The sequence below is a fragment of the Pituophis catenifer genome, unplaced genomic scaffold (genome assembly GCF_029215685.1).
Source record: "Pituophis catenifer annectens isolate HBS135680 unplaced genomic scaffold, rPitCat1.0.hap2 SCAF_2, whole genome shotgun sequence".
Lineage (NCBI taxonomy): Eukaryota > Metazoa > Chordata > Lepidosauria > Squamata > Colubridae > Pituophis > Pituophis catenifer.
In genome coordinates this window covers 233,795,767-233,922,831 of record NW_027256882.1, presented here as the reverse complement: position 1 = coordinate 233,922,831, position 127,065 = coordinate 233,795,767, and the positions used below count along the sequence as shown (strand labels likewise).

Genomic DNA, 127,065 nt, shown 5'->3' with positions numbered 1-127,065 from the left:
TTGTCACAGTTGTTAAGTGAATCACTACAGTTAAGTTAGTAACATGGTTGTTAAGTGAACCTGGTTTCCCCATTGACTTTGCTTGTCAGAAAGTTACAAAAGGGGATTGCATGACCCTGGGACATTGCAATTGTCATAAATATGAATTAATTGCCAAGCATCTGAATTTTGATCACATGACCATGGGGATGCTGTAATAGTCCTAAATGTGAAAAACAGTCCTAAGTCATTTTTTTCAATGCTACTGTAATTCTGACCGGTCACTAAATGAACTGTTGTAAATTGAGGACAACCTGTATTTAAAGCTATTCCAATCTTTGTTTCCAAAGTCTTTTATTTTTAAATTTCTGGATCTGCTAAAAGTGGCAGAGACATACCTTGTATGTCAAAGATTCTCTCTCTATGTTCTGATAATAATATTAAAAGTGAATAAGCATCTGAGTTACCCTTCTTTTTTGGCTCAGACTGCATAGAATTTCTTCCTTTTTTTTCCTTTTTGACTTCTCCCTAGTAACTTGCTTTAATGTTATGATTGCCTTTAATATAATGGGTATGAATTTGTTAATGTATTTATAATCTAAATTTTATCTCTGAAGAAATTTTGATGGACTGGATCAGTTTAGCAGCTTTACTGTATTGAAGCTGGGAGGCTTTAGAACCTGGCAAAATATTTAGTAGGCTTAGTTTGAAATGTCAACAAATACAGATTGTATCCTGTCTCCCTGAATTGAGAAATGCTTTAAGATTTGTTATCACTTAGCAGTGTTAAGAAATATGATCAGATGGCAGCATTGCACTTGGATTGTAAATATTTTTGAAGTTAAAATTTAAATTCTCTTGGATTCCATGAAAGAGTTACATGGTATTTAGATAGCCGTAATTTGGAATTGGCTACACAGATAAGATTGTATAGACTCTTCCAACAGAAACAAAGCTCAGATTGACAGTATTTACTCTTCATGTTGCAAAATACTGTCTTCAGTGATTCAGCAGAGTGCAAGGACACAGTAATTCACATAAGATGCAAATTAAATGCCACAGGCATGAGGTAATAAGGAAATCAATACACTGACGGCAAATTCAGTCATATGTCAGAACTCGATTGCTCAACTAATTTTGCTAGGAACACACTTTTGGGGAGCCTTATTGTGACAAATTTTTAAAGGAGAACATGGGATTATTAAATGAGAGTACCAATTTGCTGGCAGAAGTCACTATTTGCTGACACAAGATTATGGAAAGCTGGATAGCAGCATATTATACTGAGATGACCAATTGTAGTGATTAATTTTGCTCAATTGTGCGCAAAAGTTGTATTACTGGCGAGATGTCATGTTTCAATAAATCCCTAACAGAAGGAAACCTTCACATGATAGTTAAACACCCTTCTTCAGATTTGAGTTCATACTTCCTATGTATACGTAGTTGCTTACAGATTCAGAATACAGTAATTTGGCAGATGGAAAAATTAGGTAACACATTCTTTGGAAGAAGCAATAGTTCATGGGAAATGGATGTGGCTTTCCATTCTTGCTTTTGATTATTTCCTTCTTTTCAGGACTCTTCCAGATCAGACTTGTTATTAGGATTCCATGCATATATAGCATGTGTGAGATCTCCTCCCAGGATTTTCAGTAATATTCAAGACTGTGAAGGTCATTCCAAAAGCTTTCTTTCTACCCACCCTCTCTATATAAAGCACATCATGGTTAGTTTGAAAATAAGTCCCAGACACCCAGACGTCCTGAACCAAGGGTGAAATGTAAAATTTGTTACTACCAGTTCTGTGGGCATGGCTGTGGGGTGTGTGTAATGTGACTGGGTGGGCATGGCCAACTTTTTTTAAAAAAACTTTTCAAGCATTTTTTCTAATGTTTTGAAAAGCCTCTACGATCAGGCAACTCAGCTGGGATCGTCAGAGACTTTTCAAAGCATTTTTTTTACCACCTCTTCGGGCAAGAGGTTGCAGAAAAAAATGCTCTGAAAAGCCTCTGACGATTCCAGCTGAGCTGTGCGATCATCAGAGGCTTTTTTTTAAAAAAACTTTTAAAAGCATTTTTTCGTTGGAAGAGATTGTAGAAAAAATGCTTTTAAAAGTAAAAAAAAAAAGCCTCTGATGATTGTGTGACTCAGCTGGGCATGGGGGAGGGGGCGGCGCAGGGATTTTTGCTACCGGTTCTCCAAACCACTTGCCGCCATCACTACCGGATCGGGTGATCCGGTCCGAACCGGGAGCATTTCACCCCTGCCCTGAACTCTTAACCTTTTAAAATTTCAACCTCCAATCCTGAACACGACTGAAAATGAGAACAAAATCTCAAACATATGTGTATTCAAGGAGATTTAAGAATAATTCTGAGGCAGAATTATTATGCAAGAAGAAACATTTCCAAAAACAAGAAAAAAAATAATAATCTTAACTTGCAACAGGAAACATTTTGCAAGTAGTTCTTTCTGCCAAGGAGATATTATGAAGTACTGAAATGATGTCCAAATCCTTTCCTGCACACTGTTTATATGCAGAATCTGTAAACTGCAACTGCAGATAAATAAAATTTATTTATTTTATTTTATGGGGAATTGCCAGAGGACTGGAAAAGAGCTGATGTAGTTCCCATCTTCAAAAAAGGAAAAAAAATAATCCAGGAAACTACAGACTTATCAGCTTGACCTCAATACCAGGGAAGATTCTGGAAAATATAATCAAGCAACGAATCAGCAAACACTTAGAAACAAAGTAATAACCAAAAGCCAACATGGGATTGTCAAAAACAGATCATGCCAGACTAACCTTATTGCATTCTTTGACAAAGTGACAAAATTAGTGGACCAGAGGAATGCTGTCGATATAATTTACTTGGACTTCAGTAAAGCATTTGATAAAGTAGACCATAACCTACCCACTAGATAAAATAGAAAAATGTGGGTTAGACAGCATCACCACTAGATGGATTCATAACTGGCTGACCAACTGCACTCAATGTGTAGTCCTCAATGGAACTGCATCTACATGGAGGGAAGTATGCAGTGGAGTACTCCAAGGCTCTGTTTTAGGCCCAGTACTCTTCAACATCTTCATCAAAGGGGATAGATGGGGAACTCATCAAATTTGACACCAAACTGGCAGGAATAGCCAACACTCCAGATAGGCTCAAGATACAGAAGGATCTTGAAAGACTTGAACATTGGGCGCTATCTAACAAAATGAAATTCAGTGGTGAAAAAAGTAAAGTTCTACATTTAGGCAAGAAAAACAAAATGCACAGGTACTGTATGTGGTACCTTGCTCAATAGTAGTAACTGTGACAGGGATCTTGGAGTCCTAGTGGACAACCATTGAAATATGAGCCAGCAGTGTGCAGCAGCTGCCAAAAAAGCCAACACAGTTCTAGGCTGCATAAACAGAGGGACAGAATCAAGATCACATGAAGTGTTAATACCACTTTATAATGCCTTGGTAAGGCCACACTTGGAATACTGCATTCAGTTTTGGTTGCCATGAGTGCAGAGAAAAGCAACAAAGATGATTGGGGGACTGGAGGCTAAAACATATGAAGAACCGTTGCAGGAACTGGGTATGTCTAGTTTAAAAAAAAAAAAGGACCAGGGAAGACATGATAGGAGTGTTCCAATATCTCAGGGGTTGCCACAAAGAAGAGGGAGTCAAACTATTGTCCAAACCACCTTTGGAGGGCAGGACAAGAAGCAATGGGTGGAAACTAATCAAGGAGAGAAGCAACTTAGAACTAAGGAGAAATTTCCTGACAGAACAATTAATCAGTGGAACAACTTGCCTGAAGTTGTGAATGCTCCAACACTGGAAATTTTTAAGATGTTTGATAACCATTTGTCTGAAGTGGTGTAGGGTTTCCTGCCTAAGCAGGGGGTTGGACTAGAAGACCTCCAAGGTCCCTTCCAACTCTCTTATTCTATTCTAAAATGAACTATGGTACTTAACTCTGTACCATGTAGAGATTGTGTTAGCTTCCATTTACTTAAGGATTCATTGAAATATACAATTTGTCTCTGCATACAACTGTAATAGGGTTGAAATCTAATGAACTATCTTTTACACTGTTATCATATCTTTCCTCCGATGAGCCCAAAGTAGGATTTTGCATTACAATCTCAACTTCTCATTATCGCCCAGCAGCTAAAAAGGCGAGAACACTATTCAGCTCCAAATAAGCAAGGTAGATTTAGAGGGACAGAGACTTATAACAGAGATTTTCTTTTTAAGCATATTCTGTATGAATTATATTAATTTCTAATAGCGAAGCTTTCCAGAATCAAAATTTTCAATTTCAAATTTTCTTAATTAAAAAAAAAAATCTACAAATGGGTACTATGGAATCTTGTGTTCTATCCCCTGATCATTCTTCTCTTTCATGGGATCACTTACTTAGGTTGCTTTAAAATGTCACGGTGTGCAAAAACATGACATTAGACCATAATACATTTCTGAATATTACAAACTGCTATATCAACAAAATCACCTCCCTGTTACTCATTTCCTTTTGGGGCATTTCTCAAAAAGGCAGTTGGGAAAACTAAATCAGAAATTTTATTTTCAGTCATGCCCTTGTTTCCTGGTAGGGCATTCTAAAGACAGTTAACTTGCAAATCTGAACCTCTTAATATAATTCATTTATATTAAAAATAACAGGTACCAGGAGAATACAATCAGACTCTTAGCATCTTCTTTTGAACCAGAGGTGTCCAACTTGCAATTTTTAAGACTTGTGGACTTCAGCTCCCAGAATTCTCCCACCTGTATGAATTCTGGGAATTGAAGTCCATGGGTCTTAAAATTATCAAGGATGGACATCCCTGATTTGTTTGTTTTGCTTACATTAGCAGCTGTTTACATGTCTTGATCTGTGATAAGCAGTATATTATTTCATACAACCCAATCTTTATTTCACCATAGTGCATAAACTATGACAGACTAGGTCAGGGTATTAAACTCACATCGTCATGGCGTTGTCACGTGACGTATAGGGTCTTTTTTCCCCTTCACTGAACCTGGCATGAGCGTGGCTAGCGCAAGACGCATCGGGCCCATGGGCCAGGAGTTTGACATCCCTGGACTAGGTCATCTAACAACTAAACCTATGATCCACACTTGTTGCCTTCAAGCTCAGGATCATAAGCAAAAGGATCAGAGGATTTGTTCATGACTTATAAATAAGAAACTTGTGAAGTAAACCAGGATCAGATCTCTTGTTTGGTTGGTTTTACTTACTTGCAGAAAGCAGGAAGAAACAGCAGCTATTTGTTCTAGTAAATTCAGATATCCCTGTATAAAAATTATCACAAAAATACATCTTTTAATTTCTGTATGCCTTTAGAGAAAGAGAAAGAGCCTTGGTGGCGCAGTGGACTAAGTGCTGTTAAAGTAGCACTTAGTTGCCAGCTGCCTGCAATTACTTCAAGTTCAAATCTCACCAGGCTCAAGATTGACTCAGCCTTCCATCCTTTCGAGGTAGGTAAAATGAGGAGCCGGATTGTGGGGGCAATAAGCTGACTTTATATATAAAAGAACACCGCTTGGAGGGGCCGAAAGCCCTACTAAGCAGGTATATACAAAAGTATGAAGGCTATTGCTTAATGTATTCTAAGCCGCCCTGAGTCTCCGGAGAAGGGCGGAATATAAATCGAACTAATAAATAATAATAATAAATGAGGTGGGAAACATGTAGAATGTTGGTCTAATTCAAAGGCAAGAGAAAAAAGAACAAAAATATTTCTTTTTGTACAACTAGCAACCAACTCTTTTTAATTTGCCAAGATATAATGTTTTGGATTGGTACTGAGATATATTGAATACCCCAGAGCCTTTCAGACCTCTGCCAGAAGTAGTTCATGGCAACTTTCCTCAAACTGTTGCTTCCCCACAGATGTGCTTTAATTAGGGTTTAATTCTAACCAGCACAGCTGGTTGATTATAACATTCAATCTCTCTTAAGGTCATCAAATGGAGATTTGAGTCCCGTGCCTGCTGAAATAATCCTACAGAGAAAAATTGTATCTAAAAATACCGTATTTTATAAATAACATTTTAGTTGCTACTTCTACTTTAAAACTATGATGTCGAGACAGATTTTCATCCCCTTACCAATTCTGATAAAGTAGTATGTCATAATCATCAGGGCTAGGCAAAGCATTTAGAAGATGTGCATTAAAAGTCCTTGAAGAATTAAAGCAGCTGTGTGGCTTCCATCACCGCTGTGAAGGTTGTTCTGGATGCACATGCACAGATATGGGGCTGCCTTCAAAGCCACCGTGTGAACATTCCACAGGCTTCAGTCATAGATTTATAAGATGCAAATGAATGCAAATCAAAACAGACTTGTAAAAGAATGAAATACACTGAAAATAAATTGGAAGTTGAAACCTGGAGGCTCCATCCAAAGCAATCTTACCAACAGACACTAGTTTAAAAAGGGAAGTTACAGAGCAATCATTTTTACAAGTTAAAATACAGCATACAACATTTGTTGAAATTAATCAGTCTTGTGACCAAGATTCACAGTCACACACACTTTTTAGTCTTTATCATCATTTGTACAGAATTATGCTATAACATTAGCAATCAACACCATTCACTGCTTCAGACTGCAGAATCATCGTATCAGAAAGGAAATTAACACAGACCTTTGCCAAAATTGTATTACACAAGAAGTCATTTCCTCTTCACACATTCTAAAAGTGATTAGTTAGCAAAACAAAACCGTCAAAAACATTTTTGCACATTTTTATCTTTGTACCTTCCCAGGTCATTCTTCTTACATTCTAGTATGCATGAGCATGCTACAACAGAAAGGTAATCTTCCAAATACAAAGTTAGTATCCTCCTGCCTAGATTCTATGAATATTCAAAAAATGATCAGAAAAATATCCTTGTTTAATAATAATAATACTATTACTTAATACTTTTTCGCATCTAGTTGATATATTACAAGATTGCTGACTGCGTATTTATGAATTAAAATACATACTATGCTTCAGGTAAAATTTTATACTTAATTCTGTCCGGTCCTGTCACAGAAAATTGTGATACATGAAATGGTTTCTTGGAATGAAAATTTGTAGCTGTTGTTGGCTAGATAGTTAAAATCAAGAGCTATTTGTTCTGCATGCCCATAAACCAAATAATTAATGTAATTAATGATATGAATGCAAATAGGAAATGAAGAATGATGAAAAAGTTGCAACAGGCAACAATTTATTCGTAAAAAATTTTAAAATTGTACTACAACAAAGATTAAGGAAAACAGTATTAATATATACATATATTATATATGTATATACACATAATATATAGTGTACCTTTAATATTACATGCTTTTCAGAAAAGAAGAAAGTCATTTTCTCTCATAGTAATTTTAAGCTCTTGCTTTAATAAAAACAAAATGAAATTAAACGTTCAAGTATAAGAAATAAGCACACTAGTATCTGAAAGTGAAAAACCATTTGCTTTGCACAAATGATCACCGTTAAATACAGAATAAGTCATAGTTAGCTAACACTTGTATATGTGCCTTGGTGAACTTTACATTTGTGTAAAATCTTTACCTGAGATATGTAGAAATAATGGAAGGTGCAAGTTCATGGAGTTCGAAAGTTTTCATTCCACTTCAACGGAATAAACATAACGTCTTACATATTTCTACCCTCATGATAGTCTACATGAGAGCTCTTCAGTGGAACAGATTTCATGTTACCAAGTATCTTATGCTGTATGACACACAAAGGCAACAACCACTTGCAACAACCAGCATGCAGACATGAAATAGAGGTAGCATTGTCTTACAGCTTCCACAGAAACAACTTGATTTTAACCACATGAGTTTTCTGCAAAAGGCACTCACTTTTTCATTTCTAAGCATGGTGTTCAAATCCAAACCAATTAGCATTGTTTGGCTATCTATGTTTTTAAAATAAAACAAAGGGGGAAAAGAGTATGTAAGAAATGTAGCTTAATTATTGTGCAGTTTTCGGTACAAGGAACGATGGTTTGTTAAAATGACCAGCTATTGAAGAATTAAACAGTTAAACCAATAGAATTCAAAAAAGTACAATAATCATTAAAAAGCAGATTGCAAAATGGCTGAAATTATACTAGTCTTTTATAACTAAAGTAAGAGCAACGTGTTACTTAAAAAGCAATGTTTCAGGGTTTTAGTCACTTATAAAGCAATGTGGAGGAACAGAGACAACTTATTACAGTAATATATCGAACTTATAAATACCAAAAAAAGATTGCCATCCTGAATCCTTTCGCATTAGCTGAAATTAGAAAAAGTTCCACATTATTACTTTTATCGAGAGACGACTGAACTAATTGAATTATAAGATGTCCCACTATTACAGCTTGAAGCATAAGCTTCCTGACCATTTGCATCAAAACTGACTCTGAACACAGAAGATGCTTTCAACAAAAAGTCAGCTGCGTCTCTGCGGCCCAGTTCCCTCAGCTTAGACATCAGAATACCCACAGTACTTTCAGGGGCATTTCCCCATTCCTGGAGAAGGGAGTAGGATGGACTGGAGATGAAATCATTGGAACTCCCATTGTTTATATTATGCTTTGCGACCAGATCAGGGAGGCCCAAGTTCATTGCAAGAAGGCACCAATCCTTGCCCATAGGATCAAGTGGATCCAAAAGTCGGCTCAGTTTCCTCCTTGTAAGTAGATTCAAATCTGATACATGGATATCCATTCCTAAACTTCCTTGTGAGTAAACATCAAGACACCCAAAGCACAATATGCTGCTAAAACTTTCTTTGTAACCACCCATGGTATTAGTCAAGGAGGTCTCTTTTTGACTTTGTGCACGGAAAAAATCTCTTGGCTGGTAAATCATGATTGGCTCATGATGTTCCCTCAGCTGCTGAGGACTGAGATAATGTTTGACTGTCAACAGCCCTGGCAATGTGGTGGCTATCAAATTATCAATGGTACTGCATACAGAGTCCAGGAATAAGCAGCATTTAATCTTCTCCATTTCCAAGCCTCTAACTTGAACCTCAATACCCTGACCATTGTTGACAAGCAGTACAAGAAGTTCAGCTCCACGGTTCATAATCTTTGATCCATTGACCCACAAACGTATATCTGCATCTCCCTCTGTGCTTTGTTGATGAATCCATCGACACAGATTCACCTGAACTTTATGAAAAATGCCACAAGGAAGTGGGGTTAGATGTTCCACAGGAGCAATTCTAACACCACCGTAAATCATAACTTCATCTTCTTCATCAGCCCAAGACCTATGGAGGCTATCAGTCTTAATCAAGGCTGGAATATCAATCATTGTTCCACTGCTGACATCTCTGGCACAGATGTCCATGGCATCCAAGACTTGGATAAGTTCTTCTACATCACTGTCCGGTATAAGGCGCTGGATATCCTCTATTGTATATCGACCTCTGTAGTGGTGGAGGGCTTTAGGATTCTCTATAGACAAAAGTCTTCCAAGGACATTTGAACATAACCAGCGAGGATCCAGCAGAACAACATCTTGGACTGTCTCACTCTGCATGATGTTGATCTGTTTAGAAAGATAAAAGTCACATAGTTAATAATCATATATACACAAAATAATATTCACATAGTTAATAATCATATATACATGAAAGAGAAAGGACAAGATCTACAACAGTCCCCATGGTTTTTCAACCAGACAATTATAAGAGCTTTGATGTTCAAATGTTCAGAGACCTATGATAGCATATCCAATTGGGTACAAATGAGTAGAAACCTATCCATCCTAATGCTAACCCTAATCCTGAGCAGGATTCAGTTTCTGAACACAGGAAAAAAACTAGAAAAAGATTGTTTTGTTCCACACAGTATTCTTCCCAATTTATTCAAGACTTTATTTATGCACACATTGGTGACAAACACACCATATTGTGAAGCATTCCTCATGTAATTTCTAGCTTCCAAGAGAAAAAAACCCCCTAACTTTAGTGTCCTATATGTGTTTTGTTTAATGACCATGCTGATTCACTTTACGCCAATTGTAAAAATTATTATAAAACTGAGACAAGTCATTGATGACCCACTTAATGACTGCAGTGACTTATGACCAAAAATCGAAGCTCAATTGTGGTCATTAAGTGAGGACTGCCTATAAATCTATTTTTCTTAACCACTAGGCTACCATAAATCTTTTCACATGGCAATGATCCTATTCAATGCAATATGAATTTCTCTAAGTTGTAAATTCAGTCATGGCCTTTAATAATATATTGAACTTTGCAAGAGAAAGAAACAAGCTGTTTCTATCTTTTAAAAACACCAGTTGGCATAAATGTAGTTTCTGTTAGTGCTGAAACAGGAAGTAGGTTCTGCTTGGTTTCTCTACTGTATGTTTTGCGTGCCTGTAGAACTTAGAAAAGAAAAACTTAGTAGGAGCAACAATTTGCAACCAGTCTGATAGGCAAATTGCACTTCATAAAATTTTATATAATTAACATTTCTATAGAATTATCCATGTAATTAATGTATTACTTACTTCGCCTATACTGTGTAGCTGGAGGGCTATATGCCTAATCTCATCTTCACTTGCTAATGGATTAAGTTGATCTTGCACATCATATACAAACTGTTGAAGGGACATGAGCTGATTGGGCCCATTTATTTTTCTCCATGATGGTAGAGTGGAAATTATTTTTTCACACAAGTGAGTCATAGGTGGACATGTCTATGAAAAAAAAAATCATAGTAGACTTGGTTTCTAGAATGCAAACTGTTATTGTTGCTTAGATTTCATTTAATATATCATTTTAACAAAATAATTTTATTTAGCAATATACATCTTTTATTGCCTGTAAGTGTAATTGCCAATTACACTAAGATTACTGACATATACTTCATGTAATCGTGCAAATGTATTTTTTATTCAATGGTTAGATGAAACTTGAACCTGTTTCATGAAAAAGATTAATTTCTCCAATCAATGCAGCCATCCCACCTGAAGTTGAGTTTCCTTTCCTCTTATCTCTCTATTGTTTGGATTACTTTTCTTATTTCATAAAAATGACTCTGAAATTGCCTTTTTCACTTGGTATAGCAATTGAAAGTTGTATTAAATGGATAAATAGGATATTCTTTCATGCTACTAGGTTGGAGAACAATGCTGTCTTCTAAAAAATGGACAGGAACTCTTCCACCAAAATAAGTTCAGCATTGTTGTGACAAGTTTTAAAAAACAGATGTGTTATAATAAAAACTTAATAAGCTAAACAGTACATTTCCATTCTAATTCATATAGATGTGACTCCAACCCAACTATTATTGTTAACATTCTCCGATATCAGAAAGAGTGACATAACTGTAGTTGCATTCAAAATAGGTAAGGACCTGGTCAGTGACTACACCATGGCTGTACATATAACTTACAGAGATAATCTGACTGCGTAACTCTTGAAGATGGTATCGGAGGATCTTCATATCTTTTGAACCTGATGCTCCAGCATCTAGAATAAATAATCTATCCAAAATGTGAACATCATTCCCAAACCTAAAAAAAAAAAAAAAAAAAAAAGCCGGGGCAGGGGGAGAAATAATTATCATTTTAGCCCCAAAACTCAATTTTACTAACTGAATAATTTTGGCAGATGAAAATCTTTCTTGAGATTACAAATGGAGCATTCCACTTGCTGTTTAACTCTGTGTATTTGAAAGCCAGTTCCATTAAACTGAATCATTCATTTTTATTTCAACTACTTCTTTTATTTATTCATATTTTATCTATATTTCATATTTAATTGTCCATTTCCCTCTGAAAGGGGTTATACTGGCCCCTTACCCAGGTTCTCCAAGAATAAAGGGAGGCTGGATGGTTTTTTAAATTTATTTTAAACATAGTTCATTTTTCTATTTCTTAAGTCAGAAATCTATTGTAACAAATGTTTAATACAGATTGATCAGGAAATCATGGTTCTACTTTGCTTAAACTACTGAATCTAGAATAAATTTACACTGGAATAAAAAACTAAAATGTATTAAAAGCTTTATAGATAATAGAAGTCCATTCTACAATACCAAGCTTCTAGTCCAGGGATCAGCAACCTGCGGCTCTGGAGCTGCATATGGCTCTTTCACCCCTGTGCTGTGGCTCCCTATCACTCAAAATATGCATCACAACCGCCAATGTATGACACCCACCAGCACAAGATTTATTGAGCTTTTCAACCCCCGGTAGGCCAACCATGGATCAATCCAAGAAAAGAAAAGTTTCAGAAGAAAACAGAACATTTAATTCAACTACACATGTTAGTTCTGTGGCCGCTCAAGATAGTCAGGCATGGGAAGGGTTTTGTGGCTCCCGGTGTTTTCTTTTCTGTGGGAAAGGGGTCCAAATGGCTCTTTGAGTATTTAAGGTTGCAGATCCATTCTACTCTTCAACTCCTAGAATTTTGGGAGTTGAAGTCCAGACATCTTCACGTGACCAAGGATGAGAAACACTGTGCTAATGCATGGAAAGTGAGGAAAAACCTTCAAGATGGTGGCAACGCACTCCTAAAATAGAAAATGATTGCTTCTTGAGTATAATTAATATGTACTTTTCCTGTGCATGGAATGCTTATTTTTCTTTTTTTAAAAAAAAGTTAAATCAGTTAGTTTCAAAATATGGCAGGTATTCCTGTAATTTATACAATGTTTTCTCTCTTACCTATTCCTAATTTCTTTCAAAAGTGATGTATCTTTGTCATATTGGAACTCTCCTCCAGCAGAACGTGGAAGATTAACAATATCTGCATGTGTAGCCACCAGTGCAACATGAAGTGGAGTTTTCAGCTTTCCTCCAAATGCTTCAGGAGACAAAGAATGAAGAATTTCAGAACAAACAGATTTTTCTTCCTGGTACTGTAATATGCTTCTATATATGTTCTTGGTCTGAAGAGAATGGCTACATTTATTCTACATTTATTCATATTACTCCATTTTACGAAATAAAGAAAACACATTATAAATGGGAATAAATAGTCATAATCTGTCTATTTATAAATTAAATACACATTTTGGAGGGTTTTTAAAAAGACTTTATCCATTAGATACAATAATCTACAGTACTGCAAATTTATGGTAGATATTACAGGCAAGGAACGACTGATCTAAAACCCATTCATACAATGGTATGAATGCAACTTTACAGTACTTACACAAAGCATTCTCATGTAAGAGAATTAAGTATGAAAGCCTTGAAGATAACATGGAAAAGAATGGGAAAGTGAGAGAGAGTGAGAGAGAGATACATTTGGGACAAGAATGAGGTAACACTAAAGACAACTTTTCACAAACACATCATCTGGGGAAATAACGTCATGTTTTTTTGAAAATAGTGATTTAAACCTTGTAGTAATTATTTAATTAAAACAGATGTCAGTAGCAGCACCACAAAAATCAACATGAGCAAGAACCAATACATCCTAAATGCAAATAATGCAAAAACACATTCAAACTTTTTTCTTTTTTGCATATAAACACAGATACAATTGTATAGGAATTATTACTTCTAACAGTATAAATGTTTTTCAGAATGTAATCAATATTGGTTCTTGATGATGTGCAAAAAGGCTGCACTGAAAGTAAAGTTAAATGTTAATAATAAACATCTATGCACATTAAAAAAAATTAAATATACACTTCAGTGACTGTTGAAATATATGGAAAAATATTTAGCTCCATAATTCATTTTCTCTAAGTTGTTGATGGAATAAATCTTCCCAAAGGAAAAAAAAATGAATGAATGTGCAATGAAGAGGAATGTATGTACATCTGACTTGGGAAAAGCCAATTAATCCTCCATGTAAGTTGAGTGACTGTTTGCAAAAGATAAATACCCAGCCTATGCAAATCATTCAAGGAGATACTCTTCTTGCAAGGGAGGTGTCCCGAAGGGAACTAAATCTCAAAGCCAAGAAGAGGCTGCAGCCATTTAAAGATGTGGCACGGCTGGTTCAAGGACCTTCAAAAGTCTTGAGGCGATGGGGGGGGGGAGGTTAAATGAAAAAAAGACACTTTATCTGCATAGCTGAGAAAGCAAATTCCACCACCGAAAGCTTTGCACAGGAGAAATAAATAGCAACATTAAAATATGAGCAGGTTATTTTTAATGGTTTTAATGGAATAAAAACCTTTCAATCCCATGATGTGACCATTTAATTAAAGTTTTAGCAACATTGTTATGAGTTTGGACAGAAACTTAATCAATGCATTTTAATTCTGTTTTTCAATGAAAATGTCACATAACAGGTGAAAAATGCTTCATGGAAATAAAGTGAAGATGATCCTGAATTACATGAATCAAATCTTTTCTAATGTATAGAGCAATCACATTAATGGATACATTTTATAAGAAATTTAAGACAATATGACTAACAGATATCTCATCAGTAATCTCAGTGAAAAATGTATGATTATTAAAAATTCAGCTGTTTCTCTTCATATACAGATGATTTGGCACAGGTTATTCATCATGTAAATAGACATACCTATAGGTTCTTCAACCGGAACTAATGATTTTAAGAAACTAAGCCAAAAGGTCACTTGATTCAATTGTATTTCATAAGGTTCTTCAAGACTAAAAAGCACAATGTGAACTGAGGTGGGGTCATTTGCAGCAAAATAATCGTAGCAGCAGAAATAGACAGGATTTCCAGAGAATTCCCATACACTGAAATCACCAATTCCTACAAGAGCAAAAAGCTTGTTATCAAACTAATAAAAGAAAGAAGTTATGAAATGTTACCAAAACATTCTTATTTCCAGAGAGAATATGTATTTCTCAGACTGTTTTACCTTGGCTGGATGTCCCACTACTTGGTAAACTACCTATAAGACTCCATTCAGATCTCTCCTTGCTCCATTTACTTTTAACTTATTCAGAATTAACCTTTAAAAAGTGCTACAATAAATCCAGTGAAAAAAGTAGCTTGTACATAAGCACAAAATTAATTCCAGATGTATTGAAATTAAGTGATCATTAAGAACAGGAAGCATTTTGGGGATATACAAACGCAAAAAGGTACTTAAGAGTTCACAGGGTGCAAATATAGCTTTTCTTAAACTCCCAGTTCTTGGGATTGGCCTCATGTGCACCATAGAATCTGGTTGTTGCAGTTAGATTTAAGTACTGAGAAAGGTCAGCAGTTCAGCAGTTCGAATCCCTAGTGCCGTGTAACAGAGTGAGCTCCTGTTACTTGTCCCAGCTTCTGCCAACCTACTGTGTTTTCCCGAAAATAAGACCCTGTCTTATATTTTTTTGAACCCTGAAAAAAGTGCTTGGCCTTATTTTTGCGGAGGTCTTATTATTTTGGGGCATGTGGAGCAAGATGGGGCACCTCTTGCCATCTTACCTGATTTCCAGCTCTGCATTTAAATATTTTTGGGGAGGGCTTATTTTTTGGGGGAGGCTTATTTTAGAACATCCACTCAAAAGCCAATTGGGCTTATTATCAGGGGGATGTCTTATTTTCAGGGAAACAGGGTAGCAGTTCAAAAGTACATAAAAAATGCAAATAGAAAAATAGGGACCACCTTTAGTGGGAAGGTAACAGTGTTCTGTGCGGCTTTGGCATTTAGTCATGCCAGCCACATGACCACAGAGATGTCTTCAGACAGTGCTGGCTCTTTGGCTTTAAAACGGAGATGAGCACCGTCCCCTAGAGTTTGTCATGACTTTGTCATTCCCGACTCTAGGGGACGCATATGTGCGAGAGGAACTTTTACCTTTACGCTGCTTATAATGAACTTACTATTTATTACACGGAACGTTGTATATTCAAGATTCAAAAAAAGTAAATGTTGCTGAAGTACTGAAAATATTTAATGCAATGCATAAATATTTAAAGTAGAACTTATTTGCATCAAAGACCCTGACAGTGATATTTAAAAAATTTATAATACACCAAAGTTTATGCTTTACCATTCAAATAAGCATTCTGCACATCAATGCACTTTGTGGACTGATCATCCATGGAGCAGTGGGAATGATGTGAGGGAGAAACAAATACTTCCAACATCCCTTTGGTCAGGCCCGGCTCAAACATCATGCTTCGGCTTCTCACGCTAACATTCTCACAGCCAGGATACAGATTTGAAATACTTACTGAAACTGGATTAGAGAAAGAATATAAATTAAAGATTGCAAACTTTGGAAAATTGGCCACATAATGATTTCAAACTCTGTCAAATTAAAAGTGGTAAAAGTGCAGGCTTGGTAAGATGCTGAAAAGTCCCAGTACCATCAGCAGTCAGAGCCATCCATTTTCCTTAGAAAAGACTTAAGTTTTTGGGAACAGCCTTTTTGCACATTTTTTTCCTCACATTCCCAATTATGAATAAAAAACAAAAGAAAGTGAGCAAAATCTGTAAGGTTCCCAAGAATAAATTATTTATTATTCTGATATTAAACCTTTCCCAGCTTGTGGGCTTTCAAATATCTATTTTTATTTTTTATAAATAAATAACTTAAGGTGGTGAACATAACTAATATTCTTTCTTCTTCCTCCTATTTTCCCCACAACAACTATCTTGTGAGGTGAGTTGACCTGAGAGAGAGACTGATTGGCCCAAAATCAAACAGCTGGGTTTTTAATTATGTAATATAATGTAATGTAATGAACATCAGAATTCCCATCTGCACATGGAAAAGAATGAAACTTTGATTTTGGGTTTTACCGATTAGACTGATAGATCTTTATAGAAATGGCTCATTCATATTATTATGAAAAAGCAAAAAGTTGTGATTTGATGTCAATGCCTTATTTTACTGTAACAGAGAGATTTGGAAGTCAGTGCTTCTTTTTCTTATCTTTCTTCACCTTTCTTCCCCCTTCCCCCCATTGCTTTTCTATTTACTTTTGTATTTTATAATACTTTATAACTCAATAAAAATGTTAAGCCAAACAGCTGGATTTTTAATTATTTAATGTAATGTAATTTAATGAACATCAGAATTCCCATCTGTATATGCACCGTGCATCCATGTGGATGATTATGAAGGCAATTTGTTTAACCTTTTTCTTCTGTTTTAAATCTTGACTGAGGATGCTGGAATCTCCTGAACAGTATACACTGCGCTGTAACCACTGAACTGGAAGGTGAAATCTTCTGAAGTTACTCAAAGGCTTCTTCCAATTTGAAAGCACTTTCACTTAGAATATCAATATGTACTCTGTATCATCAAAGAAACTATTTTCCAAGTGGAGGAATAAACAGAGAGATTTGCCTGATAGGCCTTAACTTATTTTTATATATATTTGTACTCTTCTAACCTCTAGTGGAGAACCAAGTTACTACACCAATATCTTTAAAACATTCTATATTTTTAATATAGATGAACAGGATCATCTGCAAACCTCTTTAAATAAGTTTTAATCTTTAATGTTTAAGAAATTAAGAAGTGTCTTAATGATTTAAATAATCTGAATAAAAAGAGAGGATAGGCATTGACCAATGATTTCACTTTCAGCCTTAGGCAAGTAATTCAGTGGATTCAGTGGAATGAATTCCTTTTCTCTAGATATAAGAAAGATAAAATCTGTTTAAAGCAGGAAATTTTCTCACACCTTGAAAATATGGCATATATACAAATGGAAATATATTTTCCAAATGTATGAATTAAATAAACAGCCTTTGTATACTACTGGACCATTTTACATAGCATTAAACTTTAGCATACTTTTAGATTAAAAAGTCATTAGATGTTGTCTTAAAATGCTGGATTAGGAAGGGCACTGGGTCAGCCACATTCTCTCAGCCAAACCTGACTCACAAGGTTACTATTGTTGGGGAAACTAAGAGGAGGGTCTTTCAACTTCTGTGGCAAAAAGCAGGAATATAAATCTAATAATAATAACTATATTACCATTGAAAAATGATCATGATTCTAACAGTAAACTTTCCGTTAAACCATAAATAACTTTTGACTACATACAGAGATAAAAATGGAATAAATTTAGGGATTTTCAATGTAGGTGGCTTATATATTACGGTACTATATTAATTATTTGCCTTACTACTATATTTGTTTAGAAAAAGTATTAATAGGTTAAAATGGTTACCCCATAGTAAAGGATATTTTCAGATTCTACACAACCAAATGCATTAAGTGCAGGATTTCGCCCCAAAACATTGAGAGTAATATATTTATCATACTGTAGGTAAGAAGAAAATTCTTAGATGTGAAGCACAGGTCAGGTTAAATAAATAGTAGATACATCGATCCTCAAGTTAATTCTGCTAAGAAATGGCAGATCATGCTCAACAGGAGTAAACATCAGAACATAGATTCAAAGTGAGTTAGTGCAAGTCAAGCACCTGTCCTTGAAGCAATGTAACTGCCAACTGATAATGAAGTTAAATGACTGTATGTATACACAGTTGTGTTGACAAACAGGTGCAACCTTTGATATTGTGCATGAATTTTCCAAAGGATGCAGCTGTCATGATGCCACAAGTAAGAACAAAGAACAAAAGGGTTGCATGGCAGAATATTCAAGACTTTGATGAACTGCTCCAATACCCATTGACTGATTTCAATTTTTTTCTGTTTCAAAAGGCAACTTGATCAGACCTTACCCACAGAACCTGCAAAATCAAAGTTAATTTCCAATTTCTCATATAAAATGTAACCATTCAGGAATATGATGGAGGCCAAAGGTTCAATCAAAAAAAGTGTGTGTTTAAGAAGGCTATCTTTCATTCCAAGTTTCAAAAGCCCAACAAATATATTGAGGAATTCAAAGGGCATATTTTCAAATTTTTGACTGAAGAGAATATAGTGTTCTGCAATCTTTATGAATACAGATCTGGGAGCAATACAACAATTTGGTTGATTGCTTTGACTTCAGACATGTCAAGGGCAGAGTTGAATAGAAATTGAACCACATTTTTTAAACTAGATCCTATCTCTCCATGCAACACATCCAAAGCTGCCAGGAAATGCTAGTGCATTTCTTTACCAGTTGGAACAATTTATTATATGGCTCAGATTTTCATCTCCTGTCTCTGACTTGCTTCTCAACCAATGTCACAATTTCCAATAGGGATGGAATGCATATTCTTTTTTGATCTTCCTGCCTAAATCAATTTTTTGATATCTGACTGGCTCAGTTCTGTTCCTGTTTTCCAGATGGACCAGTCTAATACTGCATTCAGTCCTCAGGAATCCAAAAGGAGTGCCCTTTGTCAATAAAAGAGTCAGCAAAACTAAGCAAGGTGCTTAATATCAGTTTTCAATAATTCACTGGGAATCACATCTCAAAATTATATTCTGTTTTTGAGTGAATTTTTTTCCCCAGGGCTCTAGAAGAAAAGCCAGTTACTATTATTCAATTTTGCATCCCAATAAAAGCAAACACTGGCAAGGTCCAAATAAAAGAAATGAAGGTGGTTATTTCCAGATATTCAAGCCCTGTTCCTAGAAAACATTGCTGACCTTGATAGAGAAGCAATTTTTTGAGGTAACAATTCATCCTATCAAAACTTAAGTTATCATTCTGTTAGATAACCTAATTAGATTAGGATAGTTTTACTCTTAAACTAAAATAAATCTCTATGAAATTTTAGTTTAGGGGCTCTAATCTCTCTTCTAGAGCAACAAAGAATCTTCCTGTTTTATTTTTGTATAGTACGGGACAACACTTTAGATATTTCAATATAGCTATCATGGAAAATTCTTCTATTCTTTGGTCTGTTTTACAAGTATTCTTTATAGGATTTGATTTTGAGATTTCTTAGCATTCTGATTCCCCATCTGTAGACACACCCCAGACTGACAATATCCTGTTCAAAATGTGGCAAAATATTTTTATTTTGTTCACATTGTATTAAAAACCAATGAACAAATAAGGCATTTGGGTGATTAAATCAAGCTTCTTTCTCAAGGGCCTTGACCTGATCTATTTTCTCTTAACAGACCTTAAAGACTAAGTACTCAAGAATTAAACAAGTAATGGGAACTTACCTCCTATCTAATTTTGAAACCTTGTTTTTACTCTGAATAGATACTTTATATTCGGGCTGTCCAATCTTGGCAAGTTTTACGATTTGTGGACTTTAACTCCCAGAATTCCATAGCCAGCCATGCTGGCTGGAAATTCTGGAGTTGAAGTCCACAAGTCTTAATGCTGTCAATCTTGGACAGCCTGAATATAAAGTATTTATTCAGAGTAAAAATAAACATGATGCTTTACAAGAAAAACTTTACCTTACTTATCATGCAGATTTCCAAAGGATGATCTGTTAAAACACTTAAAGTTAAGTAAAAAAAAGAATCCTAACAAATGCCTCATTGAAAGTTCTTAAACATAATAGCTATAAACGACAACCCACAGAAGAGATTTGTTTTAAAAGATAATAGTGTAAAATATAAAAACACTTATGATCATAATGGAATATAAGCTATTTTAAAATACTTAAGATCACTATGGAATATAAACTATTTTGTTTCTAATTTACAAAAGAAACCATTGGAAACAGAACCACACTGTACTTTTTTTTTTTTTGCAATGGTGTGGTTGCAAAATCTTTATTAACACAGTGTGCAATTGTGCATAATTCCAGGCTTCCTGCCCCCAAATCTTGTAAGACCTTGTGAAATGTTGATGTTTTATGAGATATCACTTGGGAAAAAACCCTTGAAAGCTTTTGGTTTTTATCATGTGGAATAAAGCTTTTGTGATAGCTCAAGATTGGCAATAATAATAATAATAATAATAATAATAATAATAATAATAATAATAATAATAATAATAGTAATAAAATCTCATTTTTGGAGGGCAAGAGACTGGGGTGCCTTAAGCACTAACAATCTGTTCTCAGAAGCCCTACTTAACAATTTGACTATTATTGCTGTGAAAGGCTTAGCTAAGGCAATCAATTTAGAAGCATATTTACTAATTATTTCACTAATTTATTTCAGATATAAAGATGGGTAGAAGGCTAGATATATGCCTCAGGGATATTGCATTTTCCTGTACTATAAAAACATTTGGACAGTAGAAAAACATACTTCCTTCACAATTAACTATAATGAATTCCAGTGTGTTATTTCTTTTCATACCTTGTCCATTTTAAACCTTAGATAATTATGAAACATAAAGATGCTGTCGGATGGAGATTGACTCATAGTAACTACAGGGAGACAATCACGCTGTTTCACTGACCACAGTTTGATATTACTAACTTTAGAGATGCTTTTTTAGCTTTCTAGTTTAGCCTACTATCCATCTAAGCTCTAGTGATCTATTATCCAAATACTAAATAGATCATCATGACTTGTGAGACCAAATGCTACTACCTTAATGTATCACTGAAACAGAAAACAGGCTGTCTAGCAAAATGAAACAAATTTCACTTTCATCACTACACTGACAATGCTCTACTATTTTGAAGTACAACTTTTCTTCCACCTGAGTATGCATTTGCTTTCGTGATGGCATAGATTTCTCTCATTTCTCTCTAAAAAGAATCATTCCATTCAGCCTCCGTTTACAAAGGAGCGCAGAATTGCATTACAGAATGTGGCCACACTACCATAAATACATAATGAAAAGACCTATTCTTATTATAATGTTTTTCCAGTGCTGATAACACAAAATAAACATCCTTAAAAGTGGTACCTGTTGGCTTATTAGATAAAGGTGAAGGAGGAAATCGGACAGAATTTGTAGAAGCGAGCCTAGGTCTGCGCCTTCTGAAGAAGCTTCTTAGTAGCCCACACTTTAAAGATTCCACAAGAGTTGTTTTCCCAGATGCAGAGTGGCCAAAGAGTTTAATTTTTATTCTTGGCTGTAGATTATGAGTAGGTCTAAGATGCTGGATGAATAATGCCCTATGTGTATCCTAAAGATAAAACAGGTATTAAATCAGATACAAAGTTATGATGACAAATATTAGACTAAATATACTTTGTAATATATTTTCAAAAAAAAAAAGATAGCTATCCAGATTTAGCATTCTGATTAAAATAACAAATTTTAAATAACATTATTTAAATATGATTTAAATTTCTAGATAATTTAGAACAAAGTGAATTAAATACAAATAACACAAAAATAAAATAATAAATTAAAAATACAACCAACATGGCCATGCCTACAAGGATGCCCATGCCTATTTGCCAGCATCAAAAGCTTATTCCATCACTATTTAACAGAGATGGGAGAACTGATAGGCCTTCCTAAAATTTCTAAACTAGTTGGTAGAGTTCACTGATGCTCAGCTGTTATATGTTTTACGTTTTATACTTATCTATTTTATTGCAAGCTGCCTAGAGTCATGTATGTGAAATGTGAAATGGGTGGCTATACAAATCCAATGAATGAATGAATAAGGCAATGGATGATGTAATAAGAATAATAAGAACAGATGACAAACATTGGAGAATATCTAAAGATTATGGCATAAAGTAACCATGGTGGTCTCAGTGGTTATTGACACACTGGGTGTCATATTAAAAAAAATATTGAACCACACTTAGAAAATCTGCCCATTGACAAAATTTCCATCTAGCAATTACAAAAGGCTACAATGCTTGGATCAGTGCATATCACCAATACATTATGACATCCTGAGTTTTTGGGAAGAATTCAATGTATATGAAGGTGAACAGTAGCTAAAGAATTAGCAGCTGTGATTTCACATTCATATATGCCAGTTAGGCAATTATATGCCACCAAACTCCCTGTGACTTATAGGCTTTGTAAATTGTGGCTAAATGGCAATAGCAATAGCAGTTAGACTTATATACCGCTTCACACTGCTTTACAGCCCTCTCTAAGCAGTATACAGTCAGCATATTGCCCCTAACAATCTGGGGCCTTATTTTACTGACCTTGGAAGGATGGAAGGCCAAATCAACCTTCAGCTGGTCAGGATCAAAGGAATCAAACTCCTGGCAGTGTGAGCAGTTAGCCTGCTATACTGCATTTTAAGCCATTATTACTATTCAAATGAAATTTGTTCTTTTTCACTAAACAAATTCAATTAATATCAAAATTACCTTCATTTTTATTTTATAATTAAACTAAAACTAGGATTCTCTTATAATTAAGGTATTCATTGCTAAATGTTTACTTGATTCCCAGAATTCCCTCAAGACTCCTACAGAACTCTGTCAAATTGAGAACTGACAATAAATTATTAGATAATCACTGTTTCCAAATTTCTTGAAACTTTTTTTCATAACGCCTTGTGTTAGGTGGAAGTGATACAATTCTTCATTATAAGTCACTTTGTGTGCTTACTATAAGATGCTATGAGAACTTACTTAAATGAAAAAACAGAAAGACAGCATATAAATTTAAATATAAATAATAGTGCAATTTCATTCCTTTACCTTTTTCAACCTTGTAAGCAGACTAGCTACATGGTCATGCTGCTCTGCTCTAGCCAAATCTTCTGCTGTTTTTCCATCCTATTAGAAGACAAAAAGTCAGTTAAAATGAATGTCTGTTCATGTATGAAGAAGTACCATCATTCTATTGATTTCAGGATGGTAAGAAAATAAATTTTCAGAAAGAAACAGATTAGAAGATATTTTGTATGGAACCTTTAATGTATTTAGCATCGTAACTATCTCATCATTTCTAGATCATTTTACAATTATTTGATATTTGATGTTTAAAGTTTAACATCTTAAAGCAACTTTCTCAAACTGTGTTTTTCTATATTTTTTTAGTGAGCAATACAAAAATGCTTTAGAAGATGGCGAAGTAGATATGTTTTTACTGATCTAATAAGAAGCAAGGTATTGAAAATTATCAGTGTTAAAGTGTTAAAGCTTATAAGAAGCACAGCATTTTATTTAGTTATTTAACTAATAAATTTATTAAAGGATCACCTATCTCCTGTTCTACCAAATCTGGTAGCAGGAGCACTCTCTTGCTGCAGTCAATTAAAGAATGCCAAGAAGCATGTCTTTTCAGTTGTGGCACCTAACTTCTGTAACACCTGATCACCTGAAACTCTTAGCCCGACCCAGGATTATTTTCCCCAATATATAAATGAATACCGTATTTTTTGGAGTATAAGATGCACCGGAGTATAAGACGCACCTATCTTTTTTGGTGAGAAAAAGAAGAAAAAGAAATCTCCCTCTGCCTTTGAGCAATTTTGCCTCGTTGCAGCAAACAGCCTGCTTTACTTTCATTTTCGTTTTCAGAATAGCTTGATTAGCACAAGGAAAAAAAAATCTGCTCCAGCAATTTACCTCTTTGCAGCAAGCAGCAGAGGCCTGCGCAAAACAGCTGAGAGCAAATCAGCTGAGAGTCGGGAGGCCGATCCAATCAACTTATGCTAATTAGGCTGTGCTGAAGCTGAAAGCAGCTGTTTTTTCTTGCTGTTTGCTTGCAAGGAGGTAACTGCTGCGATGCAGAGACCAAAGGGTGTGGGCCAGTGGGTGGGCAGGGCTACTTTCGGTATATAAGATGCACCTAAATTTTCACCTCCTTTTAGGGGGGAGAAAGGTGTGTCTTATACTCCGAAAAATACGGTAAATAAAGTGGCTTTGAGACATTTGTTTAATTGGGTTCACTTCATCTAGTTTTAGGACTTTTGTTGAAAACCGATAATGTTTTAGGTCATACTTATGCAGAAATGTTTAACATTCCAAAGGGTTCACAAACTTGTAAGCACCATTGTAAACTCTTGTGTACATTTTCCTGATTTTCTTTGCCAAACATGAAACCAAACATGCATCATAGCAGTATCACTTAACAGTGTTTGCCTTATAAGCATCAATCTAAGCAATGCTTAGAATATAGGCATTATTTCTATGAAAGATACCACTGGTACTGAGCTTGAAGTTTTCAGCTGAATATGCACTTTTTAATATAATAACAGAAAGTGATGTGTTAATTATTTTTTTGTTCTACAGAGACACATTCAGGTAGTCCTCAACTTATAACAACAGAGCCCAAAATTTATGTTGCCAAGTGAGAAATTCGTTAAGTGAATTTTGTCCCACTTTACGACTTTTTTCTCCACATTTGTTAAGTGAATCACTACAGTTCTTAAAATAGTAAAATGGTTGTTAAGTGAATCCGGCTTCCCCATTGAAGTTGCTTGTCAGAAGATCGCAAGACCCTGGGACACTGCAACCGTCATAAATGTGAGTCAGTTGTCAAGCATCTGCATGTAAATCACGTGACCATGGGGATGCTGCAAGTGTGAAAAATGGTCATAAGTCACTTTTTTCAGTGCCAGTGTAACTTCAAATGGTCACTAAGTGAACTGTTGCAAGTTGAGGACTACCTGTACTTAACAAGGAGATGCATTGATTGTTCTCATTGTTCCCGTAGATATAAGCAGAATATTAGAATGAAATGTTCAGGTGTATTAATGTGGATGAAAGATAACGGGCCAACTACTAATTAATGTTTTCAAATTGTTGTAACCTACTCTATAAGGTAAGTTTTGAGAAATAAACATTAGAAGAGTTATTGCTTGCTTGCTTGCTTGCTTGTTTGATTGATTGCAATTTATATGCCACCCTTCTATATAAAGGGCCTTCTATAAAAAGGTATTTTTATTTGATGGCAACAACATAGTAGTAGAATGGTCTGTATTGTCCATCTTAGATTAATATTTTTATGGGGGTTAATAAATGCCAAAATCTTTCTGACCAGAAATATAAATCAGCAAAAGGGTCTAAAAAATTATTTCCTCACAACACTATCTGAAGCCTAACAGTATTCTAATATTTTTAGAGCTTTTATTTCCAGGAGGATCTGGGCTTTTTTTCCCCCGGCAAGAGGGAGTTATCTTATTTTCAGATTCTAGAGCTTGGAACAATTCGTATTTATTTTTATCCCTCTATATCTTTGTGAAGAATAATTAGATCAACAAATGCAACATAAGCGTTAGCTAAAAATACACAAATGCAAATAAGGATCTAAATTGCCTATTTTGGCTGGCACAAACATAAGAACAGAAATAAACAGACAAAGATGTTATCTAAAATGCAGGAATTGGGTACAATGTAACATTTGTTTAGGCCTAATGCATTATAGATTAGTGGTTACCATTCTTGGTGTTATTAGGAATTAATTTATACAGTTAAAATAATCTGTATAAATTATTAGGAATATTTTTTTTCCAATCTCCAATGCCTCCCCCCCCCCCCCATCTTAGCCTTATTTTGTCCCTATTTTGCTTTTTGGTGATAATGTTAGCATGTTTACAAGCACCACAGAATTCTGTAATTCAATATTTTCTGATTATGTGCTATTAAGTTGGTGTCAACTCCTAGCAACCACGTAGATTTTCTCCATGAAAATCTGTTCCTAACCTGGTCCTTGGTGAACCCATTGCCATGGTGTCTGAGTTTATCCACCTTGCTGCTGATTATCCTCTTCTACTTCCTTCCACATTTCTCAACATTATAGATTTCTCAGAGGAGCTCATTTGTCTCTTGAAAACCTTGGGCTGATTTTGTTCGTTTCCATTTGTTCTTTTCTTGACTATCCTTGGTATTCTCAGGAATCTTCAAGTTCAGAAGCATCAATGCTCTATCTGGCTTTTTCAAAATTAATGTTCACTTCCACAAGTGTCACAGGCAATACCACTGTCTGCACTATTCTGATCTGCATAGGTATAAAAACATCCCAGCATATTTTTTCCAAAGCCTTCATGACTACTCTGTAAAGTGCTAGTCTACGATCTATTTCTTGAGCATATTGTTGATGGCTGATCCTAAAAGGCAGAAGCTATTTACCATTAAAATTCTAAGGCTGGTTTTTGTACCAATTTAGTCTCTATATTCAAACTTAGTCTTATATTTTTCACTGTGCTTCTTAACTTTATTACAGTTATATTTACTTATTTGAGGGGAGGGAACACAAGTTACTTATTGGAGGTTGATGGAAAATGACTCTTCAGTAAACACATACATACATGCATGTGGACATCAAATTCTGTGTCTTGATTCTTTATGCAATATTTGCATAAAGTTTCAGTTGCATTTCAGTTGCCATAAATGGATCAAGTTTGCATACTGTTAGTTTTATAATAGCAACATGACTGTGTTGTCAGAAGTGCCTTGTTATGACTACAAATGTAGAAGAAAGAAAGACTAAGATAAAGGCTGATTTCTCTGACAACACTAAAAATTAAATCCCATCCTTTCTAGCATGGAATAGGGAATGTCTTCAAAATGGTTCAATATAGCTGGACTTAAACTTATTGATGCATATGCATGTAGTTTACAGTTGCCCTGCCAATTTAAAACTGTCAGAGCAAGCTACTCTATATAAACAAAGAACAAACCACTCACTCACCTGCACTGATGTTCCCTAGTTGGGTAATGAACCATCGGCAAACAAACAGCTGAACTCAGGGAGTAGTAAGGACTCCACTGTTTTTAATAGAAAACTGCTAATAAGCAGAAAACCAAAAAGCCCTACTTACAGATGTTAAAGCCTCCACATTAGCCCCGCTAAGACAGAGGTAACGGACCACATCAAGGATTCCATTATTTGCAGCCAGATGTAAAGGAGTTCGCCCATACTATGAAAGAAACATGGTGTTTTTGTTAAGTAGTAAACTAGTAAATCTACAAAATCATTTTGCGGTCAGTTGGCAAAGAAAAATATGCCCTCAATAGAAGAGTTGAAATATATCAAGCAACTTATAATGGGAAAAGTCCTATAAAATAACCATTTTACAGGAATGAGGCACACAAGAGCATAACAACTAAAACAACAGGACAGCTTGTCATGTCAGATGCACATTTGGTTTTCAATTCTTCTAGGCCAAATGACCAAACTTTACTTACATTAGAAATTAAAAATTAATTTTAAATTTTCATGCACTGCTATACCCTTGCTCTTAAAAATGTTATGAACTTCCATCTTTACAATTCAGATGACGGCAATTCTTTAGAGCTGTCCAGACTTATAAATGTAGTACTGTAATTTCAGCTTTTCAGACAACTCTCACAAAGTGCACAAAGATTTATTGAGCCAAGCATAAAGTGTTCCAAGATATATTTATAGCATACAAAGAGCTTTCAATCTATTTTGAGCTTAGTCTTGCCTACTAATCTGAAGTAAAACAGGATAACTATAAGACAAGGTAATTTCCTCACAGTAAAAAAAACAAACAAACCCACCACACAAACTCAAAATAGGTCCACAATCAGTTTGTGAATTATGATTGTATTGTGAAATAATATTAGAATAACACAGCTCATTGTATGAGAGGGAAACAAGAGATTTTTCATTTTATGTTTTAATTTCTGTTGCGGTGAGGAAGAATTCCGCTATATTAGCAGAACTTCTTGAAATTTGGAATTTTGTCAATAGTTTTATACTGTACTGATGACTTTAAACTAACTGAACATCAGTAAGAAAGATGAATTTATCAATTCAATATATATCAATAGGTAGTAGGAAAAACTGACAAATGGATTAATCTCCTGATAATTTATAAATTCTGTGGAATTAGGGTTCTGGCAGGAAAATGATATAAAGAAAAGTTTACTTTTCGTATAGTCCTTGAGGAAGGGAGAAAAACACCACCCTTTCTCTATCCAATTCTTTGGATCTCCTTCTCAATTATATTGCAATATAACTCTTAGATTTTAGATTGATAATCATCTAATCTTGAACAATACAATAATGCTTACTGTGCAGTAGAGAAAACCAGGGGTGAAATGCTCCCGGTTCGGACCGGATCACATGATCCGGTAGCGATGGAGACGGGTGGTTCAGAAAACTGGTAGCAAAAATCCCTGCCCCCCCCCAGCTGAGCTGCAGGATCATCAGGCTTTTTTTTAATTTTTAAAAGCATTTTTTTTACAACCTCTTTGGCAGAAAAAATGCTTTTAAAAGTAAAAAAAAAAAAAGCCTCTGATGATCGCACGGCAGCTGAAGAAGTTGTAAAAAAAATGCTTTTAAAAGCCTCTGACGATCCCAGCTGAATTGCCTGATCGGCAGAGGCTTTTAAAAGAAAAAAAGCCTCTGCCGATCAGGCAACTCATCTGGGATCGTCAGAGCCTTTATAAGCATTTTTTTTACAATTGTAGAAAAAATGGGTTTAAAAGTAAAAAAATAATAATAATCGCCACGCCCACCCACCACCAAGCCACACCCACAGAACCGGTGGTAACAAATTTTAGATTTCACCACTGATCTAGATGTTTTTGTATCAAGCTTTTGTATGAAAGTGTCTGATAGAAGGAAATACTTGTAACTCAGGATGGAACTACAGAATCCTTGGTGCTCTCAGAGCTTGGTTGTTTTCTTGTGGAATTTCATTACCAAACTAGGTAACATGATCAGTGATATGGGGAATGGGGGTTTATCCAACTTTTTTGTGTGGATAAATGGCAAATGGGGTTTTTTTGGGGGGGAGGGTTGATGGAGACTAGGAAATGGACTTCATACATCTAATTGAGGAATGATTTTATGAGTCACAGTGGCACAGTGGTTAGAGTGAAGTACTGCAGGCTACTTCTGCTGACTGCCGGCTGCCTGCAATTTGGCAGTTTGAATATCACCAGGCTCAAGGTTGACTCAGCTTTCCATCCTTCCAAGGTGGGTAAAATGAGGACCCAGATTGTTGGGGATAATATGCTGACTCTGTAAACTGCTTAGACAAGGCTATAAAGCACTCTAAAGCAGTATATAAGTCTAAGTGCTATTGCTATCTATTTTTTTGGAGACTTGATTTATGGTATCTAATCAATCAGCAATTGATAAGAGATGGTATAAAGAAGCAAACATGGATATTTGATCTGCTATCAGTTAGGACTGATATTTGGGATGATTGAGGATTGAAGCCATAGTAAATTTTCTACAATAACAGTTTGTTAACAGAGGGTTTTGCAATTTTAATCTTGTCTTTTTCTTATTATTGTTTACAATTTTTATTATTCTTATACTCTTGCACAATAAGTTCATTATTATTGTTTTTACTGTTAACCATTTTGTTATTAATATAGTTTATAGATGATAGGATAACAATTTGCAAGTAGATTTAGTACTTCAACAGTTTGAATCCCCCCCCCCATTTCACAAGGGGTGTAAAACTAATATTGTTACATTATACTAATCAGCATTCAACTAGGGAGGACGTTAGATATTTTAGTTAATTAATTTTCTTTTAAAACACTTTTTTTGTTAATGTCTTTTTTGTTGTATTTTTTCTTTTTCTAAAAATTTTTTTTGGTGGTTTTTATTTATTTATTTATTTTGAATAAACTAAAAATTTTGTAAGATAAAAATTTGGACCTATTTTCCAGGCTTTGTAGAATGGATAGATGAGACAATATGTTTCTTTTATACTCATTTCATAGTTTTCTCCAGTGGTGAAATCCAATTTTTTTTATTACCGGTTCTGTGGGCGTGGGTTGGTGGGCATGATGTGGCTTGGTGGGTGTGGCCTGGTGGGCATGGCAGGGGACTGATACTGCAAAATCTCCATTCCCACCCCACTCTGGGGCCAGCCAGAGATAATATTTGCTGGTTCTCCGAGCTACTCATAATTTCTGCTACCAGTTCTCCGAACTGCTCAAAATTTCCACTACCTGTTCTCCAGAATCTGCTGGAGTTCACCCTTGGTATACTAGCATATACATGTTCTCTAAATCTGCTCTAGACTAGTGAAATTCTCTGGAACAGGTTTTGAACATGCCCAGAATAGAGTAGAACTGCCCCTTTTCCTGATTTTATTTTAGATAATACTTTGAAATAGGTTTAAGATAAATCAGCAGATAATAATCCAGTTGGTCCATAATAAGAAAAATAAGAATCTGCTAAGAACATCATGTGTTTAAGATGCAACAGTCACAGAAAAAAAGGTAATTCAATTATTTACTTTCTAAGTTTTTGTGGGTTTTATGTGCTTTCTAGAACTCTATCCCAAAGCACTTGGTTGCTTTATTTGTACTAATGTTATTCTCAGAAGAAGTTGAATAATCTACGCTCAGAATTGGAAAAATGATAATATACCATCCGAAGATAATCTGATCAGAAAAGTTTTGGAATGTGCGGAGTTGGACAAATTAACAAAGGAGATACAAGAAAAAAGGTTAACAGAATATTACTTAGTGTGGGAGAAATGGTATGAATGGTTGGAGGAGAGAGATAAAAGGAAGGGAAAAATCAAATAATGGTTGAAATAGGAGTTGAAGTATAATTGCTAATATGAGGAAACAAAACCTGTAGAAATAGAAGTAGGTACACGAGTATTGTTATGTATATACGTAATACATAAATATTAGAAGTACATATATATAAAAGATATAATAGAAATAAGGGAGGAAAAATGTATAAGTATGAAATTCTTGACTGATGCGAAACTGTTGAAACAGAAAAAGTGTTAAAGCTTTCTTTTTGTTTTTAAAAAATGTTTAATAATTTATTTATTTTTTAAAAAGACGAAGTTGAATAAAAGCAACTACCAGCCAACCTTTATTTGGAAACATCTATCTCCCTTTGGAACCAGTTCCAAATTCCTTCCATGTACTACTCCCTAAAAACTTTTGTGCCAAATCCTCTGGACAACCAAAGATAAGATAATTGAAATAATAAAAGCTGCATTGTTTGCTCTTAATTCTGCTTTCCAGATAAACAGTTTCTAGCAGGGCTCTGTTTTTAATTGCTCAATCAGTCAAGATTACACTAATAGAAGAAGACAGAGGCCTGATTTACATAAACTTTTTACTTGGCAGCTGGTGACATTTACACTTAAAAATGATCCAAATATATGATTTCATAAGATCAGCCAAAAATCCAATGTTTTCATTTTGAAGTTTTAGCACAGAAGGTCACAGGGTTTTATTTTAGATGACAAAACTATACTGTAATTCTATTTAATTCTCTAAAATTAAAAAATGTTCCTTAATGCTAGCACTTTTGAAATCAACTGCTTTTTTTGGCAACTAAAAGGTTTCATTATTCAGATGTTCATTATACAATACTAAACATTCAAATCTGTCTGTTTTTTCATCATCCAGCAACACCATGAAAAATAGTCCTATAGAGAAATCCAGACAATCAAGATAGTTATTTAGGTTTTAATTCCCCCCATTTTAATTCAATTAAAAATGAATTAATTTTTAATTCATGCACTTTACTAATGCATTTCCACAAAGCAAGTATATGAGGTATTGAGTTTTTAAATATCATTACTAGAAGAACAGCAGATTTTTTTTGCATTGCATTACTAATTTTTCAATGTATACTGAAATGCTAAAGAATTTTATCTGACAGATGTTTGTGGTTAATTAAATGAGAAAAAATAGAAAAAGAAAAAATAGAGTTTGTCAAGAGGAATATCCTCCCTAACTTTTTCTGATTTATAAAACATAATCATTCTTTTATCCTTTATCATCCATACACTTTTTTTGCAATTAAATGTTGGTTTGCTTAGAGCAGTCACCTTCTTATTCCACCTGTTACACAGAATGGAACAGCTTGATAATCATGTTGACAGAAAGGTTGGAGGATTCATATTCCTGCTATTGAAAAATGTGACTGAGTAATTAACTTGGAAATACAGATATATTAATTATATTCAATCCATTCTACAGCCGATACTGTCTACTAATTGCTTATTTGAACAATGACACGGAAGAGATACCTATGCAAGATAATACAGCTTCAAAAGTTCAAAACCAAATAAGATGATAATTGTTTCAAAAAAGGACAAAAAGGAGTTTTCATTAGGAAAGCTAGCAAACAGATGCTGATGGCATCATACAGTGCAACATTTATTTTCCTATTGGTTCTGGCGTCTGTAGGGAAAAATCCCTCTATGTCCTTAAAACATAGCTACTACACAAAAATGAAATCCTGTATTCTTCCCAAATATAAATGTAGTTCATTTAAAAAAGGTATTTTAATGTACACTCATGATAAATATTTATAGAATTAGATTTATTATTGTTATTACCTTGTTTGTCATATCGATGTTACAGTTTGCTTCACAGAGTGCCATTACAATGGGAACGTTTCCATCTTTGCAGGCTACGTGGAGAGGAGTGTTACCATGTCTATCTTGAAAATCTATAGAGCAACCTCGACTAATCAGCATTTTTACTACTTCCATCTGACATCTTCGTACAGCAAGGTGAAGGGCTATGTGTCCATCCTAAAACATAAACACAGGTAATTATTTCTTCTGCAGCAAACAAAATCTATTTATCTATCTCCAGACCTATTATGGCAATACCTGTCATATGTATATATAAATATGGAATATGTTACATGGCTATAGTTATGGATGAATTCTACAGCAAAATAAGGGTTTTTTTCCTTTTTAATTCAATAATCACATATTTCAAGAGATTTTATTTTCAAGAAAAAGAAATGGGCATCCCTTCCCGAATGACCATATTTCTGCAAAAATAAGGTACATTTTCTCTCCCAAATGAATATTAAACTATCTAAAAATGTGTGTGTTTTATTTTACATTTGTTCAATACATGGTAATAAAAGATAATGATGAATGCAAGCAAATGGGCAGAATGTACAATGAAATCAAGTGTTTGAAATTAAAGCAAATGAGTAGGAAGAATTGTCATAACTTTAGAATGGCCTCTAGCTGGCTCTGCAGGTGAATGCTTGCAATGGAGCTCTCCTACAGAGCCTTTCTACATAAATGAGCTGGTGTAAAAAAAAAAAAGAGAGAGAGAGATCACTTAGTTACTTGGTTTTTCTTTTACTTAATTTGGAATAATACTTTAGATAACTATACAAAGTATGTAGTAGCAAAAGGGGATCATTCAGACTGAAAAAGTAAATCTGAAAGTAAATGAGAAGAAAAAAAGGGAAGGATACTGAACAATAAAGGAGACTGAAATATGAGTCAACCGTGAAGTCAAAAAAATAACTAAAATCAGTTAGCAGAGTTAATCCTATACAGTGCTGAGATCTCATAAAAATAACTGCATTTACAAAAGGAGTGCTTATGGGTATATTTAGTTTTTAAATAATACCTTTATTTAATAATAAAAAGTGACTGCTATATCCAAAGAGGTATTAAAGAACACAACACATACAGCTTTGTAGTATTTAAAAGCTTGTTAAATGTTTCTCATTCAACCATAAACTAACCTTGTCAGTTGCATCAAGGTCAGCACCATGCTCTGCCAAGCATTCCACAATGTCATGGTAACCTCTAGCTGAAGCTGTCAAAAGCGGAGTTTCCCCTTCTTTATTTTTAATGTTCACATTACAGCCTGCCTTACAAAGTGCTTTGGTAACAAGAAAATAGCCATGCCAAGCAGCACAGTGCAAAGGAGTTTCTTCTTCCTATAAAGTAATTTTGAAGGATTTACATTAATAAACTTATGTCTCACATCCTTTTTACTTTACCACTATTTAAAGCACTATTTTAAATTTGGCTCAATAAATAAGTCACCTGGTTATATTCCGTGTCATTATTCATTCATGTTTCATGAGCTATCCTATAAATATAGGATATGATAGCAGTCTTCTAATATATAAGGGGCTGTCACAAAAAAGAGGGAGTCAACCTATTCTCCAAAGCGCCTGAACGCAGGACAGGAAGTAACAGATGGAAACTTATCAAGGACAGATCTAACCTAGAATAAGGAGAAATTTTCTGACAATGAGAATAGTTAATCAGCGGAATGGCTTGCCTCCAGAAGTTGTGGCTGCTCCATCACTGGAGGTTTTAAGAAGAGATTGGACAGTCTGGAATGTATAGATTCTCTTGCTTTGGCAAGTGGTTGGACTAGACGACCTCCAAGTTTCTCCATGTCCATGGAACTCTCCTTCCAACCCTGTTATTCTGTTATTAAAATCTAACTCTATAGCTCCAGAGGTTATAGGACCCTTCCCTACATTAATGTTCTATCACGTGAATAACTGTCCAGCATGGTATAGTGTTTCGAGGTTCGACTAGTACTCAGGAGGCCCAGGTTTAAGTCTATCCTCAGCCAGGGAAACTCACGTGTGTGACTTTGGATCACCATGCCTTTTCAACTCAGCCTATATCATAGTCTTGTTTTGGGGAAAAAAACCAGAGCAAAACAATCAGTAGTTCCAGCTCATATGTTCACAATGAATTTTTCATATACACACACATGCACACGCACACTCAGACAGGACCAAAAAGAGGGCAATCCTTTGAAAATAAAGATCCACCCAGCAATAAGATCTTTCCAAGAGTCTCTTTAATGGCTACCAATGAACATTGGCTAGGTTTCTAAAAACTCAGGCTTACAAAGTTGCAGTTTCAGGCTTTTAACTAAAAAAATTACCAGCTTCCAAACTCATCCGAGGCCTGATTCATTATTGCAATCTTAACCTTAGACTACAATGGACTTTGCTTCAAATTCTGACATTTTTGGTTATTAGTTTGAATTTTGTGTATAAACTATGATTCAGCTTTTGATTCTTCTAATGAATTACTGGCTCAATAACTGATGTGTTTATTCAATAGTTAATTCTATAGTCCACAATGTACACATATGCAGTAGCTTTCAACATTTACAGACTACAACTTAGATATGAACTCATAGTATTATTAATCAATTCAAGTGACTGAACTAGACAATTATAAATTAAAAAATCAATGCCAAAGTTGGCTAGTTCTCTACAAAATCTCAAGTTTATATCAGGTCCTTATTTCTTCACAAGCAGGGGTGAAATGCTCCCAGTTCAGACCGGATTGCCCGATCCGGTAGCGATGGCAGCGGGTGGTTCGGAGAACCGGTAGCAAAAATCCCTGCCCCCCCATGCCCAGCTGAGCCGCACGATCATCAGAGGCTTTTTTTTTTTTTACTTTTAAAAGCATTTTTTCTACAACTTCTTCCGAAGAAAAAAATGCTTTTAAAAGTAAAAAAAAAAAAAGCCTCTGATGATCGCACAGCTCAGCTGGGATCATCATGAGGCTTTTCAAAGCATTTTTCTCTGCAACCTCTTGGCTGAAGAGGTGGTAAAAAAAATGCTTTGAAAAGTCTCTGGCAACTCCCAGATGAGTTGCCTGATCGGCAGAGAGGTATTTTTTAAAATGCCTCTCTGACGACCCCAGCTGAATTATCTGATAGCAGAGAGGTATTTTTTAAAATGCCTCTCTGACGACCCCAGCTGAGTTGCCTGATTGGCAGAGGCTTTTCAAAGCATTAGAAAAAATGCTTAGAAAAAAAAAATTGGCCACGCCCACCGTCACATTAACCCCCTCTACCAAGCCACGCCCACAGAACTAGTAGTAACAAATTTTACATTTCACCCCTGTTCACAAGTAATATTACAAGATTGACTTTCTTAGGTGTTTTAAATAATTAATATATAGTGCAGAGCCTGTGGAATGATGTAGAGAGAACTTTTAAAGTTGACATTCTTTTCAAGCCTGAATAGCGATATTATATAGAAAAAAGTATAGCGGAAGACCAAAATCCTGACTTATTACAAAGACAAGCCTTTTATATTTCTGAGTTTATTAACAATTTTAAACAAGAAAGCACTTCACAACTATATTTACATTTCAGAAGCTACTTTCACTTCACAAAAATCTGTATAAATAAATCTTCATTACTCACTTTATCTTGAAAATTAGAATTTGATCCAATGCTACAGAGGTATTGAACTACTTCAACATGACCATATCGAGAAGCCACATGGAGTGCAGTTTCCCCAGACTGTATTTGAAGACAACCACATGCAAATATCATTTCTTATACCAGACTGTTGAAAATACCTACAGTATGACTGCATTTACATAATACAATTTCCAATGATTAACTCCACTAATTTAATTTTCTTCATTTGCATAATTCACTGGAAAAAATATAAGTTATGACTGCACAACATGCTTAACAAAATATGGTTGTATTTTATGGTTAAGTCAGAATAATATGGAAATACAGCTCATGAACTCAACTATGTCTACCAGCACCTAAAAAACTAGATATATGGGAGTTGTAAAGAACAACCTTAAAGCAGCTCTTCTCCACAAGTGAAACTCTTTTCAAAATTTTTTTTTCTTCTCTTCCTACCATAGCTAATGTTCTATGAATAAATTAGATTTTCCATTACTTGCTCTTAAATTTTAAATGTGCCCACTTAGCAAAAATGTAGCTTATTAAAAATTAGAATACATGATATTTTTTTTAAATTGGAAAAAAAATGAAACTTTTTTCCTTACCTTGTCTCTTACATCCAAAGGACATTTATTTGTATGGAGAAATTTCAGAGTTTCTATGTGACCATGCCGAGACGCCCAGTATATTGCATTGGATCCTGCCTGTCCAAAATATTTTATGGTAATAATCAACAAAACCATACACTAATTTCAACAATTTGTTGCATACATCCTCAGAATTATAGTTTGACGTCAGACAGATATAGCTCATGGATTGAAAAGGAAGAACTTGCAAGATTGTAATTTGAACCTGAATTAACTAAAACAATGTTCATAATCTACAATGATCAGTTATAAAACACGGATATTTAATCTCTATCCTTCTACACTACACTATCAATATGTCACATGTTTTATTTTATTAGCAATGATCAATTAGTTTCCCACCTTATCTTGGACGTCAACGCGGGCACCTCGCTTTAGAAATAACTGGAGCATCTGAATATTCCCACATCCAGAAGCAATCAGAAATGGAGGTGTTCCATGCTAGGGAAAAACAACAATGTGGAATTCTATAAGGAGTCCATAGCAGTACAATTAGAACATAATTCTATAGACTTAACAGTGCTCAGTTTTGAACTTATATAATGCATTTTCTTATTTATTTTGGAAAAGTTTTCATACTGCTTAGTTTATTTCTATTAAATTTGGGGGAGAGAACATAAGTAACAAAGATATGATTACAGATGAATCAATGCAGTGATGTATGCTTGGTATTTAATACATTAACAGCATACTAGAAAACAATGCATATTTTCTCAATATATTATAAAACATTCTGTTATCTTATACAAAAGATAAATCTTTTCCTCCACATATTTTTAAACACTGAGCAACTAACCAGACAACAACAACATACCTTGTTTGGTTGATTGACATCATAATTGGTCAAAGACCCCAAAAGATGCTGAAGGCCAGGAACATTGTCATCATTGATAGCATGAATGATGGCCTTCATTACGAACGAATCTTCCTCGTCCTCATAAATTAAGCAAAATGAAGCATAGAGTTGTAAATGGAGGGGGTAATAGGAAATAAAAAGATAATTAATTTGAGGGCTAAGTACCCTTATAAATAGCAAACAAAGCAAAACAAGGCCATAGCAATATATTGCAGTTCTGACAGGATTACTACAGTATTCTTAATAGGAATTGTGCTGCTACACTATATGCATTTTCAAATGGCTCAATCTTGAAAGAAGTTCTTCAGTGTCACTGCAAACATCTAACATTTAGCAACTTTGTTCTAATCTAAGGAGATTTTTACTTTCTTAAAGTGTCCATTTTGTAAGTATAAAGAGGTAATGCATGAAGAAATATAATGAAAAGTCTTGAGGCCAAACAGGTTTATTTATATATATATATATTAATCTCATGACTTTCATTTTTTTTAGTTCAGTATTTTTTACTCCTTTTCTGTATTTTGTATTAAGTGTCTGTCTTGTTTTCTAAAACATTTCAACATGTGCTAGAGCGAGCAGCAAAGATTTTGCAGAAGTAAAAAATTACTTAATTTAAATGTTGCAGTCCTGCAACAGTAGTCTTATGTTTATTTATATTTTACGTCACAAGAGGTCAAGATTGAAATTCATCTTCTGAAAGTTGGTTTAGTAACTGAATTGGCTTTAAAAGTACCCTACAGCAAGTAGAAATTTCATTTACAATAATTAGAAAATCAGCAGATGGACAAAAAGAAAAAAGGATCACTCTGCAAAATTTCTTATACATTTCCTTTTCAAGAACAAATTTGTTCAGTACATATATCAACTATTTAAGAAAATAAAGGTATCCAAATTGTATTAAGTATATATCCTATAGATTTATACATTTGAATAGAAGCCTCAGGAGGTCAATATAAATAAAGGCAATATACTCTGCTTTAAATTGTAACTGTAACTGAATTATATATTCTCAAACCATCCTATTTACTAAGGGCTACAAAGAACTGTTACATTTTTTCAGAATGTAAATTTTATGTAAAGAGAAATTCTAATTTAATTCTAAGTTATCTAGTAGACCTTCTATTAGGCTTGAAACAACCACTTCCTAGTTTTAATTTTTTATGGCAGGGGTCCCCAATGCCTGGGCCGCAGCCTGTTTGGAACCAGGACACACAGGCAGTGTACCAGTGCATGGTGAGGCTCTCATCACGTGAGTGGTGTCCGTCTTCCACTAGTGCATGAAGCTTCCCTTATGTGAGCGGCGGCTGCTTGCCCTCCCACATGAAGCTCCCCTTCTGCAAATGGCAGCCGTCTTGCACTCGTGCACAAAGGTCCCTGCCACTCACAAGGAACTAGCCCCTCTCCCTCCAGGCTGCTAAGCCAAAAAGGTTGGGGACCACTGTTCTATGGTATATTGTTATAACTTTGCTGTGAATTCTTTAAATTCTTATTCATTTAAGAAGCTAGAATTTTAAATGGTAGTATGTCGGGCTCATTTCACTAAAAATTCACACAAATTATCACAACTTGGCCCAGTGTAGTAATGGTAAGCTGCATTTAATTTAACCAAGAAAAAGATATAGGTAATCTTTGATTTACAACCACTCCTTTTGTGACTGTTTGAAATTACAATGGCCATTCTTCACACTTAAGACAATTGCAAGAACCTTATGGTCACAGGATCTAAATTTGCACACTTGGCAACTGGCATGTATTTGTGATGGTTGCAGTGTCCTGGGGTCATGTGATCACTTTTTGTGACTTTCTTACAAGCAAAGTCAATGGGGATGCCAGATTCACTTTACAACCACATTACTAATTTACTTAATTAGTATCAATTCAATCAATTAACAATGATTTACTTAATAACTGTGGCAAGAAAGACTGTAAAATGAGGCAAAACTCACTTAACAATTGTCTTACTTAGCAATGAAAATTTTGGGCTCAACTGTAACTGTAAATCTAGGGTTACATCTAATCTCTTTCTTGCTCACTTTAGTATATTAAAGATATAAATAGTTATGTACAAACAGTGCATACAATAAAGATTGGAAACCTGAGATGGAAGCTCAGTTATATTAGCTTTGTTCATCAAGATACTTTTAAGGTTCAGACCAACTCCCAAGATTCCCAGCCACTTGGCAAGTTATGTTTATGGTAGCTGTATTGTATATATCCCCAATTTGGAGATGGCTGCTTGATAGACATATCATTAATTCCTTACTAGTAATCCCTATGAAACCTGAAATTCAATTTATCAATACAGTTAAATAAAATTGAATCCTGATTTGCATACATTTTATACTACAGCCAAAATTTCCTAAGAAAATTATCAAATTGCATGTGTCTACTTACCAGAGTATCATCACTTCTGGCCACACTCATGTTACTTCTGGACAAAAATGATCTTGATAATCTTTGGCATAATGATATTAGACGCACTGATTGCTTTTATTAAAAAAAGAAGCAAACATTTATTTCTGAGGAAATTTATGTCACATGAAATCTATCATAGGAAAATGATATATTAAAATGTAGGTTACTAAACACTGATTTGTAGTTTGTTGGCAATTCAAAATTTTAATGAGAAGCAGTTTAGAACAAGTTCTTAAGTGTCAAAAATCATGATTGTATTGAGAGATAGATATTTCAATCTCATATCCATTCTGATAGTAATTACTATCAGTAATCCATTCTGATTAGTAATAACATACCACATCCTTTGTGGTATGTTATTGCTTTTGAAATTTTTATGCATATCTCATTCTTACAACTTTGTTACTTCCTTTTTCTTCCGAGCTACAGTGGAAATACTGCATATGTTTAGAAACCTACATTGCTCAGATTAATGAACAGATGATATTGCATTATTACTAATTAAAAGCAAGAGACAGAAAATTGAATATTTATATTAAATTTAGCCGCTGATCAGTCTTTTAATATTTTTATTATAATAGCACATATTCTTGTATATCTTAGACAAAGCTAAATTGCATTATTGTAAATAATTATTAACCTTACTTTCCATTTTCTTCGTGCAGCAAACTTTTTGAATTTTTCCATATTTACTGCAGAGGCTTTTCTACTTAGGGCTTGCAGCGTATCTTTTGGCTGTGAGAAAATTAAAATAACACTTTGAAATACTACTGTCATGGTTAAGGTTGTCATATGTTACAGTTAAAGTCCAGGTTTTCAAATTCATGTGTTAATTTAGGAGGCACTGGCACCACAAAATACTATAATCCTTAGTCCAAGGAGAAGAAGAATTCAGGGCAGAATTTATTGCCTGTCAACTACAGAATATACATAAGCAGTTGTTTTATGCAAGTGTGCAGTACAATATATTTCTCTGACATATAATTCCTATGGATCAACTTCTATTTTTACTACATTCTATTGTATTCTTTCCTCTTTGATAATGCAGGGAAAATTGATTTTGTTCAAGGGTTAGAATAACTATTAAAAATACACTATATAGGAAGAAAACAATTTGATTGCAGTGCCTTAGAGGACGCAAGAAAATGCTTATACTTGTATGCCTCAAAAAGCAAACAAAAATACAAATAGGAGCAATAAAACTGCCCTTCTCCTGCTGGACTCAGGGCGGTGCACAGCCAAAAATAAAAAAAAACATTCCAATACAGAATTTAAAATTTTTTAAAAGAATTACACAACTTTGGCCCAAAATTTAAAACATCCCAACTAAAACCCATAGACAATTAAAAATCTAACATCTCAAAAGGTGGGGGGAGGTTTACGCCAGCCCTGCTTGGTGGAAAAGAAAAGTTCTTAGGGCACGGCAAAAAGCCTGGAGATCTGGTATCATGTGTATCTCCGGGGGCAAATCGTTCCAGAGGGCAGGTACTGCCACAGAGAAGGCCCTCCCCCTGCGAGTCGCCAGCTGACACTGCCTGGCTGACGGCACCCTGAGGAGTCCCTCTCTGTGGGAGCGTACTGGCCAGTGGGAGGCTATCGGCGGCAGAAGGCGGTCCCACAAATACCCAGATCCTATGCCTGGGTATTTGTGTATATTACATGCTGTATTATGTATTACATGCTGACCTTGATCCATGGATGTTGCAAGCTGTCTTGAATAGTCATTCTCTTCCTTTTAAATGAGAAACAAATTAATTAAGCCAATGTAACTCTCTTATTCTATTTTCTTCACCTACTTATAACTTTACAACTGTAAACCCACTGGGCAGAATTTAAAAGTTATCTTCTAGTCCCACTCTAGCATTTTCAGCCATTATAAACCCACTATATCGTATTAATTCTAGCAACATCACACAGTACTGATCCTGGTGCATTCTTCATGAAACTTTTTAAAAACGTATCTATTTAATACTAGAATGTGATAAGTAAAAACAAGTCATCATAAGTGTCTCAGTGCAATTTTTTTCCGAAGTGTTAATTTAATGAAGTCCAGGACAATGAAGTGGCAAACATGTCACTAGTTTCAAAAGAAATAAAGCTTACGTTTAGAAACATAGATATTTCCAACTAGATTGTTGCAGAAGGCACTTAGGTTATCATATTGGAAGTATGCAATGCAGTTAGAAGGTCAGTATACCAGTTGATGAACTGATGAAATTGTGTACAGGTAGTCTTACAACCATTTGTTTAGTGACTATTAGCAGTTACGACGATACTGAAAAGTGACTTATGACCGGTTATCACACTTACGACTGTTGCAGCATCCCCATGGTCACATGATCAAAATTTGGATGCTTGGCAACTGGCATGAATTTGTGACAGTTGCACTGTCCTTGGGGGTCATGTGATCATCATTTGCGACCTTCCCAGCTGGTTTCTGACAAGCAAAGTCAATGGGGGAAGCCAGATTTGTTTAACAATCATATGGTTTACTTAACAACTGCAGTGGTTCACTTAACAACTGTGATGAAATTGGGACATAACACATTTAGCAACTCTCTTGCTTAGCAGCAGAAATTTTGGGCTCAATTGTGGTTGAAACTTCAGGATTACCTGTATTATACCCATAACCTCCACCTCCCATAACTGGATGTTCTCGTAATTTTCCTCAAGTGGCCCTAATGTTGCTGCTGCTATGTGCCAGCTTGGCTGAGAAGCATAATTTAAAGCATAAAATAAAAAAAAGATCATACCCATCCCAAATAATCAATGAAAAAAACTCACTTTGGGTCTTTTATTAGAAGTCGCCTTATAAAATCTTTAGCTAGAGCACTGGTATTGTTAAAGAATTCTTCCTCAAAGTCATAATTCACTGCAGACACATTGGCTAACGTTTCTTGTTTTGTCTCTCCAAGAAATGGCGAAGCGCCACTTAATCTGCAAAAATTAATTTTGGCACAGTAAGTATGGTGCTGCATGTCTTGAACAGAAACATCTCAGTTCTAGAATCTATTTGGAGCAGAGGAAATATAAATGTCAGTAAATTATTATTGTTTTTATATTGGGTTTTTATCTTTTTTAGTGACTGAGAATGAGTTGGGGCCAAATAAATATGCTGAAATAAAAAAAATATTCTTAAATTAAAAATACATAAATCACCAATGCTCGGGCCAATGTAAATTAGGAATCAAACAATAGTTCAGAGTATTTGGAATAAATAAACAGAGGCATAAATTTAACATGGCTATGCCGTGAGCGTAGACATCCACACAATGGGATGAACCACATCAAATAAACTAATTTTTTACTAATAAAATTACTAATTAAAATACAAATAACCCTTTAAAACTGTAAAATAATATTTTTATCTCCACCTGTCAAAAAAATTTATGTGCCCTATAATAATTTCAATTCAAGTTGATTAACATTACTTTAAACATTAACACCCCCTTCACTTTCACATAGAAAAAGGGTGGGCGGTGGAAAATCACAGCTTGTTTTCTTCTGTTCTAGTTTCAGTAGTGCTCAATGCATGTACTCAGGCCAAAAGTGGTAGACAGATTCCCCCCAAATTGATCTTGCCTTTTAAAATATACAGATTTCTTCTGTATGTTGCTTTAAAAAAAAAAACCAAGCTCATTTAAAAGAGGCAAAGCAAGTCTCCTGTTGAACCACTGTTCTCTAGTCTTAACCACGCTGTCGTCCTCTGCTGCTTCAGCAATCTGTTTCCTCCCCGGTTTATCTCTTTCATCAAATTTACAATGAAAAAGGATGCTTGATAACAATGCTCATTTTGGAGGCACCTTAAATGGTGGACTCATTACTTGCTTCATTCAAAATAGACTTTTATTGATACCACCACCATCTATATCACTAAATGGAAATCAAGCACCAGGATTTTTAACAATTTGCAAATAGGTTTCTTTAATCATTAAACCAGCAAGTGGAGGCACTTAAAGTAATTTATATCTGTTTTTAACATCATAATTTAGAAATGGAAAATCCATGGTCCTACATGTAGATTATACTCTACAGCTCTGACCTTTTTTCTGTGTTGGCTGGACTAGAATCTAACAATATTCAGGTATTTCACTTCATGGAGATGGAAAAGTACATTTAAGATATACCAAATTATATCTCCAAATATCAAAATAATGCTTAGTACAGTTTACACTTTCTATTCACTATATTCTGAAGTATGTTTTCATATAAGTATTTCTGCAAGTATTTCAAGCTAATTTCATAAGAAGATTTCTATGGTTGTAAACAGAAGAGATTATCAGTTACAGGACTGAATAATATTGAGGTAATTACAAAAAAACACACACATTAGGATGTTGATACTTACAGAATGTAAGTTATTACACCAATGCTCCTGCAAAGAAATATGGGAGAAGGAAAAAGGTATTTTTCAGTGCTAAAAGCCTCCTATAAAAATTACCAACAAATGCCAGAAAAAAATTGAGAACTTACCACATATCTGCCTCAAGACCAAGTGGTTCATAGTTTACTATTTCAGGAGCTAAGAAATAAAGTATTTATTAGTTTTTTTAAAAAAAAAACCCACACACATAAATAATAGAGCAGAGTTTGATATTAATATTTGTTCTGTATGGCAGCTGAAATATTAATAAATACATTCTATTAGCTGTAAACATTACTTAGAATCTAATTTCCACTTTCTAGAAAGAGTGAGGGAAAAATGCAGACAGCTAGAACAATTTTTACCAATTTTAAGGAAGCTACATTAGTTTAGACCAGTAAAATCTGTGTTTGCAGTAAGCATTTGTTCAATATAGCCTGATTGAAACTTTAACAACTGTTCAATTGAAATTTGCCATAAATCTGTACATTTACTCTCAAATGTTACTTTTTTATTGATTAGGTGAGAGGTAGTCAAGCTAGATCCACTTTAGCTCTATTTGGGCATCCCATTAAGGCTCCAATTTTATAAATACATGCTTACCAGAGAGGAAACCTTACCGAATTCAGCAGGACTGAATCTTACAAACTGTGAATAGGCAATTCTTAAGAATGATATGGTAACACAGACTATACATTGAAAATACACAGTAAATATTCTCCTAAATGCTTGCTATATAGTACTGTTATTTTGCTTATATTGTTTTCCTGATGTTCTTGGGGTTTTTTGGTGTGTGTGTGTGTGTGTGTGTGTGTGTGTGTGTGTGTGTGTGTATGAAATTAGATTTCAATTTATTATTTTAATTTCTTGTGTGTAATAACTATTGTTTCTTCTTATTAAAACATAGAAAAACTACAGGTAGTCCTCGACTAGTGACAATTAGGACTGGAAACTTGGTCATTAATCAAAGCTCTGTCAGTTGTGATCATTAAGCGATTGTTCACGTTAAACGGAACATGAGAGTGCCTTGGAGGTGGAGGCAGCTCTGGAGGCCTCACCTGGTCCCCAACCCACCAGACAAATGGAAGCCTGCTGCAGGCCAGGCCAGCTGCTGCTACCTATAGGTTCTTGGCAGATAACAACATCTTGCAATCTTCTTTACTGGTTTCTATTTAGGTGGCACTTTCCTTTTTTGTTTATGCTGTACTAAAATAAGTACAGAAATCTGTCAATCTTTTTCAAAATATATTTATGCATTGTTTCTTTCTGCTTGTAGGTACTGTATTATAAGAATGTACTGCATTGTCATTTCCACTTATTGAAAAAAAAATTATTTTAGAAATATTTATGACAGATTTGATACATTTACTGGCTTATTGTCAGTGGATAATAACTTAAAATTGCATATTGCCTCCACTTCTTTGTGCTTTTGCTTCCCACTAATTTATATTTGTACTTAAACATCCAGACATTTTTATTTAACTCTCTTTAATTTCACCTTACTTCAATTCTTATATTTTCTCATTTTAAATTGTTAAATGTTTTCTGCTTTTTTTAAAAAAAAAGGTATTAACTCTTTATTTTTTTTCATCTTTCCTTCCTTAAATGTATAATAGAGATATATCAGATTTTTGGTTACTCAGCTGTATTTTCCTCCTCAATATCATAAACTTTCCTGCTGTCTATAGTCTTTTTTCAAATGATTCACATTTAAATCATTCAAATGAATTCAAATGATAATTTTAGTAGAGATTTACATCCCAGAAGTTCCTCACAGCAAATTAAACATACCCAGTTCCATTAAAAAAGTTTCAAACCTACTGAACAGCTATAGAGAAAAAACAAACAGGCAAAACAAGACAAATACCTTTTCACAACTGACACTTTTAAATATACAATAGGCATAACACTCTGTAAGACAATACTTGGAGCAACACCCAAAATTAAATTTTATTTATTCATGTATTCATTCGTATAATTAAAATGAAATATAGTTAACAGGATTTATTCTCAATCACATATTAATCCCTTTCTTATAAATTATTAGTGAATAATTTGATACCTAAATTAATTAAATAAATACTATCTTCCTAAAATCTCTTAGCAATAGCACCAAAAGCTTTCATCTTTAATATAAAAAAAGCTCCTACCATAGTAGCCAATATTATTTATCTTATGTATTTAAATATGCTGCCACATCCATTTTATGGTTCTTGGTAATTGACAATATGTGAAATTAAATTTATGTCATCCTGAATCATGAACAAAAATCTAAACTGAGTAAATATATTTTAAATTCCCTCTTAAATTAACAAAAGAGCTAGTCTCAACTGCAAATAATACTAGATTCTACAATGGAAAAAGCAGAGCAAACTGGCATTGTGGTCATGGACAGACCTATATATCATACTGTAGCTTTTTAAGACAGGACATGCTTTCTTTGGTTCTTGAGAAAGTAAGAAAAGTACAAGATGAAACACAGAATGACAAATCTACAAAGAAGATGCCAGTTATTTCCTCCCTTCTGACATCAGAAGTTGTGGAATATAGTACAAGACCCTCAATATTAGGTTTAGTTGTTGAACAGCTGGTTTCTAAATTACTAGGCCATACATATCAAAGCAATTTCTTTAGTTAATTCCATGTATAAATAAGTAAGCTATTTACCATATGTGTAGGGAATTCACATTCAATAATTAAATTAGCATCTTCTAAAATAGTTTCTTGATCAGCCTTATTCAACTCAGATGTGATGAAACATAGCCCATGATATTTACGAATTCTGCACACTCTAATCTCAAAACACCTGGAGGGAGCCAGAATATTTTACATGATCTTCAAGTGGTGCCCCAAGGCAGGGGTGAAATGCTCCCGGTTCGGACCGGATTGCCCGATCCGGTAGTGATGGCGGCAGGTGGTTGAGAAAACCAGTAGCAAAAATCCCTGCCTCCTCCCCATGCCCAGCTGAGCTGCGCAATCATCAGAGGCATTTTTTTTATTTTTAAAAGCATTTTTTCTACAACCTCTTCCGCCGAAAAAATGCTTTAAAAAAAAAAAAAGCTTCTGATGATCGTGCAGCTCATCTGGGATCGTCAGAGGCTTTTAAAAGCATTTTTTAAACAACCTCTTCAACTGAAGAGGTTGCAGAAAAAATGTTTTTAAAAGTAAAAAAAACCTCTGATGATCAGGCAACTCCACTGGGCCGAAGAGGTTGTAGAAAAAATGGTTTTAAAAGTTTTTTTTAAAAAAAGTTGGCCACGCCCATCCAGTCACATCTCCCCCCACCAAGCCATGCCCACAGAACCGGTAGTAACAAATTTTACATTTCACCACTGCCCCAAGGGCTATATTATAGTAATCTAGTGTGGACGTTATTATAGAGAGTGGGTAACTAGCCATGTTATGTTTCCCCAAAAAGGAATGTAACTGGTACATCAGTAAAAAGCTTGCAAAATATGCTACATGCTCTTTGTTCCAGTTGAAAGTCCAGCACCTGATTAAATCCATCCAAAACAGAAGGAATACCATTTCCCGAAACTGATAAATCATTAATCAACAGGAGTTTTATTTGTATGGAATTACTCTTATCCAAATCTGTCACTTATTCCAGATACAGATTATAAGGATAAATGTAAAGAAGAAACTGAATGGAATATAATCAGTTCATAATTAAAATTAAATTCCGGGTTCCCTGATGACGTATCTCAAGAAATATACTATATACTGTGGTGATGTTGAACAGCAAGCAATTATTTATGAGACTTTATGGGAACTGTAGCATAAGTCTTATAGTGCTACATTACAATCTTCAATACAGTATCATATCTAATGCTAAAAACTAAAAAACTGAATTTCTAATCGGAAATGTTAAGAAGGGCCACCACAATCTAGCACTCTGTGTCATACAGTAGCAAAATAGCTACTCTGGATAGGATATTTACAGCTCTCTTCATTGTTTTTCCTCAACAAATGAAGTTTGATAACATTAATTCTATTATCTTCCTCAGTCATATACGGCAGATAGTTAGAATAAGTGTCCAAGGAGATTTTGGGAATCGGGGTGTAAGTAATACATCTAGTAGCCAAAAAGGATTTTAAAATGAAAAGATGATTTTTATAAATTAATGGTCCTTTTTTGGCTTTTCTTTTTAAATGTTGAACTCTGTCTCCAATCACCCATCTTTAATCTCAGTACAGAAAGCAAAGGACAAAAACAGGACTACATTAATCAAATATGTCAATAGGTGGACTATCAAGAATATGTCTGCTTAAAACTATCAGACAAATTTTAATAGTAGCAAAATAATGAAATGTAATACTTACCAACAAATTCAGGTGTCCCAAAAATATTCTTAAACTCATTGCTGAAATCTATTTTGTGTGCTAAGCCAAAGTCAATGATCTTGATGTGTGGTTTTGGTACATTTCTATCCAGCAGCATTATGTTTTCAGGCTTCAAGGAAAAATATTGATTGTATGTGAGCAATTCCAAACCACAGTCATACTTTATTTTTTTTTAATGATAAATTCTTATGGGTAAATGTAGCCCTTTCTTGACAAGAAGTGTCTGCAGGATTTAGGCTTTCATCAAAATGACAATAGTAGTATTGCACCGTTGTGATGCAACTTTTATCTCTTCAGTAGACATTATAACAGTGTACATACAAAAGTGGTAAGTAATCATTTCATCATTTATCCCATCTTGATGATACCTGAGGATACCTCTCTCCCTGGATTTTTTTTATCTCTAATAAAATGAAGCTGGACAAATACCAATATACAACTATATGCAGACATACATATAAGAGTTTCCCAATGTATACTGTGTATAGAATATCCATAAAGATATGACTCCATAAATGTAATCAGTAATCTATTATATCCTACTTTATTCTATTATTCCATTACAATCTATTCTAGTCTTGGCATATAAAGAACCTTTAAAAAATCTTTTGTTTTCCGGAACAAAACTTTACATTAGCATTTATTCTGGATACCCAAATTGTAAGGGGTATTTTACGTAGCATTTCCAAGGTTTGAAAAAGCTGCTTGTTCAATGTACCTTAAGATCAAAATGTGCAATTTGCAGAGAGTGCAGATACTTAACACCATTAAGAATTTGCTTGAGAAATTCTGTGGCCTCCTCTTCAGTCAAAGATTCCTTTTCAGCTAAAAAATCAAAGAGTTCACCTCCTGCAACGCTGTAAAAAATAGGAGCTTTAATTATGACTTGAACACTTTTCATTAAAAAAACCCAAATGTGAAGGATTCTGCACATTTTATGAAGAAAAATATATACTCTTAAAAGCTTTAAAAGATTATGAATAGATTTTGAAAACTATTAAAATGTTTATTAAAGTTGCCAAGCATTAATAAAGATTTATAAAGATTTTTGGCCTTTAAAAAACTTCTCCACCTCAGAAATATTCTTTTGGTTAAATGTTTTAAGTATTTTTCATGCTACTTTATTTTAGCAATTATGTTTTAAATTTAATTTACGAAAACATGCTTAAAATCACTTTTAAACAAAGCAGAACTGGCAAATCTTTGCAAAAGATAAACAGCAATGTCATATCTTAAAAACAAAACATTAGTTTAAAAAATAGAGTGGGAGGAAAAATATGACACATGGTTATTCTCCAATTATGATGTAAAATCTATTTTCCTTTGTATTCAAATGTGTTCTAAGTCATAGAAATTAAATGAGTCTTTCAATATTACAGCACACTTTCATATGTTCTATATATTATTGGATAGTCTTTGAATGGAACATACATATTGATAAAACTATTAAATATTTTTGTTTTCACTTTTAAAAAAATCAGAAATGAAAACATTCCTATTCCTATTCTATCTATCACATTCTCATAGTGTTGAGTTTTAGCCAGCATGAAAAAGATCTATGGTACTTTTTAGCATATTTTCTGATTAATATTTTTTTTCTCCATTCTATCAGTTGTTCTCAAGTTAGCAATGAAATACTTCATGAGGTATCTCTTCTTACAACCACCATCCTAGACCAAGAGTGAAACTTTTTAAGGAGACCAACTTCCTGAATGGATGTCATGCTAAAGACCACAATACAAACAACAGGCAACAGGCAACCAACCTCTGATTTAATTAAAATATTAACTATACTAAGATGTAATATTAACATATTAAAATTACACTAAATTAATTAAATATAGTTAATAAGTAATGCTTATATACTTTGATGATGAATTTCTCTTAAATAACATAATTTGTTGACCCAGCTTTTGTTGTATGCCCATTATGGTGAACCTATGGCATGCATGCCACAGGTGGCATGCAGAGCCATATTGGTGGGCATGTGAGCTCACATGTGTGCATATGCACGCTGGCCAGCTGATTTTTGGGCCTTCTGGGCCCACCAGAAGTCGGAAACAGGCTGTTTCCAGCCTTCAGAGGGCCTCTGGAGAAGTGGGGAAGGCCGTTTTCACCCTCCCAGGCTCCTAGAAAGCCTCTGGAGCCTGGGGAGGGCGAAAAACAGGGCTACCAGGCCCACGTGCCATCATATGCCAAAAGCGGGAGGAAGTCATGTGCATGCGCAGGGAGGGCAGGGTGCATAGAATTATGGGTGTGGAAATGCGCGTGCGCGACCCACCCACCCTGCATTCCCCCCGCTTTTGGCACATGATGGCAAATAGGTTAGCCATCACTGTTGTATGCTATGACGGGTGGTGTAGCTGTCTTAGTATATGAATGTTGAAGCACTGGATGGAACGTTATTATATGTTGTTAATAAATGAGGAAGCTTATATGGAAATAGGCATGTGCAATAGTGCCAGAACACTTGGGCTTTAAAGACAAATATCAGTATTTTAAATTGTACTTGGAAAATAACTGTAGATTGGTCAGACTTACATAAAATAGGCACAGTATGTTCTCTGTGATCGGTTAACAATCTGGCTGTTTCATGCTGAACAATTGGAATGTTCAGTTTTCAAAAGCAGTTGTACAAAAAACATCAAGTAATTCAATCTGGAAATAACAAGTATGTATGACAAAGGCCAAATTCCCATTTCTACTGATTTTAGCCACTAAATCTAGTCTAGACCTTTACAGGGACAACCATCTTATAGATGTCATCCTGTTTTTAAAAGGTCTAATCAGATGCTTCTGACTTCAGCTTCTGGGAAGGTTTTCTTAGCTAAGAAGCATTTACATTATACAGACATCATCTCTTATCTTGTGACACAAAAATCCGAATGATTGATGATACAAAGAATATGGAATCGGTAACCACAATTCAATATGCAATATAGCCTTCATAATTAATGCTTCATAGCGTATATACAATATTTTTCCAGTAACAATTGATTATATGAATTGTTAAGACTCGAATATGAAAACATATGCAAGTGTCTCAAACAACATGTACAATTATATTCTATGCTTATTATTGCTCAAAAAAATTTGTGATAAGCTCCTCTTCGCACAAGGCTTTTCCGTCAGTTTATGATTACTTTATATTGTTTATTCTGCCAATATTTGCAATAGAGTTTACAGACCTATAGATAAATTTTACACAAAAACAAAATATTATCCAGTGATAGACCACAGCAGAAGAGACACAACATCCTGAGACTTCGGATGCTATACTATAGATATATTACCCCCCCACCACAAATAATAGCAACATGTTATTTGAACATAAAAGGAGGAGCTATTTTAAGTTATAGCACCTTAGCTGTCTTATTCAAGCTCCACTGAAAATGTAAGAAGTTTTCTTTTACTACAAATGAAAAATAAATGAATCACTGTATTGATAGTGATTATTTACACATCAAAGCAAGAATCTATTCAATACAAGTTTTGAAACCATTCATGGCTTCAGATTTCTAACATTTTATCAATATAAATGTTTTGCCCAGTACATATAATCTGTGTTTAAAATGTATTTTAGAATTTGTATCAACAAATAGATGTATTTAAAAGAAATTATTTACACTGATTATTAAAATGTGAATAACAGAGAAAGCATATTTTAGTGTTATGATTAAGATATCCAGAGCAAAACACTTGAAGTTAATAAGTTCATATGGTTTACAATTTATTACACCCAAAAAAGCATTTTTTAATAAAACAATTTACCATATTTGTCGCACTATTAGACGCTCCAGATCATAAGACGTACCTAGATTTTGGGGAGGAAAGCAAGAAAAAAAATCTGCTTCTGCCTCCCAGTAATTTGCCTCCTTGCAGCAAACAGCAAAAGGCCTGGTCAGCTTCAGTACAGCCTGATTTAGCAAGAGCAGTTGATTGGCGGTTGGATCGGCCTCCTGGAATACCGCTGATCAGCTGTTCCAGGCTGCACTGCCCATCACTGCCGTCATCACCCTTTGCCGCTGCTGCTTATCGCCGCCTCCGCGTGCCCCATTTTCGGCCTCCACATGTCCTGTTTTCGGCCGGTTCAAAGGCGAACGGACCAAAAATGGGACACGTGAAGGCGGCAATAGGTGATAGCAGTGATTCCAGCAGCCTGGAACAGCTGATTGGTGGTATTCTGGGAGGCTGATCCAACTGCCAATCAGCTGCTCATGCTAAATCAGGCTGTGCTGAAGCTGACCAGACTGTTTGCTGTAAGGAGGCAAATTGTTGGGAGGTGGAGGCTGGAGGGCGGGCAGAGCTTCGGCAACTTTCGCTCTATAAGACGCACAGACATTTCCACCCACTTTTTTTGGGGGGGGCGGAAGTGTATCTTATAGACCAAAAAATACGGTAAATATCTTTATTTTATTGCAATGGCTCAAAGTACTTATTAAGTTTTCTATATAAATGAAACACAGAAGGCCCATAGCAAGTTTACATGAAATAAAGATTAAAAACCAATAGGTTTTTAATCTTTAAATTAAAGATCTCACATAAATAAAGGCAATTAAATAAAAGCAGTTAAAGCAAACGAGAAGATGCTTCGTTCTTTCTTTGGGAAGAAAAGTGGATTACATTATACCAGAAAATAATTCTTTTTTTTTTTTAGCAAGCAAACTGTTACCCAAGCTTTGGGATTACAAACTATATCCCACAAGATATAATTATAGGTCTTAAGCATTTAATGTGAAACAGATTAGTGTAGAAAAACAGCATTATCTCTCTTAATGAATTAGCACCAACATACTTATATGCCTTTATTAATGAACCAATTAAATAATTAAGGCACTATCTAAAGAATTGTCCATGGAGATTTTTAATCCCAGTGGGTTTAACAAAATTAAAAGGACTTTCACTGAAAGTAGCCAGAAAAATCAGCAATATTAACAAAGATTAGATTAACATGATAGGTTTTCATATTAGCAAATCAGCTCATTGTATAATTTATTCATACAAAGATTTAAATTTGCTAGACTTTTTCTTGCTTGATAAATGTTAAAAACCGTTTCTTGCTTGGTAAAGTAAAGTATTAAAGCACGATATAGATACTGTATCTTCTATCTATTGGATGTAAGAACATTATAGATGTCATTTATAAAAGACATGCTTTATCAACTACATGTTCACCATTTAAATGGAATCTAGAGAACAATCTGAAAGTATTGCTTGGAGGTGCAAACCGATTCTCCATGCAAGGAAAAAAGAGGATTAATTCCTAACCAAGAAAGCTCTCAGACTGGCATAATACCTTCTATCACTCCAGGTCTAATGCAGGGAAAGATTTAAAATCCAAAAAAAAAAATAAAAAAAAATCATAATATGTCTTTAACCCTGGACATGAAGAGCTTGCTTTTCATATCTACTATAATACCAATCTTGAATTGCTATCCTTCATTTATAAATAGCTAGGATCTGATTTTTCTATTTTAAAGTAGACAACTCGTGTCCCACTAGGTCATCGTTTCAAAGATATTTCTTTATCTAAACAGAGAAACAACATGACCAGGAGTCAGCATTGGGAATGAGAATGACTTCTGATTTCCTGCCAGCTTCCCCATTGAGTTTTCTTATGGGAAGATGGCTTCCTTCCTTCCTTCCTTCCTTCCTTCCTTCCTTCCTTCCTTCCTCCCTCCCTCCCTCCCTCCCTCCCTCCCTCCCTCCCTTCCATCCATTTATTTTCCAAGAAGAAAAAATGATAAATCATACAGCATTCAATCTTAAAAAGAGAATGAGAAGTATTCTAAACTAAACTGAAAACAAAACTCCTGCCTGGATTAGCATATGGAATGTCCTTTCTAAATATCCATCTTAAGTGAAGAATGTTCTTTCAACTTCAGACAAATCTTCTGAAGTTAAGAGAGTAGCCAAGATTTATAAAAGCTAACAACTAATACAGAAAGAACAAACAACTTAATCTTAGAAGTATCCTAAAAAATTTAAAAAAAAAAACATTATCAACAGAAATTTTACAAAATTATTTTTTTATTTAAAACATTTCTATAGCCACCCATTTCATATGAAACTCTGGTGGCTCCGAATCAGCAATTAAAGCAATAATAATAAAACAGCATAATACATAAATATATTTAAAACATCAATATTAAAAATCTGGCAGTCAAGTTAAACTTCTGACAGTCAGTCTCTCATAAAATCTTATTTCTGATGATATGCCCTCTACAGGTGTGACTATTCTGACTGTATACTTAAATGCACTGGAATTTTTTTCACGTAACGTTAATTCATTTGTTCCTCACTCTTTAAAAAGTAACATGACATTTTCTAGTTTGTTCATAACTGCTGAGAATTAGCCAATAATTACAAGAACATGAATTAGTGGGAACAAATGTTCAAGTTAAACGTTTTCTATATTCTACTCTAGAACTGTATAGATCATTCGATTAAGTGCTCTAAAGCTTGGCAGGTCCTCAAAGCCAACATAGCAAGCTTCAAGTGGCTGTGGCAGCTTCAAGGAACAGATCCAGCAGGGTGCTTCATTTATCAGCAACGCTTCACTGGAAGATTTGCAAAGCTATTAATTGATATTCTTTAATAGAATTGATTTCTGTTTATTAGAACATCACATACTGCTAAGTATGGGTAACCTGATCCCACAGCATCATACTGTTGCATCATATGATAACAGAACTGTTATAGTTCTAAGAATTATAGCTTTATGTTTCCAGCAGATTTTGAAAAAGAAAACTGATGAGGTACATTTCCAATGTATATGTCAGAAATGAACAAGTTGCTTCCTTAGGCCATTCAGACCTTAAGACTATCTGGCTCTCTTGTTTTGCTCAGATAGGCTTTTATAGTTCAGCGAATGAACAAAAAGCACAAGGGAATACTGTGGAAAAAACTGGTCTCGTGTTTGTGAAAAAGAAAAATATGTCACTGAGTCTTGCTTTCAGGCTGTTCAACCAAGAACAGCACTCTAACGAACTTGAGGTTTTGCTCTTGCAGAAGGAATTACAGTGGGGATGAAGAAAGGAGAAGCAGTTGACACTAAGGAAGAGGAAAAGTTAAGAGTGGAAAAAGGGATTTTAAAGAATCAAGCTGGAAGGGAAATAAAACAGGCTGTGGCTGTAGCTCAAGTTGCCTGTGCTGAGAAAAAGAAAGCACAAACATAATTTACAGTCTGCAAATGATTTGCAGCATTTTAAAAGATGCTGATTTAAGGCAAGGAATATTGCTTCCAACATTGCTTTGGTAGAATGAGAGCAGTGATCTTCAAAATGAAACCCAGTTTTCAGAAATTCACTGATTTATTTGATATATTGTCAATCCTTCCCCTGGATTGACAATACCAGCTATACTAAATCTAGAAAATTCTACTCCTGCTATTCCACAAAAGCATGTATTGTCATTTTTGTCTGCAGAAGAAAGAAATGCAAAACAAAAGCCCCTATATTAATTGTTAACTAAAATTAATGATCTTTAAATATGGTAAGCTATTTACAAAAACAATTGGTCCCCATCTGCTTATACCAACTATTCTCCTCCACACATACTTCTCTATCAGAGACGTTTCATTCCCTTTTATATAAGAACAGGTGAGAAAGAAATAAAAATAAAAAGCAGGGAAAGGAAGAAAACAGAAGTAGTGGCGGGAGGGTGGGGGGAAGGAAAGGCGAGGACAAAACTGGATACTAATGAGAGAAAAAGGTACATGGATCAAAAAAGAAACAGGCACTATTAAAAGTTAAAATTCAACAGGCTCAGGTCTTTCCAAGCAGATAATCTTCAGGATTAATTTTCAAAGGTACTCACGCTTTACAGCACATGAAGACAAAGATCCCTGCATAAAAATGCCTTTTATTTTCAACTGTTTATTCTATTCTTATGAGCAAATGTAGAATGAACCTCCCAATGCAAAGATAATTATTGGGAGTGGGAAGGAGGAAAGAGAGGGGATAATCCTTATTTTCAAAACTGATACAAAAGCTTCATTTCCAAAATGGTCATTTCAAACAACTTAAAAATTACTTACAGTTCCAATATAAGAATTACATCCATTTTACTTTCATAGACATCATGGAGTGTGATCACATTGGGATGCTGGATTTCTTTTAATATGTTTACTTCTCGTTCAATATCTTCGCGACTCACTCCTCGACGACTGGATTTTGTTCTCCGTTTTTTAATGAATTTTGCAGCATATTGTGCCCCAGTGGTCTTCTCACGGCATTTTCTTACTATTGCAAACTGGCCACTAAAAAAAAAAAAAGAAGAAGAAAAAGAAAAGAAAGGTAGTGCTTTTTAAGGCATAACAATATCTTGATGGAAATAAGAACTGTTACACAAAAGTACAGGATGTTGTCTTATGTTGACTCCGATCATTGATCTAGCTACCTTAGTAAATCCTGCGTAGGAATACAGAAAGGTGAAATATAAATCACATCAATCAAATAATGGAGCAAAGCTACAAATTTTTTTGCATTTATCCTGGTTTAAGATAAAACTTTCTGCCAACACATTCACATTTTAAATATAGCCAATATTTAACTGCAATGCGGGGGATAAGAGAAAACACTACAGCTCTACCGAAATAAAAATATGTGAACAGAAAAATATGCCACTTTTTGGAAAGCCTTCAAATGAACTTAAATTTAATCAAAATGTATATTTGTATTAGAACATCTATTATATTTATATCTTTTTCAACTTACTCTTTCATCATCAAAAATGGTAGTACTCACAAAAAGATTAAAAGATAAGTCATTCCCCACCCCCGTTTGACTTTTGCTGTCAGGCTTCACACAGCATGGCAGTATCTATATTATCCGGAAACTCAATCTTGCATTCTATAACTAGCAAACAACAGAAACTTCAGACTTGACATGATTAAATATGATGCTTTACTGCAGACAAGAATAAAGTCACATGTAGTAAATCTGTGTAATGAACAGCTCTCTATATAGGCCAGCCCTAGGGTTAAATCTTCAGCCTTTCCTCCCACCTTTTCAAATTAATGGACTTGCAGTCATTTTTTTAACCTAACTTTGAGACTGGGATAAATCTGCTAAATGTGTCTGTCTGTCTGTCTAATTAGTTCTATCTGACCTCTACATCTCTGGTTCCAATCTCACCATCTCAAACCACATTCCTCTCTATAATTAATTTTTAAAAAGAATGTTTAGGTCTATATCCTTCTAACAGGCCATTTACAATCTCCATATATTTGGCATTCGTAGAAAAATAAAATCATGTCAATCCTGACAAAACAATGATTTGGTTTTTTAAACATGTAAATTTTACAGATTTGCTCAAGCAGGTTCTCTATTCTTTCTTTCCTTCCTTCATTGGATATGATTACAGTACATGGTGCAGGGCAGTTTTCAAAAATTTTGAAACTATTTTATACAATGCAAACTTTTTTTCTTAACCATGTTGCTTAGTTCTACTTAATATCTACCGGTATCTATCTACCAGTATCTGCCAGTACCTACCTACCTACCTACCTACCTACCTACCTACCTACCTATCTTTATGTTAGGTATACTTCACTCAGAATTTGGGTAACAATTGCAGTACAGTTAGAAAAGTCATTAATATGTTAATGTTAGAATTTGGAGGTCAAATAAGTACACAAAGAACATATCCAGGGAAACATGAATGAAAATAAAACTTCTGAAATGTGTTTTGACCATTTGTTTGTAAATAACTTTTCAATATCCATTTAAGCATGAAGGGAAAGCTTGTTTGAAAATATAAAACCCCTGAATGTATAAAACCTGAAAAAGAAAAAAAATGACAGAGTATCTATCAGCTATAACTCTTTCAGCATTAGTTACAGGATTTCAAGTAGAAACAAATGCATAAAGTATCTGTTGCAGTGTTTACTTCTAAGAATCACCAATATCCTCAAATATATCATAAAATGTGTGTGTGTGGGGGGGGGGGCGTGCCATAGCATTCAAAAGCATCACTTTACTAAACATGTGCCAAAACTGATACTAATGGAATAAACAGTAGAATTTTAAAATCACTGTAAAGCGTGCTGTAATATTTAATTTAATTTAATTTAATTTAATTTCCAATTTATATACCGCCCTTCTCCCTGAGGACTCAGGGCGGTGTACAGCCAAGATAAAAAACATAGAATACAAATATTAAAACATTTAAAAATATATATAAATTTTGGCCCGAAAGTTAAGAATCACAGACTAATTAAAAGAATTTAAAATTTTTTTTAAAAAATTTAAAATTTCTTCTTAAGCCAACCCGGCTTGCTGAAAAAGATAGGTTTTCAGGGAACGACGGAAGGCATTGAGGTCCTGGATTCTTCTTATCTCCGGGGGCAACTGATTCCAGAGGGTGGGAGCCCCCACAGAGAAGGCCCTCCCCCTGGGGGCCACCAGCCTACATTGTTTGTAATTAAGTAAGCACTGATACCAATCAAAAAGAATGTAAAGGAAGATAATTAGTTTACATAAAGATCAGATATATGTGCAAGTCTACTTCTTAATCATGATACTACCCTCAAATTGAAAACAGTTCTGTTATACTAGTATACTACATCAGAAATTAAAACTGATTTGCAAATCATAATTTGTGTTATGCTATTGATAACTCAGCTGCTAACCACTGACAAGTTAAAGACAGTTAGGGACACCTAAACATACTGATATAAAATGTAGGTCTAAAAAAGCTCTGTTTTGAGCAGATGGAAAATAAAAAGAGATCAGCAATTTTCTCAAAATACAAAATGCATACTGATTACTCCCTTCGTGGCTCATTACCAGTGATAAACTTGCAGCATTCCAATGATCATATGAGCCACACTATTACGAATGTACAATCCCAGAAGGATCGCCTATGACAGCCATATATGGGAGATCAAGTTAGAAATGATCCATTGGAAAATGATATTACAACCGTTTTTTCTCTCCCAACTATGATCAAAAAATTACATTTTTTCCTTTTAGCTGCCTGGGCATCATAGAATTACATTTAGGAATACATTTTTTTAAGGTTCTCACATAGTTAAATCATCTGTCCAATGAAAAGTTGTATAGGATATCTTTACAAGTATTGCTCTAGAATCACATTAACATATTTGAGAACAAATTGTGGGAATTCAAAATGGCTGCTATGATCATGACCACACCAAAACATTGATTTATCAGAGAGAAAATAGATACAGCCCTAAACATCTTTTCAATCATTTCAGCTTTTAATTCAGACTTTAAACATTGTTTATAAAAATCTTGTAACTATCAATAATTTTAAGTAACATTTCTTCAGATGCCTTCCTTTTTATCTGTTGTAAACATTTATGGGACTGAGGTGATAATGTAATTATGATCAGCTATATGATGTAGCTTAAATTTGTGATTTGGACAACATGCAGAGCAAAATGGCTTTTAAGATAAAAGTTTATTTGACCCTTTTAAAAAAAAATAAAGGCCCTCCTCCAACTTATTTTCTATATCTGTATAATTCAAAAATTTGCCCAAATTGTAGCCGTTGTATCTGCTACAGATACTCTGTACTACAAGCTCTATAAGTGATATATCACTCTAATAGTAAGGAATGTGTACACTTGTAATAAATTTTCTATGAGTTAGCATAACATGCTTTTAGAAGGATATCTCTACTAGGAAGCTTAATTACAAAGAATGATACTAATAATACCTACTAGCAGTTCTGCTAAGCAATACCTATGAATCCAGTATCTCATTTCACACAGATGCTTCCAGAAATCCCATGAGATAATTATTTCCCTCCAATTATTCAAAGAACAACTCAGATAAACTTAATACAGTACTAACTGAATGGTTATGTGCCATTAAATTAGTCAATTCACAATCACCACACAAATAGCTCTATCCAGGATGAAGAATATAACATCCTATCATCATTTATTCCAGCTATAGAAATTCAATCATTAAACAAAACATATACATTAAGTAGCAATTAAAATAAACAAATCCACCCACACATATCAACTTATAATTTTGCATAAAAGTAGGCTACTATGTCTGATCGTATATTTGCATAGTTGATCACAGTTTTTATCACAAGGTGTGATGAGTTTAAAAATATAAAGCAAATCTCCTGAAGGTAAAGACGACTGTACATCTCCACCCCGGATCACCCCAACGATGCCCTTGAAGTGATGTCCCGGTGCCTGGAGGCCATACGGATCTGGATGGGGAGCAACAGGCTCAGGCTCAACCCATCCAAGACCGAGTGGCTGTGGTTTCCGTCATCCCGATATAGTCAGTTGACGCCATCACTGACTATTGGGGGCGAATCATTGGCTCCCACGGAGAGGGCTCGTAACTTGGGCGTCCTCCTGGATTCACGGCTGTCTTTAGAAGAGCACCTGACGGCCGTGACCGGGAGGATTTTTTATCAGGTTCGCCTGATTCACCAGTTGCGTCCCTTTCTGGATCGGGACTCGTTACGCACGGTCACTCATGCCCTCGTCACCTCCCGCCTGGACTATTGTAATGCTCTCTACATGGGGCTCCCCTTGAGGAGCACCCGGAGGCTCCAACTGGCGCAGAGTGCGGCCGCGCGGGTGGTAATGGGAGCGTCATGGCGCTCCCATGTGACACCTCTCCTGCGCGAGCTGCACTGGCTCCCGGTGGGTGCGCTTCAAGGTTTTGGTTACCACCTTTAAAACGCTCCATGGCTTAGGACCTGGTTATCTACGGGACCGCCTACTACCACCAATAGCCTCCCACCGGCCAGTACGCTCTCATAGAGGGACTCCTCTGGGTGCCGTCAGCCAAACAGTGTCGGCTGGCGGCCCCTAGGGGGAGAGCCTTCTCTGTGGGGGCACCTACCGTCTGGAATGAGCTCCCCCCAGAGATACGGAGGATCCCGGATCTGCGCACCTTCCGCCGCGCTGTGAAGACCTTTTTATTCCATCAAGCGGGCTTGGTCTAATCTCCTCCCTCTTTTAATATGTAAATTTTAATCTGTTTTTAAATTATTGGGGTGTTTTAATCTGTCTGGGCCAAAATGATTTAATTTGATTTTATCTGGTTTTAAATTTTTTGTATTTATGTATTTTGTTGCTTGGCTGTTCACCGCCCTGAGTCCTTCGGGAGTAGGGCAGTATATAAATCAAATAAACTAAACTAACTAACTAAAGTATTATTGAGATTTTATCAGAAAGCATATAATCAATGCATAATGCTTCCAAAGTTGCTGAGGAAATAATTTTTAAAAATATTTTGTGTAATTTTAAAATTTAAAATGTCAAGGTGCCTGATGTTTTAAAATCACAAAGACATTGAGAAAGGAACGCAGAATGAATCTACACATAAATGTTTCCAAATGTGAATAGTAATATAAACTGTCATGCAATAATTTTGACATTAAATGGAAAAGACTATATCTACTTCCATAAAACAAATAAGATGTATAGTATTTCAAATGGAAAAAAGCTCTGTTTGAACAATATCTGCATTTGTTAGAAAAGACATGCCCAAATTGCATTAAATGGATCTTTATTTCAATTTATTTCTTTGATTACAAAAACTAAGATCTGGTGTGCTTTTTCCTCTCTTTCTGTCCCTTCCTCCCTTTTTATGTTCTGTTTTTTCCAGGCCTCAGGAGCCTCAGGACAAGGATAGTTCTCTATTTCTAGTCTTAAAACTCTTTGTTTTTGTCTGAAAAGCTGGGTAAAACAGACACACAAATAATAGTCTCCATGGCAAATGTCCTATTTCTAATGCTACTGGAGTATTATGAACAGCTTTAATGAAGTGAAGAATATGCCCATAAAAAACTGCAAACGGAACAAATTCCTTGAACACTGGATCTACTGAACTAAATTTAGGATTGCTAGATATTTGCCCAGAAAGAATGCCATAAATTACATTATAAAATAAAAAAGTCATAATACTTTAAACTTATTTCTTTCAATACCTTCTTTCCCAACCTGTTTCCATACTCATTGAGTCATTAGGTGACCCTCTACGCAAGCAGAAGAGAATTCTGGTAAAGACAGATGCCAAAATAACAATGCAAAAAACCCAAATTTAATCTACTACTTATGAATACATTTTATCAGGCCTACAAGCAACAGAATTCCATTTTTAACCGACAGAGAGAAAACTGGGGTGGGTGGGCTGTACTTAATATTCTTCACATAAAATATATATTTGGGTACTAAATATTCTTCACATGATATAAACATGGTATAATTTATAAATTGAGAGTCAGTTTAGTGTAGTGGTTAAGGCACCAAATTAGAAATCACGAGATCATGAGTCCTAGTCCAGTTTAAGCATAAAACTAGTTGGATGGCCATTGGCCAGTCAACTTTCTCTCAGCCCAAGGCAGGAGGTAATTGATAACTATTTCTGAAAAATCTTGCCAAGAAAATTGCAGGAACTTGTCTGACTTGCCCAGGTACTTTCCGAGAATTAGACACGACTGACTGGAATAACAATAATGCATACATATATACATACATAGAACCTTTATATAGATTCTGAGTGCAAACAGGCATAACTATGGTATGTTCTGGAACTGGATTTCATAATCATATTGGTCAGGGCTAAAAATTAAAATTAGATATATTTCATGTACCATATGCAATGTGTTCTTATTATAGAAAAAATCAATGTGAGACTCAATCAAAATTTGTTAGCACTTCTTTCTAAAGCAGACTAAGTGTAAGTATAATAGAAGGCTCACGTTTTAATGAAGTATTTTTTTACATCTCTCTGTTTATGGTACCTAGCATTAATATACAGCTTGAGATGAAATGTTAAGAGGTTGTTGAGATAAACACTTAGGAACATTATATGCAACATACTAACTAAAAAAAAATGGAATCACAGCTGACTAAAACTGTAATAGCAGATTAGATGGAGTTGATGTAGGTAGAAGAAAAAAAATTCAGACATCAATGTAAGATTAAATATGTACATATAGAAAAATACATTCTGCATTTTGAACTCTAATACTGCACTAAGTGAAAGCAACATACGCCTGTCTATACTTTTGAAATCAGGGATTTTAGACCATTTGAGAATATAATACAGGTAGTCCAAGATTGTTTTGTGATCATTCAAAACTATAGTGGACCCCCCAAAAACTATTTACGGCCAGGTCCTGAAATTACAGTGGCTGCAGTGCCCCCACATCATTCACGCCTACAACAAACTGCAAAGATGCTACAGTGCCCTAGCCCTGCCTATCTCCTGTCAGCCCCAATTCACAACAGGCTGTAATTTTGGGTCATAAGTTACCCTTGAGGGGCATGTCGTAATTTCGTACAGTCACTAAGTGACCAGTTAGAAGTCAAGGAAGACCTGTACTGAAAACGCATGTGAAAATAATGAATGAGAAAAATATACATCGACCTACAACATTCATTTAGTAATCATGGCAAGTTGAAAAAACAGAATTGAAAAAAGTGACTTACAATCGGTTCTTGCATTTACAACCATTGCAGCATTATTATAGTCATGTGTTCAAAATTCAGCTCTTGGCAACCAGCATGTACTTACAATGGTTACAATGGTTGCAGTGTCCTGGAGTCATGTGATTGCTATTTGTGCCCTTCCAGCCCATTCTTCACTTAGTGATTGAGTGATTCACTAAACTTGAGTAGTTAATAACCATAATAAAAAAGTTGGTAAAATTGGGTGCAACTCACTTAAAAACTGCCTTGTTTAGCAACAGAAATTCTGGTCCCAATTGTAGTCATAGATTGAAGACTAGCTTTATTTTTTTTAGATCAGCAAGTAGAAAATTCTAGATTCCAGAATATATCAGTTCATGGAACAGGAATATAGCTTGTAATACAAATAGTAATTCATAATCAAATTACAGATAGACTTTGATTTACAAATGTATTTGAACTTGGAATAACATTAGTAAGAAATGCCAGTCGTTAAGCAGTTTGCTACATGACATCTCTTTTACAATCTTTTTTATGGTGATCGTTAAGTAAATCACCGTAGCTAAGTAAACGCAGTGGTTGTTAAGCAAATCTGTTGTCCACAAGGGACTTTTTTGCCACAAACCACAAATAAACACTGGCTTCTGGGAAAAACATCATAAACTGTGGTCATATGACTGTAGGGTGCTGCAAATGGCCGTAAATGCATGCCAGTTGCCAAGCACTCAAATTCACTCACATGGCAATGGGTGGGGGGAGGGCTGTCACAACTTTGAATCTGGGTTGTAAGTAGCCCTGGGGAAGTCTGTTGTAACTTCCAAATATCACGAAGAGCTTGTATTTGGTATGTTATTATATATGTCCTAAATGATTTTTGCATATTGGGAAGGTAAATGATTTGCATATTGGGAAGGTAAATGATTTGCATATTGGGAAGGTAAATGATTTGCATATTGGGAAGGTAAATGATAAATGATTGGGAAGATACATTTTGTGCTTGTACTATATTTTAACATATACTGTCTGGAGCCTAGTGAACAAAAGGAATATTGAATCTTGTGTAATATTAAGATATCAAAAGTTTGATCTACTATGCAATTCCTAATAATACGTTTTCCAGTTTCTGGAATCAATGTATCCTGGCAGATTTTTATTAATGTCACATGGAGTGGTACCACACCTTTAATAATTCCTGATTGTAATTTGTTAAGAATGAATGCACAGCAGAAAGCTAGTTAGGCTTTTAGCTAATTTGTCCTTAAATAAATTCAGAGCATGGGATGTGTGGCAGTGGTGGGTTGCCCCCGGTTTGCACCGGTTCTATAGAACCGGTAGTAAAACCGGCGGGAGGCTCCGCCCACCAACCTCGAAATTATCAAAACACTTCTGCGCTGCGAACCTGTAGTAAAGGTAAGTAGAACCCACCCCTGGTGTGTTGGTGTGTATGGGGGGAAGAGGAAGGATAAGTCTTATTAGATGCACTTTGCTAGTGAGATGAGGATTATATATGCATTTTTGCTATTTGCCAACCATTGGGATACAATCTTTGTTATCCTAACCATACAATAATAAAAGTGGTTGTATGTATAAGGTCATTTCGTGAGTAGCAAGGCAAAATACAATATTGCCAGGTGCCCATCATATGATTTGAACAGTAGAATTTAGAATTTCATACTGTAAATATTTTACAGTAAATATTAAGTATGAAATTCTGTAAATATTTTCTCTAAATTTCATTTATTACTAAACATTCAGTCTTATATTAGAACCAAATTTCTACTGTTTTAAGGCCAAAAATGAAAAATAACTGTCAACAACAAATGCTAATATTTAAAACTAGTACCTTTGTACAAAAATTTCTTCTACTGAACTTAGTATTATGTACTAGTATTAGTATTATAGAGAAGTTGATGAAAATCAGGAAGTAATCCGTTTTTATTTATTTAGACATCTCTATTTACAAGTATTTAATTTATATTCTGCCTTTTATTATTTTCACAAATAACCCAATGTGTGCAGTGAACACATCCAACACACCTTCCTCCTCCTATTTTCCCCACAATAACCCTGTGAGATCAGTTGGGCTGTGAAGTAAGATGACCTTGGGCCAGTGACTGGCCAAAGTCACATAGCTGGTTTTCATGGCTAAGGTGGGACTTGAACTCAGTCTTTTTCTTTCTAGCCAGGTACCTTAATCACTAGTTACCACTAGCTACTAGACAGAACTACCAGCTGCTTCTGGTTACAGGTAGTCCTTGACTTACAACCATTAATTCAGCAACCATTTCAAGTTACAACAATGCTGAACAAAGGGACTTATGACCTATCCCTGAAGTTACAGCCCTTGCAGCACCCTGGAGGTCAAAATTTGGGTGCTCAGTAGTCTGCATTTACTTAAGACTGTATGGACACTTCAACTTTCCCCCACCTATCTTCCCACAATTTATGCCATTTGGACTCCCTGCACTCTGTGGCTCATCAGTCTAGGCAACTTTTGCCATCTTATTTCCACGGTGACCAAGCATGCCTGCCCTGGCCTTTGGTGAGGCAGCTGCTGGCACATGAAGCTTTCTTCCCAAGGTCATGCACGGCAGTTTCCTTGTGACACCTAGGGCAAAATGGTCCCAGGTGGTGAGCAGCTGCCTGGTAAAGGGCCATGGCAGTATACTTCAGTAGAAGCAAGAAGACGGTGAAGGGCAGCTGGGGTGACAGTCAGTGAGGGCAGCTGGGCTGTCTCGGCTTCCTGGGGCCATGCTGTTGGGGCTTTCTGGAATGCTGCAGCTTTGTGCTCTGCTGCTGAGGCTTGCCAGGGTGCAGCCACATTGTGCTGGAATGCTGAGCTGGATAGCTGAGGCTTCAAAGGTGGCTGCAGTTTTGTGTCGCACTGTGGGCCAAGGCCTTCTTGCAGTCCAGGGGCCAAGAAGCCTCTGAGCTAGTGTTGGGTTGTTACTGGTTCACCCCGGATCAGGCGAACCAGTAGCGGCTGTGGCGGGAGGCTCCACCCACCCACCAAGACATCTCTGAGCTTCCGCAGAAGCTTGCGCACACTCCCACAAGCAAATTGGTAGCGACAAGATTTGAATCCCACTACAGCTCTGAGCCATAGTGTAGCAGGTAGCCCCAGCGTCAATTTTGGGGCTTCTTGTTGCCCCACAAGGCAGGGTGGAGGATGGCTAAATGGGTAGGGATAGTGGTGAGATAAGTGGGGGGGGGGGTTGGAGTTTGTCCCTTACTTTACTGAGGCTTGAGAGTGGGAGGAACCAAGCCTTGATTGACTTAAATTGGGGTGGGTACTTATAAACAGTGGAATTTACTTAGCAATGGCAATGGAGAATGTTGGGAGTACTATTGCTAAGTAATGCAGTCATATGACATTGTGCTTGATGATCACAACTTTTAGCAGTGAAAAATTTGATCCCAATTGTTATCATACATCAAGGACTACCTGTACTTCTATAAATGTTAATTGCTCAAGAAGTTTAAGGAATTTCTATAATGCTTATGAAAGCAAGGCATATTTATTTAATATGCCATTTAATCAGAAGATCTTGTGCAGGTAACACTGTCATGGCAAATAGATAAATATTAAATAAATATACAAGCAATCACTCACTTACTGGAAGCTGCAACTTAGGTTGCCGCTGTTAATTCAATCATCAGGAAACGTGGCTTTAAACAAAACAACCTTGTTGTCTGAATATATATGGGGAATGATTGTCAGCACATTCTGGGAAATACTAAGATCAATCCTGACTCTTTATGAAAGGTGAAGAGGAAAGGTTAGATAGAGAAAAGTTGAGATTTTCCGCACATAATTTTAAGAAAAAATGAAGATACTGATACTGGCAGCACATATTTTAATTATGTCCAAAGAAGTATATGCATACACATTTTATAAAGTTAATTATCAGAACAAAAAACACATCTTATTTTTCCCAAAGCCTATTTTATATTACATTCATTTAATTTAATCAAGCAATGTATATCTAGAAATGGAAAATTTTTAGTGGAAAAATACTCTATCTCACATTGCTGGCACAAGACCTACTTTCTTGAAAAAGCATTCATGCATGGATGAAATCCATTCAGACAGAAAATGTTTCTGCTATAGGCAATCATGTTTTACCTTGCCTATCCAGAAAAAAAATATTCCCATCCATGACGTTTATTAAAGGAAAATTCCTGAACATACAGAAGAAAGTTAATTTCTATAAATACAAGCTCCTCTGTACCACTTCTTAAAATATCTACCCATTATTAAATCCACAAGAAATTATGACATGCAGCTTTAACCCAGAATGAGCTGGCTTTGTCTCAAATAAAAGTGAAATAGTTTAAAAGTGAATTTTTTAAAAAAAATATGCAGAAACTTAATCATTTGATACACCTAACAATTATAATTTCATCCAAAGGGCTTCAGACTATGCTTTCATTTGAACACTAAATACAGTTAATTTTAACTTAGTCAATTAAAAAAACCCAGTGCCAAACTATAACTTAAAACTGGCTTGCTTCAATAAAGCATAGTTAACATTACATAGAAATTTTGTCCAGTTTTGGCCACAAGCTGCAAATAATCTAAAATGGAAGAAATTTCAAGTCTTGGTATATAACTATACCAGAGGAAACAGGAATATGCAATATGAAAGTCCAATATTGTGTTTGATAGGACTCATTTATATTACTTTAATAAAACCAGTGGTTGAAGATAGTACACCAAATCACTGAAGCATTTGAATATCTTGTCTACTTTAATTTTTCCATCTTTAATTTTCCATCCAGCAATACAAATTATATGTTATTAATGTAATTATAGTTATGTAAATGTAAATGTAAATGTAGTTATAGTTATCAATTCTGTGATAGGTTGATTTGAAAATTCGATCATTAATTATATTTCATCAATTTGGACTTCATATCGAACTATAACTAAAAATCGAAGATTCATTAGATGCTATAAGCATAAGAATAAGCAATTCACATAGTCTTCTGGAATGGCTATCAGAAGAGAGTACAATATTACTTCCAACTTAAATACTGCTTCTATTAAATATGGTTTATTGAAGGAATCAAATTTCATATTACCCTATAATAAAATTCAATCATGATTTATGAAATTTGGTTCCTTCAATAAGCCATATTATGAATAGCCACACTTTATCCAATTTTGAACATAGCACTAAACTAATCGCTTTGTACAGTTTTTTTATAGGTTGGATGAGAGATATCAATTGACATGGATTACCATTTCTTTCATTTTTGTAACCTGGAAGTGAAAAACAAGGAAATAAGTTTTTTCTTCAACCTCTCACTTTATTTTGTCCCATTGGATTATAGACATTAAACTATTTTTCTATCTTTATCCTGTAAAATAAATACGCTTGGAAAGAACAGTTTGTCCCAAGTTTGAAACAAAATATATTTCAGGTGCATCCCTAACATACTATTTTTGCAGGTCTTTTTTGCAAGTATCAGGGTAAGGACCTGCAATTTCCCCAAACATTGGATTTGAAACAAGAACCTATTTTGAGCATTTTCTTATTTCATAAGCTTTTTATGTACCATTATATTTCCCAAATATTACTGCAGTCAAAACTATTTCAATCCAGTGAAATTGAAAATGACAGCACTCTAATTGTATAAAGCAAAAGATGAATGACATTCTAGTGCATGTCATTATACTATATTAAATATATAATCAGCAATTAATTTTAATTTTAAGACCTAATAATGTTACCCATAGTTTCAAGGATTTATATATCTGCTTGCATTATAGTATGCTATAGTGTATATCTGAATTTACACAACATTTCCCTATTTATTGTTTATTTCACAACTCCAGGCAGATGACAAAAGTACAACTCACAACAGTATCAGAAAAGACAAAGTCCAAGAATCAACATAAAAACCATAAAGTAACACAACTGCCAGACACAGCAAGTAACAATTACTCTGATTCCAAATTTATGTTCCAAGACAATAGTTTTCATCTCTTTCCTAACAGATGATTGGTATGAGACATCTATTTATCTAGGGGAGGACAAAGAAATCTGTTAGGGTTGGCAACCACAGAAAAGGCTTGCTGTCCTCCTGACCAGTGGTAGGAATGAATGTTCACCAACTCTTCCTGCACAGAATGCACAGGATAGGAAGATGCTATTTGGAGAGGAAACAAGAATCTGAACCAAAAAGTTGTAATGGCAACTCTCTGAAGTGTACCCAGAAACTAGCAGCAAATGTACCTCCCACAATACTGATATTCTCCTGATAAATATTGAACCAATTGCCAAGTAGTCTTCACAAGCAGACCCAAGTACAGTAATACACCTTTGAAGTGATAAGGACAGGAATCACTGACATAGTATCTTCTCTAGAAACAGTTGTAGCTGCTGTATCAGTGAAGATGGTCAAAATGTCTCCTGGCCAGGACCTCCAACTGCTATTCAAGCAAGAGTTGCAAGTTTGCAGAACCTCCAAATTGCAAACCATGCCATTTTGCAGAGGAATGTGTTCCCCCGAGAGTTAAATTAATTCTAACCTAGCTCAAGGTTTCATCTTGTTGAAATATAATTGAAACAAAGTATGCAGTGTGGCAATCTAGCTGGGTTCTGTAACTAGGGCATTTCTAGCACTTGAGAGTTCCTCTAAATAAAACATACAATATAAAGCAGCACAGCCAGCTTTCAAGATTTAAATGTTGGAAGAAGTAAGTTTTATACTTGTGTTCCTGCAATGCCATAGCTGACTTACAATTCTACATGGCTACTTGTATTTTGGAATTCCGATTTTAGAAAACGTGGGTCAAGTGGTGCCACTGATTGGCCGGACCAGTATTTTTTTCCAGATTACTATACCATTTATATTTTTCATATTATTCTTCTCCATTTCTATTCTTCTGCTCCCTAACTTTATTGTTTTCTGTCAAGGATAGAAACTAGAAGAAAATTAGTGTAAAGCTTGCATTAAAAAGCAATTTGATGTGCATGTACTAAATCAAATGAGGAAACATTGATTTGAGGTAAGAGCTCCTCTAAATGAAGCAGTTTGCCTTTAGAAAATTGGGTGCTGTATTGTTTTATAGCAGTGAGCAAGAGATTCAAAGGGAGCTTTTTACAGTTTAAGTCTCACTGCCATGTATGAACTCTGCACTTACTGGTAACCAATTTCAGTCTATTTGCAGCAATTGGCAGAGAAATGCCACTAAGAATTAGACTAAAGATATGGATAACAGTATCTCTATTTGCCTCAAAAAACTTATATTTGGAGAAATGGCCTATTTGTACATCTGACTGTATTTCTATTCAGATGTGAGACAGAATCTACCATGAATTGAAAGAGCTGATGTGGTTCACATCTTCAAAAAAGGAAAGGAAAAAAAAACAACAACTACAGACCAATCAGCCTAGCATCAATACTTGAGAAGATACTGGAAAAAATAATTAAAAAACAGATATGTGAACGTCTAGAAACAAATAAAAGTTATAACTCATAGCCAGCATGGGTTTGTTAAATACAGATTATGCCAAACCAATCTTATTTCATTCTTTGACAAAGTGACTAAATTAGTAGACCAGTGAAATGCTACGGACATAGTATATTTAAACTTCAACAAGGCATTTGACAAAGTAGACCACAACCTACCGGTACTTCTTGGTAAACTAGAAAAATGCAGGATAGACAGCATCACTACGAGATGGATTTGTAACTTGCTAACAAACTGTACTCAATGAATAGTCCTTAATGGTACTACATCCAGGGATGAAATGCTACTGGTTCGGACCAGTTCAGACTAACCGGTAGTAAAAAAAATGCTACAGGTTCAGATGAATTGGTATTAACAACAATCAGCTGTGCCGCGTGATTTATATTTGCTAGAAAGCAGGAATCCTGCTTTCTAGCGAATCTAAATCACGCGACACAGCTTTTCCCCCCTCACTGTTCTAGTTACCTTAGAAAAGGCTTAAGCCTTCTTTTCCAGCGCTGTACAGTAGCGCCTGCGGTGCACATGCACGCAAAGTGCGCGTTTGGCACACACAGAGCATGCATGCCCACAGCAAACCAGTAGCAGACCTCGGAGGATTTCATCACTGACTACATCTAAATGAAGAGAAGTAAGCAAGTACCGGGCCTAACACAGTAACATAAAGTTCTGTCTTAGGCCCGGTACTCTCAATATCTTCATAAATGACTTAGATGAGGGAATAGAAGGGAAACTCATCAAATTTGCAGATGACACTAAGCTGGCAGGAATAGCCAACACCCCAGAAGACAAGTTCAGGATCCAAAACAATCTTGACAGACTTGAACAATGGGCTCTATCCAACAAAATGGTATTTAATGTGGAGAAAAGCAAGATTTTACACCTGGGCAGGAAAAACCAAAGGTACAAGTACAGATTAGATGAAACTTGGCTCAAAAACAGTAACTGTGAGGGCAGGGTGGATTTGATTTAAATCAAGACAATTGAAATCATGATTTAAATCACTAGTAAAAAGGCTTGATTTAAATCAACTCAATTTAAATCATAATTTTTAAAGAGCAACTGTCATCTCTGTCCTGCAGCTGCTCCTCTGACCTGCTGTTGACTCACCAACAGTCCCATTCACTTTAAGTGACACAACAAGGTGAGGGACATGGCAGGCAGCAGGTGAGTGAATACCTGCTAACAGGCGCTGCCATGATGGATCTGGAATGACAGGTGCTCTTTAAATGTAAGGACTCATTCTTGCTGGTAGTTAGAATCTTTAATATTATTATTAGCAAACAAAATGAAAATGCTACATAACTTAGTTCCATTTCATGCCGAATAAACTAAATTATTAATGTATCTTAAATAGAAAACTATTTTAGATAGATTTTTACTCCAAAAACATTTTATTAAATTTGATAATAAAAAAATCCGATTTAAATTTTTAAAAATCTGATTTTTTTTATTTTTTTTTTAAAAATATCGATTTTTATCCACCCTCTATGAGAGGGACCTTGGAAACCTAGTGCATGATCACTTAAACATGAGTCAGCAGTGTGCAGCAGTAGCCAAAAAAGCTAATACAATCCTTGGTTGTATAAACAGAGGCATAGAATCAAAATCTACTAAAGTATTAGTAGCGCTTTATAAAGCCTTAGTTAAGATCACACCTGAAATAATGCTTCCAGTTTTGGTCACCACATTACAAAAAAGATGTTGACTTTCACTTTTTGGAAAAAGTGAAAAGAAGAGCAACTAAGACAATTAAAGGCCTGGAGACTAAAACATATGAAGAATGGTTGTAGGATTTGGATTTGGCTAGCCTAGAGAAAAGAAAGACTATGGGGGACATGATAGCAGTATTCCAGTATTTGAGAGGCTGTCACAAAGAGGAAAGGGTCAATTTATTTTCTAAAGCATTAGAGGGCAGGACAAGAAACAATGGATGGAAACTAATCAAGGAGAAATCTGCAATTAAGGAGAAACTTCCTAACAGTGAGGACACTTAACCAGTGTAGCAGAAGTTATGGGTGCTTCATCACTGAAGGTTTTTAAGAGGAGACTGGACAGTCACTTATCTGAAATGGTATAGGATCTCCTGCTTGAACAGGGGGCTGGACTAGAAGACCTCCAAGGTCCCTTCCAGCTCTATTCTGACTCTGACATAACTGAGGCTGTACTATGCTTTTAATCCTTGTTTGGATTAAAGGCACCTTGTTTGTGGGGTGCCACAAGGGTCGGTCCTCTCGGCTCTCCTGTTCAACATTTATGTGAAGCCGCTGGGTGAGATCATCCGTGGTTTTGGGATGCAGTGCCATCTGTACGCTGATGATACTCAGCTGTACATCTCCACCCCAGACCACCCCAATGATGCCCTTGAAGTGATGTCCCGGTGCCTGAAGGCCATGCGGATCTGGATGGGGAGGAACAGGCTCCGACTCAACCTCCAAGACCAAGTGGCTGTGGTTGCCGGCGTCCTGATATAGCCAGTTGGTGCCATCGCTGGCTATTGGGGGTGAGTCATTGGCCCCCACAGAGAGGGCTCATAACTTGGGCGTCCTCCTGGATGCACGGCTGTCTTTAGAAGAACATGACGGCCGTGGCCATGGGGGCTTTTTATCAGGTTCGCCTGATATGCCAGTTGCGCCCCTTTCTGGATTGGGACTCCTTATGCACGGTCACTCATGCCCTCGTTACTTCCCACCTGGACTACTGTAATGCTCTCTACATGGGGCTCCCCTTGAGGAGCACCCGGAGGCTCCAACTAGTCCAGAATGCAGCTGCGTGGGTGATTATGGGGGCGACATGGCGCTCCCATGTAACACCTCTCCTGCGCGAGCTGCACTGGCTTCCGGCGGTTTAAGGTATTGGTTCTCATCTTTAAAGCGCTCCATGGTTTAGGACCTGGGTATCTACGAGACCACCTTCTGCCACCGATAACCTCCCACCGGCCAATACGCTCCCATAGAGGGTCTCCTCAGGGTGCCATCGGTCAAGCAATGTTGACTGGCAACCCCCAGGGGGAGAGCCTTCTCTGTGGGGGCACCCACCCTCTGGAACGAGCTACCCCCAGGGATACGACTGATCCCAGACCTTCGTGCTTTCCATCGGGCGCTGAAGACTTTCTTATTTCAGCAAACCGGGCTGTCTTAAAATTTTAATTGGTTAATTTTATGGGTAAGGGGTTTTAAATTGGGGAAGCCAAATTTGATTTAATTATTTTAAAATTATTTTAATTTTTGTATTGTATGTATTTTAATCCTGGCTGTTCACCGCCCTGAGTCCTTCGGGAGAAGGGCGGTATAAAAATTTAATAAATAAATAAATAAAAACCTAAAATTAAAAAAAAACCCCGAAAACTCTATATGAGTATTTCACGCATACCGAACCCACGATTTTGTGGCTTACTTTCTTGAAATATATCTCGATTAACAATTCTCTATTCAGTGGCCATTCAAAGTTATGACAGAACTGAACAAAGACACTTACAGATGGTCCCCAAAATTGTGTCCTTGCAGCACCCCTGCAATTTTGTGATCGTGATGAGGCATTTGGCAGGAGATCGCAAATGACAATCACAGGATGTCACACTTAACAACCACACTGGAATCTCTTAACAATGGCAAATGGAGCGGCTACTGTAAGTTGGCATAGTCATGTGATGCACTTTACGACTATGTCATTTAGCGATAGAATTCCTGGTCCCAATTTCTGTTGTTAACCAAATATTACCAGTACAAGGTATTTGAGATACAAGTCATTTAAACTATTTCACTTCAGGTTAATCTTAAAGTTTCAAGGTCAATATAATACTGCCTTTAATGTTAAGCCAATGTCATGGGAACAAATTCTTGGACTGTTTTGATCAAGGATAACTTTAAAAAAAGTATTACAAGAATGTAGGACTCTGGCAACTACATATAAAGTACCTGAAACAGTATAGCATATCAAAGAAACCAAAGAATACAGTATTTAAAATGCACAGTCACACTGTTCATAACCACAAAGGACAAAATGCAGCAGTGAAGGCATACATGTATTTCATAATAATTTCCTCTTAAATGGAACCAAAATCTGTTTTGGTCTTATGAAATTGTACAATGTGTTGGTTGCTTATAACTGCTGTTTAAGTTACAAGCAAGGGAATACTAATTGTTTTGCTCATATGGCTGTGGGTTCAAATCACTGTTACAGAATGTAAACTACACATTCATTATCACCATTTACAGGCATAAAATTATACTGAAATAAAACGATTGGTGATGCAAGTCAGTATAAAAGCAAGTTAAGAGTTTTCAGACAACTTTTTAAAATATCCCACAGAGATTAACAGACAAATTTCAATTTATGAAATAAAATGTACTCTGTTTGTAATCATATATTATCTTTTAAAATAACATATGTTTTGCAGTTTTGGCATGTTTACAGCAAATCGGCACAGTTAATTTTGAACAACAAAAAGATATAGCTTGCTACAAATTTTGCAGCAGTTAACAAAAGGAAATCTAAATTATTATTTTTTGCAAATTAACTTTTTTTATCCTGGTATTTAGAACCCAAGAATCTCGTATTTAATACCTTCTGAATTTTGAATCCTTTCCTTACATTAATTCTGTATACATTTAACACTGTTACAATTCATTCCCATTACTATTCTAATTAACATTAGACTCCTGGCAACAATTTGAAATTCTTAAAACAGTGCTCAGTGCTTAAAACAGTCCTACAATTATCTTGTAGATTATAATTAGCTACATATTGCATATAAAATAACAATGAATAAAATGAGATTTATTTTTACTTTCACAATAGACTATAATTTTCTGTGGAATTAATTTGAATGATGTCAGAATTCAAGTTAATCATCTAGATGCTGTTTTCTTATTAATTTGAAGGAGGCCTGGGTTTTTCCCTGTAGCTATAGGATAATCAGTGTACAGTCAGTTCCCAATACATACAGTAAAACTATTGCCTATTTCAAAAATAATTTCAGTGTTGATAATTAAAACTAAAAAACTGTCTTTTCTTTGTATTATAATTGTACATGAAAAGAAAAAAAAATAAACTGATGCCCTCAAGTAAGTGATGACTCCTGGTAATTGCCTGGGCAAGTCCTTGCAGTTTTCTTACAACATTTTCAGAAATGGTTTGCTATGGCATTCTTCCTAAGGCTGAGAGAAAGAGACTGGTTTCTAGCCTGGTATCTTTAACCACCACACTAAATTGGTTCTCTTAATTGTATGTAATTCAAAAATAAATTCAAGAGGATCTAATTTAAACACATCCTCAAAAAAGTCCAAACATAGGGGTTGATTTGAACTCATCTCCAAGTTTACATAGCTCATTAGTTCAATGGCTAGATGTCTTTCTGCAAGTTGGTATATTTGTTCTGTTTACATCATTATTGTTTCCACACAAGTTTTTGCATTGATCTGCATGACATCCAAATTGCTAAACTGGTTCTCAATAATCTTGCCAACCTTCACACTATTTTCATTATGGCTTGGAAATCAGAGCAAACTTTCAATCTAAACTTTCTCTTGACAACCAGAACGTAATACTGTACACTTTAAAACAAATGCAGTTTAGCAATTCAACTCAGTGATTTAAAAATAAAATGGAAATATAATCAGCAGTCAAGTTTTGTTTTTCCTATCACAAAGCTATTGGGTACACACCCAGCATGCTATAATGTTTAACTAACAAGCTTTATGTGTTAAAACTACACTGTATAATGATAACTTACTTGATATGACATTTGACTGAAATGAATAAAGGAACTCTGATAGTTCAAGAATTATCAAGTGTCAACAAAATGGATATTAAAGCTTAAGATGCAGCTGAATAGATTAATACCAAATTGTGTTCTACCACATCCACTAACAATTCACTGCTATGGGATCAAGCAAACTGTTCTTATAATCAGTTACTATCAGCATAAAACAAACATAGAGGTGACAATTTTAATATTCTTCAATCCAGTATTTTTCAATGAAGCAGGTTGCTTGGAATCTTCTTTGAGGTAATTTCATTAGAATATTGAATTTTTCCTCAGGAAAACTGCCTACATAACACCAGTATCAATGCTCAGTTCCTTGCCACAGCATAATACATTTTATTGGTGGTCTAATGATCCCCCCTTAAAAGGCATGCGGCTGCTAAAAGATACCATCTCTCTTCATCTGCAGCATTTAAGCAGCTCATTGGAATGCATGAATGGTAAACACATTTACAGTTCAATCCTGTGACTTTGTTCCTACAATATATTTATTATCTTGGTCAACTGAACTGGAGTTTAGTCAATTAACCCACATTTCTGGGTTCACATGCCAGACAGAAACAGCAATCTATCAAGCAGCCTGATTTCACATTCCACAGAAGACTAAAAGGCACTTAGCTGGTTCCCAGTTTACTGGGTTGTGCACATGCCAGGGATTGGTTCCCATGTCCTGTTGTGGTCACTATAACCTTCAGTCTTCTTCCCAACCCAAAACACTTGCACTGTGGTTTCTATTGTCCCCTAGGGTTAATTTAAAAAAAAAAATCAATCAAGGCCACCCAGTCCATGTACTTTCCTCCCAACAGGTACTCTACCTTCCAAGTTCCTCTCCAACCTCGTAGTGATCCTCCAGGTTTTCTTGCCGGAAGACAGTCATGATAGCTGGGAAGGGAAAGCCCACAACCAGCTTCCACTGCCTCTGCCTTTCAACTCATCACCTCCACCTTGGTAGGATCTTCCAGGACTTCATGCATGGCGCTAAGCTCTGGAGAAAAGAGACAGGAAAAAAAAAAAAAAAAAAGGCAAGGGGCGAGTTAAAATGCCCATGTTTGCAGGAAGGGTGCGGTTATGTCACTGTTTCCTCCCTGCACACAGGTCCACCATACACCACGCCGGCAGTGCTTCTGAAAGCAACCAGGATTGGGAAAGCAGAGCGGTCCCGGGTGACCACCGGCTGGTTAACTTCGCTCTCTAAAAAACCGCCGGGCTTGAGCTGCCAAGAAATGGAAGCCGCCGGAGTCCTCCTCTCCCTTGCCCGCGCCTTGCACGAGCGAGAGCCTCTTCTCCCCCTTGCCTCGAGCTGCGAAATGGAGACAACAGCCAGGGAAAAAGAAGTCACCCCCTTTCCGCCCCCCCCCACAACCCGTCAGAACAACGCCTCGCTGGGGAGGGAGCGAGGGAAAGAAAGGCGCCTCCTAAACTCCGCGCGCCGCTTCCTCGCGCGCACCTCACCTTCTTCCCCGCACCGCAAGCAGGAGCCCCCAAAGCCTCCATTTCACCTGAGCCAGGAGCCTGGAGCCGCACAGACGCCACATTCCTCAGCAATTCCACACACCCCCCCCGGTTACCCGGTCAACTAGGACGTGCAACCGGGAGGAGCCGCTGCCGCCTAAAATCCGCCCATTTTGCTGTCGATGAAATCCAGCTAGCCAGGCGCGGGCATTCCCCTTCGCCCTGCTTGGAGGAGCGCAAAGAGCCTTGCGCTTTTCCTCTTTGGCTCCTGCTCTCCTGGAAGGCCTTGTCTCCACTCTCCGCCCCCACGCTGGCGAAAGAGGGAAGCAGCCCGGCGAGGAAAGGACGGAAGCCCCCCGACTCGTCTGGCGGAGTCGCCGCAGGGGAGGGGAAGCGCGCCGGGAACCTCTCCTTGGCGCAGGGAGCTTCCTTCTGGCTGGGGCGGCGAGAGACCGGGGAGGAAAAAACCCGCCCCTCCAGCTCGCTCACTCACCCTCTCGCTCGAGCTCGCGCTCCCTTTTTCCGGCGACAGCCTCCCTTTCTAATCGTTCGCACGCTCTTCGGAGCCGAGCTAGGGAAAGGCACTCCGGCAAGCGGCCAATGGGAAAGCCGCGGCGCTTTTACACCCCTCCCTCTCCTCTCCCGACCAGCCCACGCCAGCGGTGAGCAAGGGGGAGGGAGGATGCGGCTCGTGCGCACGCACGCACTCACGCACGGGCCGACAAAGGCGTGCAGGTGTATAGCCAGGCTGCTTACCTTCGGGTATCGCCGGCCGCCTTGGCGCGGCTTGGAAGGGATCGGGACCTCCCTCGCGCCAGGTTAGCGCCCGGGTAGAAGAACGCGGGTTCACCCATTCGGTGTGGGGAGGGGGGCTTTTGCAGAAGGTTAATGGCCAGTATGTAAGTACTTCCCACCCTTCTCTAACTGGTGCCCTCCAGTTGGGTTCCGGCAATGCAAAACCGCCAGACCTGAAGCTAGTTGGGCATCGTGGGACCGGATCTTAAACGCATTTGGAAGGTTCCCGGTTCCGAATATTTACCAAAGGGGGTTGTAAGATCTCACACACAGAGAAAAGTGAGTTGTAGCATCCGCAGGTATAGCAGACAACAGGTGTGAAACTCTTCTGGGCCATGATTGTAGCTCCTTATCCAAAAGTTGGCCTTTGCCTTGGCTTTCTACCAAGCAAGGTTTGCTTTGCCAAAGAGAAACTTCCTTATTAAGAGCTTTTTTATCAAAAGCTTTTTTGATAAGAGCTTCCTTATCAAAAGGCAACTGAACTTTGTTTTTTCCTTGAAGACGTTTCGCTTCCCATCCAAGAAGCTTCTTCAGAGATGAAGATCAGAAGCAAAATGTCTTCAAGAAAAAAACCAAGTCTGGTTTGTCTCACCACTTTTGGGACAACCGTGACCTGGTTGACTGAGAATCTCCATAGACTTCCTTATCAAGAGTGATTGTCTCACAATTGCTCTCTTCTGTAGCAGTGAAATGATATGGGAATTACTAATATGGGAATTATTTTATAGGACTTAATCCTCACATTTTCATTTTTAACCAAAGAGCTAATCTTGGGGGCATCACTAATGAAATTATATATGTTTCAATATGAAAATACAGCATTATAGTGCCTGTACATTTTTTCAAGGATGTCATTTCCATGCTACTGTTTTATTATATATTAAGTTGTCTGAAACCAGACTGAAATTGCGTGTTATGATCAAATTGAATGCCAATATAATCATATACCAAAATTCATTGGCTCATTTCTGAACTTGGTTCTAATTGTTGGGAGCCATGACTTGGAATCACAGCACTTGAAAGAAAAATTCCACCTCATCTATTCCACAAAAGCTCTTGCACAAAATTCTTGCATGCCACACTATTGTCATACCTAATCAGAGATGGTCACTTCCAACAATAGATGAAATTTTCGGTTTTGGGAATCCTTGAAAGAAATAAGCCTATTGCTAATTTCTTAACCTTTCCAGCCTCCTCTTGGACTTTTTCTTATATATCCACTGCTTTTGTCCAGTAAATTTTATGTCTGATAGGTAAATATTCTTTCTGATGCTGGTTCTAGTTTGCTGCTTTTAATGAGTTCTCTTTTTTTCCTAAAGTTATATATGGTATTGTTATCTTATACTTTTATGATACATTATTCTGAAAACAAATAATAAACCATTTTGAAAATTATTCTGAAGATCAGAAAATCACTGGAATGGTTTTTGTTGCGGTTTACAAATCTCATTTGTGTGGTAAAACTCCCATCCATGGAAATGCAAATATAAGTATTCTCAAGTTTGGGATGTGCATCTGTTTATGCATCCTGATGTAACTAAAAAAGGTTTGATATTTTTAAGATATTAAGTTTGAATTGAGCCATTTCTCAAATGACCATAACATTTTAAAAGTTAATGAAAGAAAACGATATTCTTAATTAGTTTTCAATCAAAGTAAATGATGTAAAAATTTGAGCAAAACAAATGCAGCCTACTGAACCTCTCATATTGACAGAAAAGAAATTTAAATTGCCAAAACAAAACCAAGAGAACTGCCTAGATTTACATGTAGCCTGCTCTTCCAGCTGGCTTATATAATACGCTGCAACTTTTAATATGACTCAAGACTGGGGAAGGGAAACTAGACTGAAGGATCTAAATATATCCCTAATTATACAGCAATATTGCAATATTTATTGTATTTTGCATTGTAGTACTAAAATTTAAAAGTGTCAATGTGAGCTTTTTCTTCCTTAGTATTCCATATGCTTGTGCATATGGATGACTATTGTCCAATATTACTAAATGCATTTCCAACAGTTGCAGCAAGCATAAAAGTTTTTTTTGTTTCTCATTTCATATTGCTTTGTAGACTGTACATACCTCGAAAGGAACTCATGACCCAGAGGTATCTACAAAACAACCCCAAGCAATGAGCAATGGGTAACTGTTACGTGAACCTTTGACTTAATAAAAGGCTAATCTTCAAGGGCAAGGAAGAATCCAAAAATTATATCTTCTTGGTTTTGCATATGCCTTTTATGAATATTCCCTCTCAATAGTCCTCCATGTTACTGTTTGCTTGGGTAAGGAGAAATAGATACACTGGATCAGGGTCTGTAGAAGAAATATCTTTAAAATGTTCTGCCATCTTTTGGCTTTAACAAATCATTGAACTATGGAATAGAACATTTAGTTGCCTCTAATTTTAACCCTCTTTCCCTTTATAGAATTCCGGTGTATAGATTAATTCAGGAAAGTGAAGTTAATATGGAAAAAAAGACCTGTCATTGGCAAAAGATTTAGACCTAATAGATTATGGTTTGCTTAACTCTAATGTTGAATAAATCACAAACATGGTTCACGCATCATAATAAAGCACAAGCAAATAAATCATATTTTGATCTAAATAAAAATATGAATCCATCAACCTTATACTGAACTTTAGTAGACATGATATAGAACTTTTTGCATGCTTATGAAGTGGTGAATGCTGAAGCAAATACGCTTCTGTGCTTGTGTTGTAAATAACTGCATGTGTATCTATTTCTGTAACTTTTAAGTAAGTCCAAACATATTTGAGTTCTTCCAAATGGTTCACAAGACCAAATGCTCCAAGTCAGATGCTTTTTGTTTAATGATTATATCACCTTGCAAAATAAGATATATATTTTGCCCTAAATTAAAGTGCCTGAACAATTCAGTGTACTCATATTATCATCATGAGCCACAGTGGCACAGTGGTTAGAGTGCAGTACTGCAGGCTACTTCTGTTGACTGCCAGCTGCCTGCAATTTGGCAGTTCAAATCTCACCAGGCTCAAGGTTGACTCAGCCTTCCATCCCGAGGTGGGTAAAATGAGGACCTAGATTGTTGGGGGCAATATGCTGACTCTGTAAACCGCTTAGAGAGGGTTGTAAAGTACTGTAAAGTGGTATATAAGTCTAAGTGCTAGTGCTATCACAGTGTGTTTGCCCATTTGCTTTTGTTTTAAAAACTAAAAATATTTTGTTGTTGTTTAGTCAGAAAAAATAATCTAGCTATATCTTAACCAAAGTATTCACAACATTGAAATTGTTACAGGCAATCCTAGTCAAGATTAACTTAACCACTTGTGGGATGAAACCAGAACATGTTTGGAAGACGAAGGAAAGGAGAATACAAGAGAAGAGAGATCTGTTAAATAGTCTGGATTTAAGCCTATCAATCTCAATATTAGGAGTTCAGGGTTCAGGTGAATGGGGTTCAGATGAATTGGCAGTCACTACAGATTTTTCATTGTAAATATACATGAAGATCAGTCAGCCTCATAAATATGCAAGTTGCTGTATTCTTCCATAGTTGAACTTTCAAACAATCTTCGAAGGCAGTTTAGATAGAATATATTTACAATTGTATAATTTGGAAGTCACCAAAGTGTGAAGGACAGCGGTCAGGTTGCTCTGTCTTAAGCAATGAGTGTACAGTGGCATTGTGCAGAATTGTACTATTATTTGAATACAAGCTAATTAGACGGCCAAGTAAATATTCTGAAAGCACATTCAGCTTTATTGCATTATCTGGCTTCTTCATTTGAGTGTTTTGCTTTTCTTAGGTGAGTAACTGAATGTTTCCCCAATGATTTTCTATATAGAGAACCATCTAGAATATCAGCTGTTAGCCATGTTGGCTATTGCATTTTATATGTAATATTTTATTTTATTACTTCATTTCATTTTATTGTTTTATTTTTAGTGGGAATTATATAATTATATAATTATAAAATATATAAAGGTGAAACATTATCCCTTCAGAGAACAGGATGACCCCAGGCCTGCTGCTTTTTTGTAAATCAGAGGTGGGTTTCAGCAGGTTCTGACCAGTTTTGGAAAACCAGTAGTGGAAATTTTGAGTAGTTCCGAGAACTGGTAGTAAAAAATTCTGACTGGCTCCGCCCCCATCTATTCTCTGCCTCCCAAGTCCCAGCTGATTGGGAGGAAATGGGGATTTTGCAGTAACCTTCCCCTAGAGTGGGGAGGGAATGGAGATTTTACAGTATCCTTCCCCTGCCATGCCCACTAATCCACGCCCACTAAGCCACGCCACGCCCACCAAGCCACACCCACAGAACAAATTTTGAAACCCCCACTGTCGTAAATCCTTAAAAAACAACCTCTGGCTCTGCCTAGTCCTGGATTCCTGAGTGGGTGCAAGAACTCGTTTTATGGTTAATTTAGTAATTAGAATGAGTGATTTATCCCAGATCCTATGTATTTTAAGTTTTGTATCAATTGTTTTTTTATTTTTTTTAATTTTATTCGCCACCCATAGTCACTTGGTGCGATGGACAGCCACACAAAAACAAACAAGCAAGCAAACAAATAAATATTATGCCTTGAAAAAATACCTGAAAGCTGGTGCAAAATGTGGTAGTATGGGCTTCTATAAAGACAATACATTGAACAGTCCTTCATTGGTTGTCGGCTTGCTTCCAAGTCCAGTTAAAGTTGTTGGTTTTGACCTTTAAAGCCTTATATACAGGGGTGCTATTCAGCAGGTTCTGACAGGTTCTGGAGAACCGGTAGCCGAAATTTTGAGTAGTTCGGAGAACCGGTAAATACCACCTCTGGCTGGCCCCAGAGTGGGGTGGGAATGGAGATTTTGCAGTATCCTTCCCCTGGAGTGGGGTGGGAATGGTGATTTTGCAGTATCCTTCCCCTGCCATGCCCACCAAGCCACACTCACAGAACTGGTAGTAAAAAAAATTTGAATTCCACCACTGCCTACATAGCATGGGGCCAGGTATCTGAGGGATTGCCTCTCTCCAGTTACCTCTACCTGTCCCATCAGATCCAGCAGGAGAGGCCTGTTGCAGATCCATCTGCAAGGGAGTTCCATCTTACCGTAGAATGAATATTAACCCTCCTGAGGTGAAGTTATCCCCAGCCCTTGTGAAAGTCCTTAAACTAGTCTGCTGCGCCTTGGTGGCGCAGCAGACTAAAGTGCTGTTAAGTAGCACCAGCTGCCTGCAATTACTGCAAGTTCAAATCTCACTCAGCCTTCCATCCTTTCGAGGTAGGTAAAATGAGGACCCGGATTGTGGGGGCAATAAGCTGACTTTGTATAAAAAAGAACACCGCTTGGTGTTATACTAAGCAGGTATATACAAGTATACCTGCTATACTTGTATGAAGGCTATTGCTTAACGCACTGTAAGCTGCCCTGAGTCTCCGGAGAAGGGCGGCATATAAATCGAACCAATAAATAAATAAACTTTAGCTTTTTCAGCAAGTTAATAATGGTAATAGGAAACCTGCATGCTGGCTGTATTATCTATTATCTATATGTTGCCTACCTCTGATCTATATATATCTTTCCTCTTGTGATTTTTTTCTTTGTTTATGTTCATAGTTTTTAACTGGTTTTATTGAGTATTGCGTGCCATCCAGAGTCACCTGGTGTGAGATGAGGAGCCGTATAAATTTGACAAGCCAATACATTCTTTTGAAAGTTCCAATTGTTTGGTTTTCCTGTTGCTGTTGTACTATCATTTCTGAAGCTTAGTTCCATTTTTACCATATTGAAGTTTCTTTCAGTCAGTAAAGATTTATAGGCAACTTATGGCCAAAATAAGAAATTTGAGCTGAACTACTAATGCTTTGGTAATTAATTGAGCCTTTTTTGTTTGAAAGATCGTGATGTATACTAAAGAGAGACATAGCTAGTTGCAATAGCAATAATAAAAACTTTGCAATTGCATGCAGTAACAGCCAGTAATTCCAGAACAAGGGTCAGACGTTGATAGCTTCCACTCTAAAGTTCAAGAATATTATCGACATTTATTTGCGTCACATGGAAAGCATTCCTGTATTAGATTTAAACAGACATAAACTTGATTCAAATAACCCTTTATCTGATCCCAATCCCTCAATCCAGGGATGTCAAACTGGCGGTCCCCGGGGTGGATGCGTCACGCCTAGGCCACGCCCACCCTGGCTCTGCAAAGGCAAAAAACATTGTGATACATCATGTGATGTGATCGACTTTGCCCTAATCCATGGCCTTTCACAAATATTCTGCAACATTTTCTTTTTTGACAGGAGGAAATTCTAATTTTGCCAATCAAGAAATATGGGAAATAAGACATGACTAGTGCTAGAATTGTGCCATTGCTGTAGAAAATCACTTCAGTATGAGTTGCATGTTGATAGGCTTAATTTGTGGCATACCTCTACATGTGTAAAGAGCCAGATGTATTAAATATTCTGGGTGTTCCTGTTTTGGGATCTCTATGATTTTAACTACCAGATTGTCTCATTTTACCTGGTTGATCTTCTGATCTACTTGGTGCTGTCAAAGTTTCATGAGGATACAATCTGACATCTTTTTGTTACATTTTGCTGCATAAAGTTACAGTAAATAAGACTGTAGAGTTATAGCTTGGATTATGGAAAAGTCAAAGAGTTTATCTTGCTTGATTGCAGAGTGGTATCTCAATAACCAGAAAGATTGGCAAGGGTGAACAAGTACTATATAGCAAATTGCCTTTTTCATTCCTTAGTAATTACTCCGTGTTCCTTTATTGTATTCCTTGTGATATCTTCAATAGCCTGATAGAATCAGCCATTTTCCATGCGTAATTTTCTGGATTTAAAAAAAAAATGCTGTTGCTGCTATTGTTATAAGATATATCCCCTAGGCTCATAAGACCTGCCAAGAACCTAATGTGAACTCCTGCAGAATTGCCAAATCACACGTTAGTCTTTCTCCGAAAGAGGTTGGAGACAGCAATGGAATGCGTTTTTTCCTCATAGAGTTTTTGTTCGGCCTTTCTAACTTCTAAGTGCAGCTAGACTTGGCAAAAAAGAACTGACAAGGAGATTGTTGGAACAGATAATATATTTTGATATTATTGATGTCCAAAGCAGCTAAGAGATATAATATTAATATCATAAAACAATAGTTAAATATGATTAAAATTATACAGTTTAGGACACCAGCCTAGAAACCAGGAGACTTTAAGTTCCAGTCCTACCTAAGGCATGAAAGTCAGCTGAATGAATTGGGCCAGTCACTCCCAGCTCAATCCACCTCACAGAGTTGTTGTTGTGGGGAAAATAGGAAGAGAAAGGAGTATTAAGTATGTTCGCTGCCTTGAGTTATTTATAAAAATAATAAAGGCAGGATAAAAATACCTAATATTACATTTAAAATATTAGTGATGTTATGGCAGTATAATGACAATTATTTGCATTTACTGTATTAAATGTATTCAATACAGTATGGGAAATATTACATAAAATTATTCCTTTTAGCAGCTTCTCTTAAATTTGTCCAGTACCCCATCATATTCTAATACAGTATTTCTCAGCCCTTGGTAACTTTAAGAAGTGTGGAGTTCAAGTCCCAAAATTCCCCAGCCACCAGGGAATTCTAGGAATTGAAGTCTACACAACTTAAAGTTGCTGAGGTTAAGAAACACTACCAAGATGAAGCAACTGCATCCGAGATAGAATTATTGGGTAACATATTTTTCAGTAGCTATCACTGAGGTTTATGTGCCAAATTAACCAAGACACTTAAATTAAGAGCTAAAATCTACCACTCCCTGGGATCACAAGAGCAAGGAATTTGGAACATGATTTGTTTTCTTTCGTAGAATTTAATGATTGGATTTCGTTTGCAAACAAGAATTGCTTGTGAAAAGGGTGGCTACATAATTCAACAAATTAATAAACAAATAAATAAATTTCTACAACAAAAATTAAGGCCACATTCTTAGGTAATTCCCAAGCCATGAAACAATACTGTGAAGTCCATATCAGAACACATTAACTTCAGCAAAATGAGGCTGTAAACTCTTGGAAAAAGAAAAGGAGAATCTATGGTTCATTGAACTACAGTATTTCATTCCGGTTACCTAAACATGAATCAATGAGACTAAGCTACTTCTATTTAATCTCTATCTTTAATAATTGCATAAAAGATAGTATTATTTTCTTCACCACAGTAACTCACAGTTCTTTGGTTTTAAAAAATGCAGAATCTTTGTATTATATTGAACAATAAAATATATACAGAATCTTCTTATTTTAAGTTCGAACTACAGCCTACAGATTTCTGGGGCAATTATATGATTGTTCTGCCCAGTGACTAAAATAAGATTCAGGCATGCATTTTCCAGGGAGAAATTTGGTTAACATTATGTAGCAATTTCTATTCCCAACTGTTCTAGAACTGCTTGAAACCTTACAATGACTATTATTAATTACACAGCATTCAATCTAGCTGAAAGCTTTTATATTTCGTGACATAATCTACTGAAGTAAAGATTCCATTATCTTAACTAGGCAAATGATTTATAACCCTCTTCGGTATCACTTATGTACAATTTACATACTAATCTTTATGTACAAATAATAAGCTACCAGGCACGTTACCTATTGTCTTTTCACCACAACATCTGCTTTTGTGATTTGGGGGCTAGCCAACAAAGCAACACAATTTTATTTCCTTTTGTTTTATAATGATGGGATTCAACTTTCTTGATTATGAACAAAGGGCATAATATTGGTCCATTACATTTATTTCCACTGAGCAAGAATATTCTCAGCTTATTACCTAATGTGACAGATCGACAATGTGACAAAACCATATTTTTCCAAAATATTTCTCTATAAATTGTAGTATAACTTACCTGTAACTTGATGCTAGTGATGGTAAAGATGTTATAAATTTATTATGGCTAATCACTTCAAAAGACTATGGATGGCATACATGAGACCAGGGGTATCAAAACTCGTGGCCCCCGGGCCGGATACATCACAAGCTGGCCATGCCCATTCCCCATTTAGCAAAGGGGAAAAAAGTTGTGATCCATCACATGACAACAACATGACGGTGTGAGTTTGACACCCCTGCATTAGACCAGTGGTCCACAAGAAAATTTTGGTGGTCCGCAGAAAAATTATTTGCATTTTTCATATTGCGCTAAATCAAGAGTCCTCAAACTATAGCCTCTGGCCTGGATATGTGTAATTAACGTTTGTGTTGCTGCAGAGTCTCCCCCTTAGGGGTCTTTTTGTGTGGGTAGGAGGGGGGGAGAAATTCTGACTTGGGGTCTGCTTCAGCCTCCTGATGTGGGGCTTTGGGCAAAGGCTGGAGGGAAGTGCCGCTGGTGGCAAAGAGCCAGAGGGCCTTGTTCCAGTGGGACTGTATCATGACCATCTCAGTCCACTGAGCCTCCAGGCGCCTATACCTGGCCTTGCCCTGCAGGTTTTCCCTCTGCTTGGAAAGCCTATGCTTGTAGTCCTCATGAGGTGCTTCTGCTGAGCTTACTTCCTAGTCAGATCCAATTTGAACTGAGCCAGCTATTTTGCCAACTCTTTCTCATGGTGGCTGCTTAGTTCCAACAACTGCTTCCATTGGAGCCCTAAGGCGCCCAGACAGGCGAGGAGTGGCTAGGAGGGGAGGGATGAGTAGAGGCTGGTGAGGCACTCCTCGACGTGAGTGACATTGAGTTGGCCACGCGCACCCAGTCACATGACCACCTAGTGAGATCATCCGTGGATTTGGGGTGCGATGCCATCTGTACGCTGATGACAGTCAGCTGTACATCTCCACCCCAAACCACCCCAATAATGCCCTTGAAGTGATGTCCCAGTGTCTGGAGGCCGTGCAGGTCTGGATGGGGAGGAACAGGCTTTGACTCAACCCTTCCAAGACCGAGTGGCTGTGAATGCCGGCATCCTGATATAGCCAGCTGGCGCCATCGCTGGCTATTGGGGGTGAGTCATTGACCCCCACAGAGGGGGCTCGCAATGTGGGCGTCCTGGACACACGGCTGTCTTTAGAAGAGCATATGATGGCCGTGGCCAGGGGGGCCTTTTATCAGGTTTGCCTGATACGCCAGTTGCGCCCCTTTCTGAGTCGGGATTCCTTATGCAAGTCACTCATGCTCTTGTCACTTCTCGCCTGGACTACGCTAACGCTCTCTACATGGGGCTCCCCTTGAGGAGCACCCGGAGGCTCCAACTGGTCCAGAATGCGACCGCGCAGGTGATTACAGGAGCGACATAGCGCTTCCATATAACATCTCTCCTGCGCGAGCTGCACTGGCTTCCGGTGGTCTTCCGGGTGCACTTCAAGGTGTTGGTTCTCACCTTTAAAGCGCTCCATGGCTTAGGGCCAGGGTATTTACGAGACCGCCTGCTGCTACTGATAACCTCCCACCAGCCAATACGCTCTCACAGAGAGGGCCTCCTCAGGGTGCTGTCGGTCAAGCAATGTCGGCTGGCGGCCCCCAGGGGGAGGGCCTTCTCTGTGGGAGCACCCGCCCTCTGGAACGAGCTACCTCCCGGAATACGGCTGATTCCGGATCTCCGCACTTTCCGTAAGGCCCTGAAGACGTTTTTATTTCAGCAAGCTGGCCTGGCCTGAATAGGTTTTAGGGGTTTTTAATTGTATTGCTAGGGGTTTTAAATTGGGGCGGCCGTTTAATTTAATTTATTTTTAATTATTTTAACTTTTATATTGCATGTTATTTTAATTCTCGGCTGTTCACCGCCCTGAGTCCCTTCGGGGAGAAGGGTGGGATATAAATTTAAATAATAATAATAATAATAATAATAATAATAATAATAATAATAACAACAACAACAACAACAACAACAACAACAACAACAACAACAACAACAACCTGATCAGTGGGTGCAGCAAAATTTCACAAACTGACTACCTACAATGCCATGACAGTGTTGCTAAAATCATTCACTGGAAATTGTGCCAGAAGTTTGGATTTGAGTACAGCAAAAACCACCGGGAACATCAGGTTGAGAAAGTTTTAGAGAATGAGAAACTCAAGATCTTGTGGGACTTTAGGATTCAGACTGATAGGCACTTGGTCCACAACACACCTGACATAACAATAGTTGAAAAGAAAAAAGTATGGTTCATTGACATTGCAATACCTGGTGATGCACGAATTGAAGATAAGCAGCAAGAAAAAATCACAAAGTACCGGGACTTACAAATTGAAGTTGAGCGACTGTGGAAAAAGAAATCGTGTGTTGTCCTGATTGTAATTGGAGCCCTCGGAGCAATACCCAAAGGGCTACCCCGCTATTTAGAAATTCTAAATTTGCCGGACTTGAACATTTTGACTCTACAAAAAACCACCTTACTCGGAACAGCTTACATCCTTAACAGTGATACCTTAACAGTTCCTAGGTCCTTGGTTAGGACTCGAGCTGCTGAGCTATTAACCAGCCTCAAAGGCTGTGAATCTCACTAAAGATTAACCAATTAATAATAATAATAATAATAATAATAATAATAATAATAATAATAATAATTGCACCCACCCAGCCAGTCATTAGGCAGATCATATTAGTGGTCTGTGGGATTTAAAATTATGAGTTTAGTGGTCCCTGAGGTCCGAAAAGTTGATGATCCCTGCATTAGACTATACAATTAAAACAATTAAAAACATAACCCAAACTAAAAAGCCACATAACTATAAAAAGTAATCCAGGATCTCCAGAGACACACTAACCCCAATTCTGGGAACAGTGCAAGGTCTTAAGGACCTTCCAGAAACCAGGAGAGGGGTATAGCTATCTCTGGAGAGATGCTGCTCAAGAGGGCAGGGCAATGACAGAGAAGGCCCACATCCTTAGTACTGTAAGTTCACAGCTTTTAATTGAGTAGTATAGCCACACTACCCAAATGTACCTAATGGGAAAATACTGTTGGAGACAAGTGATCATGCGGATATCCAGGTCCTGGGCCATGAAAAGCTTAATATGTGATAACCAGTACCTTGAATTGTACTCAGAACCCAACTTACTTAATAATATGTCTAAGTTCATATTCCACATTATTACAAACAAATGGATGATAGAGAAATCAAGAGTTTTCAATAGAGACACAAATAACAGACTCAAATTGTAACATATGCAAAGACCCAGACTCTTCAAAACATCTATAACACTGGGAAATGTGGAAGAAAAAGGAAAAGCAGCAAAGACGGGCTTGATTATCGGAGCAACATTGGGCTGGATGAGGTTGGTAATCGGAGCAACATTGGGACATTAAAGGTGAGAACAGAACATCCTGTCCTGTCTATGTGGCTGCTAAGAATAATAAATACTGACTTGGTGGCATGTGAACATAAACGGAGCCAGTGTAGTGTGCTGATAGTTGTGGTGACTTTGGGCTGGTCATCCTTCTCTCACCCAAATGTGGGTGAGGAAGAGAGTAATGCATACCCTGCCTTGACCTGCCTGAATGAAAGGCAGGGTATATATCTAACAAGCAAAGTAGTGCCTGTCACCAATTCAGAACTTAATGAAATGTTTATTATTGTAAATTCAGCACTCCTAGTAAGATGAGAAAGGTATCATGGAGTGAGTACAGAGAATAGCACATGAAGCTGAAACTTCTTTGTAACTTTTTCTCTTCTGTAAGTTGTCTTATGAAAATAATAGTATTTTTCATTAAGGGGTTTATGTCGTGCACAGACAACCAGTACCCTACGCCTCTGTCTAATTTCAAATACATATTTTTCATGCTAGCAATTTAAATCTCAGGCAAAAGCAATTTATCCCTTATGGTTTGCTATAAAATGTAAGGGAAAGTTTTTTTTTTTTTTTTTTAAAGCTAGAGAGCATTGTTCCATCTGCTTGGAGATGTAGTTCCACATATTTATTTTGGCCACACATACCCTAGAGATGCAATAAAACTCACAAGATTTCTATTGTGGGAAGATGGTTCTTGACTTTAAAAAAAAATGTCCGTGCCAGTATATCTAGTCAACCAAGATTTTAGCAGTTAACCAGGATTGGGTTTACTTCCTTTTGTTTGCAGTGAATCTTTATTTATTCTCTCTTTCTATCTCTGTGAAATATATCATGGCATAAACTATTTCTGTACTTTCAGGGCCATTAAGCAATAGTTTTCTTCTAAAGAGATAAATGCTTTTTGCAAGATAGCATTTCTGATCTGAAGATATATAGCCAGATGTCTCTTTTTTTAAGGGCTGCTTTTTTCCCTTGCCATGGTGAAAATCTTTTCTCCTTTTTGGGAAAGAGGCTGAGGGTGGTTTTTGTCAATTAGGCCACACACATGGGTAGCAGGTTTGGATTTTCTTCCTTTAATCTGTAAATTAAAATTCATGTGGGGAAGAGATGTAGGATGAAATGTACCCTGATGAATGTATATCAATATATACACAGTACTGGAAATGCTTGTGGAATCTTTTCATTTCACCCACCATTGGTTATCAAAATAGTTGGCTCTGCTGAATCCACTGGACCTGCACAATTCTGGGAAATAAGTCAAAGTCAATCAATTGCATTAAACAACCTAAAAGGATTTTGTTTTGTTAAAGTTAAAAGTTACAGAGTTAGCCTGAGTTGCTACTGGTAGGGAAAAACCTTTGATAACATGACACAGGAGAAGAAATGTTTACAAGTCAATACAAAAGATAACTTTTATTATTTTATTTTATTTTATTTTATTTTATTTTATTTTATTATTTTATTTTATTATTTTATTTTATTTTATTTTATTTTTATTTTATTTTATTTTATTTTATTTATTTTATTTTATTTTATTTTATTTTATTATTTTATTTTATTTTATTTATTTTATTTTATTTTATTTTATTTTATTATTTTATTTTATTTTATTTTATTTTATTTTATTTTATTTTATTTTATTTATTTTATTTTATTTTATTTTATTTTATTTTATTTATTTTATTTTATTTTATTTTATTTTATTTTATTTTATTTTATTTTATTTTATTTTATTTTATTTTATTTTATTTTATTTTATTTTAATATTTTATTTTTTGTGACCTGACAGAAGCTAGAAAGCTCAAAGCAGCAGCAAGGAACTTAATTTTTTAGATTTGCAATAGATGCCAAGGGAAAATGCTGAAAATGTGTATTGAAGCAAGGTAAATATTATCTCATCTTAACATGAATGTAGTTCCTTTCTCCTTTTTTTTTTTTAGAACTAGGAAACGAGATAAACCAAAGCTTCACCAAAACAAAAATGATGCAGTGTTATCTTCCTTCTGCTTCTCCTTCCACAATGTCTAGTGCAGTGGTTCTCAACCTTCCTAATGCTGTGACCCTTTAATACAGTTCCTCATGTTGTGGTGACCCCCAACCATAAAATTATTCCTAAGATCATTGATAACACATGTTTTCTGATGGTCTAAGGCGACCCCTGTGAAAGGGTCGTTCGATCCCTAAAGGGGTCCTGACCCACAGGTTGAGAACCACTGGTCTAGTGAGATAGAGGGTACTGTTGTCTCTTACTGTCGATTGATAATTGGGGAGCTGAATTGTTTCTGTTCTCTTGATACTGAACTTTGGGGTTTTCCTTCAAACTGGACAAACTGTTCTGTGTAACCCCTGCAGCTGCTTGATGCTACAGTCTTCTCCCTCTTCTTCCTCCCTCCCTCTTCGCCATCCCCTCTTGATACTGTTATTGTCTCCTACCCAGCCCATAGCTGAAACAGCTTCAAGTTTTTTAATTTATTTTTATTTGTCAAGGATTTATAAGATAACAGATATAAGTATAAACATGATTATGAATACATGAAATGGATACAAATAAATGGGGACAGTGGGACAGGGATGGTAGACACGCTGGTGCGCTTATGCACTCCCCTTAGAGACCTCTTAGGAATGGGGTGAGGTCAACAGTAGACAGTCTAAGGTTAAAGTTGTAGGGGTTTGGAGATGAAACCGCAGAGTCAGGTAGTGCATTCCAGGCATTGACCACTCTGTTGCTGAAGTCATATTTTCTGCAATCGAGTTTGGAGCGGTTTACCTTAAGTTTGTATCTATTGTGTGCTCGTGTATTGTTGTCATTGAAGCTGAAGTAGTCATTGACAGGTAGGACGTTGTAGCAGATAATTTTATGTACTACGCTTAGGTCGAAGGTGACCGAAGGCGGTGTAGTTCTAAATTGTTTAATCCCAAATTTCAAGTCTGGTGCATAAGATATTCTGTTGTGAGCAGAGGCGTGGAGGATTCTTCTTGTGAAATATCTCTGTACTCCTCAATTGTATTCATGTCTGATAAGCAGTGCGGGTTCCAGAGAATTGGTCTAGCAAATGTTGTGTTAAAAACATTTTAACAACAATTTATTTTTTAAAAAAGTTGGCTGTTCCAGTTTTAAATAGTTTTCACCAAGGATAAAATCTAGTATTCTTCGCCTATGATTGAGGATACAGTCAGAAGTTAGGATCTCCTTGGCTCTTATTGGCCAATTTAGGCATCTTTGAATACAACTTCTCTCCTGTAGCTAGGAACTGCTCTCTAGGGCCATTTTGCTTTGGGGTGCAGGAGGGCTGGATACTGAGTTTCTGCAGAAGAATCTATTCATGAAATGCTTAAATGGTAGTTTTTAAACCACTTACTAAGGCTCAACACAGGATTCATACAAGCAAGTATAAGTCTCTTCTGAAAGACTACTAGATCTGTGATTTAAAACATATTAAAACAAGAGCCTTGGTGGTGCAGCAGACTAAAGTGCTGTTAAGTAACAAAAGCTGCCTGCAATTACTCAAATCTCACCAGGCTCACGGTTGACTCAGCCTTCCATCCTTTCGAGGTAGGTAAAATGAGGATCCGGTTTGTGGGGGCAATAAGCTGACTTTGTATAAAAAAGAACACCGTTGGGGGGGGGTGTGTGAAAGCCCTACTAAGCAGGTATATACAAAAGTATGAAGGCTATTGCTTAATGCATTGTAAGCCGCCCTGAGTCTCCGGAGAAGGGCGGCATATAAATCGAATAAATATATATATATATATATATATATATATATATATATATATATATATATATATATATTTAGGGGTGGGTTTTTTTTTTGAGACAGAACAGTAGTTTTGTGATTCATAGGTCGATTTAAACAGGGAAATAAACCAATTTTTTTCCAGCTGTGTGCTGCTAGTGTTGTCACAACTTGCTGTGTTACTGGTTTTCGGACAAGAATTTCATGGGGTCATGCTTTTTACTGTTTTTAAATACCTTTATGTGGGAAAGGGTAGCGCTTTGCCTACTTTGCCTACTTTGTTTGGACGTTAGCAACAGTTGTTGCCACGATGATGGCTGTTGTTATTACATGCTGGTTAATTACAAACTGCAGGTTTTTCATAACTGCTTTTGGGAATTGTGAACCATACGATTCGACCTGGATTCTTCAGTCACTTACCGCCAGCAGAGCCAATCTCTTGCAGTATTTTTTTAAGGATAAATTTTGATTGTTATTGTCGGTTTCTTTCTATCAATCACACACACACACACACACACACACACACACACACTCTACTTTACGCATGCGCGCACACACACACAACCTGCTTGCACACGCACACATACCCACACACAAAACCTGCTTTGCCCCACTCCCAATCACCTGTCTGCTGGGCTATTTTGAAACAAGGGTTTAGGGCTGCTGGATCATGGGCACAGAAGATAGATTATGCCAAGGAAAAATATCAGCTCCCTATCCCTTCAGCTCTTCTTTCTAATTTCTTGTCTGTGATCGGCCAGCTGCACTTAGCAAAGGGCTTTAGGCCTGTACAGGCAGTCCTCAATTTGCAACAGTCATTTAGTGACCATTCAGTTACAACGGCGCTGAAAAAGTGACTTACGACCGTTATTCACAGTTACGACTTTTACAGCACCCCCATGATCATGTGATCAAAATTCAGATGCTTAGCACCTTGTTCATATTTATGACCGTTGCTATGTCCCAAGCTCATGTGATCACCTTTTGCGAACTTTGGACAAGTAGAGTCAATGGGGAAGTCAGATTCATTTAACAACCGAGTTACTCAGTTATCAGCTGCAGTGATTCACTTAATAACTGAGACAAGAAAGATTGTAAAATGGGGCAAAACTAACTTAACAAACATCTCACTTAACAACATAAATTTTGGGCTCAATTGTCGTAAGTCGAGGGCTACCTCTATTCAGAAATGACATAGCAGACAGGTCAAACATGATTTAGAGTTGTCCAGAACTGCATCGCCACATACCTATGCTTTGAAGGGATTAATGGGTAAACATAGGTTGCAGATGGCTATAAGACGGGACACGCTCATCTTCCAAATCCCAACTGTGCATTGTGCAGAAGTATGTATCCTGTGTGATGATTGGTTGATCCGACGTCTTGTTTTGTGCTTTGCTGTTTGAGCACCCCCTAGCCATAAAAAGAACATTTGCAACAGCTATGCCACCATTTGTGAATGACAGACGCATACTTTCCCTCACGTGTTGTGATGGAAAAGTCTGATCCAGGCTTCACAGGGTTGCGCTGAGTAGGAGGGTTGGAAGGAGCACCCTCCCACTTCATCTCAAGTAGTCCTCTATGCCTGTGACTTGTTAGTTGAACAACTTGAAGAGTAACCAACCTGCCTTTTAGAACAGCCATCTCCTTGAATGTGATGTAACTGCAATGCTGCACATTAAGAAGAACGATAGCTGTTGTTGGTTTTTTTTGCTGACAGATGAGAGGTGGGAAAAGTCAGGGAAATCCACCTATGTCTTAACCTGTCCCTCAAGAGCTGCATAAGACAAACTTGTCCCTCAAGAGCTGCATAAGGACAGCGCTCTTCAGCTTCATTACCATTGCATAATAGAAATTGGCAATGTGGTAGCACAATTTCTGCTGGCAGCATGCTTTCTCTCCTGCCTCAAGGACTGTGGGATAGCACTTTCACTCAGCCATCTGGAGGAGCCCTTAGAGGAATTTGAACAGTCTAGCTGTGCTTATATGCAAAACCAAACAAGTAGCCCACTGAAGGTGAAGAGAGAGCAACTTATGTTAAGTTATTATTATTTTTATTATTTTTACAGCTAAAAAAATAGATGCCTGTGGATTTTCTGTCCCTGGTACCAAAATCATTTGTCTAGTTTGGGCACTCTGCACCATGGTGGGACCCAATGTCTTTGTACAAAATAACACCCAAAAATGCTTTTGTGTATCTATGAACAGCATATATAAAACACATATGTCTAGTGCTAGGACAGTAGTTGTCAATTTACAATTGCAATTTATTTTAATGCAATCGTAAGTTGATTTTCATTTTGAGCATAGGTCAAAATCAAAGAAAATTGATTTAAGTACATATTTAATGTATTATATTATGGTTTTATGTGTATTATTTATTATATATTTTAATTTATTTTTCAAATGTATAAAGCTTTGTCTTTGAATGTGGCTGTATTTTGTTATGCTGTCTGTAAAACAGACATGCTCCAATCAGTACAATGACCTAACTACAAATGTATGTTGTCTTGTTTTATTTAAAATACATACTGTATTATTGTTGTTGTTGTTGTTGTTATTATTATTATTGTGTTTCTCAAAAAGACCCACCTTGAAAAGAAGCCCTATCACGTTTGTGAGCGCATGCAATCAAATTAAGCTCCACCAACAAAATTAGCCCTAATTAAGACCCTACCCACTCTGGGGTGCAGAGGGTGGGGCAAGGCATACAGGTAAAAAATAAGCTAGGGTGGGGATGGGTGGTGGTGGAGCTGCCCTACTTATCAGGCCTCACACACCCCAACACCTGCTTCGCCTTCTTATGCGGCCGCTTGCATGCATTGCCCCAGCCTCCGTTTTGCATCTAATAGAACTCTCCAAAACGAAGTCCTAGCCGTTTTTTGGGGGGGTCAAAAGAAAATAAGACCGGCCTTCTTTTTGGAGAGAAACACGGTATTATTATTCTGATTAATGAACATAATATGATTATATTCCATTCTACATATTCTAAATTCTCCTTCCTATGTATAAACTAGATGTGATTTAAATTATTATCGTTATTTTATTTCTATATCAGTCTTTTTCTCAAATCAAAGTGGTGGGAGAAAGGGGGAAAATCCAATAAAATAATGACATACAACAATAAAACCAGCTATCCTAAAAGAAGATAATGAAAACAGTAAGTGTTGAAGAAACTTTTTTTAAAAAATGACCAAAAATATGTGACCTCGAAGTGTATATAATTTGATTGCCTCCCCTGTCAAATAACAGCTGAAATCTTTTCATGCAACAACACAAACATTCTTCTAACCAGGTCCGTGTCCACTTTTGGAGCTTGTCAAAGCCAGTCAGATCATTTAAAATGAACTTTGATAGGATAAATACTTTTTGAAAGATGGAGTCTACCTATGTTTTCTTTGATTCTTTTAAATTTCATTCACATCTTGTATTTTATATGTGAATGAAAGGGACAAATGTGTCTCCCATCATGATACGGCATAAAGAATTGTGGAAGGGAAAAATTAGAAAATTGAAGTAGGAGTGTTATGAGGAGGAAAGGCAGGACACACATTTTAAAAATGCCAATAAATTAATAATTGGATTGAATTGTAAATCCAGTGAAAGTTGACTTGAATCTTGTTTTGGGGCTGACAAGAAACTGCCATCACACTTTTGGCAATAAAATGTTTTTAAAGAATAAAACACTTCCTTGATGTTGTATCTCAAAGAAAGGGCAGAGGCAATTATATGGTAAATGTAATATGTAGTTTGGCTCCAACGGCCTAGGCCTAATGCATGTTTACCCAAAAGTCTTTCATGGACTTATTGACAAGTATACACTGGTAAATTATCAGACCTTTGTTGCTGATATTAAGGCTGTAGTGTTTAACAGTATAATCAGATGAGTTGATTAAAAGGCTTTTGATCCACAATATTCCTTTGCTTATTTTGACTTGAGTTTCCTCTTAATTTAAGAAGAACAAAGTTCACTGCAGAAACACTGGATAGACAGATTTTATTTTATTATTGTTTACAATTAAAATAAATATAAATCAACTTTCTTGTTGATAGATAAGCCTACCCTATCAAACCAGGAAGTTGTTTAGGGATTGCTTATCAACTATAAAAGAGTAGTTTTAAAACGAATACAGTAAATATTATTTTTAATAACTATTCTTACAAATATATATGGGAAAATTAAGAAGAACCATTCATCCTTCTTTCTCATAGGAAGCAAATGATAGCTTCTGCATTTATTTAGCTGTTGTATTTACTGTATTCTAAAATGCAGTTCCCTGACACCATCTATAATGCAGTCAGATATCAAATAAATAATGCTTTTCCTTTGAAAACAATTGCTTTTTCAGAAGAAACTCTCATAAATGTATTTGAGTAAATTAAACTGCAAATGGTTGGTTGATTAAACTTTTTAAAGCTTACGCCACAATATTCTCCTTTTCAGAGGAATTTGGGAAGAACTGATCCATTGATACAAATAAAGCTGCATAGCATTTATATTTGGTGTTTTGTACCTTAGATAAGATGCTCAGCAGATTAGTAACCCAGTTGTTCTAGGTATCATTATAATCCCCTGTAGACACCAAGTGAATTTTTTAATGCTGGGTTCAAAAATGAGTTCAGCAGAATTTATTTTTTTTTGCTGATAATGTATTTGTATTTTTAAAGCAGAGATGAGAGAACTGGAAAAAGAAGTTGTAGGCAAAGCACCAAGTGCCTTTAGGAAATACACACCAATTTTACTACATTTGCCCTTGTGTAAGCGGTACAGAATTAACTTGAAGGACCAGACAATCTTGTCTCATGAATGTTATTCAAGTAAGACTGAAATTACTAAACTGCTTTTTTTGTACAAGCAGTAGTATTTGCGTCAATGGCAAGAGAAATGATAGGAAAATGGCATGCAAGGTGGATATCAGAAGGGTTCAGAAGACTTTGAACTAAAAGATCAAGCTTTATCATTCTTAAATAGATGTTTTAGGTCTTGCTGAAAAATGATGGATGAGTATCCCAGGAATCTTACCCCATTTCTTAGGTTAAATGTATTATCTGTAGTCCCCATGTTGGAAAGTACTGATGAGATCCGAGAGCTTTGGGAAGGCTATATTCACAAATACAGTTCTGTTTTTCAGCTTGCAAGTGCTGTCCACTGCAAGGTCAGTTTCTGAGTATCCATCATTTTGCTCTCCATAGTGCTTAAGTAGAAAGATCCAGATTTAGTCACTTACATAAGACTATGCTTCACTATTCATCAGGAGGATATGATTAAAGTGAAGTACAAGAAGTACCTTGCTAAAAATTATTGTATCAATTACATCACGCAGTGGGGCAAGGGAACAGCCCTGCAGATTTTGTAATGACCTGAACTCCCTTATGTGAAAACAGCAAGACAGTTTTGTGATAAGACACAACAGCATTTGTACCATACTGTGTTTGATGACAAGGGGTTCTCCCTCAAGACATTGGCATTGCAGTACGTTTTCCTACTAGGACAAATCAGGGCAGAAAGTTAACCTAGCTTTGAGAAATGTTAGGAAACACACTGCTTTCTCTCTCAAAAAATCCCTTCTTGTACATTACAGTTAAACATTATTTTATTAAAGGCATCTTTCTTACAGATATACAGATCCCAACAGAAGATAAAATATCTGATTGGAAACCACATACTGGACCGCAAAGATGCTCTCCTTACTACTTTATAACATAAGGCATTGAAGTACAGTATGATACAATACAAGCAGTCCTCAACTTATGACCACAATTGAGCCCAACATTTCTCTTGCTAAGCAAGACAGTTGTTAAGTGAGTTTTGCCCCAGTTTATGACCTTTCTTGCCACAGTTGTTAAGCAAATCACTGCAGCTGTTAAGTTAGCAACATGGTTGTTAAGTGAAAACTGGATTCCCCATTGACTTTGCTTGTCAGAAGCTTGCAAAAGGTGATTGCATGACTCTGGGACACTGCAACAGTCATAAATACGAGTCAGCTGCCAGGCATCTGAATTTTGATCACATGTCCATGAGGATGCTGCAGTAGTTGCAAGTGTGAAAAATGGTCATAAGTCACTTTTTTCAGTGCCGTTGTAACTTTGAGCAGTCACTAAATCAGTCACTGCCTATATTGGTTATGTGTGAGGAACTGAACCAACTTTTGAAACACACAGTAAAGTGGAAGAGCAAAACTCTTCTGCCCTGTGACATTTTTTTCCAAGGCAGAGTTAACATTCCAAAAAAGAATAGACTGGGTGTGGCAACAGGAAGGAGCAAAGGGAAGAGCCCTGGAGTTGATCCAGGAAAATAAAACATGGGAAAACAGTCAGGAGAAGATACCCACAGTCTCCTTAACTTTGAAGCACTTTGTATTCCTTACAGGAATGATAGAAATTAGAATGCACATGTCTGACATACGCATAACTCCACAACATCAAGAAAATAGATAATGATCATCAGCTGTGGTCACTTTCCTGGGTCAAAGCCTTAAAGTTGCCCTTGATTTTACCACAGAGATGATTCTAATCCATCTTTGCTAAAATGATTGGGCAGGAGAAACTGAGGAGAAAAAAACTTGCACTGCCGTGCAATGAGAAAAAAAGTGGGGCCGCCAATCAATATTCTGCCTCTGAACTTCTCAAGGGCTTAAAATGGCAGTGCCCTGTGTTTATAACAATGGGTGCAAAGCCATTTGATCTTTTAATCCAGGAGAATGTGATTTATTAGATAAGGATAACTAACAAAATGTGGAGAGTCCAAGACTGTTTTAAAACTTACTTAGCTGACCTACGATGCTATCTCTTTTGAACTAAAGTACTAGAGAATGTTTTTGCAAAACTTTAATGTACATTTTTGTCAGAAGTTTAAAACTGGAATCCTGCCACGAATATGTTAAAATAACTTTTTTGTATGAAAAAGGCAGGCAGTATATATTGTCCATATTTGCATTCTTATGTACTATTAGTGAAATAGTACATAAGGCCACTAATAAAGCTGAGAATCTTTGGTTATTTTCTGCATAATATTTTTGATCTAATGTATTTTATTTTATAAAATTTTATAAAATTCATTCTAGTGAATTTTATTTTTGTCCTGTCATAAATTTCTAAATGGATATATCATAACTTTCTCTTCTATTTCCGCTTCCCTTCTTTTGAAGTTTAAACTATGCATGAGATTATATTTATTTAAGATTTTTGGATCCTTCCTAAGCCAATGTAATGATATTTCTTACCAGCAAAACAGTACTTAGGAGAAAGTCCTGCTTTCATAAATGAGTAACTCAATGAAACATTTATTAACTGGATGTAAATCTTACAACAGTGAATGCAGTTTCACTCCTATGTAAAATTAGGACCTAACTTGAATGAAATCAAGATAACTCCTTACCAAGATAAAACACATTTTCTTTAATCCAATGTCTGCATCTGAAAAGCTGATTCCATTTTTTGTCTGCAAGAACTATTGAGAATAACACTTTGGAAATTAAAATGTCTGAGAACTCTGTTTGTTATACTGATCCACCTGGGTAATATTTCAAACAGTTACTGCACCATAGCTTATGGCTAAATTTATTTCTAATAATAACTCACCATTTGGGGATGCACTTTAAATAAACCATGTTTGTCAAATATAATAACTTTAAGATGTATGGACTTCAACTCCCAGGACTGAAGATTCCCAGCTGACTGGGGAATTCTGGAAGTTGAAGTCCACATGTTTTAAAGATGCCAAATTTGACAAACACTGAAACAAACTAACCACTTTGTGTGTACAGGTAGTCCTCAATTTAAAACCACAATTGAGCCCAAAATTTCCATTGCTAAGCAAGACAGTTGTTAAATGAGTTTTTCTTCATTTCACAACCTTTGTTGCCACCATTGTTAGGTGAATCACTGCTGTTGTTATGTTAGAAATAGGGTTGTTAAGTGAATCTGGTTTTCCCATGGACTTTGTCAGAAGGTCACAAAAGATGATCACATGACCTCATAAATACATGCCAGTTACCAAGTGGCCAAATTTTGAACACATGACCATGTTTAGGGGATACTCAGTGGTGGGTTCCTCCCGGTTTGTCCCGGTTCGGCAGAGCTGGTAACGGTGATGATATGACATCACCGAACCGGTTCTGACCACCCCGCCCCCCCATCCCCCGCATTATTTTTACCTTTTATTTGACCCCACCCCCAATCTATTGCTGCCTCCTGAGTCCCAGCTGATGGCTAGAGAGAAAAAAACTGTTTAAACTCTTGCCACAGACTTCAAAGGGCTGCCTTACAGTTGATCAGTGTTAAAAGAAAACAAATTAGTAGACCAGTGCCTGCAAAAATACATGAGTAGATCAGTGCCTGTAAAAATACATGAGTAGATCAGTGCCTGCAAAAATAAATGGGTAGACCAGTGCCTGCAAAAATACATGAGTAGATCGGTACAGCTCTGCAAGCAGTTACTGGTAGACCAGTACCTCTGCTAAATCCTAAATAATTTTCACATGACCATCAAGCCACGCCCACAAAATAAGCCACGCCCACAGAACTGGTAGTAAAAAATTTTAGAACCCATCCCTGGGGATACTGCAACAGTCGTAAATGTGTCATGTCACTTTTTTAGTGCCATTGTAGCTTTGAATGGTCACTAAATGAATGGTTGTAAATCGAGGACTACCTGTATATTCAAAATTATATATTCCTATCTTTGAAAACAACATTGCTGTACTGAGGTTAAGCATTTTAATTATACATGGCATGTTTCATAGATATAGAACTTGACCTGTCTTGCACACAAAGGCAAATATATCATAAGGGTACTGTGTACTAACAGAGCTGCTATGCTCCTTTGTGCTTTATATAACAGAATGCTGGAAAAAAAATTCATTCAAATAAAGTTTGGTTTAGGTTTGGTTTATTTGGATTTATATACCGCCCTTCTCCCGAAGGACTCAGGGCGGTGAACAGCCAAAGATAAAACACATACGATATAAAATTAAAAAAAAACCAATTTAAAACATATTAAACAAATTTGGCCCATACTAATTAAAACACCCCTTTTTTAAAAGCAAATTAAAATTAAACTATTAAAAAGAGTTAGGCCAGCCCAGCCTGTTGAAATAAAAAAGTCTTGAGGGCACGGCGGAAAATGCGTAAATCTGGGATCCTCCGTATCTCCGGGGGAGCTCGTTCCAAAGGGCAGGTGCCCCCACAGAGAAGGCTCTCCCCCTGGGGGCCGCCAGTCGACACTGTTTGACCGACGGCCCCCTGAGGAGCCCCTCTCTGTGGGAGTGTACTGGCTGGTGAGAGGCTACCGGTGGCAGAAGGCAGTCTCGTAGGTACCCAGGTCCTAAGCCTGGGTAAATAAAGCCTGGGTAAGTAAAGAAGAATATTTGTAACTCAGGGTTGACATGAGGGGTCCTTGGTGCTCTCTGAGCTTGCTTCTTCTTGCAGATGTTTCATTATCCAAATTAGGTAACTTCATCCATGCTAGTGAGGAGTGCAGAATATAAACTGATAACGAATTGCATGCCTCACTAGCACTGATGATGTTACCTAGCTTGGGTAATGAAACATCTGCAAGAAAACAAGCAAGCTCAGAGAGCACCAAGGACCAGTGGTGGGTTGCCCCCAGTTTGGGCTGGTTCTATAGAACCGGTAGTAAAACCGCTGGGAGGCTCTGCCCACCGACCCCAACGTCGTCAAGAAGCTTTTGCGCAGAAGCACACACACGGCCCCCTTTGCAAACTGGTAGTAAAGGTAAGTAGAACCCACCCCTGCCAAGGACCCCTTGGTTCATTCAAAATACTGGGGATGGTAGAGTAGCTACAATAAAAGGCAAGATTGATCTCACTTATTTTAGCCTACTACTGCTGTTGGGTCAAGATAAGTACCTTTAACTTGATAGTAACTGATCAGGAGGCATTTTCCAAGGTTCAGCAATTCCAGCTTCTCCTGAAACTGTCAGTCCAGGAACGCTACCCCTTCCACTGAATCTTGCCAAATGCCTATTACAGTACTAAATGTCCCAGAGACATGTCATCCATATTCATGACTTAGGATAGTAATGTGGCTATCCTTCTGTCATTTAGCATTGCAGAAGATGCCTGTCACAACTTGCCCATTGGCAAAAATAAAAAAAAAAGTAAATACTTTTCTTGTGCTGCTATTAAAGTCCTATTCCTTCATGTGACTAAGAAATTTAAATGTAGGTGTAAAAGTAACTAAACATAAAAAGTAAACAAACAGTGCAAGCAGTGTTGGGCATGGATGGTTGTTCCTTTGTGACCCCACTGTTTTGCAAAGCTGTGCCGGTTACTGGTTAGCTACCAGATTCAGTTCAAGGTGCTGGTATCCAGCTATACACAGACCTACAGTTTAGTTATTTGAGCTATCTCTGATTTTTTACGCCCATGAAATGTGATCAGACAGAGCAGCCATATTATGGGCCCCATCAGTTAAGAAGTGCCATCTTGTGGGACCCAGGGAGTTGCCTTCTTTCTATCATTCTCGATGCCTGCCCTCAGGAATGATACCCCCACCCCCTGATCCAGATGGCTCCCACCCTGGGAGGTTGAATAGGTTATTCAAAGCTATTAAAAAGCTGGATATTGTCCCAGGCTTTGGGGGAGAGTAAAGTAAATTCAAATCTTCAGCTGAATAGTTTTTTGGGGGTGAGGGGAGATTGATTATATGTTCTTTTGGGCGGCATTCGTAATTCCTGTTTTGTGTTTTGAATTTTACTTTTTTATATTTTTAATTGCATGCTGGCCAGAGTCATTGGGAGTCAGGCAGCCTGACACAAATAAAAATAAACAATTCTTGGTTTCCAAGAAGCATGTGGAAACTCCTTTGGACCCTCCATATTGAAAAATGAAAATAAGTGACTTATGATTGCTGAATATCCTCTTTTCATTCATAGAAAATTAGTTAAAACAAGCTATGAACGCTTGAAATAAATGGAGCATTTGACAAAAAGCAGGAGAGGATTTGATGGAGTCTACTTTATCCCCAGCTAGTTTTATGGTTTGGATATGCTGCATTATTGACTTTTTAGAATATTTGGGGGGAGTGTTACAGCATGTTTTTTGTATTGATTTGATTTACAACCTATGTTTGTACTCTGCCAAGTAGTCAAGCCAGTTAAAAATGTAAAATATATAAATAATAGGATGATTAAAATATTCATTGTTTTAAAGATTTCAAAAGATTAAAATTAACACCCACATCATACTAAAATCATGTATTCATTAAAAACCTAGTCAAAATGTCATAAGACTTGGGGATCAAGCATAATAATCAAAAGGACATGTTCCATGATCTGTGAGCACCTGGATGTCCCAATCATGCAGTAGAAGCCCTGGCTTTGTATACATTGACATCACATACATATACAAAGGGGTAAACCTTTGAATTTAAAATAGATAAAGTAGTTAACCAAAATTGGCATCTGTAACCAAGATGACAACCCTTACAAATCAAGCTCGATGATGGGCCAGTTCTACTTGAAGAAGGCATACTTGAAGGACCTGGGAGCCAAGCCATGAAGGGGTTTATAGAATAAAAGCAGCACTTTGAGCTGTATTCAGAAACAGATTAGGAGCCATGCAGCATCCCTAAGCAACTATTATATGCTTGTAATGGGTCTAACCTACCAGGAGGCAGGCCCTTGCGTTTTCCAGCTAATCTTCTGCATTTCAGTACTGTAATTTGTTCTTGAGTTGTTGACCACATACTATAGTCTACAGTTGTCCGATGTTCTACTCTTGCTTAAGCTGAAGCTTCGCAGACATAGCATCTTTATCCTATGTATCTTGAAGAACACAGAAATCAAACTTTCCATGTATATATCAATTGAACCATCCAGAAGGTTGTGTGATGTAGTGGTTAAAAGGTTAGATTAGCAGCACATTCTTGTCCTCCCTTAGGCATGGTAGCTGGCTGGCTGACTTTTGAGCTCTATCTTAGCTCTAGATGGAGAAGTAAAAATGTCTTTCTTTTCTTTCTTTCTTTCTTTCTTTCTTTCTTTCTTTCTTTCTTTCTTTCTTTCTTTCTTTCTTTCTTTCTTTCTTCCTTCCTTCCTTCCTTCCTTCCTTCCTTCCTTCCTTCCTTCCTTCCTTTCTATCACCTATCTATTGATCTATCTACTCACTCTGGACTAGCATAGTAGTTTACGATCTATAATTTTCAATGAACCTTCTTTTGGTGAATCTTCTTACAATGGATTGCTTCTGGCTGGTAGGTGTGTGTGTGTGTGTGTGTGTGTGTGTGTGTGTGTGTAGTTTTTATTATTATTTTTATTAGTTCTATTATTTCATGTTTTAGTACAGTCTTCCCCAACTTTATGCCTTCCACATGAGTTGAGCAACTCCTATTATCCTAACCAGATGGGATTTCACAGAATTAGGCCATCATCCTCTTGCTTACTGCTGGAATCCAAATGAAACATCCCCAACTAAATGCATTGCTTGAACATATCTGGTGAAAAGAGACCAATTGGTTAAAAAAAAACCCTGCAGTGCACATCTTAAGTAGCCTTGCAGCGACTTGCCCTCTTAAAAGCTGTTCTTGGAATAAAATGAATCACTTAGGTATGCTCATTATTATCTGCTAACCCTGAAATTGTGATTGGATTCTATCACTTCTGTACATGTATTTTACCACTATTTATTTTAAAAAAAAGTATTAGTACACAATAAGGAAGAAATGTCAGTTTTGAAAAGGATCCACATTCATGTGCATTTTTTTAATATCTCAACTGGCATTTTACCTTTGATTTAAGTGGACAAGAAATAAAAGCTTATCACTTGGCTGATCTTATATGGTTGCAAAAAACTTAATATAAATTAATGGCCAGAAGAGACCTATATAGGCAGTGCATTCAATTTTAGCTAAGAGAAGACATTTATATTTTATTAGATGAGATACTTTTATAATTCACAAATGGACTTTGTTTAAGCAGCCAAAGTGCTAACATTTCAGTGACCTTCAGTAAGGATGCTCAAACTCATCCTCAAAACTATTTTTCTATTTTTGCTTTAGTATTCAGGAAAGATAATGGAAAATATAGCAAACAAAGCAAATAAATATTAACACCATTTTTGTCTAGTGAAGAAGGGTACATATGGTGAAACAGGAAAATTATCACCGAACATGGGCTAAAAATCTTGATTTAGCAAGAACAAGTTCATCCTACAGCCTTCTGTTCTTAGAACTGCAGCTTTTTTGTAGGGATATAATAGGACAATCTGTAGAAACGAAGACTCTACAAATTCTTACTGTGATTGTCTGATGCTGGTGCTAAATTAAGAATAATTATATCTGCTTAGTAGTGTAGCTTGGGACTGAGGCTGATGAAATTCACTGAGAATTCTAATATCAAAAGGGTAGCTAAAATTATGTTAACCCAGTAATCTTTACTACTATTTAAGGAAATAAATGTCTTAATGCTGAATTTTAAATGCCAAGAATCAACAATATTTTTTTCTTCCTAGCATTTTCCCTTAAGAGTAGGGTCCTTTCTCCCCCCCACCCCCACCCCGCCCGATCAACTGAGCATTGTTCTACTGGTTGACACTTGTCAAGCGAGCCTGAGATTGTGGGCTGAGAGAGAGAGTGACTGGGCCAAAGTCACCCAGCTGGCTTTCATGCCAGAGATGGACCCTGGAATTTATGGTTTCCTGGTTTCTAATCTGATGCCTATACCACTAGACCATGGGTCTGCAACCTTAAATACTCAAAGAGCCATTTGGACCCATTTCCCACAGGGAAAAAAAAAAACATCGGGAGCCACAAAACCCTTCCCGTGCCTGACTATTTCTTGAGCGGCCACAAAACTAACATGTGTAGTTGAATTAAATGTTCTGTTTTCTTCTGAAACTTTTCTTTTCTTGGATTTATCCATGGTTGGCCCGGGGGTTGAAAAGCTCAATAAATCACGTGCCAGCAGGTGTGGCACATTGGTGGTTGTGACACATATTTTGAGTGTCAGGGAGTCACAGCAGAGGGGTGAAAGAGCCACATGCGGCTCCAGAGCCGCAGGTTGCTGAGCCCTGCACTAGACCATACTGGCTCTCCAACAATGAACAAATACCCTGATGGTGTATTCAGGCTCATATGGTCTAATATGGCTGCCTGAGGAAAATATGGAGAGCAAGCAAAGTCAATGGGGGAAGCCAGCTTTGCTTCCTGATTACATAATTCATTTAACAACTGCAATGACTTGCTTAAGAACTGTGGCAAAAGAAATTTAAATGGGGGCAAAATTCACTTAACAGCTACCTTCTTTAGCGATTGAAATTTTGGGCTCAACTGCGGTTATAAATCAAGGAGGCAGGGAAATATTCTTCATCACAGATAACGCAATGCAAAACTGATGGGAGAAAATGGATGCCCAGAAAAGTTTGGTTATCCTAAAGGCCTTCAAGGTACACTTACCTGCTGACTTGCATTCATGTCAATGGTAAAATGAAATACTCGGTACAATTTTACCTACGCAGTAGCTCCTGAAGTTGTACTGTGGTGTCTGTGGGGAAAAAAGATTGCGTGTAGAATGATTGTCCATTCTGCAGATGCCTGGGGATAGGAAAACTTCCATCCTGAACTCTGGATTTATCACTGGACATTCAAAAGTCTCTGCAATGAAATCAGTTGTGCTCAATGTGCAAACAATTCTTTCCTCTGACATGAACTTTTAGAAGGACAGGGTTGCTCCCTGCTGCTTGACTGCATGAACTATAAATTCTGGACAGAATCATTTTTATTCAGATTTTATTTCATGTTACAAGTACAAATAATAAAAATAAAAAAACCCTCTACAAGTTCAGTACATTTACTTATTTCAAAACTAGTAAGAAAACAAACACCTCAGTTTTGCAAAACATCAAAATATTCACACTTGGCATTTTCTTTCTTTTAACCTGAACGTGATACTTTAAACAAAATAACATACAGCTTATTTCCCTGTCCAAAACAGGGAAACAATTTTTTTTCTGAGGCAGTAAATGATAAGCAGATATATTTCTTGCAGCTATAATAATGTGGGCTATTTTTCTCTCCTCAGTGTACTACTTACATATCCAGCACATATGTCAAGGTCTTTTCCTAGTCCTTTTCACTTATAATGAAAACTTCCTTCAGTAAAAATAGTCACATTAAAAATAAAGGGGCATGAAAACGCTAGGGACTAAAGAATAAATTGAATTTGTATGCTGTGGGATGTTGGAAATTAACCTAAAGAAAGCGAGGAGGAAGTACTGTAACTTAATTGCTAAGATTTATATTTAAATGCAGAAATATTTGCTTCAAATCATTTCAACAACTGTAAACTGCGAGCTCTCATTTTGCTTTGGAACTAGTACAGTCCTTTGGGTTTTTTTCTAAAAAAAATCTTGCCTAGTTCACAGGATTTTTGTTTTTCTTCCATAGCTCTGATAAGCCTTTAAAGATGTTAATATGGACTAATTTGGAAGCCACGCTGCTGTAAGAGGAGGTAGCCTGCTGCGTAAATGCAGGAGAATTTCATCTCAGGAGAACAAGATTCATTTTCCAAGATGAAATTGCTTTGGCAGTGTCAGACTAATAGAGATGTTTGTTCCTTCCTATCACCACACTTGTTATGTGCTTGTGCATATCTGAACCTGACAGTGAATGTGCCCTTCAGAGAGCTTCTCCAATAATAGGAAAAAGTGGAGAAGAAAAGACAGAGCAAGGATTTCTTTGCAGTCCAATTGCTGAATGTTTTGGAAGGGAAGCCAATCTTTTCCTTTTTCATCTTTCTGTCACTGATCTCCCGCCTTGGCGGCCCACCGCATAACCATGTCTCACATGTCTCCCCCATATTCAAATCTGTTAAATGGTTAAGCGCTGGGAAATAGGGTGGTGGGAACGTTATTGACAGACTGAAGGAAGAGTGGGAGTTGATTGCACATTGCTAAAAACCTGGGAAAAAGCCAGTATAATATAATTTCACTCTGGGAATCTATCTCTATGGCAACAAAGAACAGACTTTCTTTAAAAAACAAAGGTTCCAGTTCAAAAGTATTACTGAAGCATAATTAAAGTGCTGGTGGGGTCTCTCTCTCTCTCTCTCTCTCTCTCTCTCTCTCTCTCTCTCTCTCTCTCTTTCTCTCTCTCTCCCGTCCCTCCCTCCCTCCCTCCCTCCCTCCCTCTCTCTCTTTTAATTTGCTGGTTTATATCTGATACATTTAAATATGGAGAGGGAAAACCTGTTTATTGATCCAAGACATCAAAGCTAGGATTTCTGCCAAAAACTTTTCCTGTTTTAATGTTATTTATACAGGAGCCAGACTTAGCTTGCAAGCAGTATTGATGCTATCTTAAATTTATTTCTTCTAGACAGTTTCCCCCCCTCTTTTTGGCATGACTAAGAAATGTACAAACCAAAGGGCTACCTTCAAATCTGTCCTAGTCTGTCTGTCTCTCCCTCCCCTCCCTCCCTCCCTTCCCCCCTCTCTCCACACACACACACTTTTACAAAGTAATATAATCAAGAAAATATAATCCAAGAAAATACTAAAGCCAAGAAAATATATTGAACTGGGGTTTAGATCTAGAATTTTTTTCAAATGAAGGACCATTCCTAGGAAGAATAAATAATAATAGGAAGAATAAAAATGATAAAGTCATATCACTAGATAGTTTCAGAGGATCTTTAATTGACACCAATTATTATATTTCAAATCTACATGTACAATTCAGAGTGTTAAACAACAATATAGCAATGCATGTCCTGATTTTTTTCATTATCACGAGTAGGAATAACTCATAATCTATTGGCTTCGCAGCAATAAACCAGCTCCAAGTTCATTCTATGTTACCTTTCTAATAAAAAAATCACTTGCACTTTAGTTATTGCGAAATTCATAAAAACCAAATTATGAATGGTTGGAAAATATAGCCCATGATTTCCATGTGCAATTAGATCCACCATTGCTAACAGAGAAGCTTCATTTGGTAAGGATGGAAGAGTCAACTAACCATGTAAATCATACCACAATGGCCTAACAATTCACATCCATTCTTAAAAGAAAACATCTAAAAATATTGCGATCCAGATAAAAATAAGGACTGTGATATACTCTGTGCATTTGAAAATCTGCTCCTGAAGTTGGGTGAGCATTAAAAACCTTGTAGGAGACAGTGTACGTTTCCGTTCTGCCTTCTTTCATGTTTATTTTAGAAAGTCATCTAGATCAGAGGTCTCCAACCTTGGCAACTTTAAGACTTGTGGACTTCAATTCAGCAAAGCTGGCTGAGGAATTCTGGAAGTTGAAGTCCACAAGTCTTAAAGTTGCCAAGGTTGGAGACCTCTGGTCTAGATCTAAATCACCTCTCCAGATGGCTAGATTTTCATCCCACCAGCCCAAAGTTTCTGATATTTCATTGTTATCATTTATGATGGAACAAATGATAAAAAGTAAAATGTTTTATTAAAAATGAATAACCAAAAACTGGGTTAGTCTCATCGTGGCTACCCAAATATCTCTGGGAGCTCACAAGCAGGAGGTGAAGTGTATTCATCTCCTTGCAGCTTGTATTTGAATGCTTGCTTCTTCCCACTCAGAAAGAACACTGACTTACCCATATAAAACCATGCCTGGTTTTATACATTCCAATCATGTCTCCTTTAATTGCCTTTTTTCCAAAGTAGTCTCAAACAATCTATTCTTCTCTCATAAGTAATATGGTCAGGATACCTAATAATTTGGTTGTCATCTTTAGCACTTTTTCTAATGGTTATTAATATCATGTATGCTTGTAGATAGTATGACATACTCTGTACAGGTAGTCCTCGATTTATGACCACAATGGAACCCAGAATTTATATTGCTAAGTGAGAAATTTGTTAAGTGAGTTTTGCCCCATTTTACGACTTTTTGCCACATTAGTTAAGTGGACCACTGCAGTTGTTAAATTAGTAACATGGTTATGAAGTGAATCTGGCTTTTCCATTGACTTTGCTTGTTAGAAGATTGCAAAAGTTGATCATGTAACTGTGAAAAATGGTGATAAGTCACTTTTTTCAGTGCCGTTGTAACTTTTGAACATCACTGAAGGAACTGTTGTAAGTCAAGGACTACCTGTACATAGTATACCACTGCCAGATACATTAAAAAATATTGGCATTTTTTTTGTAATCTCTTTCCTTTTTTTTTTTCACATTTAAAGTATTTATTAATGATGAAAATGATACCACCTCAAAACAGATTGTAAGATTACACAGAAGCTTAATTGTAGGCTAGACAGAGGGTAAATCAAATCAGCTAACAGGCAGTGGTGGGATTCAAGTAATTTAACAACCAGTTCTCTGCCTTAATGATTTCTTCCAACAATCAGTTTGCCAAACTGCTCAGAAAGTTAACAACCGGTTCTCCCAAAGTGGTGCGAACTGGCTGAATCCCACCACTGCTAACAGGCCTCATTAACATATCAAAAATAGTTGAAGTTGATAAATATCATGTACGCATTTCCATAATTGTGTTATTCTTTTTAGACGGTTATTCATATGTAGGAGATAAGGAACTTTGCCATTCTTTCCAAGCCTGGCATACTCAAGTCAGGCTGGGCCTTTCTTATAGTAGAAGCGTGATTTGCTCAGTGAAGCTTTGAATGTGAGTATTTTTCACGTACATATATTTATCTCAAAATGTTTACATTAAAGATAGGTTACTGTCCACTGAAAGGAAAACAAATATGAAATTCAAGTTTGTCACATATGGTAGACATAACAAATTATTAGAAAGTTAGATTTTTTTTAGAAAAGTTGTTCCTCACTGATGCTCTTCATAGTTTGTTCAATAAACTTTATAAAAGGATCTCACAATATCAATATAAGGATCAGTCATACATCAGTACTGAAAGGGTAGTACTCAGGAAATTCATGGATTGAAAGATCAAACATGTTTTTATCTTCTTTGAATTGCATATATGATGAACATATGATATTCAATTAATTTGTAACTCTTCCTACTACTTCAATAATGCCAGAGATCTCTTCTTCAAGAGGTGTATTTAGCTCAATTGCTGCATTTTTTCCTTCTCCGTCAGATAGAAAGAATAATTTCCCAGATGGATGGGTCTTTTCAAGGCGTCCCACGAAACAGACTGGCTTTCCAATGTATTGCGACAATTGACTCACGCTGACACAAATGACCTTCTAATACATCGGCCATTTCAGAAGGAAATCCAGGTTCCCTCTTCGGCTTTTGGTCTTGGCGGGAAAAACCAGCCATTATTGAACCTCCAATAACATTACAGAGCAGCAACCTCCATTTAGGCACGTGATAGGTGGGCCAACGAGACACGTCGGGCACCTGTAATCTCTTTCCTAGTGGACCCTAGCACAGCCTTTGCCTTTCCCCACTGCTGTAAACTGACTTGACATCTTTATATGTTTCTATAATCCTTTTACAATTATCTACAGACATATCAGACTACATCAATGTGAATATGAAATTTTACTCCAATATGCGTCCTTTTGTACTTATTTAAACTGAATTGCATTTGCAATTTTGCTGGCATTTGCCTAGTTCAAAGAATTTTTACTGGTTCTCTTCATAGTCATTTTCAGTTTCTATCATTCTAAATAGTTTACTGCAAATTTGGTTAGTCACTGCTTACTCTTAAATCAAGTTCATTTGTGAGCAAGTAAAAAAGCATGGGTTCCAGCATAGATCCTTTACTTTCTAATGGAGAAAACTGTCCATTTTTTCCTACATATTTCATAAAACCTTTTTAAACCATTTTTCTCTCTTTCTGATGCCTTGAAATCAGTGTTGACTCCTGACAACTGCTTGCACATGTAGTTTTCTTCACAAAATTTAAGAAGTTGATGTGGCATGGCCTGCTTCCTAGGGCTGAGAAAAAGTGACTGACCCAAGGTCACCCAACTGGCTTTGTGCCTAAGTCAGGACTAGAACTCACAATCTCCATGTTTTTAGCTTGATGCCTCAACCACGACACCAAACTGGTGGTATAATTTTAACAAAGCAATGAACCAATTAGCCATCCATAAAAAGTCAGATCATGGCCACTAAGTGTACTCAAGAACTTTGATGAGGAATTGTGTCAAAATACATCTTGAAAATTCAAGCAATGTTGACTTGATGGGCTGGGCAGCTGGAGTCATCTCTGTCCTTATCAAACAGTTGCATCCAACACATCTGGAGGACAGCAGGCCAGCTGCCTTCTGCACTGGTAAGATAAAAGTAATGCATTTAATTGAAGGTGGTAGTGCATTTCGCTTGAGGGAGAACTAGGAAATTCACTTCTACATCTCTTTAACATGCAAAGCAGACATAAAATCTTTTGGGCTCAAAGACTTCTGTAAAACAGAAATAATCTAGATAAAAGGTAGCGGATGATCAGCTAGGCAGCTGTTGAATGAAGACCAAACCTTTCGGGATTCATTAAAACAGATGCTTAGGTAGCCACTCTGAATATCACACATGCACATTTGGAGGCCTCATTAAGTGCGCTGGCTTGTAAAATTGCTGCTGTTCCTTATTTGATTTTTGAGAGCTCTGTCAGCAGTTTGTTGTTGCTGTTACATTTGTATGCCGCCCAACTTCGAAAGACTCTGGGTGTCTAAATGTGCAACCATTTTTCTTTGCTTACTAATAACAACAACTTCCTCATTATTTCTGTTAAGGGATGCCTGCAGGATGATGAAAGCAGTATTGTGCTGTGAGTCTCTTCCCTTCATGTCTGTGTACAGTTTCATGGCACACATGCAAAAAGGAGTAGAGAGCTTACCTTGTGATAGCAACAAAATGTTTGTCATCTGCCCCACTCCTCACACACCCTAGGACACTTGTGAATTGGTATAAATCATCAGCCACTCCATATCTGTTTTTGTCTTGTGAAGTTGGATGCAGAGAGCCTAGTTGGTTGCGTCCTTCCCAGAGTGTCTCACCTGGAATGTCCTTGACTTCCTTTCATCTAAGTTGACAGCTGTCACTTCGGTGGCATCTTTTCAAAGAACGCTTTTCTGCTTGAGTGTGCAATTTCCTCTTTCATTCTGTTAAAGGACAATATTGGATCTGATATTGTTTTATGATAGCCATGAGCTGCCCTGAGAGTTTTAGTAGTTAGAGGATGGCATATCAATTGTTTTAGTAAACAAGTAAACAACTGCTTAGTTGAATCCCCATGACAACTGCAGAAGCCGCTTAAACAATTGTGCACCCATAACTGAAGCCCTGGCTGGAATGATAATTTCATTTATTCTATCATTTTCAATCACAGAAAGGGTTTTGAATGAAGCATGCTGTTTTTCTTGTAGCCCAAAATAATAGAGGTAACCATATTTCTTAAAGAACAAAAAAGTATTGTAAAAATCCCAGGAGCCATAGAATATCAGATTTCCCCCTCAGAGGTCACTCCAAGTTTGGAAGAGTCATCCAATGTTCAAAACCAAAGCTGAATTAAAACAGTCATTTCCAACTTGTTGTCCTTTGAGTGTGTTAAGAACAGGAGCCTCCAAACTTTAGCAACTTTAAGACTTATAAACTTCAACTCGCAGAATTCTGGAACTTCTCAAGAGATATCTAGAAGAATGTCTGGCTGGGGAATTCTGAGAGTTGAAGTCCACAAGTCTTAAAGTTGCCAGGTTTGGAGACTCCTGTGATAGAATATAATCTCTATCATCCCCACCGAATGGCCCCATAGTTACTTTAATTATGATCCACAATATGCATATCAGAGCTATATAATTAAACCCATCTCAGGATATTTATTTTGGCTCACTTTTATTTTTATGATATTATATTGTATAGCTCTGTATCTTGGCATTCTTCATATGGCTTCATTCCCAAGATAACCAGACTTTGTTTCAGATCTTATAACAATTGCAATAGCAATAGCACTTAAACATATCTACTGTTCCCTAGTGCTTTATCGCACTCTCTGAGCAGTTTACAAATAACAGCATATTGCTCCCAACAATCTGGGTCCTCATTTTACCAATCTTGGAAAGATGGAAGATTGAGTCAACCTTGAGCCGGTCAGGATCGAACTCCTGACTGTGGGCAGAGTTAGCCTGCAATACTGCATTCTAACCACTGCGTCAATATGTCTAGAAGCCCTTCCGCACTGCTGCTGGATTCACTTCCTAAATCTTCAATAAGTGTGTTCTCTCTACTGCCCTCCTATCTTCTTATTTTAATCCAACCACTGCTTCTTCCAGGAAGCCTATGGAGGAAGACAGGAACAACAGCAGATGTTCTACTCTCACCCTTGTGTTTTTCTCCTCAACATTATCTTTTCATGTTAAAGAGAAAAACCAAAACACAACTAGCTACAGTTCTAGAGGACCCCTTTGCAAAATCATCTTCACAGTGTTACTTTTGGAGAAGCAGCTGATTTAGAAATGGATTGACCTACTTCATACGCACCTCCTCAAGCCACATGGTATGGTAAGACAGAGATACAGTGCTGACCTTTGCTGTGAATGGAGGCAAAAAAAAGGAATATCTGCAGGGAGAAAATCTACTTTCCCAGGGATGGGAGCCTTTGGACTATCCATTTGAAGATCATTCAGGAGTATTATGTGGACATTGTATGTGCTTGTGTATATCTGCGTAAGGGTGGACAGATGCCAACAGTCTCTTGATCACATGAGTAGGGCATAATAATCATTATTATTCAATCATCATAAATAACAATAATATTCTCTTATGTTGACATAATCCTGAGAGATGTAGCACAAACAAGTGTTATACTTTGTAATTGAAGAAGATTGATTATGACTTGGCTCTCCTGTCCTTGCCAAAGGGATACATATGACACATTCTAAAAATCTTTTATATCTTACCAATTAGTTATTTAAAAAAAAATCATACCAAGATTCTGGGCTACTAGAAATAGAGTTTCTGAAATGTGGAAGATAGAGATAGCAGGAATCTTCTAGATTGTACTGCATTGTTTAGCAGACCAAACAATGATTCATTGAATCAGTGAGATGATTAACAAAAGATTCATGATCATTCCCATCTGTTGAAGAGCTGAGATGTCAGGAAACAAAGAAATGCATATGTGATAAAAGAAAGTGGTCAGTTTGTTTAGAATTAAATCATCATGTAAGCCTGGGAAATAGAAATATTATCCTGGAATAGTCTAAAAGCTGGAAGATCATGAGATAAGAAACTAAAAGTTGAAGAGCCCCAACAAAGTGTACCCAAAGGAAGGAACAGACTTTTAAAAAATGGATTAGCATGTAGAAATTTTTTTAAAAGAGCCAAGGGCATGAGGTATTAAAATAGATTTTCATCCCAACGTTAGCCTAAGTACTTAATTCTTTTTCTATAGGCTTCTTGCTACAAAACATGTTTGGTTTTCTCTGGAATCTATCTGATAATTTTTTTATCTATTATCTAATAAATCTTACCTGTCTATAGAATTCAAGCAAGCTAAACGTAGGTTCCATGTTTTAGTCTTTCCGCAGTAATCGTTGTAGGATTGTAAAAAATATCAAACCTCCAGGCTTTTATTAAAAAAAATGCATCTTTGCTCTTACTAAATTAAATTTCTCTCTTTGAAGACAGCAGTAACATCAGACAGCCATGCAACTTTCACCCCTCACAAGATGTTTACCAGTAATTCTAAAGGCAAAATTAGATTATGCTGCTTGTGAAGCTATTTTCTCTTTGCAATTGTCCTTGGCTGTAACTGAGGGACATGGTCATGGTAGACCATTTGCTCTTACTGTGAAGTGAAAACTCATTTATTGTAGGCGTACAGTAATTGGGTAGGCAATATGCAACTTATAGAGACTGGAAGTTACGGTGATAATCAGTTTTGTAATGTTGAGTGAATATATACACTCTATGTCCTCAATCTCTAAAGCACTGCAAATACTTCCTACTCATAATAGAAAGCTTGGTTACCGTAAGTTTAAACAGTCCATATTTAACCATTGCATCTTGCTCAAAACTTTGTCTCCTGAAAAATAGCCTGAAAAACATCATTTTTGTTTTGAGATATTTTTTTAATTTGAAAAGTGTGTTTATGACAGCTCCTCTATTGCAGTGGGCCAGCCTTACTCAAGGTAGCTATTGTATATTTTATGAGCTTCTATATTCCAGGTTCTTTATGTAGCAGGTTTTTTTTAATTTGTGGTCCAGAGACAGTTGAACAAGGAACAGGGCCAAAGGAACAATGTATTCTAACCTAACATTAGATTCATAATTCTCTGTCTCCCCAATTATCAGACCACCACTATTAAAACAGGAGCTGCAGCTGAAGATTTACTCCAGAAACCATGATTTCCAGCTACGTTTTAGATAATGTGCAGATCTGGAAATCCCCATACATTAAATTAATAATTCTCTTTTTCAGTAATTGAGTTATATTAGTGATGAGAAATCTGGTACTGGGAGATCTACCCAGGTATGTTTATCTATGATAATAGTACAATTTGTTCACAGGTTGGGTTACAAGATTATAAATTATTATATATTTTCTTAATAAATAAGTACTATGTTATAAATAGGGTTAAGATAATGAAATTTGAGATTTCTGGTATAGGTTTTATCTGCATACTGGTGAATAAATAATTAGATCTCTCCAATTTGAAAATTCTAGCCTCACAGAATTTCAGATAAAAGAATTCACAGTTGCTGTGGAGCCCATATTTTGTGTTAAGAAATCCCTTTGCTATTTGGTTGTCTGTGTTTTGATTATATGTGTCACCAATACCATATTAACTACATTTTCTGGCAGCAATATGTCTGTGACTATTAAAAATGGAATAAGCGATAAACCCACACACAGAGGTATTCATATGTATTCCAAGAAAATCCCAAAATAATGAGATGCAAAGCGTAAAAACAAGCAAACAAAAGAAATTGGATAAAGAACACTCTGATAATAAAGACAATGTCTGGTGCAAGAAATCAGGAGCCAGGATAGAGTTCAAAAGTTTATTTCATGCTACTTATACACAAGAATCTGATCTATTAATGGTCAATGCAAATAGGCACTTCAAGGGTGTGTGTGTGGCGGGGGGGTTAGGTCTCTTATGGGGGCACAGAGATTCTGAACTGATGCATTTGATGAGAGAGAGGAGAGAGAGAGAGCTTGATCTTTCCATTTTGTATAATATTAAGGCTACCTTAATCATCATGCATGCAGACTCTCTTCTGTTTTTTCTGTTTGCCTCTGCTGTACCTTTCTTTATTAGAAGATTTAGTGCCTCTAAGAATATCCTTCCTTCCAGGATAACAACAGAAAGTTTACAGATACTGACTTTTTAATCATAGCAGGTAACTTCCTTAGCTGACTTTACTTGTCCTTTGGATCTTCAGCATCAGTTTGTAAGTACTTTTATTTTATTCTACTTACGGTACTTAGCTATACTATTAGAGCTATACATATGTTCTAAACATTGGCCATAAGGAATGAATTGGAATAATATAAGCATGCTTGGGCCCTGCTTATAATTATTCTCCTACATTTTTTTTTTAATATCACCTTTGACTACAATGAATCCCAAGGAGATAGATTAAAATAAAAGCCACCAAGGTTTTGATTTCAAGCTGCTTTTTAATTAGAACAATCATATATCAGTAGTACTTATTAAGTTCACTAATCTTATTCTATGATTTGTTCTACATAAAATGCTTACGGCTATTTTAGGTAGTAAATAAATCCCATAAATATATACATACTAAAAATAAAGTTAAGCTGATAAGAAGTAAATTCTTCAAAACAGTTCAAACCAAAATACTATTTTCATCAAAAGAGTGGTATACAGATTTTGTTGTCAGCTTAGGATCAACCAGTGCAAAAGTTCCTTTGATTCCTCAGAATGCAGAAAATTTAATTCTTGGATAACAACAATAGACAAGGTTTGCAGTTTACAACGCCTAGTCTCCGTAACAGCCAGTTCAACTAACTTTACTGAAAAGGATTCAAGACCATAATTATTATGTAATTTTGCAGAAGTATACTTAACTTGTCACTTCCAAGTTTCTCCATAAATGCTGACTCTGAATTTATAGGACTAAACCAGGCAGTTCCTCTTGCTTCATTCTTGAAAGTTCTGTAGTGTCACAAACAGACCTGAGGAAAACTTCATTATAAAGCAAAATTTAATTTAAAATATTGCGCTCCCTGATCAGACAGAATTGAATAACCTTCTTACATGCCAGAGTGAATGTCACCATAGGTGATGTCTATGTAAGGAAATGTTCCTGGCTTCTTTTTCTTTCTTTCTTTTTTAAGTAGAGTTCTAAAATAAATGAATAAATATGAATTGATTATGCTTCTTATTCAACCAAAAGGAAGGAAGGAAGGAAGAAAGGAAGGAAGGAAGGAAGGAAGGAAGGAAGGAAGGAAGTCAATCAGTCAGTCATCACACTCTGGAGGGGGAACAAAAGTCTTGTTAGTATACCTTCTTTGGTCATCTCTCATTTCAAGAAGACAAAACACCAGTGAGACAGAATACAAAGGGCATGTTTTCCTGGAGGATTTCCCTCTCCTTCTGTCCATATTAACTTATACCACAAAAGTATAAGGAGGCCACATGGTTAATTTGAAGTTGTGTGGCTGTGTTGCTATAATCTCCAGCCTCTGAACATATTGCATGGAGCAAAACCACATGGGCTGCAGAGTTCTCCTTTGGGTCCAGATGAATAGGCATCACATGACAACACAGGGACTGTTGCCAGGCAGAATTAGGAAGGAAATACATTGTAATGGGCATAATCCAACACAGTTTTATATGTACTAGTGATGGGAACAGCTTGTTTAGGCATATGTGTTGTGTGAAGAATTTCTTTAAAAAGAAAAAAAACAAGTTCTGCAAAACTGCTCGTCTTTAAATAACTCCAGGAGGCACAGTGTTGCTTAATTCATCACTTATTTATTTTCTTCCCTATTTCATTGAATGTGTTTCCTTATACGTTTTCAAGGATCTAGTTTTCCTAAAGTGGTTTGCAACATAAATTGTATTAAGATTTTGTTGTATCTATTCAATAATAGCAAAAGCTTTTTTCTCAGTTTGCAAACTGAGGAAAAGTGTGTTTTAAAGCACCTTTTTAAATATCCACAGATGACTTTTAAAATAAAGATAACCTTTAAAAAAAATAGCCCGTTTCCTTTGGGTTGAAAATTCAAAGGGACGCTTAAGCAGGAGGCTCTTTCTTAAGTCCCCACAAACCTTGTTGATCTTGGTGATAAACCAAGTTACTGACCTTTCATTTCTTTATTTTCCCAAATGGTTTCCATATTCTTTAACCATACGTCTTCGTTGTTTTCCAAAAGACTTCTCTCACTTGGTGGTCTTCCAGTGTGTGAATGGTTAAAGAAAGAAACATAGTTTGTAGTTCCCATCACACTCCAATAGGCCCATCCAGTGGTTGGTTGCCCCCGGTTTGGACTGGTTCGCAAGAACTGGTAGTAAAACCGGCGGGAAGCTCCGCCCACTGTCCTGGACGTCATCAAAGTTGATCTGCACATGCTCAGAAGAGCGCACATGCACGTGCACAATGCAAACTGGTAGTAAAGGTAAGTAGAACCCATCCCTGGGCCCATCTGGGATTGCAGTACATTAGGCACCGTACCGTACTGCAACGCTACACGCATTGTCTCCTTTGAAATACAGTCACCAAGGCCACCAGTTCTCAAGTTTGGGAACCTCTGCTCTAGAAATTTCTTGAGAAGTTCAAGAAATGCATGACAATATATACCGTATTTTTCAGAGTATAAGACGCTCCGGAGTATAAGATGCACCTTAGTTTTGGGGGAGGAAAATAAGAAAAAAAATCTGCCTCTGCCTACCAGCATCCATCGGTATTCATCTGGCTAGTGTCCTGTCAGTGTGTGAGACTGTTTGGAAACTGAAACAGTATTTGTTGTGTGAGCAACAAGGAAGGAGACAGCAAGGAGCCTGGGCATGGTTTAGGTCAATTGTTCTAAAGCTGCCTGCTGTGCTGATCTCTGAAACTAAAATTGAAACTGAAACTCCTCTGCTTGTGTTTTGCTTGCTGCTGCAAACTCTGACAGTCCTTGCAGCAAATAGCAAACAGCCACGTCAACTTCAGCACATTATTGCAGCCTGATTCAGCACAAGCAGCTGATTGGCGATGGATCGGCCTCCGGAATACCCCCAATCAGCTGTTCCAGGCTGCAGGGATTGCCATAGACCATTGCCTCCTCTGTGCCTCACGTTTTTGACTATATTCAGTGTATAAGATGCACCCAAATTTTCACCCTCTTTTAGGATACGAAAACTGCATCTTATACTCTGAAAAATATGGTAAACAATGGAGGACTTATATTTTATACAGGGACACAGTAGCTCAGTGTCTAAGACGCCTAGCAGTTCAAAAGCACATAAAAAATGCAAGTAGAAAAATAGGAACCACCTTTGGTGGGAAGGTAACAGCTTACGTGCACCTTTGGCGTTTAGTCATGCTGGCCACATGACTATGGAACGTCTTTGGACAGTGCTGGCTTTTTGGCTTTGAAACGGAGATGAGCACCGTCCCCTAGTGTCGGGAATGACTAGCACATATATGCGAGGGGAACCTTTACCTTTTATATGTTTGTTTTTTTTCTCTTCATGCAAAATCTATAGGCATAGCATATTCTTACAGAAACCAGAGGAAACAGTTACTTCACTGAGGTCTTCCAAAAATTGATTCTTTCTTTAAGAGACATAATCATTTTAAAAGAATTGGTACTGACTACTAATGTAATTCATGTAATTCCTTAAAAAGTTCTTTCTGTTACATTTATAGGTCTGTTTCATTAACCTTTTGCAGGTAAGATTCCACCTCTCAGCAGTGCTCGCATGCACATACACATTTTGTTACCTCAAACACTTTGCATATTTTTCTAAGACATTGTGATGTGCAACAGCAGCAGTTTTGTGAGAATGTTCCAGAAAAAGAATCCTCCTGTGTGGGTATCTATGTTAGGCAATTCCACCCAGAGAACAGGTTGAAGGCGGGGTATAGAGAGACCTGCTTTTGCAAATTTCTACAAGTTAAGCATTTAAAGGAAAATTATGCTGGCAGATCCACATGCTCTGAAATGCTGAGTTTAACACCTTTTAATGAGAAAATATGCTTTAATCTCACTTGTCATTTTTGTGTTGAAAAAATGCACCAGTGCACCGTAAACTATGTTTCTTTCTTCCATATATACTTCAGTGTACACAAGATGTTCTCCAGTGACATTTCTCATAACATTAACACCTTCCTACCATTTGCCTGCCTGGTATATTTCCACGTGACATAGCAGTTTTTAACAGATGATTAGGCTGTTTATGTGAACATGGCCCCAAACAGTCCATGTGACCAGAAGCTTTATTCATTGCATATTTTTAATTTTTTATTTATATCTCTCCATTATTGTTCTTATAAATAACTTAAGATGGTGAACATACCTAATATTATTTCCTCCTGCTGTTCTCCTCAGAACAACAACAATCCTGTGAGACCGGCTCGATGAAAGATAACGATTGGTGCAAAATCACCCAACTATTTTTCATGGTTAAGTGGGACTAGAACTCACAATATCCCAATTTCTAGCCTGATGCTGTAACCACTAGACCAAACAGTCTCTCATATAGCCAAAAAGCTGCATTTGACCACATTTTTACAATCACATTGAGAATGTCTAAGGAATAAAGGAAGGTCTTGATCCGAGGGAGGCCACTGTACCTCAGATAGCCGGATGTGAGTCTCTCCTGGTGAAGTGGGGCCATGGGATGCAGGTGGGCCTGCTGATCGCGTACCTGGCTCCCTGCCACGTGACAGCGGCCCTGCCCGAGCTTCTCAACATTATTGCCGGGGTGGCGGTTGATACCCCCAGACTTTTGGTCATGGGGGATTTCAACCTGCCATCTACCGGTGGGGCGTCTGGGATGGCTCGGGAGTTTATGGCTTCCATGACAGCCATGGACCTGACACAATTAATTCATGGCCCCACTCACGTGGGAGGACACACTCTGGACTTGGTTTTTATCTCTGGTCAGTGGCGGAGTGGTCTGGATATAGGGGATATAGTTATTGAACCCCTGTCATGGTCGGACCATTCTCTCCTGAGACTGGACCTTTTGACCGCTGCACCCCACTGCAGGGAGGCGGAACCGACCAGGTGGTTCCGCCCCAGGCGCCTGATGGATCCTGATAGGTTCCAGAGGGAGCTTGGGCCAGTTCCTGAAACTCTGGCTCACGACTCGGCTGAAGATCTGGTGGCTGCCTGGGATAGGACAGCCGCCGGTGCTCTGGACCGAGTCGTGCCTTTGCGGCCTCTGACCCGACGCCGAACCTGCCCGGCCCCTTGGTTCTCCGAGGAGCTGAGGGAGATGAAGCGCCGGAAAAGACGCCTAGAGAGTGGTTGGAGGGCTAGTCGCTCCGAATCCGACCGAACACTAGTTAGGTCTCATATTAAGACCTATCTAGTGGCGATAAAAGCGGCAAAGCGTAACCACTTTTCCGCTCTTATTGCATCGGCAGATAACCGCCCAGCCGCCTTGTTTAGGGTGACCCGCTCCCTCCTATATCAGGGAGCGCGGGAAGACCCCTTGCAAGGGCAGGCTGAGGATTTTGTACAGTATCTGCACGATAAAATCGCTCAGATTCGGGAAGGCTTGGACTCTGACTGGGTAGATCCCGGCGGGGTGACTGAGGCTGGTCTTGAGTATGTTACCTGGGATGAGTTCGACCCTGTGACTCCTGAGGACGTGGACAGGATCCTGGGGAGGTTAAACGCAACCACATGTTTATTGGACCCATGCCCCTCCTGGCTGGTACTGGCCACCCGGGAGGTAACACGAGGCTGGCTCCAGAGGATTATAAATGCTTCTCTGAGAGAGGGTTTCTTGCCTCCCGCCTTGAAAGAGGCGGTGGTGAGGCCCCTCCTCAAGAAGCCTTCTCTGGACCCGGCCGTTTTGGCAAACTATCGTCCGGTCTCCAACCTTCGCTTTGTTGCGAAGGTTGTGGAGAGTGTGGTTGCGCGACAGCTCCCACAGTTCCTGGATGA

General features: G+C 36.7%; 2 protein-coding genes across 4 annotated transcripts; both read right to left on the bottom strand.

Annotated features, from left to right (window-relative positions):
* Positions 1-8,114: 8,114 nt before the first annotated feature.
* DAPK1 (death associated protein kinase 1) lies at positions 8,115-79,846 on the bottom strand. Of its 3 annotated transcripts, none has more exons than XM_070938682.1 (26): positions 79,778-79,846; positions 78,648-78,817; positions 57,203-57,424; positions 49,883-50,021; positions 49,144-49,273; positions 44,931-44,979; positions 44,806-44,832; positions 43,242-43,394; positions 42,144-42,189; positions 41,103-41,192; positions 40,437-40,529; positions 38,001-38,120; positions 37,529-37,627; positions 37,145-37,243; positions 36,540-36,638; positions 34,087-34,284; positions 32,924-33,121; positions 27,434-27,532; positions 23,364-23,441; positions 21,646-21,868; positions 15,945-16,133; positions 14,512-14,709; positions 12,690-12,828; positions 11,414-11,534; positions 10,527-10,715; positions 8,115-9,557 (listed from the first exon to the last, which is right to left on the bottom strand). In XM_070938682.1, exons 2-26 carry the CDS (start codon positions 78,707-78,709, stop codon positions 8,325-8,327), a joined length of 4,293 nt encoding a protein of 1,430 aa, XP_070794783.1. In that variant the 5' UTR covers positions 78,710-78,817; positions 79,778-79,846; the 3' UTR covers positions 8,115-8,324. The 3 variants fall into 3 exon arrangements, with proteins under 3 accessions (XP_070794783.1, XP_070794784.1, XP_070794785.1); XM_070938683.1 differs by lacking the exon at positions 79,778-79,846 and adding an exon at positions 79,285-79,494; XM_070938684.1 differs by lacking the exons at positions 8,115-9,557; positions 10,527-10,715; positions 11,414-11,534 and adding an exon at positions 12,171-12,535.
* Positions 79,847-114,913: 35,067 nt separating this feature from the next.
* Positions 114,914-115,291, bottom strand: RPA3 (replication protein A3). Its single transcript, XM_070935636.1, is given in 2 exon segments — positions 114,914-115,223; positions 115,225-115,291. Coding segments are annotated over 2 exon segments (330 nt in total). The 5' UTR covers positions 115,245-115,291.
* Positions 115,292-127,065: the final 11,774 nt, after the last annotated feature.

Bases quoted from the DNA above. Each gene is read 5' to 3' on its own strand.
- DAPK1 (XM_070938682.1), bottom strand. From the start codon at position 78,709: ATGACTGTCTTCCGGCAAGAAAACCTGGAGGATCACTACGAGGTTGGA. The intron at 44,833-44,930 runs GTAAGTTCTCAA...ATTTCTTTGCAG, and splicing joins GGTCTTGAGGCAGATATGTG to GAGCATTGGTGTAATAACTT. The intron at 23,442-27,433 runs GTAAGTAGGGCT...GTCTTCTAATAG, and splicing joins ATGTGGAGGCTTTAACATCT to GATGGAAAAACAGCAGAAGA.